At 39.2% G+C, this 141,984-nt stretch overlaps 6 protein-coding genes and 2 long non-coding RNA genes across 14 annotated transcripts; 6 read left to right on the top strand and 2 right to left on the bottom strand.

Annotated features, from left to right (window-relative positions):
- Window positions 1-4,230: 4,230 nt before the first annotated feature.
- LOC121884435 lies at window positions 4,231-7,696 on the bottom strand. The gene is made up of 3 exons (XR_006092348.1): window positions 7,033-7,696; window positions 4,772-4,979; window positions 4,231-4,315 (listed from the first exon to the last, which is right to left on the bottom strand). It is a non-coding gene; the product is annotated as an uncharacterized LOC121884435 (long non-coding RNA).
- Window positions 7,697-7,803: 107 nt separating this feature from the next.
- LOC121884434 lies at window positions 7,804-16,516 on the top strand. The gene is made up of 4 exons (XR_006092347.1): window positions 7,804-8,195; window positions 8,802-8,991; window positions 10,879-10,997; window positions 16,134-16,516. It is a non-coding gene; the product is annotated as an uncharacterized LOC121884434 (long non-coding RNA).
- Window positions 16,517-35,613: 19,097 nt separating this feature from the next.
- Window positions 35,614-40,961, top strand: LOC121883431 (prostaglandin E2 receptor EP1 subtype-like). Of its 3 annotated transcripts, none has more exons than XM_042391688.1 (3): window positions 35,614-35,781; window positions 37,116-38,044; window positions 39,846-40,961. In XM_042391688.1, the coding sequence occupies exons 2-3, from the start codon at window positions 37,163-37,165 to the stop codon at window positions 40,119-40,121; spliced, it is 1,158 nt and encodes a 385-aa protein (XP_042247622.1). In that variant the 5' UTR covers window positions 35,614-35,781; window positions 37,116-37,162; the 3' UTR covers window positions 40,122-40,961. The 3 variants fall into 3 exon arrangements, with proteins under 3 accessions (XP_042247622.1, XP_042247623.1, XP_042247624.1); XM_042391689.1 differs by lacking the exon at window positions 35,614-35,781 and adding an exon at window positions 35,841-36,291 and having other exon boundaries at window positions 39,802-39,938; XM_042391690.1 differs by lacking the exon at window positions 35,614-35,781 and adding an exon at window positions 35,846-36,291.
- A 1,510-nt stretch (window positions 40,962-42,471) lies between these two features.
- Window positions 42,472-55,718, top strand: ilf3b (interleukin enhancer binding factor 3b). Of its 2 annotated transcripts, XM_042392021.1 has the most exons (18): window positions 42,472-42,578; window positions 44,360-44,457; window positions 45,240-45,463; window positions 45,849-46,023; window positions 46,140-46,287; window positions 47,663-47,754; window positions 48,911-49,006; window positions 49,320-49,431; window positions 49,532-49,629; window positions 49,708-49,819; window positions 49,943-50,056; window positions 50,440-50,645; window positions 50,798-50,974; window positions 51,079-51,360; window positions 51,476-51,608; window positions 51,719-51,766; window positions 53,382-53,801; window positions 54,876-55,718. In XM_042392021.1, exons 2-18 carry the CDS (start codon window positions 44,455-44,457, stop codon window positions 55,004-55,006), a joined length of 2,571 nt encoding a protein of 856 aa, XP_042247955.1. In that variant the 5' UTR covers window positions 42,472-42,578; window positions 44,360-44,454; the 3' UTR covers window positions 55,007-55,718. The 2 variants fall into 2 exon arrangements, with proteins under 2 accessions (XP_042247955.1, XP_042247956.1); XM_042392022.1 differs by lacking the exons at window positions 53,382-53,801; window positions 54,876-55,718 and adding an exon at window positions 52,403-53,263.
- Window positions 55,719-57,251: 1,533 nt separating this feature from the next.
- On the top strand, window positions 57,252-66,283 carry farsa (phenylalanyl-tRNA synthetase subunit alpha). Its single transcript, XM_042392023.1, has 13 exons — window positions 57,252-57,449; window positions 58,089-58,226; window positions 59,413-59,511; window positions 59,616-59,734; window positions 60,585-60,677; window positions 62,432-62,560; window positions 62,656-62,771; window positions 62,876-62,960; window positions 63,055-63,154; window positions 63,673-63,841; window positions 64,323-64,400; window positions 64,894-65,008; window positions 65,788-66,283. Exons 1-13 carry the CDS (start codon window positions 57,303-57,305, stop codon window positions 65,891-65,893), a joined length of 1,494 nt encoding a protein of 497 aa, XP_042247957.1. The 5' UTR covers window positions 57,252-57,302; the 3' UTR covers window positions 65,894-66,283.
- Window positions 66,284-77,539: 11,256 nt separating this feature from the next.
- LOC121884783 (glutaryl-CoA dehydrogenase, mitochondrial-like) lies at window positions 77,540-84,575 on the bottom strand. The gene is made up of 12 exons (XM_042393779.1): window positions 84,361-84,575; window positions 83,252-83,366; window positions 82,591-82,623; window positions 82,318-82,458; window positions 81,656-81,718; window positions 81,144-81,314; window positions 80,681-80,810; window positions 79,827-80,043; window positions 79,513-79,616; window positions 79,128-79,253; window positions 78,536-78,696; window positions 77,540-78,305 (listed from the first exon to the last, which is right to left on the bottom strand). Exons 2-12 carry the CDS (start codon window positions 83,352-83,354, stop codon window positions 78,232-78,234), a joined length of 1,323 nt encoding a protein of 440 aa, XP_042249713.1. The 5' UTR covers window positions 83,355-83,366; window positions 84,361-84,575; the 3' UTR covers window positions 77,540-78,231.
- Window positions 84,576-87,281: 2,706 nt separating this feature from the next.
- Window positions 87,282-107,524, top strand: LOC121884271 (choline transporter-like protein 2). 4 transcript variants are annotated; one of them, XM_042392982.1, is made up of 22 exons: window positions 87,282-87,445; window positions 96,005-96,053; window positions 96,142-96,215; window positions 96,323-96,407; window positions 97,381-97,465; window positions 97,642-97,755; window positions 97,927-97,987; window positions 98,187-98,310; window positions 98,475-98,558; window positions 98,668-98,780; window positions 100,633-100,764; window positions 100,852-100,951; window positions 101,143-101,235; window positions 102,245-102,329; window positions 102,586-102,848; window positions 102,946-103,040; window positions 103,408-103,511; window positions 103,618-103,691; window positions 103,806-103,876; window positions 104,510-104,598; window positions 104,768-104,852; window positions 105,411-106,520. In XM_042392982.1, the coding sequence occupies exons 1-22, from the start codon at window positions 87,418-87,420 to the stop codon at window positions 105,611-105,613; spliced, it is 2,211 nt and encodes a 736-aa protein (XP_042248916.1). In that variant the 5' UTR covers window positions 87,282-87,417; the 3' UTR covers window positions 105,614-106,520. The 4 variants fall into 4 exon arrangements, with proteins under 4 accessions (XP_042248916.1, XP_042248918.1, XP_042248915.1 ...); XM_042392984.1 differs by lacking the exon at window positions 105,411-106,520 and adding an exon at window positions 106,710-107,524 and having other exon boundaries at window positions 87,284-87,445; XM_042392981.1 differs by lacking the exon at window positions 87,282-87,445 and adding an exon at window positions 93,443-93,855.
- A 7,584-nt stretch (window positions 107,525-115,108) lies between these two features.
- LOC121884768 (ral guanine nucleotide dissociation stimulator-like 1) lies at window positions 115,109-131,125 on the top strand. Its single transcript, XM_042393760.1, has 17 exons — window positions 115,109-115,499; window positions 118,607-118,896; window positions 119,633-119,677; window positions 119,890-120,089; window positions 120,258-120,415; window positions 120,519-120,767; window positions 121,183-121,286; window positions 121,659-121,743; window positions 123,320-123,391; window positions 123,957-124,043; window positions 124,775-124,807; window positions 125,181-125,302; window positions 126,479-126,568; window positions 126,909-127,038; window positions 128,520-128,831; window positions 128,964-129,078; window positions 129,202-131,125. The coding sequence occupies exons 1-17, from the start codon at window positions 115,476-115,478 to the stop codon at window positions 129,339-129,341; spliced, it is 2,256 nt and encodes a 751-aa protein (XP_042249694.1). The 5' UTR covers window positions 115,109-115,475; the 3' UTR covers window positions 129,342-131,125.
- The last annotated feature ends 10,859 nt before the right edge of the window (window positions 131,126-141,984 follow it).

Genomic DNA, 141,984 nt, shown 5'->3' with positions numbered 1-141,984 from the left:
AGCTTTTGATCATGTCAGTTTTTAAGCCAAAAAAATCATATAAAACGCCTGAGATGGCTTGACAACAAACTCCATCTGCTGATGAAGATCACATGATATGATTGAAAGCTCCAGAACAGCTACTAAATGAACACTGTGGTGAGACTGTGGTTTTCTCAACAAGGTAGATACAGTTATATAAAAACATAAAAAAATACACTTTTTTTGGTAGCTCTTATTTGTTTGTGACGGTGTGAAAATCTTTGTTTTTAGTGTTTAATTAATATCCTGTCCTCAGTTGCACCTGGGGCATCCCTTTATTTTTACCAGCTATATTTACTATTCTCTGTAGTTTTTCTTTATTCCTAACATTCAAATGTCCACACCACATTAGCGTAAAAAAATAAAATCCTTAACACAAGTTCTTGCGTACCATTTCCAAAGTATGCTTACTCACTTGAAAAATGTGTTAAATTTGCCACAATGAATAATTTCATATAACAATCAATAAATGAAATATGACTGCATGTATGTGAAAGGGGTCACTCATACTGACATACCCACAGAAAATGATCCCCCGACTCTGCTGTTCCCCTCAAGTCTACGGAGCATTATAGCATATTTTAGCTCATTGTTTTGGTTTTGCAGCCTGCAACTTTACTGTTTGGGTTGACTCTTACTGATCTCATCACGTTGTTTTCAGCCGTGGCAGGCAGCTGTTTTCAGCGGAGAAGGTCTGAAAACCCTGGTGAACACAGAGAAGCATTTAGCTGCTAAAGAGAGATATTTCCTTCAGGACTTGAACTAATCAACCAATGCATACAGCTTTAACTCTCTAAGGAGATAGAATTTCTGTGTGGCTTTTCAAAAATATAATTAATACTTTCTGTGAACTTCAGATAGCTGTCAGTCACATTTCCCAGATATTTGAAACTATTTACAACAATACACAGGAAATCTGATTATTGCCTGCAAGCCTGCAAGTTATCAGGAGTGTGTCGTGTGTTACTGGATAAAATAAGATTTTGGATTTATCTTTATTTATTTCAAGTGCAAATGCCACCATTTCTCACACATAATGCCAACAAGTGCTAGGCTATCATTAACATACTTCAGAAAGCTAAAACAACAAAGATGCTAAAATGGTACCATGTTTATAGTAATCATCTCTGACATCCCCTCTTTGTGATCTGTTGGACAGGAAATTGAGGCTAAGAGCCATTTTGATTGAAACTGATAGATAACATGCGGGTGTGCGGGTCTGTTGGGCATGTGTGCCTAGAAATAAATTTGACTTTTTTTTTTTAATCACATTTGAGTGGATCAACTGAAGCATGGATCAAGATGTGTGGTCTTAATGGATGATTTGACTTGATCTTTATGGGTTTAAAACTGTCCCATTAGTATTCACAAACAAATGTCAAGTTATGTAACTTGTCAAACACAATGCATAAATAAATGCAGAGTGATTTGTATCTGTAACCCATCATTGAATAAATGTAAACTGACCTGAAAATATGCATCAACATTCATAAATTAATGCCTCTAATTTATATATTTATTCATGTATCATCATTTGTAAATAAACACAACCATTTGTGCAAATACATTTTCATATTCTCACTCAAACATCCCCATTTGCATGGCTTATGATTCACAATCCACGATCCTCATTTGCAAATTGCTAACTTATCATTTTTAAATGGAGACGTATTGTGAATCTTAACCTACTTGTGTGGATCCTTTTGAGAATGTTGTACCGAGTTGTGTGTGTCACACAAAATCCACAAATGCAGGAGGTAGATGGCAGTAATGCAATATTTATGGATCCCAGCTGCTGTTAAACTAAACAGAAGAAGGATACCTAAACCTAACCTTTTGTTTTAACCCTAACCCTAACATTAACCCTAACCATAAGCCTAACCCTAACCGTGCTCACAAGAGTTCGCCCGTCCAGCTCATCTGATCTAACATTTACGAAGACCTTTTTGGCCACTTGGGAGCAGCGGAAACAAGGTAAACAAACAGCTGTTTATTTACACATCCAGCAGCACAGATTATCATTAGCATGGATTTGGAGTTGTTTTTCTGTCCACCTGATGAATCTAAGTCCAATATTCACTCTCCTTTAGCTCTGCCTCTGATCTCCTCTAACTTACACTCCTAGGGAAAATATCTGACTCTTTGTCTGCCAGTTGTTTGGTGCTGGGCAGGTAGCAGACAGTCAGCTTTTTTGCTGAAAACAGCTTCCTACTGTGAATGAAAATGATGCTGATGAGAGCAGTGAGAGTGAAGCAAAACACTAAAGTTGCAGGCCGCAAAACCAAAACAATTAGCTAAACTGAACTGCAGAGTTGGACGATAAGTCTCTGTGGGTTGATCAATACGAGTGACTCCTTTCTCATACAGGCAGTCACATGATCCATTGTTGATAAAAAATATTGATTACAGCCACTTTAAGTTCAGATTTAATGAGGCAGAATGAGCATCCTTTAATAGCATTTGCTCATAAGCTCAGTGAGGAGACAAATGAATCTGCGTGACAGACAGACTTTAATGTCTTTACTTCATGGTTTATGACACTAATACCCTCATCCTAAAACCCAGGATGCCACTTCAAGATCAATTCTTATTAACCTGACTTGTGTCTTCAAGTAAAAGCAATAATTCTGATCAATGGTGAGGTTAATGAGTTCTCCAAGATGGGCACCACAGCACTGCATTTTTGAAGACTCATGCATTAGCAGTAAATTCCAAGACATTTTTATCTCTATGGTTTTATGGATTTATGTCAGTGGACAGTTTAGAGGCTTATATTATATTTCTGTCAAACCAGGGTTACATAGTGTGTAGATGATTCCTGTAACTGAAAATATCCAGAGACGCAAAGTGCTTTTTCCACATTGTTTTGCTTGGACATGCATCACCCACACTCATCCAAGTGGACAATGATGTCTTGTGTTCCTCAGAACATCTCTGTGGATTATATTGTTTTTACTAATTTCAGTTCATGCAGTGACGGGAAACTCATACAGATACGGTGGGTTCATTACTGTAACATCCAAGTACAAGACACAACTGTGTACTTGTGCAAATTTCTTAAAAAAAAACCCTAATCCTAACCCTCTCCGGGATCCTTTTAGAATTTCCGTGATTACAGTATGTTGTCAAAATTACTTGGTCCATTCAAAGCATTTAACAAAACAGAATTGCGCAAACTGCTCTCAACACCTTTCCTCCTACTTATTATGGAGTTGCATAAAAAAGTAATGCGGAAACTATTCATTAATACTATTTATAACTACCATTGTTAAGTTTGGAAATGTCTCATTTTTAAATAAAAAGGGGACACCCACACAAGATGTTGAGTTTGGACTTAAACAAGAGGAGAAAAATTGCACCACGCTGGCGCAGCTGCAGATGTTACATTCTGACTGCGTGCCAATACACAAACACCTCGGGCGCACAAATATCTTTGAAATATAAATAAAAACTATGTAGCCATGTTAAAAAGTTAAATAACCCCGGTAAGACACAGATGGTAAATATTACAGAGTTATTATGTTCTATTGTTAGTAACTCTAGGATTCAGATTCCAATAAGAGGACAGTAAAAAGTGCGCTGTAATGTGTCAAAACTGGAATGTAAAGACACATTTTAGTGAGCCATTTATCTGTTGACTTCTGACACAAGCCGTGTCAGTGTAAACATTCAGAAATAGCACCAAATGAATCCATAAACAACTCAATCCTCCAACCGAGCAGCAACTTCTTATCACTGTGTCCTTAATTCAGCAAGGTCACCACTTCATAGCTGCAATCATATTTACATTTTGTAATGGAAAAATAGGACTCGGGACATGAATTCAAAGCAGGAACTGTATAAACCAAGACCAAGATGCTTGAGGTCTTATCAGAAGATGTTTTGCTTGAAGAACCAAACTAAGTGGTGATCTTTGATGAACTACACAGCTTCCTGATCATCATGATGTTAATCAAAGTGTGACAAAATAAGGCACTCCAGCTGTTTCCTCAAAATTCTCTTATCACGTCATACCCTACGGGGAGCACGCACATTCTTCACCACATTCGTCACATTCTTATATATTACTCTGGATGGACAAAGCCAGTAAATAAATTAAAATGAAGCCAAATCTGTGAGTTTCTTCACAGTTTGGGGCAATACTTTCCCCATTTACTCCTAACAGGACAGCACACATACTCTCTGGTCTTACCAGCTTTTTCTGCTTCTCACTCTGACACCTGCTGCCCAGGTGTTTTCCTTTGGTCCGTCACCCACCGTGGTGCTCACTTTTAGGCTCTGCTTTATGAAATCCCTGCAGGAGATTTGTATTGATCACTGCCTGCACTCTCATCTGCTGCTTAGTGTGCTTTTACAGAGGCAGACGGTAAGACACAGAGCAAAAATATCTACACTCTACTTCATGTCTGACTGAACTAAAACTGCTTGTAGATATCCTTCAATTTGGAATTAAAACTACATAGAGAAAGTAGAAAAAAATATTTAAATCACATTATAATAATATCATAATAAAAGAAAATAAACAAAAATATTAAAATCACATAGTAGTAACATAATAATAAAATTAAAAAAACATAATGATAAAAAATGTGTTGTGTTGTGATGTTTCCGCTCAAATTAAATGGATTTAAGCCTATAAAAGTTGCGTCAAAAGCAAAATGCTGAGAAAAACGGTCAGTCCAGTGTGGTTAGCTATGCTCTCTTTTCATTTCACATCCATTTTTGGTGCGAGACTGAGAGATAATCCTACCTTTAAACTGTTTTTTGTTCGCACGCAACCAGTGACCCATGTCGAGGGGATTAAGTGTCTGGACTGATGGATCCAAATATTTTAATAAATTAATCTGCATCAGGATACACTCTGGCGCCTTCTGAGCCTCCCTCATCTCCTTCATCTCCTTCCAGTGCACATTTTCTCCATGACATTTGTTTTGAATCTTCAGAAATTCAGAGGGGAACTGGGAGGGAAAACAGGAAAAGTTAATATCGCTCTGTGGAGATTAGATCCTTGGACCCCTGAGGTCTCACATGAATGGCTCAGTTGGACCTTTTGTTGTCCTACAAAATTACACATGAACAACCCAAGATGCCCAGAACACACACAAAGTTGAGCAAAAGGCAGGAAACATGAGTATTTCCTATACGCTCCCGGCATATATTCCTTATCTTTCTTTGCAAAATACAGAGCACATAAATCTGCAATCGTTTAACAAGATGTGTCCCACTTGTTGAAAATCGATCAGTCTGACATGTCAGTTGAAACCTCATCCACAAAGCTTTGAGGGGTTTGTTGATAGGTAAAGTGTGATGGATGATGGTGGATAAAAAGTGCTCTTTCAGATCTTCTCAGACCAGCCTGAGCCTCCACTGAGCTCGGCATTGTGTTAGAAGTACACTCTGGAATCTGACACGGGCCGAGTATCATTATTCATGCCAGAGCTCTCCTCTTGCATATCTGCGGCATTAATGGATTTTCCTGCAAAGCTTACGATCAGCTTAAGTTTGACTCTTGAAAGTGGGTGTTTGAGCCCTGCTAGCAGCAGGCTCTAGACATGTCAGTCTGGCGGTTGGTCAGCCCATCACATGAAATTTATCAAAAACTATAGAATGGATTGCCATTAAATTTTGCACAGACATTCATATCTCTCCCACAATGATTTGTAATTTTGGTAGTCCCTCATCATCAGGTCAAAATTTGAATATGTCCATTACTTTTGTTTATGAGCAAATACCTGCAAAACTAATGACATTTCCATCAACCTCAGCTGTACTTTGTGTTTAGTGCTAATTAGCAAATGTTAGCATGCTAACACCCTAAAGTAAAGCTGTGAGCATGGTAAATGTTATGACTGCTAAGTGTCATGTTAGCATGCTGACATTATCTTTTAGCTCAATACATTGGTGCTAGCATGGCTGTTGCCCCTTCAGTCTTATTTAAGAAGGTCTGACTGGCTGCAGCTATATAGTAGCAGGGAAATCTGTGGGATAAATTAGATGTAAGAAAAATAAAAAGTCTGTAATGCCAAAAGAAAAACATGTAAAATTTGGTGTTCATAGGAAATATACGAAATGGTAACGAGAGCCACAGTACATGCTTGCCTTTTTTCAGTGACAGTGACTGTGACTATCCTCTAAAACAGCATTTTGACACATGGCACTCCACTGCCTCACCACTGTAAATCATTGGAAGGAGAGGCTCTGTTTACTGTAATAATACTTTTGTACCATACATTATTGATTTTAAACTACTTTCCAAAACCACAATGGAGTATGGAAACAAAATCAAGACACTCGTATGAGTGTTTACATGTGGTCAGAGAGGAACCATGACATGACAGGCCATTATATTATGTATAAAATATATAAATATTTGCTGTCTGCTCACTGGTTTCGTATTCTCCAATCGCCACCATGAGGCTGACACTGAAATGTCTCAACAGCTGTGGATGAATTGTTAACAGTCTTTGATTACTAATATAGTTTTAATATAGTTTTACGATGCTGTTTTACAGGGGAGTTACATTCCAGACTATTTCTTGGCCAAGAAGTAATTGTGCCTGGCCAAGACACACTACTTGAGCAATAAAGCGAAAAAGCGTATTTCCCAAAATGTTCCCAAAACTGTTCCTTTCATTTCTTTTTATGACTTAAAGTTTATTGAATTTTAAATTTTCAGTAATACAAAACTATATGATAGAAAACCCAATGACAATGCAATCTTTGAACAGCACCAGACAGAAGAACAAAAAATAATAAAACAAAATAAGTGATAACAGATCAATAATAAAAGATAAATGAAAACAAACAAATAAATAATAATAAAATAAAAATAGAATAAAGTAAATTAAACATGTTATGTAAATGTGTCCGTTTGTCCATTCATAGTCCTTAAGACTATGAATGGACAGCAAGCGAGCGTCCAACTATCACATCATAACATTGGATGCTCTCTGTCCACACTGAATCTGTTAAATATCCACTTCTGTTACGCCATGTAAACAAACCACGTACCTATCAGCTGTGCACTCAAGATTAGACTGGAGATGTAACCACTTAACCACTTGGAGTCCTTCACAGACATATGACACTCCTGTAAAAAAAAACAAAAAACAATATCATACCTAACTGACTTTAAACTAAAAAATACCTTATTCCTTTTGATGGGCTTTCCCAAACCATTAACATTCCAGGTGGCTAGGCACAAATTATTGTTATCATGAAAAGGCATAGTGATAGTGTATAGGAGTGTATACCAGTGAGAGTGGAAATATTACGTTTTGTGACTGAGCCTGATGCACAGGATGAAACTTTCACATACATGAACATAGACATAAAAAGCAAAACCAAAACTGCGAAACTCTGGACACCACGCAATGTAAAACTCCTCAAGTCTATGAACTGTCACTAAAGTAATTCCGGCCAACCAAGTCCATCTGCAGCATCTTAAAAAAGACTGCTGTCTTTAAATTGTGGCCCATTCTTGGTCTTAGCTTAAGACAAAGTTATCCATTTTAAGCAAAAGAAAATTTCATGAGTGACCACCGCTGAGATGAGTTCGGAGGGGCATAAGTCAATTGGCAGCTCCAGTTGATTGGGATAGTTCATTTTGAATAATCGACAACTGGTATAACGGACGGACATCAATTGCAAGATTCAGATAAGGGGACAAAGACTGCATCCAACGCAGATCCCAAGAGAAAGGAGAAATCCAATAAAATGGAACAAGTTATGATCTTTCCAGATTTCTCCCAAGGGTCTAGTTAAACGATATGCCTTCAAGAAGTGCAAGAAAGTGCTGCACGCTTTTTCCAAATAAACTCCATGGATTTGCTTGGATTGTCAGCTGGGTGCTGAAAAGGGACACAAAGGAGGGACTGCATCGCTTTGACAATCCAAGGAAAGCCATGGATCGCATGAATCTTGCAATTGATGTCCGTCCGTTACGTCAGTTACGCCAGGTGTCTGAGATCCGGAGACCAATTCTCTGTGAGTGTGTTCCATAAACCATCTTTTCGATGGTATAGTTATGTCCAACATTTTTGGTAGAGCCCGCTCCAGGAATGCAATCGGGTCCCCTTCTTCACAGCCCTCAGGAATGCCAACAAAGCGCAAATTTTGTCTGTTTCGGTCTTCAATGTCGTTCATCTCAGCCTACGGGTCAGTTTTAGTAACAGGTGGGTTAGCCTTTAGCTGGTTTTCAGACTCTTTCAGGAAGCCCAGGCTCCTTTTCACCTCGTTGATCCTTGTTGTGATGGTTGTCAGTTTGTCCTCCATCGACAACATGACTTTGCATATTTCTCCCGAGCTTTGTAGCACGCCTGATATTTATATCAGAACTGTGAAAATGTTTGCAATATCTTCTGTAACATTTCCTGATGGACTTTCCCCCGTCCCCTTCCTGGTGTGTTAGCGAGTTAGCACCTTTGGTAGCACACTCAAGGATTTTACCTGCCGTCTGACTTGTATTTAATGATAAGACGACTACGAATGTAGCTGTTGGATAAAGGAACAGATACCACGATGCAAGACTCGATTAAGCAGCCATTTCCTTCACTGTGTCATGTGACTCCTATTCCTTTCATTTCTGACATTAAATTGAGCTAGAAGGAGATGCTCTGACTGCAAGTGAAAAGTCAAAAGGTTTCAAAGAGTTCACTAGCAGCCAGCCTCACGTTGAGGGAAGCTATTTCAGATAAGCCGTAAATGGTGAAGAGACAGGAGAGCTATTTTTAGTCTTTTCCCCATTCTATGGCCTGATCTGTCGACTTTTAATTTTACAGACTCAGAGGATAGGTGAGACACTGAGAAGAAATGGCTTCAGAGTCTGGTACTGATCTTCCTCATGACACCTCAAGGATATCATTCATCATCAGCAGCTATGTGAATGGGCTGGCCAGCACGCATCAAGATGTGAGCTGCAGTCTCTCTATCTATCCAACCTGACTGGCTGAAGACTTATATCTCCTTGAGGTGAAAAACCTGCTTTCTGTCACTTGCAATTCTTCCTCATTCACAGTCCCATTTAAATCTCCACCTCTGGCAATATTCCTGTTTATACTGTATGTACACACACAAAACATATTCAAGTTAGTTATCTGACAAAACCATGAGGAAAAAGAAAGAATATCTTGGTCATAGCCAGGCTGGGAACTGTCTATTTCTTATCTACAAATTTATACCATTCACAGACTGTGCTTAGTGGTGGCGACATTGTTTATTCTGGCTCCATGCTATGCATGTGACTGCTGCTGAAAACCCACTTTTATTGAGACAGAGAAACACACTAATGTGAATTTTTTGTCCTTCAAATCTCTTGGGAGTAAATTTGTTTACAGTGGATATTTTCAACCGACTTGCCCTACATTTATGCACATGGCTTGCTCACTTTCTCCAAATTCTCATGTATACATAGGAGAGTGCAGTTTGTTGCCATCAGAGACGTGTCTGTGAGGGCAGGTGCCTTAATCTTGTTTGTAGGCTCCTGGGAGATGTATTACGGAAATGGATGTCTTTGGAAAAACTTGAACTGTATTTGAGTAACTGACATTAAGACATTTGACTGTAAACCTTCAAAGACTTCTGTTTCCGGGGATTAACAGAGTAAACAAGCATAGCATTTAGCTGGGAGGAAATAGCCTGCATGACAAAGCCAAAAAATATGAAAAATTGAAGTAAAATAAGTTCTTGCAGATCTTAAAAAAATAGCCTAGATTCATTTATGGTGCACCTGTGACCTACATTATGTTTAATTATCCTCAGTTTCAATGTTTGTGCTAAAATTTCAAATTATCTGAATGCTGAGCATCAACCTTCATCATTACATTGCATAATCAATGGCATCATCAGTGAGGAAGAAATAAAATATGCAAAGAGCAGAGGCAAACGCTTGTTACAATTCTTTGTATCATGACTCAATTCAGAATTCATTTCTTGATTCAATAAGTAGAAAATGGGCACTATTTTCATTTTTTTGACTCCAGTGCACTGTGTGCCAAACCAGTCACTCATGTTTTAGTCCAATAAATTGGAATAAGAAACTAACTGATCTTGATCAGCAGAAAAAAGCTGAGAAAAGTATGTGGCACTATGTAGCTTTTGTATTTAAAAAGTTAACTGCAATAATGAGAAAACATGTGCCTGTATGAGAATAATGAAATCAACATGTGATTTACCACACCACCACTACATTAATGTAATTTGAAGAAACAGAGATTGTTCTATGTGTTCAGGAGTTCTGCTGTTTATAACATTATTAACGTCTCTATCAGTAGTGCATCTCTGCTGTAATGCTAGTGCCAGGGAAATCAATCAGTATCCACAACGAGGTACAGGTGCACCTTATCAGAGTTTTGTAAAGTGGTGCAGCGAGTGTGAGTCAGCCGATTCATTTGTAAGTGTGGGAGTCTATATTCATCTGGCAAAGCTAGTTTTTAATTTATTAAGTCCAAATTGCAGCCAAACATTTGCCTTTTTTGAAGAACATTAGTCCATTGTGTGTGTGTGGTACACTGCCCGGCAGCTGCACTGTGCTGGGCTTGGGCCTTTTTCATTATGTCTCCATGATTTATTAATGATGTAAAAAATGTAATATGAGAATCAATTCAGATTTATAGATGATAAAACTCGTAATTCATATGTGAATTAATTTTAAATGCACATAAGACCTCGTTTACTGGACAAAAAAAAACAAACATTTCCATAGTCATACACTCTAAATTTGCAAAACATTTCTCCCCTTTCTCTTGCATCTGCAGTCTTGTTCACCTCGTAATTTTACACACACAGCCAGCCCAGAATAGGTATCTTAATTTAACTCAACATTGGGCTGAACAGCAGTGTTTCTCCACCTTCTTCAAGCCTGTTTCACCTCTGACCACAGTCAAGAGTATGCTCTGTCGCACCTGTAACTGCACCCAACAGTGATGTCACAGTGTACTGAACCACCCTGGGGTACACTTCTACTTCACTGCAGCAAGGTAAGAAGTTGATGAGTTTTAGTCTCTCCTGGAATGTAAATTCAACATCATCTGCAATGAAAGCATATTTACGGTGCTTTTTATTTATATTTGAAGTTCAGTGCAATAATATTCCACACTTTCAAGTATGCGGAAAGGGGGGCAAAAATTTCCATATCCGGATGCTTGAAATACACGTTCACAGATGGAAATGGCTTGCTCTGCCTCTTCTGAGATTTAAAACCTTTGATCCCTGTTAGAAACAATCACTACTGTGGTCGGATGTGTGCAGACCCTTTCCACAGTTGGCCACAACTTAAACATCTCAGAACATACCACATATATGCAACCATGCCGCATAGAAAACAGGCGCCCAGTGTCTTGCCGTGCAAAGTTCATTTCTGACAGTGAACATGTATTTCCATGTCTGGAAACAGATTTTCGTCTTGTGCCAGATATTAATATAATACTAGTGATATAATCTTTGGGGTAGTGTGTTTTCTCCAGTTTGGACTCTTCTTCTTCCTCTTGGCTCATTAAACTAGTAAACAAAAATTTGAGGAGGATGAGAGGAAGTGATGTTATGTTATCATTTTAGATAAATAGGAAAGGGTGGGGGATATGACAGACCCTGTGTATAAATCACTACTTAGGCTACAGCTGGCACATTAAAAAATGATGTTCCCCTTTAGTTAAGTTCAATGGGTCTTTGCCAGGTTGATGAGGTAATAACCACCATCTGTGGAGAGGTGAATGCTGATTGACCGCTATAAAGCCCCAAAGTTTGTGATCCCTGGAACAGGATGATGGGGAAACACATTAGCATCTCACCACTTGCTTTTTAATGGCTCTGTTAATGTCAGTCGTTCCACAAAGAGCAGCAAAGGTTGCGTGGCTTTCTCGTAACTCTGAGTCACTGTGTGTCCCTTGCTGCCATGTAAATGAGGTTGGGATTGTCAGCTGGAGACTTTCCAATACTGTCAGCACTATTCTAAGCACCAGATGACTTTCTGGATTCAGGATTGGAAGTTTCAAACCATTATGTCCTCAGCTGCCACTTTGTACAGCTTGCTTGTAGTTCGCTGAGCTGATTAACATGTGGTATGTAATAGTAAGATATGTTGTAACAAAATACTGAATTTTAAAGTCAATTCTGATGTTACAGACAGAATATTAATACCATCTGCAGGGATCATGCATTTTGGCGCTGCTCTCTTGGCATTTTAAAAATTATGCTGATTGAACTCATGTGGAAGCTGTAATTAAAGGTCAAAATGTCATGCTTTGAGAATAGTAAATACTAATAGTAAAACTTGTAGAGATAGTGGATCTTGTCATTAACTGGAAAAAATGGGCTTCCATCATTTGTTTGGAACACACAAACAGAGTAATAATACCCATTACGCAGTGATGACAACACAGTTTATCTACCAATACATTTCCATATGTGAGATGTAGATTTTAATCATTGAGAACACCCATAAAAAGAAATGCTGTGATGGTACACACAAGCGCCAGTTGGAAATCTTCATCCTCGTCTCCTAAAAATAGAGAGATTCTCTGGAAGGTTCTTAAACATCTCATCTGTTATTCTGCATATTTCACTGGTAGTCTGATTCAATTGCCTAACAAGACATTCTGAGGCCTGAGGTTTACAGCAACTTTTCACTGACTGACTAGAGCCCATCCAGTTTTAACAGCGTGGGTGAAATGAGTGGGATGAAAGCTATTTCCGTGTTATGCACAGTCCGGTATCTAACAACATGCTTTCAGCTCTGTGAGCCAATATTGATCTTTATAGATGCTCTCTGAAATCTGCGGAAGCATTAAGCAAAGAAGCACCCCCAGAGCCACTCTTAGGATGAAAAGCAAATACAGTGAAAAGTTAATTAGGAACCAGAAGCCCATAAGCAAGAAATAAGATCACTGGGTAATCAATTTCTGATGAATAGAGTGCATAATGAAATAAGTGGTACTTTCCTCTGAAACACTCATTTTGGTTTGATCAGTTTTTGTTGTGTGAATTTCCCTCTTACTTCAGTTCCTCACATGTCTGGATGGGCTTTTAACGACTAGTACAATTACATGATTAATATTTAAATTGTCTGCATAACTTTGCATGGCCAACTTCCTTTAACCAACATAATGCGTAGAAGAGAAAGTAGTGCCAAATAGGTTATAAGATAGACAGCTAAAAATCAACTATCTTACAAATAGTCAGCTTAGTCAATCCTTTATTAAAGCATTTATTAAACTTATTGTTGTTGCTTTGGCCATCATTTATATCATTTAAAATAACATTGTACTCACCAAAATAACCACTGAGACCTGGGAACACAGTGACATTGTTTAAACTAAGTCTGACAGGGAGAGAAATGGTAGAAACACAGAGCTAGATGATCACACATGTTATACACAAGCCAACAGTTTATGAGATCTTTGCAGTAAAACTGAAGGAGAGCACACTGACAAAATGCCAATAATAAATCCTCATTGCGAAACTGAGTTCTGGAGCTATAGGAGCAGTAAAGTATAAACATGTATAAACTCAAAAATACAATAGCAAAAGTGAGAAAAATTGATTAAACAGTGTTTGTCTTTGAAAATATGAACAATAAAGCATAAGTCTAACTCGTCTTGATTCTCTGTATTAACTATAGCTAACTATAACTAAGCAGCTGTACAAGATTATGTTAGAATGACATAACAGTCAGATATTCCATTTTTCCTGCTCATAAATAAGCATGACTCTACACAATACAAGAGCAATTCTGTTTCTTTATGTCTTCTATCATCAACTTGTAAGAATGCATTTTGCCTTGGACATGAAGTCTTGTATCATGTATGTAGCCATTAAATGTACATTTAAAGGATATGGCTGACAATTTTCTATATTTTTCTTATTGTCAACAAATGTCATGTGCAGAGCCAAACCAACAATGAACTGATCCTTCCTACAAGTATTGTGTGTGTATCCAAAGCCTGATATATCTTATTCCTCTGTGTTCTAGACTTCCATTGTTGTTCAAAAACTATGAAAAAACATGTCACTGAGCCACACCGTTGCACTGAGTCACATGTTCCTTCGTCCCTGAATAGAGAAGTTACTGTAGCTTGTTTAGATACGGCTCCAAAGGATAAAAACAGATCATGTTTTCAGTCTCTGTAGTAAAACAGACTCCACTGCGCAGGGACACGGTTCGTTTACACAGCTTTGCTATCTACCTATCAAAACCTCTTGACTTTTTACGACATTGTTAATTTCTCAAAGATCCTCAGTATAAAGTCAAGAGGTTGTGATGTGTAACACAACAAGGAGCCGTTTCTAAAGAAACTACCATGACTGTAATATTCAGGGAAAAGGAACATGTCACACAGTGCAGCAGTGAGGCTTATTGATGTGTTTCTAAAAGTTTTGGACAACAGCAGAGGTCTAAGAATAGAGGAATAAGATATATCAGGCTTTGGATACACACACAATACTTTTGAGTAGATCAGTTCATTGTTGGTTTGGCTCTGCATATGAGATTTGTTGACAATAAGAAATATATATAAAATCACCAGCCATATCCTTTAAGAGGTTGTGACTTCTTGACTATATCAACAAACGCAGCTTGCTTTTGTCTACCATTGTTTCAAATCAAGGACCTATTGTTTTGAAAATTACCAAGAATTTCAAGTGATAAATCTGCCACCATTACGTACACTGCATGTTCTGTGAGAGAATGGATCTGGGGGTTTGTTTACAACCTGTCTGATCATCTGACTGCTTACGTAATGAACTTTTTTGTAATATTTTCTGCGTTCTCATCTCAGCCATTAAAGTAGTGAGGTCAGTATTCTTACACACGGGAAAGATGGCTAAAACTACGAAAATAGACCTTTTTGCAACCTATTGCAACAAAAGCCTGAATGACTGGTACACAGGAATTTGAGTTCAGCCTCCACTCTGCATTTGTATGTAAATTGTTTATCTCAGTAACTGTTATAAGCAGAGAAAAAGACTGGGGTTATCATTCCAAACGTGTTTATATACCCCGACACCAAACATGGTCTGAATTAGTTCTCTAAGAAACTGCAAATACTTTGTGTTCTTGTTCTGAGAAAGACTGGGACCTATTGAGTTTGATTATTAGACCAATTGTGTGGGCATTTTTCTGTTTATCCTATTTTTGATCATAAAGAAATTTCTTTTATCTGTGATTAGTAATCAGTCTGTTAAATTGCAAACTCAATCAACGGTGTTTTTACAATCAGTGATTGATCAGTGATTCTATAATCCAGTGAGTTGGGCCTTTATTGCTCTCATACAGTCTTGGTAGGTCTTCTTGAAAAGAGCGAGCTGAGTTTTACTTCTTTATCGCCTGTGAAATCATTGCGCTGCCTGGGATTTTAGCAGCAATAGGACTGATGGTTTAATTTCCTCACAAATACGGTGTACTTTCCAATATATTCTGTCGATACTCTTCCCCGAAAAGTTATTATAATGTTACTTCAAAGCGCAATTCACACACACACGTCCCTTGTTCAGTGAACCAAAACATATATAAAATGTACTAGCTCAGTGTATTTGTCCTCTTCTGTTTGACAGATAAGCACTTAGCACTTGAACATCGAAGAAATATGATTTTAATAAATTCTCCGCTGCTGGCCTCTCCTCTCACTCACAGGCTCCATTTCTTTTACAGCATATTTATGTTCACGAATAAACTTTTTAACTAGGATTTTTGAAGTCATCAATGGTCGATTACAGGAAAAGATGTTTGCCTTAAATGGGGCCAAACATGTGCTCCATGGGTGCAATTACTGAAATTTTCCATGCCAAATGAGCACAGTTGTTGGAGAGTACGAGTGGAAATGATATGGAGGTTGGTTGAATATAGTTAGAGGAATTATATACTGACAGTCAAGTATGCTAAAATGAACAAAACCTACCTGCAAAAATTATTTAAACGATGTCCATCCATCATTGTTGCCTTTTATGCTCATAAACACAGTCTAACCAAGCAACAAAACACGTTTTTCAATCCTGGCTATAGTAACCTTCATTTAGCTGATCAATAAAAGCAATGGTGTGAGTAATTCTGGAGTGCGTTGAACTGTTTAGTCATCATGTTGGAATCATTTGTGATTGTGTATACAATTGTTTTCTTTCAGCGCCAAATTCCACAGCGAAAATTATGAGAACACCATCTTTCATCATCGCCATCGAGACGTTATCAGCGACTTGACATCATGTCTGTCTGATTTAACATTGTTTCATCTAACTTTATTTAGATGTGGTTCCAGCTTCCAGATGTTTGTGTGTGTTGTCAGTGAGAGTTGTGAGTCATGCTCTCAGGGTTTCTGAGCTCCACTTCCCGTACTGCGGCTCCCTCCCCCTTGAAGACTGGCGAGCAGTTAGGCCTCTTTAGGAAATAATTCTTTTATGCAGCAAGTGCAGTTCACCCCTAACACCCCTGATAATATTAATAGGAAGGGAGGATATACTCAGGGCTTCCTTAAACAAAAGGATGTTTGATTTTAATCATAGGTGGAGTTTGGGGCGACTTTGACATATGTCATGGTGACAAAATGTTGTGTTGTTCTAATATGTGAAGGAAATTAAACATCCTTTGTCAGATTGAAGTCTTTTTTTTTTTAATTGAAAGACAAATGCAGTGTTTAGTGTGTTGCGTGCTTGCTATCCTTAATTGACCTGCAGTCTCTCCTCTCAGAGCGGAAGGGCTGAACAGAAGCAAGATTGTGAGGATTGCACATGGGAATAACAAATTACATAAACTAATGGCTCAGTAATGGATCTTTTCTGTGTTGCAATGAGAGACATAGTGAATGCCATAGATGTGACTCTGAGCAGGACTGTTCGATTTTAAACTGCTTCTACCGGTTTTAAAAATAACACTAGTAGAAATGGTGATGCTGCAAATGTCAGAGTATATTTTGGGGTTGTTTATATTTTTTACTGCTGGAAAATACCACATAGATCTGTCACACCACCTCTCTGTTGTGTAACATCAGGGAACTTGCTAAAGATGATGTGTGGGTCGAAATGAATCAAGTGGCTCATTAATTTGGGCCTAAAAAACACATTTTACACAGAGATCTACTGCAGCCATAAGTTATTAATGATTGTGTTGAGAAATAAGCGTGAGAATCCTCCAGATGGTTTATTCTGACTGATCAAATCTTAAAGTAAACATTGTCCAGTTAATGATAAACATAACTGAGTTTAAGGGACTATCAGATCTGACATGATCCATTAGGAATAAACTTACAAACAAGCAAATGCACTTTAAATGTAAATTAATTAGCAATTCAAGGATATGTGTTTGCCAAGAGCGAAACTGATAACTGGGAAACTAAAATCACCATAAATTTAACAATAAAATCAATTAAATATGCATGGTTCTTGAGATGCTAAGTTTATGTACTGTATGCTACATTTGGCTGATTCAAGAAAGCACAACATGCTCATCCACAATTGTCCTTTTTTAATATCCTTTGCTTTGACTTGAAAATGTCATTCTGTAGATACTGATACAATACTTACATGATTAGAACGGATGTTATCATATGTAGGCTCCTCGCTGTTGTAACATTTTACAGCTGCGACCATATGGTACCACATGAGCTAGCAGTGAAAGCTAAAGTTAGCGCACCTTGCTTTCGTGATTTCACATTGGGATTAATAAATTGCTCGACATTCAAAGGTTCATCTATTTCTAGGTTGTGCAGAAGCTGGGAGAAGGTCAGGGTTGTTTGGCCTTGGCCTGTCTTGCCTGGGGATGTTGAGTGAATACACACACGAGGTATGCTACTGCTTTTGACTTCTGTAATTAAACAGTAGTTGAAGTGCTCCATTTGTAGACCTACATTTGAATGACCCCAATCACATGTAATTATCCTGTCATTCCTGATCCAGATCTTGGCCAGGGTAAAACAGTGTAATGACAAGATACCCTCCAAAAAAAAGGCAGAGCAGGAAAAATGTGAAGCTAAAATCCTGTAATCTGCTTCTATCTTCCTTCCACCAGACGACACAAATCTGGTTTAGTGGGATGCATAACCATTTGTCCTTCACCTCATGACAGTTTTAATGGGCTGGAAGAGAAGAGGAGGCAGTCTTCAGTGAGGCTTCACAGCTGTGTGGATTAACACGGGGGCCGCAGCCTGACCACAAAAGGAAAAATACAACAGAGTCACACAGTAAAATGCAAGAGAGTGAGAGAGAAGATTATCACAAAAGAATGAAGTCAGGCTTCTGTCATGAACACTGTAGCTCAAGTTATCTGTACAGCCAGTCATGTTTGGGCTTCATCCATTGAAGGCATGAAGTAATCATACCCTTAATGTGTTACACACAACCCTTAATGTGTTACACACAAAAACATGTGTTCCTCACCATAGCACCCTGGGCTCAGATGCATAATTTCAAATACTTTATCATATCTGCTTTAATTATTTAACCTTCCCTAAACTGCTATCAGAGTTTGACTCATCATTTGGAGCATTACATGGAAATGAGATATCTAGTCACTGATTACCACAGAACAACCATTGACCTTTATAGCACACGTGTTATTAAGAAGAAAGCTGATTCATCATTTGCTCTACAAACCATTTTTAAGGTGCTGTCTCAAAGATGTTACAGGAAAACAAGATAAGAGAAGAGCTTAAACCTTGCTGTTCTTTCTGCACATCTGGCCAATTTCTGCGGACATGCTATTTTGATCATGAGTTTTGGGAAGTATCATGGGAATCATGGGATGCAGCCCTTTCCGCAATTCCCATGTTGGAAAGGTGAGGGGGGAAGGGAATTTCAGATGCTGTTTGACAATCATGACAAGCACTTTGCTGTCTTGGTTCACTTTCGCTGCTCTCATCAATCCCATATTCAGCAGCAGACAAAACATGACTTCAGCAAAGAAGATCTAATCCAATGTCTGCTACCTGCCCTGCACCCAATGGCAGACAAAGTTAGTGACTAGCTGGTGAACATAGAGGAGCATTGAGCAGCTAATGAACCAGATATTTCCCTCAGGAGCCAAAAACAGGGCTAAAAGAGAATGAATATTGGACTCACATTCAACAGATGGCCAGAAACATGACTCTAAATGAACCTTGCTCTGTATCTGCTGGATGTGTAAATAAGCAACTGTTTGAATTGCAAGTGGCCAAAAAAAATCTTTTGATAAAGTCTAGTGAGGCTTAAAATTGTTAGTGACCCATGTATTTTATTCTTCCCCCCCCCCCCCAGAACATATTTCTCTTGACACAAGTCTAACCTCACAGTGATCCTTGGCTTGAAGCTTTGGAGCTTGTATCCTTCATCGAGCTCCACAGTGACCAAAGAAAAGAAGTGTGGAGTGACAGCTCAAAGTCAGACCCTCCCTTGTTTATCACATATCTGGGAGCAAGGCTCCCAGTAGAAGTCTTGTTATTAATGGAGTTATTGTGCTGCATGGAGAAAAAAGAACATGAGGCGAGCTAACGTCCCAGGGACAGTATGGCCTTTAGTGTGTTTATTGTCCTAACATAATGACTATTGTTAATAGTCTGCTGCTTTGCTCTGTTATCTGCTCCCATTGGCTTCATAAAATGAGGTCAAACCATTTAGGAATGTACAGCACATATGTTTAGTAACTCATAGTAATGTTGGATTTTATAAAACACAGGAAACATAAGCTCATCTTCATGGTTTTCATAAAAAAAAACATACACATGAGGTGCTCAGAATCAGTGTTTTTTTCTGATTTTTATGTCATTCTGAAAAATCTTTATGTGGATCCCAAGTGAGAAAATCCTGATAATCCTGAATAAAATGTAACTGACACACATAGACCAGCATGTAAAAATAAATATAGCTGGAAGCAAAAAGAGCAGCGAGACTCTCCCACTATTTAAAACCATAAAGGAATAATTTGTCCCGCTTAAAGGGGGACAGTTACAATTGAACACAAAACAAACTCATATTTCAGTCTTCTGGCTGGACCTAATCCTGCAGCAAAAGTTCAGCATTTGGCTTTGTTTAGATTCCAATGTGTGAACACCACGATGGATGGAAATCTCCCCTCTACAACCCCAGAGTGCGAGGGATTCCTCTGGAGTGTTTTTTTCAAGTCAAGTCATGTTTATGCTTTCAGTTGGACTATGATTTATTGGTTTGTTTGAATGTGTTATTTTCCCTCCAGGTTACTGTTTTTCAGACTTCTCTCTGTCTGGTTTATAGACATGGAACCACAGCTCTGAAAAATGATAACCTGAAAATTGTTTTTTTATATTTAATTGCTGAGCTCTTGTCTTCCCGTATTTTAGGTAGTGTTATCGCAGCAGTCCTTTCTGAAAACCATTTGCCTGATCAATAAATGATCATGATGGTGACTTCCTCCAGTGTGTGATGATGTGGCATGTTGAATCCGTAAGCATGACCTCATCTGAAATGCATTGGGTAAGTGAGCTCATTCACACCCTGATAGCCTCTGTGCCAGTTGATACATGAGTGGATGTACTTATTTGCCGGTAATTGCCGGAGCATCTGGAGGCTACAATCAATTTCCCACTGGGAGTGAAAGCAGGTATGTGTTTCTCAGATTCAGTTTGTCGTGGTTCATTGAAAGTCCACATTTTCAGCTGAAAATGAATCTTTTAACATGTGTTTTTACTGAGGGAGCCAGTAAACATCTGGCAGGCCAAATGAAAAAATCTGGTTGTTATAAAAGAGTCACCTGTGGATATACAAGTTACACATATTTTAGCCACATAGCTGTACGGATGGCAATGTTGGTCCGTCATTCGATTTGTCTGCCACTTTGGTCCAGACTGAAATATTTTAACAGTCATCATCATCATCATCATCATCATCATCATCATCATTTATAGGGCACTTTTCAAAACCAAAGTGAGAAAGTTCTTCACACAAGGCAGCAAACTATACTCAACAAATCATAAAATTGATTTTATAGATTTCATGATAAAACAGATACAACCAATAACAGTAATGTAGGATAAAAGACATACAAATAAAAAATAAATAAAAAGACAATTTCAATAAAATAAAAACTCAAGTAAAATCAAGATAGGCTCTTTGTCTTTTCAGGAGATTTAAAAAACTTTACTGACGCAGCCAACCTGGTTTCATATTAACATTTAGCTAAGGGATGGATTGCCATTAAATCTTGTACATACATTTATGGTCCTCAGAGGATGAATCCTACTGACTTTGATGATCCTCTGACTTTTTCTCTAGTGCTGAAATGAGCTTGATATTTGTGGTTTTAAGTGAAATGTCTGGTAACTATTTGATGAATGGTCATGAGCTTTGGTAAACACATTGATGTCCTCCGCAGGATGAATTGTAACAGCTCTGGTCATTTGCAGATATTCACTGTCCATATAGCAGGGCTAATACTTTGGTTTTTGACCAAATACCTACAAATGAATGGCTTTCCCATCAGCCCCAGCTGTACTTTATGTTTAGTGCTAAAAAGCAAATGTTAGCATGCTACCATACTAAACTAAGATGGTGAACATGGTAAACATTAAACCTGCTAAACATCAGCATGTTAGCATTGGCATTGTGAGCATGGGGATCAGCGCTATTTTCCCTCATGAATGTTCTTCCCCATCAAAATTAGGCCCTATGTTCCCTCAGCCCCGTGTTCCCTCAACATCAGAGCTGGCCCTTTCATAATGCACTGTTGGGGTCCCTCGAAGGGCAGAGGTTAGGGTTAGGGTTAGGGTTGGAATGACAAATTAACAAACAAACAAACAAACAGACAGGGGCAAAAACATTACCTCATTGGCAGAGGTACTGATCTGAGGGAACATAGACACGCTCCTGTTAGCATTTCGCACAAAGCACCGCTGTGCCTCACAGAGCTGCTACCATGACCGTAGACTATAGACTTTTTATTTGTTTTAAGCAATTCAAAAAATAAAAAAGTCATTTATGGGTCTGAATCCGGGTCACAAAGTGCCTTTAGTGAGTCAAGAGTACATAGAGTACACAATGCTTCAGACACTCTGGGCTCACTATCCATAAACTGGCCTTCTGTGAACATCAAAGGACTTACTCAAAGTCCCTTAAAGATGCTCTGTCACAGTTCTACTCCAACCTAATTAATAAAAATCCTGGCAACCCTAAGCATCTTTTTTTCCACCAAAAACCATCTCCTGAAGCCACAGTCATCTTCCCCAATTGTGCCTACAGAAGAGCAATGTAACGGCTTCATTGACTTTTTCAGAGCCAAGGTCAAAAACATCCACTCTCGGATGTCCAGCTCCTCCTCTCTGCCTCCTCCTGTCATCAACCCTCTGTCTGGGAGCTCTGTTCCATTTTTCTGGCGCCATGTGGAGCCACGTTGAGGAAATCCTCAGGAAGATGAAACCCTGTACTTGTGCCCTGGACCCCATTCCCACAGCCCTGCTCAAATCTTACATCCCTATTCTCAGCCCCCCAATCACCCAAACTGTTCTTTGCAAGCTACAGACCTATCTCCAACCTCCCTTTCCTATCTAAGGTGTTGGAGATGGTGGTTGCTTCTGAGCTTCAGGACCACCTTGAACACACTAACCTATTTGAAAAATTTCAGTCAGGTTTTCGTTCAGCACACAGAAATTAAACAGCTGTGCTCAGTGCTGTGAATGACCTGCTGATGGCAGCTGATGCAGGGTCCCCTTCTTTCCTGATTCTCCTTGACCTGAGTGCTGCGTTTCACACTGTGGATCACACTATCCTCTTAGAGCGCCTTCACACCACCATTGGACTGTTAGACTCTGCATTTAAGTGGTTTCAGTCCTAGCTTTCTGGTAGGACTGAGTATGTCTCACTGGGAAGATGCAGATCTAGATCGCTCCTTGTCACCTGTGGTGTTCCACAAGAATTGGTTCTCGGTGCCATCCTGTTTAACCTCTTCATGCCCCCCCTTGGATGTGTCATAAGCAGATATGGGATGTCTTTTCATTGCTATGCTGATCATACCCAGCTGTACATCAAAGCTGCCCCAAGTCCTTCCGCAGCCATGTCACGCCTCAGCACCTGTCTTGAGATAAAGGACTGGATGAGCACAAATGTCCTCCAGTTAAACAGCAGCAAAGCTGAGGCTCTCCTTGTTGGTACTCCACACCAGATTCAGTCATCCCCCTACCTCTTCTCACCTTTGATGGTCAGGCCACCCCCTTTCCTCCTCAGTCACTAATCTGGGTGTTAGGTTTTACCCTCAGACTTTTGATGACCATATAAGACATCTATGCAAAACCTCTTTCTACCATCTCAAAAACATCTCTAAATTCCGCCTCTCTCTAGCCCTGTCACATGCAGAGAAACTTGTCCATGCCTTTATCTCCTCAAGACTGGACTACTGCAATGCAGCTCTTCACAGGGATCCCTGGCAGGAACATCCAGAAGCTCCAGTACATTCAGAACAGTGCTGCCAGGATCCTGATGAGAGTTCAAAAACACAAATATGGAACACCAATTCTGTTTTCATTGCACTGGCTCCCTGTCTCCTTCAGGATTGACTACAATGTCCTGCTCCTCACATACAAATCCATCAATGGACATGTGCCTCCCTACCTACAGTACCCTCAGATCTGCCAGCAGCTTGCTCCTCCAGGCCCCCGCTTATAAGCTTTGCACCATGGGGGCTCGAGCTTTCTGCTCTGCTGCACCACACTTGTGGAACAGCCTTTCTAACCATCTGACGGCAGCACAGTCCCTAGATTCTTTTACAAAAGGCCTAAAAACCTTTCTATTCATGAAGGCTTTTTCATCTTAACTCTTATTATCTTATTATTTTCTTTATGTTGTGTGTTCTATGTTATTAATGCTGTAGCGCTTTTCACCATGAATGAAAAGTGCAGTCCAGATGAAATGTATTATTATTAACATTATTATTTATAAAGTACTCTGACAGACATGATGAACTGCTGCACTGATGAGCCTGAGTTTTAAAAGACTGTGAGATGCAGAGACAGCGGAAACTTTTAGCACTGAAGTGCAAACCTGTCACTTAGCCAAAAGAGAAATAAACATTGGATCTTATCAGTGGGGGGAATGCAATTATCCATCCTATTTGCCAATACAGATGGTAATTGACTGTATCGTCTCTGGAGTCCAAGCATTTGTTTTCAGGCTCTCACATACTGTGCGGCACCGTTTTGTTGTCCAGATCAGAGCTGCAACTCCCTGCAGCTGCTGACAACCTTGTTTATGACTGCATCCTAAACTGGAACAACAGTCTTTGGGCTCTGGGCTACTCTCATGGCTCCCTTATAGATCTGCTTTCCTGTTCGCTTATGTTTTTGTCTTGTTTTTTTTTTTTTTTTCATTTTTAAGAGGGTATTTTGTGCAGTTTTGGTTTTTATGCTCCTGTAAATAAAACTATGCAAATAAGATGTCCGGGAAGTGTCCCAAATTGTTGCTTAGACCGTGGTGCACAGGGAAATGTGCAATCCCCTGAGGAGGGCCCATTATATTTAGAGGTCAAGAGGAAACTGCAGCAGGTGATTGGATGAACGATACAGAACTGCAAATGATTGCAAATCAAACTGTTTGACATTTCAGAGGAACAAGGAAAGATAGTATCTTTCAATGGTGTTATTGTTTTATTTTGTGTGTGCAGGGACGACTGACCTCATATCTCAGCTGACTGCAGCCATTTGTCATGTGTGTTTCTATACAAACTGTCCCTCACAATTCAACCAATGTGCACAATTTAATAAATGTGACAAACTGCTGTCATAATACTTACATCAGCTTTCATACACAAATATATGCACTGCAGCTTATACAATATATTGTAGATACTTCATGATTTATGACCACAGGCCTGTGTTAGCATATTTGCAGTGTGGTGCATTATTTATTGTGGTTTCAGATTTGTAGTGAACTCATGCAGTAGACAGAATTTGCTTGTGTGTAAGCTAAATGCTCAACCACAGTAATTCAATATAGCTGTTATAGTTATTGTTAGTTATGTTAGTGATATTACAGGTCAAGAAATTGTTCAAAACACAATCTCAATAGTAAATTTTGGACTTTTGTGCACAAATTGTTTAGTTTTTTACTCAAAACAGAAGTAGCAGGCTTCAGCTTAATTCCAATAAGCAAAGACACTACAGAAACTCATCAAGGCACCAGAATAAGCATCATATTCCAGCTATCAGATTTTAAACCTCAACAGGTTACGGCCTTTTAATCACTCACATAAAATCACTTTCTCAGTGCATAATGCAGTATCTCGATACATCGAATCTGATGTCTTAAAATAACTCATGAAAGGTGACATGTAAATATTAATCTGAGTGTTGGACTACAGCAGGAAGTGATAGAACAGATAAAGGGCTATGTTGGCTATGTGCAGAGGGAAGAATTTGCAGCATCTGGTCTCAATCGAGAAGGCCACAGGCAGGAGAGACCATTACTCTCTGGCTGGCACTTTGTGAATGAGGCCTTTATGAGAGTTTTGGACACGACACTGTGAACCAAAAACAGGCAGTTCAAGCCACACTCCAACATTTAAATTTGTTTTTAGCCAGGAACATGTCACGCTGCCACACATACACAAACATTTTGGTAGGTGAGTGAGTGTGGCTCACAAAACAACTTTCCAGTATTCAGTATATTTAGTAAAGGACTTTAAAAGGCCATTCTTGTCTTAGAAGCATCAGTAAACATGCAAAATTGGCACAGGATGTTAGGGTTTTGCTTTAAAATTTAGCATTAAAAATGTGGGGGGTTTTTAATAGCAGATTGGCACTGAAACCATTGCATGTGTAATTATATTTGATAGCCTTCCTTTTCCCCACATCTTGCTGTTTCAGCAAAAACTACATGTTAACTTTTCCAAGACACTTTGCCAGACTACAAAGTGTCTTGGAAAATGTCAAAGACACGTAACATGACAAAAACAATGTTTTTAACATGAATTCTCAGATCACAAATCACAAAGAGTCAAATTTGTGACCTTTTGGGTGATAATTATGAGAAATTAAGTAAAAGGTTTTGGACTTTTTAAGTCATTGTGTAATTCTAAGTCAGACTTATGAGATAATAATGAAAAGTTTGACTTCAATCATTGTAAGCTACTAAGTAAAAATTTTGACTTTTTAAAATGATGCAAGACAATTTCATTTCAATTTTAATAATTTCATGGGGGAAAAATGATAAGGTAATGATTCAATAATATAATTTTGACTTTTTAGGTCATAATTATAAGAATTAACCTAGAAGGTTAAAATTTAGACTTATTTTATAATATTAACTTTAACAAAGTGACTTGCTATCTCATAATGTTTATATAATAATGTTCTTTTCTTTTTCTGGCAGAAACAGGCTGTCATACAGATGGTGTTTTCATATCATCTTATATACACGATAGAGGATACACTAGAAGTCTTCTCTGTTTTACAAATTTGACCAGTAGATTTGCTCTGTAATCACTTAACAAATATTTTTGGTTCCGGGAACTCATGCATTTCTCTTTGTTTGTTTTTGATTAGTGTGTTTGTACAGTCTACACCATGCATTTTATGTTGCATGACACAATATGCAGGTGAAAAGGTGTGGTGTCTGAATTCCTGTGTTGTGGGAAAAGACAACCCTCAGGGTGTGTGAATAACACCTCTGTTAATGGCTCACAGAGGTATGATGGTACAAACATTCTTTGTAACCACTGATTACTTCAGTGAGGACACCAACAGCACACAATACCCATGTTAAGTAACAGCAGTGGGTTGAACGCCTTGCTGTCTGGGGCTGTTACGTTTAAGTGTAGTAGTGCATGAAATTCACCAGATGTTTCACATGTAATGAAGGGTCAGTATACATGAGCTAATAACATGGAATTTATTTATTTAATTTATCACTGTAAACTAGATAATTACACAGAATTGACCTCATTAGCTTGATTTATGGTGCAGTGTGGCGAAAATACTTACTTTGGAGAAATGAGCAGTCCTGTGCAGTGACTGTTACTGTAGTGTGAAGTATTGCTAGATTCTTCAACTCCTTTACTGTCTTCTTCTGACTTTTGAAAAGTGAGAAAATATGTCTAGGATAAATATTTTTATTATTTTTGTAATTTTTTTCCTACAAATCCCTAATTCTGCTACTATTGACCAAAGCATGCTGCACATTTTTGAACTGTGTTCTTCCCGACTTCCAGACAGCAACTGCGGTATGAAAAATCAACTTTAAAATGAACTCCACAAGTTGGCTTTTATAGCGCGCTGAAAGGAACACAAACCAAAGACTTCATGGAGATACAACAGGAAATTTTTTGAAAATCCAAAACATTGATGGTTGGCAGGATGGTTAAGTAGATGTGATTTGTGGGGACTGATCTATAAACATGCAAAAACACTGGAAATACCCTTTAAACAGTTAGAAATATTACTGTTGTAAAAACTCATCCCTAAAATATATTATGGGTCTTCTTTTAAGGAATCAAAAATATGTACTCAGATAACAGTATGTATTGTTGCAAAAGGAGCAGAGACAGCAGATGAACAATTGTCTATAGTCATATAAAGAAGCCAGAAAATTCACTCTTCCCATTACATGTAATAATACGGAGCAAAGAGGAGGCAGTTCTCATTTTACAATTTCTGAACAGTGCTGATGTTTATTCAAGACAGACTATTTTAGAGTTGATAAGCAGAACAAGCACTGCGGTTCTGTGCAAAAGTTTTACCATTTAACAAGCTGTGTCTGTGAGCCCTGGCCTGCCCCCTCACTGGATGAAGTTCACTGTACAGGACAAGTTAAGTGTGTTTCCATCAAACATGAAAGGGCTGATTGAATCTAATGCCAGATTTCAACAAAGGGACCTTTAGCTCACTGCTTAATGTGGCCAAGCACTGAGAACACGTCCTGTTCAGTGAATTCATGTGAAGACGTTAAGTACAGTTTCTACAGTTGCACAACTTTGTGGGATGTACAAAACAGGAGCTATTAGACAATTTTACACTAAAATTCATCCTGAGGGGGACATCAAATGTTTGTACTAAATTTCGTGGTAACCCATTCAATAGTTACTGAGGCCTCATGGTGGTGTGGTTCTCCTACAGGAGAAGTCAGAGATCAACAAAGTCATCAGGAAACATCCTCTGGGAACCATGAATGTTTGCTTCATGGCAATTCATCCATAGATATTTCAGTCTGGACCAAAGTAATGAACACAAACTGGTAACTGAAATGCCTTCTTTTCTTTAGAAACAATCAGCCTTTTCTGTATTAGATAAGTGATACGCCCATGTGTTTCACTGCTGTTCTTGCGTGACAGAAAACATAGTTTCAAGTGACTTAGTGAGCTGAATGTACACTAAGCACTGGAAGTTCTATGGCTGTTTTCTGATAGATCAGATTATGTGAAATTATGATTAATTGAAGCACCATTTATGTGTTGAAGTAAATTTTTGCACTTAGATTGAACTTGTGAAGATTGGGCACACACAGTGTCATTGCAATAGCAATGCATGGAAATCTCTAAACATGTATAGAGACCACAGAGGACATTTAGGTCTTATGTAATGTAACACCTGGTCCAATGAGACCTATTACAAAACTTTCCTTTGTGTGTCTTTGGCAGCTCTCTGCGGTGAGCAGTCGTTGCTCTGCTAGCTTGCCGCGCCATTTTGTTTGACTTGTGTTGACAAGCTTTGAGGCCCTGCACACCAAGAGTCCAGCAAGTGACTCGACTCCTCTGTGGAAAAACTGAGGACAGAGAAAAGTAATGATGCACAGGACGGACAATTTTGGCTTCACGCTTGAACGAAATTCATCCAATGATTTCCTAAAGGTCTCTGTGCAGCTGTTATATTAAGTCTGATGAGAAATGCCAGCATAATTAGAGCATCTGAAGGGGAGATGTATAAACTATTATAATTTATATTACTTAATGTTTTGTAATATGATTTTCCTTTTTTACATAGTGATACTTTTTAGAAATGAAATACTAAAGCAGCAAAGATTAAAAGACATTTCCAAACTGCAAAAGAAAAACTTCGTTCTGGAAGAAGCTTTGAGGCTAAAAATAACATTTGTCCATTAGCATCAAAATGTTCAAATCTCTCTTTTACTGTAACTTGTGTGATTTATGTGTCATTTCAACTTTAAAGCTGCACTAATAAATATTTTTACATTAACAACTGATTAAATGGCTATGTGTAATGAGAAAGGGGTCGCTTGTAGAGACGAACGCTGAAAGAATTATCACCCGACTGTAGTTCCTCTCAGCTCTACTGAGCTTTTTTTTTTTTTTTTTTTAGCATTGTTCAGCTCATTGTTTTGGTTTTATAGCCCACTATTTTACTGTTTGAGTTCACTTTCACCACTCTTATCAGGGTCATAGCAGCAGCAGGCAGCTGTTTTCAACAAAAAAGTTCTGATAAATCCACCTGGCCAGCACTAAATGACAGACAAAGTTAGCGACAAGCTGGTGCACAGAGTGAAGCATTTAGCCACTAAAGAGCCCTATATTTATCTTACAAGTTTATGGAGACCAAAAGTGTGAGCTAAAATCAGAATGAATATTGGGCTTACATTCGTCAAGTAAACACAAACACAACTCCAACTGAATGTTAATGTTGCTCTGTGCGTGCTGGACGTGTAAAATAAGCAAGCCAAAAGGTTTTCCAAATCAAATTTACAAGATGCTAATATATCAGTGTGGGCAAAAAAATCTATTGACACAAGTTTAATGACTTTGAAGGATTTTAGGAAATTAATTAGATTCACTGTATCTATGCTTTGGTTCAGCTACGTTATTGAGGTGATATAACAACAAGAACACAATAAACATGCATTACAACATCTGCTTGGAACATTTGTTACACATATTAAAAGTAATGAAACAACTCAGCCATGAGAGAAAGAGCGATGATGTCATCATCATTATCATCATCATGATTTTCTATGACTTGATCATTAAGTAAAAAAGTTCTTGTAATCCAATATGTTGCTTCTCTGCCATAGTCGACCTCTGTTCATGCACAAGGAAAACTGAGCTAAGTGAAACATCATCCAGTCCCTACTGTTCAGTATAATGTGAAGTCAATTATGAACAAGGACAAGTAGGAACAAGTTTAATACCACTGCCTAGAGCAGAGACCGAGGATAGCTCAGACTCATTACAGCAGTGGGGAAAACCTCCTCTCTGAAAGAACAATGGACTGTAAAAAGGGGGGTTATGTTTTGAAAACTTTGTAATACAATTTAACAATAATAATAATGATAATTTAATCAAAAGTTCCACTTGGTTAAGAAAATATTTTTGAGAGCTCGCTGAAATTGAACTCCACGTCGGAGCAGCAGGTATTTAGTAGTCATTGCAGCAAACACACCCACAGGGCCTGGATAATGCACATATCCACAGGTTTGCCATTACATAATCAGACACTGCTCATCACCAGCCTCATAAACTAACATTATTTCTAACTTTTATGACTGCAGAAGGGCCTGGCTGAAATTAGATTGAGTTATGCATTAAGGACCTCTGCTTTGGTGGCTTCTCTCTTTCTGCGACTGACCTTTTCAGCATAGGCTCACACTGGGTAGAGCCTGTTTTTTCACATTGATATTCACAAATGGCATTTTCATTTGATTTATACAGTAACTGAATGATAACTGGCCTCTGCTCTTGTGCTGCGGCTATTTCACACTTTGATGCGTCAAGGAAGTGGCCATTCATTACCCACGCTCGGGGAAAGACAGGAATGATAATGTGAGCAGCTCAGTGACTACTGTTCATTTAAGCAGCAGAGATTACATAGGCATAGCCAGGCATACACGATGGACCGGAGGCAGAACAGACCTCATATAAAGGCGTTTGACGTGTTTGAATGTGTACAATGTTTTGAGAACAGAGCAAATATACCAGCATTGATTGGTAAGTGCGTCACCATGCAATGAATAATAGTGGAGGTTTCATTCTACGGCAATGATGACGTGTGGCACCCTCTGGAGCATGACTTAGAGGTCAGCAGGCACTTTGGTACATCCAGTTATTGATGTATGCTCCAAAGAAACAGTATAAAAGTAAACACATCAACATTACATATTATCATCTTATAGAGTTGTTGTGATGTAACATGTTAGCAAGCAGTCAAGAAAAAGTATTTTTGGCAACTTGCACAACATTAACATATTATCACATTAAGACAAACATGTTAGCAAACAGTTGTCTAATTACACGTCCAGAAGATATGGAGCAACATTAGCATTTATATGTAGTTGTGTTTCTGGTCATCTAGAGAATATAAGTGCAATATTCACTCTCCTTTTAGTCACCAACTCCTGACGGAAATATTTGTCTGTCAGTCTATTGTTTGGTATTGGGCAGTGTATAATTGTGTATAATTAGTTTATCAGAGCTTTTTCCGCTGAAAAGAGCTTTTAGCTGCTGCTGATAACGGGACTGATGAGGACGTGAGACTTAACCAAAACAATACATTTTCCAAAACAATTAGCTGGAAGATGCTAAAATGCTGACGGTAACTGCAGAAATGATGATGATTCTCAGTGGGTTCATCACAGTGACCCCCTCTCACTTTACAAATAGTCATTGGATCAGCTATTTATATGAACATATTGCTTACTGCAGTATTAACGTTCAGAAATCATTTTCCCATATATCTGTGGAAAAATGATCTTCACTAGAATTTTAAATGAAGTTCTGTGGGTGACAATGTGACAATGCTTGGCTGTACAACATGAGTATGTATGACTAAGCAACAAGTGGGCTGCTAGTTGTTCATCAGAAGAGGGGAACATTTTCACGTACACTTGTTTTTGAACATGTGTGCAGGCTATGTGTTAGTCTAAGTTTCCATGTTTCCCTGGACAAACAGTAGTGAGGAAGCTGTGGTTTACTGGTCTCTGGTCAAGGGCATTTCTAATATCCCTTGTGTGTAAATCAGCTCCTTGGGGGCCTGAGCAAGACTTCTCATCGTCATATCTGCTGCTGTTTTGTTCATGCATGTCAGAGAAACTCTATGAGATAACTTTCTTTTCTCGCATATGTGTTCTTACGTACGTGCAGAAATGCACTGTAATGGAGTTAGCAGGAATCCACATTATTATTGTTATAGTAACCTTAAACCTACAATAACAGATTTTTTGGTCACTTTGGGGCAGCAGAAACAAGTTGTGAAGCTTTTAAGTTCAGCAAACAGATGCCAATTTACACATCCGTCAGGAATGAGCAACATTAGCATTCATTTGGAGTCATGATCTGGCCACCTGATGAATGTAGGTACAATAGTCATTTTCCTTTTAACCCTATTTCTGATCTCTACCAGTTCCTGAGGGAAATATCTGGCTCTTTAGCTGCTAAATGTTATGCTATGTTAACTAGTGTTTGCTAACTGTGCCATTTGGTGCTGGGCAGTTATAGTGTATATTGTATAGTGTTGTTTTTTAGAGCTTTTTTTTTTGCTGAAATAAGATTCATGAGAGCAGAGTGAACTAAAACAGTGAAGTTACCTGCTATAAAAGCTGAAAGACACTAAAATCCTGAGGGAAACTGTGGTGATGCTGTTGTGATTGAGAAATATTTGCCAGATACAGAAAAACTATTCAGCCTAAACACTCCCCTGTATATCAGGGAAATTGGAATTCATGAGGTAGCTTGATCCCAAAAAAATGACTAATGTTATCCAGAATATTAACTGATAAGTTAAGCGGGGGTGTGGAAGTTGTAGTGACTCCACAGTTACATAGTATGCCAAAAAAGGTCAGAGTACAAGAGATCAAGAGATGTAAGGTATTTTTTTTTAAAGCAAATTGCCATGAGTTCCCAGAAATAGCCCACCTCTCCTCTCCTCTCCTCTCCTCTCCTCTCCTCTCCTCTCCTCTCCTCTCCTCTCCTCTCCTCTCCTCTCTTCTATTCCCTCCCAAGAACCTCCACAACCACACTGCCATGAAGGACAGTCAGACATACTTTCACTGCATGCGATCAGTCGAGGGGTCTTTAGACTGAGCCTTTCCAGGACTGTGTAGGCAGTGGGGGCACGGGAGAATAATTTTAATACATTACTTTATGTATAACTGCTTTACGTGAAGTATCTCCAGTCAACTTAAAGAGCAAGACCATAGTATTGTATTATTCATTTGGACCATAAAGATGGATAATTTTAGAAAAAATGCCAAAAACACACTTTGCAACAGGGTGAAATAACAGTCATCTCGACCCATTATCATGGCTAGCTCCTACTTTATCAAAATACACTTTCCCTGAGACAGTGAACAATTGATTGCATATAAAACCCAATGAGCATGACTTGCATAATTACACAAAAATGTTTGGACTAAAAGCATGGTAATTATGAGGTTTTCGACAAATAAATCATGGAATTTTTTGTGGCTGTTTTCTTTTTTACAGAAATGCAGAGAATGGAGTGACAAACAAACTGCAGCCAACTGTATCCATCCGTTCTGCCGAGTTCTTCTGCCGATGTGGATGATTTGAAACTGTGACACTGTCACACAACGAGTCTCTCGTCAGACAAACGCCATTTAAGAGAAAAATGTGAAACTGAGGGCACTGATTGACACAAAGTGGAGATTTAGCAAATACGATGAGCCTCAGGTACACATGGTTTCTGGTGTTTTTACTGGACCTGGGCTGGGCCATTCGGTCAACAGATTCCTGCGTAATGAAGTGAGGCATTCAAAGTCTAAAACACATCCCTGGACAAGGTGGAGCTCTTTGAGCCTGAGGCCTTTCAATCAGGTGAGAGTGATTTTCAGAAAAGTCACACATACTCTGTAGTAACATATTTATCATAGGTTCAAAATAATACTAGGGAATCCTAACAAAGCAGCTTGTAGTCAAGTTAGAATTATTGCTGAATTGATGTTGTACAGCACAACACAAAGTCATTCTTTAGACTTATTTACAGTTGTTTTGCCATGTGGTTTCCTGTTCTATTGTGTATCCCTTTGGTACAAATAAAAATATGCAATCAACATGGCTACACAATTGAGTAAATAGCAACCATGTGGAGTTAAGATACAGCAGCAAAGACTGAACGTCTCAAAAAAACACAGAGAAGTCGTTAAATGTAAGCCGGTGAAAAAAAATTCATTCTTCCTTTAGTATGTGTAGAGACAGACGATGGCACACACAGAAGTGGAAAAAGATCCTCAAAGCCAAGAGAATCAGACATTGTGTGGCAGAGGGTCACTGTTATAAAGCCTTTACCCAACATTTTTTCACCTTTTGTTTTCATTTTAAAGTCCAAATTATTTTTAGTTCAGTTTTTCTTGCAGAAACGGTCTCTGTGCAAAAATATATTGAGGTATGTTTATACATCTAACCTGAGATGAACTCCTTCTTGTGGTCAAAGAGAACACTTCTTTTGTTTGATACTGTAAATATCATGAGATATTCATGAGGAGAAAGACAAACATTTTTAGACATGAGGGAGGACATCTGTCACATCTGTCTTTGTGTTGCTACAAAAGAAAAGAGAGTATGTTTATACTTGCCTTTATCCTGTTCTAATGCTGTAACTGTGCGAAGATAAAATGACCCATAATAAGCATGCTTCCCTATTTTGCTGTGCTCTTTTACAGAGCAGACTGGCTTCCTGCCTCCTGTCTTTTCGGCAGATAGCTCTCCATGTGCCATCTCTCCTCCCAGCCTCCTTTCCATTCATGAGTTCTTCCATTCAGCATAATTCAGCCGCATCAGGTGTTAATCTAAGCTTGGCGCCATGTTTTGACTGACAAGGATGCATCAACCCCAGCTGATGCTACTGCAGCTGCACCTGTCTCTAATGTTGCAGTAAATGGGATGCAGTCTGACTCTTTGGCCAGTACAATTCACTTGTACTCATACTTGTACTCTTATGTGATGCGTGCTGTTAAAACACATTTTTAAAATCACATTTTTTTAATTAAAATGTTCTAGCACAAACGCCTCACCACAACACACACACGTACAGTATATTTCGTGTGTTTATGCACCCACATTCCAGTCCTTACCTCACTGCTCTACCAGTCAAAGAGGACATTTTTCAGAACACAGCTGCAGTGTGTTTGTGAACAAAGAGCTGTATTGTGTACATTTACACTTCATTTTACAGCAGAGTCCCGCCACTGTTATGACATAAGGTGACAGGGAGATAAGATGTCCTCCCACTGGAGGAGATATTTCAGAGATGTACCAAGATGTGCCTTACTGGTGATGACAGGAATCTGAGACGCTCCAGATTCTCTCTTTTCATCATTTGATTCTGCAGGCTTAGTACTATGACACTGGTATTTTATGTTTCTTTGTTTTTTCATCTGAAATGTGCAATGTGCTTTTCCTCCCAAATAATCCCTCTCTGAGGCGATGCCTGGAGCATTAAATCCTAATGTCCCCAGCAGCAGCAGCAGCAGTCTGGCTGGCCTTTTAGAGAACTGGAAAATTATTTGCAGTCACAGCTGCAGCTTCAGACTGTGACAGAGATGTTTGTAGTGGCGGGAGCACAGCTGGTTTACATCGGTGAGAGCTGACCACGGGGCTATTGAGGTTGTTCTGATGAAGCAGGCAGGGAGGGGAGTGTTTTATTTCTACAGAATTAACAGAGGTTGTCTCAGAGAAGGGACGAGTCTCGAGGGCAGTAAGGCAAACGTGATGCAGGTTCACGTTACTTCAACCATCTGTTACGAAGTCTAATCTGGTTTAAATCAGAATACACTACAAAGATGTTTAATTTAAACTGCTGTGATATGAGATCATACTTATTTTAGTTGATAACTACATCACTGCCCATAAAAGTGATACTTTAAAGGAACATCTTCCTGCAGCTGCAGGTAGGTCTGCCCTCCGATTTTAAATTCTACAGGTTGTTGTTGTTGTTAGCCTTAATTTTTAAGCCTCTACATCCAATAATTGTCCTGCGAGGTTGAGTCAGGGGCAAGGCAGTTGAAATATTCATAGTCTCCTCTGGGATTCTGTTGAGTGGCCCATTCACTCCGTCCGCTCCAAGCTGCTGCAAGGAAATTGCTGGTTTTCTCCAACTGATACACCCAGAGGCGATGTGAGCACGGTGCAGCTCCGGCATATAAAAGCAGCCAGCCGCAGTCAGAGTCACAGAGGACATGCTTGTGCAATGTTACAGGGAGGCTGCTTGTTCTGAGAGCAATCAGAGAGGAGTTTCCACACAGCCTTAGTTTCATAATGTGGAAACACTTCAGGTGAAGAAGTCCTCTTTCTCTGAGAGAACAACTGCTCAAACCTGGATTTATTTATTTTAGGTAGCTTCAGTTATGACTAATTGTCAAAATCAACCTAGTCATGTCCATGGATTTCTTATTTCAAAGGTAGGACACATTTAAACATACATTTAAACTTACATGTGAAGGTAAATTCAAAGGACAAATGGCATGCTCTGAGGCTATCATTCCAAGTTACATTTCTTTTTTCCTAAATCTTCTTATTATGTCTTCTTATGTTAAAATGCTTTTTTAATTTTTGGGTAAAATTTACGGTTTGGATTGAGCCTATTTGTGGTCAGAGGATATGTCAAATGATAACAAATGGAAAGAAATTACATAACTTTTTACAGAAAAGGAAATGAAACACTCTCACATCAACTTCAAAACTGTGATAGTTGGAAGGAAAACGAGACTCCAGATGTGCGGTAATGTTTGGCAAGAAGGAGTTGTGTCTTAAAGTATATCGGATGTAACACATACAGTGTGCAGATTTACCGACTTCCTGCCTGTAAATAAATCTTCAATATAATCCCAGTAATGTATTCCTTACATGTTTATGTATGACTTGTTGTGAGCTGCATACAGTACAGATTTGATTTACTGATTTATTAAAGCCACTGTTTCATCACTGCTGCACAGTAACTGTATTTTTCAAGGAATGTGTGCAGCAATGTTCAGTGTCAACAGAAACTGTCAGAACTTGTTCAGACTGCTCGTTCTGCCTTGTACGAAGAGAAAAGTGAAGATCTTTGCGCCTGAACCTCAGAGTGTGCTGAGAACTGATTTGTTGTGTTTTAAAGATGACTCACTTTATCCTGAGAAGCTGTGCTTGTTCATAGAGACAACAGTAATGAAACACATTCTTTGACGTTTTCCCCCCATAAAATATTTGAAGCTCGTTATCTGATCCAATTTCTTTTCCCTCTCAGCACCTTCTCAGACAAAGGAACCACATCAGGCCCGGAGCCCAGCAGTGATGTTGGCAATGCAGCACTACAACACCTCGGGCATTATTGCCTCCTTTCCCCTCTCTAACCACACCACCATGGTGCAGGAGCCTGAGGTGGCAGCCGTAACCCATAATACCACCCGTCCACTGAGCACTCCCGCAGCTGCTGGCATCTCCATGACTCTGGGCATTGTGTTCAATGTGGTGGCCCTCGTCATTCTTGCCAAGGCTTACAACCGCTTCCGTAGACGCTCAAAGGCCACTTTCCTGCTCTTTGCCAGCTCCCTGGTGGCTACTGACCTGGCTGGACATGTTATCCCCGGAGCCCTCGTGCTGAGAAGATACTCAGCAGGCATTGAGTCCACTGGGACTGATCCAGTCCCCACCTTTCGAGATGATCCTTCGGGTGATCCTGACCCCTCTTGTCTGTTTCTGGGGAGTTGCATGGTGTTCTTTGGCTTGTGCCCACTCTTCCTGGGCTGTGCCATGGCTGCTGAGCGCTGTCTGGGTGTCACAAGGCCTCTGCTGCACGCTCGGCTGGTGACCACAGCAAGGACAAAGATAGCACTGGCCCTGATCTGGCTACTGGCTTTATGTGTGGCCCTTTTGCCCTTCTTCAGTTTGGGTGCCTACACTCACCAACACCCAGGGACATGGTGCTTCATTAGGGTGATGGAGGGCACTAAAGCGACTGATCTGGCCTTTGTCATGCTGTTCTCTGGACTGGCTTTGAGCTCTCTGGCCTCGGCCTTTGTGTGTAACACCATCAGTGGGATCACGCTAGTTAGAGCAAGGCTAAAGAAGAAGCCCAGCTCCCGACGCAGCTCGGCTAGGTCGCATGACACTGAGATGGTGGTCCAGCTGGTTGGCATCATGGTCACCTCCTGCATCTGCTGGAGCCCTCTGCTGGTGAGTTTGGGGTGGATCAGATTGGGAAAAAAGTGAAAATGTGTTGCACCAACGCCTTGTGTTATCTAACAGACATTTAATCACACTAAAAACAGGCATATTTTAATATGATTAAATGTCACTGTATGGATAGGGTATATGTGTTGTGTCTGATTTCTCAAATCACAGATCAGTGTTAAAAGGGGAAAAGGAAATTAACTTTATCAAATTTACTAATTTTTTAGGAAATTGCAAACAACTTTGATTACTTTTTAAAAATTTAGATAAACATGTCAATACACCACCATAAACATGACATTATGTTTAAGGGAAATAATTAATTCCATTAAAATGCATGACAAAACTATATCATTTTCTCAAATTCTCTGTATGCGCCCATGAAATGAAAGATGTTCATGAAAAACAAGACAAATCTTATTCATATTCGTGCAGCTTTTATTAAAACTGAGCGCTCGCTCATGTCAGATGAAGTGGTTTGTTGATTAGTTAGCTACAGTCTCTGACGTCATTTAGATAGCTAACACTCCAGGTCATTAGTAGCTGTTTGACTGCTAATAACAGAACTTTGGTATAATTTTACAGTTATAATTTAATACCAAAAGAACAAAGTAAATTAACAGACCTAAACTATTAAAGATTGAAACATTCCAGTTATGTCGTGCTTATAACTCCACACAGTGATACACAGTTTAGTCTGACTGTCAAAACTAAGAAGGGACAGCTCATAGCGTTTCATCACAGAAAGATGTTCAGAGCAGCAGGAAACAATTGAATTTCATGATCATTCCAAATGACTTAAGTAGCTTCACCATTATTTATGTTATCACTCGTGCCTATCAGAGAATGATCTTATTTAAACTCACATTACTGAGCACTGACAGAGTGCTCTGTCAGTGATAATATTGACCCAGAGAAGAGTTTGTTTAATTTATTGAGCATTCCTGGTGGCTTACAGCAGCTGCCTAAGAAATTTATTTTCTTATACTGTCAAACAACATTTTAACCCCTAACATGCAGATTTTTCTTGTTGGAAAAATCATCTCTTTGCTGTCTGACAGTATCATATACATATATTCTTTATCAGCATGTTTCACCTCTCCATTGAAGATATATGGTGTTTACACTACGTGAAATATTCAAACCTAAGACTCAGTGATTTTAATAGCTGCACCATTCTATCAAGCTGACATATTCTTGATGTCGTGTGTATAATTTAATTCACATTTCCAAAGATGTCAGACTGACATATTTGGTATTTTTGGGATCTTGAGGTCCCAAAAATACCAAGGGTGAGGTCTCTACCAGATAATAAAGTTCTGCGGGTGGAAGCAATGTTTGGCTGAACAGCATGAGGTTGTAATGACGCATCGCCAGATCAGTGCGGATGAAGGGGCTAAACAGTATTGCTATTATCATGAATCACAGATATTTTTTGCACAGAAAAAAAAAAAAAGGAACACATTATGGTTCTTAGTTAATTAATTCATTAAATTTAATGCATTTGCTCAACAGATGTATGAACTGCATAAATGCATCACAATTTGTTTCCATTATTTGGTCAAACATTTTGAGCTCATAATAATGTCACACTGCAGAAATATCCCAGATTTTTCAGGGTGTAAGCTTGAAAAGGATGTAACATGTCGGTTGTGAACAAAAGCATATTTGCAATAAAGTATTAGCACAGCCAAAAAACAAACATCTATTACATGAAATATTTCATCATCACTGCTATCTATTTGTTTTTATTTTATTAGGTGCTACAGGATGAGCCTAAAGCTGTTTCTTTGGTTGTTTTTAGATCTTTGGACTGATATCAGCCACACGGTCCTACAGTGGCTCCCTAAACAGTGACATAGACACTTATAGGAGCCTGATGGTGACGGGTGTCAGGATGGCAACCTGTAACCAGATCCTGGACCCGTGGGTCTATATTCTGCTGCGACGCGCCATCCTCAGGAAGATCTACCGCATCACTAGAAGGCAGGCCAGTTTCAAGGGAAGCAAGTTCTTTTCCGTCCGCTGGGATGTCAGCTCCTTTCAGAACTCAGAGAAGAGCAGTGCTAATAAGATTTAAGGGACTTATAGAGGAAGATAGAAAAACTGGCATCTATCAGTCTTCAAGGGATTCTCTGTCACTTGACAGCGGGATCAGCACTGAACCCAGGAGCCAAACATCTGGATCAGACTTCAGTGTTAAAAGGTCCCAAATGAAAATACATTACTCTCTTGGCTGGTGGGAAAGAGAGTCACCTTGGTTTGTGTGTATGAATTATTATGTGATGGGATCCCAAGTGGTTAAGAATTGTTTAAAATATAATTGACTGGCTGATGATAACCTCTTAGGTTGTTGTATGTATGAGCCAGTGTTACACCAGAAAGGGAAAAATCCCCAGCTCATTATAAACTGCTAATAGTGTATGCAATATGGCCTGTATGCAGGACACGTTTGCAATGTAGTCTGTCCTCTGTGAGAGCAGACGTACTGTAAATTTTAAAATATATATTTTGTTGGTTGGAGTATAATATGTTAACTTTTGCTGAAGAGAAGACTGTATCTAGTCTTGAAGCAAACATCTCACCACAAAAGTTTTGTCTGTAAACGTTATATTCGTTTTGTTCTCTGACATAATGTAAAAGTCAATGACTTGTGTAAATGCTCACACAAGAGAGCAAAAGAAAAGGCTGTGCTTTTACCTCAGCTTGAAGATGTGAAAAATATCCCGCGTGTGTCCAATGTAGTGCTGTGACATGAATGTGAATGTGTGTCTTTATTGCGTGTCTGTGAATATATCTACAGTATTTTCCCCGAGTGTATGGGGACTGAAGTGAAGCTATCTGTTGCAAAAAGCTAAATGAATGTGATATTGTCAAGAAAAGGGAATGTAAAATGACATAATAAATGGTTGCCTGTTAATATTTCATCTCATTCTTGTTTATAATTTGCATCATATTTTACATCTTTGTCAAAATTTGGTAAGATTTCCTATATGCAGCTATATTTGGACATGAGACCTTGTGCTGTTAAACATATAGCACATTTCATACACAGCGACTGGTCAAAGTGCTTTACAAAGTACATAAAATATGTAAGATAAGATTAGAATAAAAAAAACACACAGAATGTGTGTACAGGTAGGTTTTAGGTTTAGATTTAAAGCGATAGTTCAACATTCTGGGAAACATGCTTATTCACTTTCTTTAGAGTTAGATGAGAAGAGTGAAGATGTGCAATGATTTTCTATATTCCATTGTGGGCAATGCGCCTCAGTTTTGACTTTATTTCGATAGGTATCATTCTGGCATGTCCAGTCATTAATTTGTGCAATGTGCTGATGTGCATGGTCCCATATTGTGTGTCAATGGGACCATAGTTATTCAGTGAAAGAGGAACGTAAGTATCATCTGCATAAGTATGGTATCTTATCTTGTTTTGATAAACCTGATAGTATGTACAGATTGAATATAAAGGTGACAAGTATTGATCTTTGTGGAACTCCACAGGCCATACTGACTTGCTTAGAAGTAAGATTGCCAATGGAAATAAAAATGACTCCCATCTTGGACCTGAACCACTGGATGAAAATGGTGGATGGCATTCACATGACATAGTAATACTATAATAAGTAATATTGTAAAAGATAAGAAAAGCTTAACGTAATATAATGGTTCCTACAGTGTTACAGATCTTGTAAACAGTCGACATGATCAGCCAAGCAGACCCTAAATGACATTGAAAGACTCAGCTGGCAGAGTCCAGCTGTTTTTTTTCTTTCTTTAGTGACATATAAAACAACTACAATTTTCTTCTTCCACAAAATGATTAAAAAATAAAAAATATTTATCTTATGGTTTGCAGAAGAAAAGTAAAAAACAACAGGTAACAGGTATCCAGCCTTTGGATTAGAGGAAAATTGAATTGAATCAATGTACTGTTTAACCTCCTTTGTAAAAAACAACAACAACAACAAGAAGTTAGGCTTGTTTATATCTGTAAATATGCTGAGTAAAAAGCAGTCAGGCTTGTTTTTTTCATCTCTTTATTTATAGAAAGCATCACTTACATCATGTGACATTGAAACAATAACAAAAAACACTTAGTCATCAAAATGAAATAAAGATAACATCACAGGCATGACTTCACTCTCAATTGGTTGATACACTCAATATGGTAACGGGACATAGGGTAAAAGTAATAAAAAATAAAAATAAATAAATATAAACTTAGAAAAGGTAGGCAGTAAAGGTAGGCCATAAAATCAGATTTCTTTAAAAATTCTTGCAGCATACTAACTACAGCCATGCTTGTTGAAAGGTGGACCATTCAATTCACCACCATCACTAGACACGCCCCACTTTCGGTACCCCCTTTTTTCGATTGGCTGAGATTCCAGTCGAATGCAACTTTCCGTCCAATGAGCATCGTCGTTTTTCACATCGTGGGCGTTTCCGTTCGCAGTACTCCTGCTGCTGTCCAGACCGGGAGCTACTAGCGTGCAGCGCAGCGCCGTCCATTAGCAGAATCGACACCACGGTAAGAAAGAAACATGTAGTTTCACCCCTTAATGTAATTATAATTAAACGTTAGTTGGACACTGAGCGCCAAGGAAACTGACGAAGCTCTCTGGTGTATAATAACTTGTTTATAAGCGCTCGGGAAATGGCTCCATTTGGCTTTGTTCGGCTAAGCTAAAGCGCTAACTGTAGCTGAACATTCAATGGGGTGTCAGTCTTGTCTCCTCGACCATTTTGGTGCCTGATTGGCAACACACTAATATCCAAATAGATACAGACTTCCCAATCGCATATTTTCACTTCTGTGTAGTTCCACAGCTGACAAACATGATAGTTAGTTGATATTCTTTTGTGCTGTGGTTTGGTGAGCATGTCGGCGCGTCGCAGGTTTAAACGACGGCTTTTTGTGGGGGTTGGAAGCTGACTGTAGTCGACACTCAGCTTTTGGATTGCATTAAAATGGCGTCTGTTTTTAAATTCCCCCATGAAGCTGTAAGGTCTAAATGTCATAGGCCACCTGTTAATAGCTCTATTTTCCTCCTGGAATAAAAGTGGAGTTTAACAGGTGCAACATTAGCTTGTAGGTCTTTGATTACAACAGCAGGTCACACTTCAGTAACTTGATGACTGAAAAATAAACACACGGGTAATGCTTATGCATTTGCTTTGGTTGCTGCAAAAAGACAAACAACAAAACCTAGATTGTTCCAGTAGTGTTCAGTAGTGCTGTGAATGATCTTAAAGATCCTCTCCAGGCAAGTGCTAAGACATACAAAAATACTCTGCATGGAGCAATAACATGTGTCTGATATGGGTTTTCCACAAAAAAGTATAATTACCACGTTAAACTTCTTAAAATTATTTAATCTCCCTCTCCCTCATTTAAAAATTCAAGAATCTCTTTATTTTAAACTTTACTGTAAAGTCCATTGTCAGTGTTTGTGCACTGGAGGCTTCAAGTTTCCACATCACATTTGTGTAAGTTGAATATTGGCCCAGAATTGGCTTCAAAACTAGTTGTAATATCACAAACCATGTACACAGGCCCACCCCATAAAACCGGATTTTTAATGAGCACAGAAAAACTTTCCACTTTAGGCAGATTAATGTGAAAACAGCCTTCTGGTATCAAACTGCACATACATGATTCTGCACAGTGAAGCACAAACATCCAACTGAAGGAACAAGAAGAAGAACATATTTTTGAGTGGAGGGGGACTTAAAAGTTTGCACTAGAGATGTCCTTCCTTCCGTCTCTACACCACTATTTCATCCTGATCACATCACTACGATGTATTTAGACAGTAGCAGTCACCCTCACGTCATTTGAGACAACACAGATGAACAGTCAGTCATCCATGAAGCTGATTGGGATGACCTCTGCACAGCATGCTCCACTTTCTAGTAGCACTGCCCCCTTACTATTACACATAGTGTATTTTAAGATTATGTCTACGTCTGCTAGAAATATGAACACATGAATCGGCCTGTGTATTTGAAATCTGCTTCATCACAATCATCCATTGCTACAGCTGGTGAATACTTTATTTCACTGAGAGATAAACAAAGATTCTTCAGTGACTGAATGTGAAGTGTTTTACCCTTTTCAGTGTTATTTGCCTTAGGAATGTTTAGTAAACATATTGCACATTCACAGAAATTGCTTTAAATCAAATATGTGTGCCATCCATTTATCTTTTGTGGTTTTGGTGTAGTTTTCAGTTGGCTGCAGATTTGCCCACAGTGTCATTTGACTTCTGCTATTCATCTTTTTTTTAATGTGTGTTTTTCCCTCTGTAGAGACGGACTGCAACATTGTCATCTGCTGCTGGGAATCCCTTTTGTAACACGGTCATTCACTGGATATAAGAGTCACCACCGTCTCTACAACAACAATGGTATTTAAATGAATTTTCAATATTATTTGTGGTTATGTGTCTCTGTGTTACTGGTGTATATGTCTGAGACAGGCAGACAAGCACAGTACAGGACACACTGGCCTTTTTGTTAAATAACTCTGTTAACAGGACAAATAAATATGTCACATCTAATTTAAGTCACAGGACTGGTGCCAGCCTTTTTGTCATCCCAGTCTGCCCCGGGCTTTTAGGAACACACGCTGCAGCTTCCACATCACTGCTCTCCTCTAAATTGGCTCTGGCTGCCTGTACACACACTCGGCTTGCTTTTGTAATCACTGGTGTTAGAAGCTTGGCCTAGACATGAGACCTTGTGTATTCAGCATTTTTAATTTATCAAGGACAAGGGAGTGACAGAGAAAGTAGGATTGTCAGTAGATTTGAGTGGAACCGTTTAATCTTGAGAAAAGCTTCAGGTTGACCAGATAAGCAACATTAATCAAGTTAGTTAAAATCTGGAACATTTTTCAGATTTCTCTCTGATAGGTATCTAGGTAGCTTGGTAATCCTGCTTCATGAGAAAGGCCTCTGTTGTATAAATAGTATGACTGGTTGTTTAATTCTTGCAGTACAGATGGGGGGGGCTTAATGCATTATCAGAAGTAGATGTCAGGTTTTGCTTTGCTTTGTGACAGAGTTAAAAACACCTCTCCTGAATGTTTTTGTCATGCACTAAGACCACAATGTCATAATGTGTGGTGTGTTCAGAACCCCTCTGGTATTTCTTCTTTATTCATGATCTTTCTTCTTTTCACCCCTAGCCTCCCCCGATGCGCCACCGCTCCATGCGTGTCTTCATGAATGATGACCGCCACGTCATGGCCAAACACTCTGCTATCTACCCAACTCAGGAGGAACTGGAGAGTGTACAGAACATGGTGTCCCACACAGAGCGGGCCCTCAAGGCCGTCTCTGACTGGCTGGATAAGCAGGAGAAAGGATCGTCAAAGTCTGACTCTGATGGCACAGACACTGATAAAGAGAGGTGAGGAGATGTCAGGGATACCATTCTTCATGTTCAATCAGTAGAAATTAAATGTATACACACATGGCTCAGTGTTAGGGGTGAGATTTAGTCAGATTTGTGAATTTCTCTGTCATATAACATGGTATTGACTAACATAAGCATGGGCACACGCCTAATAAACATTTACTGGATAATGGACTATGGATATGGACCAGTGATGGACCAACAACTTCTCTCATAGCAAGCGCATCATGTAATTCTCATTCTTCATGTAATACATTCTCTCTGACTTATTTCCAGTGAAAAGTTTGAAATTGGACCATTACTCAAATTGTCAGTGTTAGTCCTGGTTTGATGTCTCTTCCTTTTCTTTCTTTGTCGTATCCGCTGTGTCTTTTGAAAGTGAGCACAAAGAACAGGCCACCCGCTCTCTGCGTGGCGTAATGAGGGTGGGCCTGGTTGCCAAGGGCCTGCTACTGAAGGGGGATCTGGACCTGGAGCTGGTGCTCCTATGTAAGGACAAGCCTACCATCAGTCTACTGAAGAAAGTGTCTGAAAACCTTGTTACGCAGCTCAAGGTGGGAACATAACTCAGCTAATGAAGTGCACTGAATAAAATCTCAAGATATGTACTAAGCGGAACAGTTGCTCTCTAGGGGACAAATGTTGTAATGGTGACTTTGCTCTTCCACAGCCGGTCATGGAAGACAAGTATGTGGTTAGCCAGCACATCCGCGAGGCCAGTATTGTCATCAAGAACACCAAGGAGCCCCCTCTCACCCTCACCATTCACCTGACTTCCCCTTTGGTTCGTGAGGAGATGGAGAGGGCTTCTACAGGAGGTAAGCTCTTTCACAAGGACCTGAGTGTTTTCACCTACTCACTCCTCCAGCAGGGAGACCAGGCAACGCAACCAGGCAAGACAGATATTGTTTATTGGGCCTTCAATGGAGCTAGGGGACAAGAATGCACCGTCACATAATGAAACTGTGCTATGCTTATAGCTCTCTAGACACTCTCATAGTTCCATGTAATGTAATTGTACATTTTTGATGGCCCAATATACAGTATAGGGCAGGTAGTTTACTGACTACTGAAGACATGGATTTCTCTTACCCCCCATAATGATCAAGGTCACCAATGAAATGAAGGCTTACTGAGAATTTAACCAAATACAAAAAGAGAGACCACTTTGTTTGCATGTGTTTTATCATTGATGATGAACGGTTTGCATTGCAGCAAAAATGAGTAGCACAATGTGTAGTGAAACTGTCCTTTGGTTGTTAGACCCAGCAGTGGGCTACTGACTGTCTCTGATGTTCCTTAGCAGGGAAGGTGTGGGGTTACAGATAATGACAAGGGACACTTGGATTCTGCATGTAGGTCCATCCACTCTCAAAATCCACGGGATCATCCCCAGTTGATACATAGTTATATATATATATATATTTATATGTATATATACATATACATATATATATATATATCTATCTTAATTGTAAGTTAGTTTTGACGGCTCTCTGAGGATTTCAACAGGTGTTGAACCTTGACCTTATCTGTAGCCCTGTGCTAACAGTGATGCCCAGTTTGGGTCTCTTTGTTTTTAAAGCCATCAGTTTTGCTGCAGTGTGGACCTGTTTTGATACCCACCTTTTGTGCATCTGATAACTTCTACCTGTGGTTCCAATTCTGATTCTCTCTGTCAAGCCTTCTAGTTTGTCAATTTTTAGGGACGCTGGACCTTTGACCAACTGGCCGCTCTCTGTCTCGGAAGGGGCAAAGTGCAGTGTACCCAATATAGGGGCAAAGGGGAGGGGCTCTACCTCCTGTTAACACCAGAAGGGAAAACACTGAAACTGAAGCATCCATTTCAGTTGAAGCAACCATGGAGAGACAACCTCCCATTTGATGCAACCAATTATCCCTTAAGAAATGCACATTTTTTACGTGTTTTATTTTTTACCAAGTCAAGTTATAACCCACTTACACAATACTGTCGCCCTGGTGGGTTTTAAGTCTAAATATTCTGTGCCGGGCCATGCAAAACCATATGAACTGGGAGGTTGAGAGTGTTTGGTTGTTCTCCAGTGGAGGGGTCCCCCTCCCCTTTCCCCTCCTGCCTGTGGTTTGGGAAGGCTGCCTGTGTTCCCCCTGGCCGGCTGACAGAACTCCCCTTGGTCAAACTGTACCTTGTCTTCTTATTCCACCTGCCAATAGAAACGCTTTCAGTCAACGATCCCCCGGATGCTCTGGACAGGCAGAAATGCCTAACTGCCTTGGCGTCTCTCCGCCACGCAAAGTGGTTCCAGGTTTGGATCTTGTCTTTATTTGTCTCTAAACCAGAAGTAGTTTTGAGTTTGGTTTTATGCTTTATGTTCTTTTGTCTTTTTATTTGGGCGTTCCATGTGTTTTGTTTTCTTTTATTTACTCTTTTGAAGTGTATTTCCTGTAGTAATAATTGATGATCTGGATGTTTGTTTCTTAGGAAACCTTTGTCATTACACTGTTGTAGACTTGCTTTGCTCACTTAACAGATTTTACCGCAGCGCCATTTTTAAAGAAGTTAATTTCTGCTTTTTAGTCCCTGAGTTCATTAGTCTCCTTGAGTTTAACAACTGCTTGACTCAAATTAGTAGTGAAAAAAAAATCTGGGACTAATACACCATGTATCCAGGTGCAATATTTCTATAATGTCAGTGTTGGTGTAAGTGAGTTGTTGTTGTTATTTTCACATTTAAGCAAGCTACTTGTAGAGCACTTTTTGCAGACCCATTTTGTAGTTTTGAAGAGAAATGTTTTTTGTAGTGAACTGTGTTGATAATAAGTCATCATAGTGTTGTGGCTTGTGTCATCTTTGGCTTTCACACTATAACAATCAGTGCTCCATCTCTGCAGCTTGTTTTTGTAGAGAATGTGGCCTCAACTTTTCCTGCTCTCTGGCTATTTCTGTTACTCTGTGTGCCACAAAATCATCAGGAATATTGCACCTTGAGTAGTATTTTTATTTTTTATTTATTTATTTTTTTTACAGTCACTGACTTAACCATTACCCCTTTTAATCACAGTACATGAAAGCTCACTCTTTTCAAAAATAGTGCACTTGATTCTCTCATTATAGCTGGTATTAAGTTTGAGGTGGAATTATTTACACTTTTCCTGATCGTAATGTTTTATGTCTGATAACTACCATCAATCATGTTGGCAATTAACTTACAGCCATGAATGTGAATGATTATTATAAGTAGGGTCTTCCAACAAAGTGATCAAACATTATTCTGCCATCAAATATCGTATATTTCCATAATGACAAAGCTAAGCTTTATAGTCTGTGTGGCTTCATTTTCATTTATTTTCATGTATCGTATGTTTATCTTGCTTTACATCCCATACAATCTTCCTGTTTGACTTAAGGCTGCTTGTCCTCCTCGTGCTCCTCCCTCCCCCCTCCCCTGCTTGTGTCCCCAGGCTAGAGCCAATGGGCTGCGCTCCTGTGTCATCGTCATCCGGATCCTAAGGGACCTGTGCGCCCGCGTCCCCACATGGGCTCCACTCCGTGGCTGGGTGAGCGATAGCCTCCTCCTGTTTAGCAGCGCGTTGTATCATAGCACTAAATATGATACAACACGTGCATTTTATTCACTCTTTCACCGCTTAACGCACTGGTTACACAAAATATGAACACCAGCCTATGTGGCAGAATATCGTTTTTCCTTTTAACAAAGCTTTTGTCTGCTTGGATACAAAATAACAAGGCACCGCCATCATGGCTGTTGAATTGCTGAGATACTATCAAAGGCGGTGAACTAAAATCTCCAAGCTTAAAATAGCATCCTCGAACAAAGAGTCTCCTCTCTCTCTCTCTCCTGCTGTGCAGCCACTGGAGCTGATCTGTGAGAAAGCCATTGGTACAGGGAACCGGCCCATGGGGGCAGGAGAAGCTCTGCGCAGAGTTTTAGAGTGTCTGGCTTCAGGAATCCTCATGGCAGGTACGAACGCATGTGTGTTCTCCACATGTTATTTCATTTCATTTTAGTTTGTTTTCTGTGTGTAAAGGTGATCCAAAACTGTCATTTCCTCATGTTGTAGATGGTGCTGGAATCTGTGATCCATGTGAGAAGGAATCCACAGACGCTATTGGTCACTTGGACCAACAGCAGAGAGAAGACATCACAGCCAGCGCACAAGTCAGTAAGATAAAAATGAACGTGTGTTTTCACAATGTGGTAAATGTAAAATTCACACCCCGCCTCTTGTATCTCCAGCATGCCTTAAGGCTGTCAGCTTTTGGACAGCTTCACAAAGTGCTTGGAATGGACCCCCTCCCCTCAAAAATGCCCAAGAAACCTCGCAGTGAGACTCCGATTGATTACACAGGTAAAGCAGGCTAGCTCACAGTAGAGGCTGTCGGTTATTTCTTTATATCTGTGGTGTAGATGCAATGGAATAAGGTGCCTTGTACGTTACCATGACACAATTTTGTGTGTCCCTGTGATTTAGTGCAAATCCCACCCAGTACGGCGTACGCTCCACCAATGAAAAGGCCCATCGAGGAGGAGGAGGGAATCGATGACAAGAGTCCCAATAAGAAGAAGAAAAAGCTGCAAAAGAAATGTAAGTGCTCTTTTAGCTCTTGCATTTGTTGCAACCTCAAGTTGTGAACTATTCCCACATCAAAAACAAACTTTTCTAGTGAACATAAAGGTTGTGCTGAAAGGATGGCTCTGTCAATGACGGATTTTGATAAATCTTTTATAATTGTAAATTGAATATCTTTCAGTTTTGGACTGTTGGTTGAACGAAATAAGCAATTTCACCTCTCAGAACTTGTGATTTTTCTATTTTTGGCACTTTATAGATGAAACAATTGATTTGAAAAAATACTTATTAGATAATGAAAATAATGATGATTTGCAGCTCTGTTAAATCTGTTTCTTACTGTATAACAAGCTGCTATTGTTGGATGTATAATTCCTTCATTCTCTCCTGTCCACCAGCTCCAGAGGAGAAGGCTGAGCCTCCCCAGTCTATGAACGCCTTGATGAGGCTCAATCAGCTGAAGCCGGGTCTTCAGTACAAGCTGATATCTCAGACCGGCCCAGTTCACGTTCCTGTCTTCACTATGGCTGTGGAAGTGGATGGAAAAACCTTTGAGGCTTCTGGTCCATCCAAACGCACTGCCAAGCTGCACGTAGCTGTAAAGGTGAGCTCAGTTTGTATAACAGGAAATATCTTAAGTAAACGTTACATTTTAATGTTGCTTCAAATCCTAACTTTTCCCTGAAATAGATTTTTTTTTGTTTGACATTTCTTTGCATTTTTTCAACCACAATGACTCTGTTTGGACAATTGCAGGTCCTGCAGGACATGGGTCTGCCCACAGGAGTGGAACTAAAGACCGCTGAGCCAGTAAAATTGGAGGAAGCAGTCGCAGCTACCACTGTGGAAGAACTGAGGCCAGTAGTAACACCCATTGAAATGACCACTGCTGCTACAGGAACAGCCAATGCAGACACCACTGATGCTGCAGAGGTACAAAGCTTCTCCCCCCCGTGTGTCAGCAAGCGACAATTACGTGCATGAAACTGCCCGGCTGAACGCTCTAATCTTACCAACCGTCTCCCCTTTCTTCTCAGACCGCCCGCCAACAGGGACCAATCCTCACTAAACACGGCAAGAACCCTGTGATGGAGCTGAACGAGAAGCGCCGCGGCCTGAAGTATGAGCTCATCTCTGAGACAGGCGGCAGCCACGACAAGCGCTTCGTCATGGAGGTGGAGATCGACGGGCAGAAGTTCCAGGGGACTGGATCCAACAAGAAAGTGGCCAAGGCTTACGCTGCCCTGGCTGCTTTAGAGCGGCTCTTCCCCGAGGGCTCTATGGCTGAGGCTGCTAAGAAGAAAAAGGGACCACCCATGGTAAGCACCCAGGGTGGATTTGTTTTGTTTTCAAAATCTGTGTACAATAACGATAATTTAAATGATATACAAAATTAATGAGATGCTGAAATAAAGTGTTTTTTTCCCTCTCTAGCACACTCCAGGCTTTGGCATGATGGGAGCCTCTGGAGTTGGAGATGCAGCTACTCCCAGGGGCAGAGGGAGAGGAGGACGAGGTCGTGGAAGGGGCAGAGGCTTCAATAATGGAGGAGGCTACGGCCAAGGAGGTAAAAAGCCACATTTACTATAGCAGACACACTGTATGTGCCGGTAAAAACATTAGTAGATATGACTGACTGTGTCACATCAGCATATTAAACCTGTGTCATCCACCCAGGTGGCTTCGGAACGTATGGTTACGGGAACAACGCTAACTCCGGATACAGTGAGTGTTCATTTCACCCTTTATAACCCTGCTTTGATTTGATGTGTGCTCTCTCTCTGGGCTGCAGTCAGGCTTTCATTTACCATGTGAGATATCCAAACAACTGTCTCAGCCAGTGTGTCAGCATAGATGTTCTTGTGTTCTGCTCGGGCACAATGTTGCATCTGGACAGGACTCTGAAAAAAAACAAACAAACAAAAAACAGCTTTTACCACTTCTGTGTTACAACAACCTGATCAGGGAATGTAGCCTGTTATAGAAAACTTCACTCCACAATCCAGCAATCAAGACCATATAATAACCAAAGATGTTGGGATGTTCCCAGTTCAATGATTTTACATTTCTCTGCTTTAAGCCACAGGATTGAATCTCTTTTTGACTCTTCCCCCTCCCCCCCTCTCTTATGAGAACCCCTTTCTTCCTTCTGGCAGCCTGTTCTGAGGACTGACCTACCTGAGCGTGACAGGAGCAGAGAAATCTAAAAAAAAACAAAAAACCCAACAACTCAGTTTGAACGCAATCTGACCAAATGAGTCATTAAGCTGCCGCTTTTATGGCAGCAAAAAAAATTCCAAATAAACAAATCTAATTTTGATTTTTTTTTTCCCCCCTTCTCTGCCCTGTCTCACTCTTTAGGTGACTTTGTCTCAGACTGCTATGGCTACCACGAGTTTGCAACATAGACCTTCCCCAGTCTTACAAAATACAAAAAAAAAAAAACACAATCCCGTAGAGAGGATGATAAAGGACAGAATACTCAGTAGTGTTCCAGCAGCATCATGAACTCCCTTCACCACCAAGTCCGCAACCCTGGAAATAAAGCGACAACCCCTCCAATCCACTTGTCACCTTGGGGAGACGATCTGCCACTGCATGCATGTAGCCATAAGTCATCTTCTGTTCTCTCAACTTGCTGTGGACGTACCCGAACATCTGGACCTCCCCAAACTGCAGGGCTGATTTATTGTAAATGGCCTCCATCTGTCGGACCGGGGACGGGGCTTTGTTTGTGTTCATTTGGATCATGATTAAATGAAAGCCTGTGGGAGCTGGACAACAAAATGCCTTTTGGATTTTGTCAAGACCACAACAGCCTGGTTTCTCTCTCTGTCTCCATACTGTTTACTTAGATGAGAATACTGAATTGTTTTTATTTCCTTTAAAATGCCTTTCTGTCACTTCCAATCATGATTAAGCTGTTTTCTTTTTGTATATCTTTTTTTTTGTTTGTTTTTTTGCTTTTGAAAAATGGCCACATTGTTTATGTAAAATCTGCTGTTTGTGTGTCATATCAGCAACACTGTTCGGTCACGGCTACACTGAATGCATGATGCTCTTACTTTGGCGGTGTTTAGTAGTCGCAGTATCCCATCTGTAACAGCAGTAGGCATTGATGAACTGAGGCTGTTGGCACCAAGTTTGCACACAGACTCTAGTTGTTTTTATATGTTTTTGTTTTGTTTTGTTTTTTTAAATAAATGTCCATTCATTACTGTATTACTACAAGGTCTGATTCCATTTCTGTGTGCATGATATGAAAGTATTTCACAGAGCCAATATACAAAAACATCATGTTATGTCTGTTTTAAGACTGTGCCATGCTGTTATTTCCCAGATTACTACAACAACGGTGGTACAAACGGAGGAGCCGGGGCATCAAGCAGCCCGTCAGGTGGCCCTCCAGCCAGCACATCACCAGGATCAGCACAGGGTTCCTATGGCTCATACTACCAGAATGATGGAGCCTACACTGCCACCTCTGCTGCAAAACCGCACAAAAAGAAACCCCCCATGCACAAAGGAACAAAGTCACCCTTTCCAGGTCCCCCGGGTGTGAGCAGTGGGTCCGTAGGAGGCTACCAGCCCAGCAGTCCCTCAGGGCAGGGCCCCTATAGCCAGTATGGCCAGGGCTATGGGCAGGGAAAGAAGAGTTTCCACCAGAACCAGGGGGGGACGGGTGGATACTCGTACAGCACGGCCTACCCGAGCCAGGTGACGGGGGGTGCTGGAGGTAGCCAAGACTACAGTTATGAAGGTGAGTTAAAAGGGTTTTTAAGGATGTTTCAAGATATTCAGTTCTGAAACCACATTGATTCAGAACAGGATTTTACATCAGAGGTCCTAATTACAACATACTGCTGCCACAATGACAAGAAAAGTCTTGACGGTTTTGTTATAAGAAGAAAAAAATCTGGTTTTTAACAAGCTCCTTGTTAATGTTACATAATTTTCCCTTCATGAGAATTTGACTTGCATATTTGACATCTATTTAATTGCACTCCTTGAACAGTAAATTAATGTTTTCATTTAGATATGTGTAATGTAGACTCTTGACTTGTGTAAGACTGCAGAAGTAAACTGTTTTGACCTTTAACTCCTCAGCAAGGGTCTCACATGATTGGCTCTTAAGCATTAAGGACGATGAAGCAACAGTAGAGTTCAACACAAACATTGTTTTCTATACAAGCACAAGAACACGCAAACAGAAACATGAGACTCTTTCTAATCATTTCTGTGTTACCTCATTATCAAAGAACTTTCTGGTTATTATGCAAAATCAATGTTTTTTTGTTGAAGCACACATTACAACGACATACTGACTCATCTGTAAGAAACTTTTTTCCGGTTATGAAATAAGTTGGTTTATAGTTTTAACAAGAAGCTTCCATTTTCCTCAAATTAGAGGATCCATATTAAGATATATACAGTATCTATACTTGTGGAGGTTGGAATACACACAACATAAATGGTCTACATAACTTCAGTAAGGTAGAGTATGTGATCAGGAAGGATAGCTAGCGGGATACTAATGAGATACAAGCTGTGAGATAAATGTGCATTTAATGTTCATGAGATCTGTTTTTGTGTAATGAGATAGTTTTGTGATCAAGCTAGTGTAACAAAAACATCTCGTTAAAACTGAATCATTTGGTATGTAGTCATAAAAACAGGTCATTATAACTTGAAACATCTTATAACAAGAAAAGCTGCAGCTCCTTGTCAATGTGAAATTCACACGTAACACTTCAGCATAAAACAAAACCCTGCTGTGATTATGACTTTCCCTGTTCTCTTAGAAATGTGTAACTATCACATGCTTTCCTCACAGGTTTCAACAGCCAGTCCAATTACAACTCACAAGGAGTAGGAGGAGACAACCAGGGCTTTGGCACCAACCACTCTCAGTACCACAACCCAGTGGGCTACGGCAGGGGAGACGGCAATTACCAGTACAGATAGACTGTTATCAATCTCGTTTGTGAATCGTCGGCACCAAGCACCCCCAGCATCAGTGTCTCAAGCCTTCTCCAAAGAAAGCGATTGATGGCTTGCCTGTGCTCTCTTGTCTTTTCCATGTTTGCTGTTTATGTGCTTTTTGGTTTCTGTGTGGCACATGTGGGCAAAAAGATGTCGGAGCTGAGTTGTGGCTGAATTTAGTGGTCTGTTTCAGTGGTCTGGTCAGTGCTCAGTCTTGTGTTTTTAGGTTTTTCTTGTTTTTTTTTGTTTTTTTTAAAATCTATGCTACCAGTCCTCATCACTAAATATGAAGTCTGATGCTACAAATTACTCACCTGCTCTGACTTGGTTTCCTGCTTTATAGAGTTGTGTGGCAACGGCAGGTTTTTTTTTGTTGTTTTGTTTTTTTTCCCCTCATGTGTAACTAGTCAAATGTTGTAGTTTTAAACTACAAAGGCTGTTGTATTTTTGTAACATTTAAATAGACTCTGTTAGCTTGTTCTTTTCATCATTGCGTGTAACTTTTGCTTCTTTTGTAATTTACCTAATGTGATTTAGTTATTTTAATAAAATCTTTTTGGAGGTTACTGGAAAATACACTTACATTCTGATGTTGAAATCCAGCTCAATGTATTTTTTAATTGGGTAGGATTTGTTCCTGTTAATGTGTAATGATGTGTGTGTCTGTATTAATACATTTTTAGTTTGAAAAGAGGTCTTTAGTTAGTTTTTTACTTAAAGTATCAAAGTAGATATAATGTGGATTTTTGACACTGAGCAGAGAAAGATCCTGTAATGTCAAAGTATTTGCCCCCTTTAATGTGACACACCTGAATCATGGCTTGTGCACTCACTTGTGTGTTGTCATGGGGTTTCATTGATTGCAGTATAAATACAGCTGTATCTAGAAGGTGATTGAATAGCAGAAGTTGGAATAGATACAAGAACATTAAGTCACTAAACAGCCAACTTCCGGTTAAATCAAGCATGTAGAAATGGAGAGTGAGTGCGGCTCAGCTGTAAATCTGCCTTGAGCAGACCGTCCTTGATAACTGAGTGCGAGAATGAGACTGAGGGAGTTGTGAGCTACTGAGACTGTGCAGACAGTTTTACAACATTTAGACCTTCATGAGAGAGACTCACATGATATCTGGGCCACGGCATGCCAGAAGGCACATGGGAGACTGAAGTCAGCTGGAAGAAGCTTCTATGTTCCAATAAGACCTAAATTGTGCTTTTTGAGCTAAACACTGCTCATCATTATAAACACAGCATCCCCAGTGAGAAATATGATGGCGAGACGCTTCTCATCAGCAGGCCCTAGATGGCTTGTGAGGGTAAAATAAATGCAGCAAAATACAGAGGAAAACCTGATGCTATGGAGAAGATTTGTTTTCCAGGAAGGCAATGAAGCCAAGGCTACGCTTCAAACAAACAATTTTAATATACTGAGTCCAGATCTCAACATAATCCAGAATTAGTGGCTAGACTCGGAAAAAAAGCTTCATTCAATCCCCATGCAACCTGACAGAGCTGATGCAGTCTGGCAAGGAGGATGGTGGAAAACTGCAGCACATTAGAGGTTTATCCACATTCTGTCAAGGCTGGAATTGCTGCCAAAGGTGCATCTACCAAATACTGACTTGGAGGAGGTTAATACTTATGCAAACAAGTAGTTTGTATCATATATTTGTGATTTAATTCACTTAGGAGAGATCTGTTTTTACTTTGACATCAAATGGTCTTTTTCTGTTGATCAGTGTCCAAAAAAAGAAGCCACATTAAATCTGATCAATGCTGTAAACCAACAAAGCATGAAAACTTCCACAAGGGTAAAAAAAGAGAGCTCATAAACTGCATTTACAATATTTATGGTACTCCAAAGACATCTCATCTCTTTAGAAACACTGTGGACATTTCCAGATGATTTAAGTTGGTTTGCAATATTGCTTATTCACTTTTTTAAAGTTATATTTATTTATTTTTCTCTCTTAATTTCTGTATTATATATCTTTTACATTGTACAATTTTTATTTCTGCTTGTGTTTTTGATTTTTTTTCCTCCAATATTCCCTGTACTGTTGTTTGTATTCTAATATTACAGTGTTGTTAATAAAGTTAAAAAATATATAAAAAAGAGGCACTCGCCTGCAGCAATAAGTAAACAAATAAATTAATAAATAAAGAAAGTATTTACGGTAATTGATTTTCACATTTCTTTCATCCCGCTACTCGAGTAAATTCGGCTTTTGCGGAACTGGCGTCACATCCGGTCTCTGGAGCTCAGCGGGGACCCAGCATGGCGGACACCAGTGTGGTGGAGACGCTTCTACAGCGGATTGAGAAGGCGGACGATGGCGTGGACAGCCTGGATGTGGCCGCCAGCCTCGGCTTGGACCACCAGGTCATCGTGGGAGCCGTGAAGAGTCTGCAGGCTCTCGGCGAAGTGAGTTTCTCGGGCGGAAGTCTGACTGACACCGTCAACACTGGTTCATGTAGTGAGACTGATGCAATAAGGACGCTGAGTTTGAACTGTAATCCTGCTGACTGGGGTCCTCGCAGACCCCACAGGTTTACTTTTTGTCATATCTCACAGGTTCTTTATTCTATCATTCCAATTTTTCATGAGTTTGTCATTCAGTTTGTTTCTAATGACTTCATGTCATTGTTTTCTTTTTCTGTCTTAACCAATGTATTGGGGTCCTGGGTATTAAAGAAAATTATATATTTTCATTTTACACAATATGCAAATTAACTGCAACTTTTCTAAAAGAATAATAAACAATAAAAACATAATAATATCTTATTTCACGATATTAATTACATAACTAATAATGTTTTGCAAAGAAATAAACTAACATTTTGCTATGATGGTTGTTTCTTACATTAGTTTATTCTTGGGGCCCCCAGTCAGTTGTCCCTGTATGTTAAATATGTTGGTAGGATGAGTGTTAAAGAGTCAGAGGTGTTTTGACAGACGTCAGTGTTGAGAGAAATGCATTAACGTCTATTGAGCCAGTTATGATGTTGAGGTGTCTATTCCAGTTGATGAGCTGACAGTCATGTGTGTTTCTCTGCTGTCTAGATCATCTCAGCTGAGCTGCGCTCCTCCAAACACTGGGAGCTGACCGGGGAGGGCACGGAGATAGCCGGGCAGGGCAGCCAAGAAGCCCGGGTCTTCACCTCCATCCCGCTGGAGGGCCTGGCACAGAGTGAGCTCATGGTGAGTGGACAGATGGACCACAGAGGGAGTGACACATACAGGTGTAAACACATCTGCTCTGAAAATAGCTTCTCAAATACTCAGCAGGCATCATATGAAGCCTGATGAAGATGCTGACTAAATCATTACCTATATCAGTCGTTTACACCCTTTTTGGTCTGTGACCCCTTAAAATAAAGCAGTCTACCTGTGGCCTCTTGTCACATGTTGTCTTGTTTACCAGTTAAGTTACTGATTATTGTTTTGATTAATCAGTTAATCATTTTGTCCATAAAATGTCAGAAAATAATGAAAAATATCTTTTTTCATAAATAAATTCCCCACAGTAGAAAGTTACATCTTTAAATGTCTAGTTTTGTCTGACTAACACTCAAAAACCCAAAGATATTCAGTTTATCATCATGTTCCATAAAGAAAAGTAATAAATCATCATATCTGAGAGGCTGAAACCAGCTCATGTTTTTCATTTTTGCTTAAAAAAATGATTGAAGATATTTAAGATAATATCTCATATGAGCAAGACAATGACTTGAAAAAATTATTATCTTTTTGTGTGCACAAGATTACAAAAAATACATCTTTCAGCTCTATATGTTTCAACTACAGTCACATGACCATTTTTTGACAAATGGTTAACATACATCCCAAATTTTAACCTTAAAAGGTAAAATCGCAGACTGATTTTTACATGAAGCGACTTGAAAATAGTTGTTGGTGATGCAGCTGGATAGTACGTGTTTAGATAAATAAAGACACCATGACTGATCTGTGTAATAACACACACTTTTTGGTTTTTAAGAAATGTTGTGCTTTGAAGAGTCTATACAAAAATTAAATCAATATTCTGTCTGTTTATATGTTTTAAAATGTTATCAGTCTGTTTTTTGTTATTTTTCACCAGACTGCTATGCATGCGTCACTGTTTGTTTGTTTATAAAAGTTCTAATTATTTCAGTATTTTCTGCTGAAAAACTGTTATCAGTACACTTCTAGTCTTAATAGTATAATTAATAGTATGTTTTCTCAAATTTTTCAGCTTTAGTCAACCATCATGTAACACAAGAAATGAACGTTGGTTAAGAATTGTATTTTCACCACCACAGATTGGACTGAGGAAACTGTTTTAATACTACAATCCTTCAGTTGGCAGTGACATTGTTGTATCTCTGCACCTGTCTCTGTGTAGAAACTGTCCTTTGGGAAGATCGGCTTCAGCAAGGCCATGTCCAACAAGTGGATCCGAGTGGACAAGACGCACGAGGGCGGCCCGAGGATATTCAAGGCTGTATGTTTTCCTTTATATCAACCTGTTATCACGGCCCTCTGTGTTCGGCAGTCCCTGGTTTAAATAGGGTATGTATATGTGTGTGGTTATGTTTTGGTCCTCAGGTGGAGAGCATAGAAGACCAGGTTAGAGAGAAGCTGCTTCTGGTACAGAAAGGCAACACCTCTCAACTGGAAGAGAAAGAAAAGAATGAACTGAAGAAGAGAAAGCTGCTCTCTGAAGTGTAAGTCTCCAGACTGTATATACAGTATGAGTGTGAATGTCTACCAGTAGGTGGCAGTAGAGGGTTTGTGGTGTCTGCCAGACAGAGGGAGGGTCAGCGCACAAGTCTGCAGGGGTTTTATTTGAAACTGATAGAGGTTCAGCTCCTAACAACAGTTTTATTTAATAATCTGGTGTAAACAGAGAAGTGATTGCCAAGCAAACAGAGAAAAGACTAATGGATAATGAAAACACTCACCGGCTACAGCCTCAGTTATCATTACTGTGAATCTGACGTTATATATTTGCTGAACACATGCGGAAGTTACTGTGTTGGGAGGATGTTTAGCAGAGGTGTGGAGGGATTAAAACATTAGTGATGCGACGCGCACACGTGAAACCCGCCGACAAATCAGTTTTTTTTGGTAACGGCACATGTATGTGAATATAGGCCACGTGTGTCTGTCTGGACGTGTGTGTTTACTTTGTGACCTCTTTGTTTAATGTGAAGAGGATTTAGACATTGAAAAAACACACAAGCCATGTTTTTTTTTATGCTCAGTGGTTAATAAGGTCCTCCATGAGGAGAAGGATGCTTAGTTATATCAGCTTAGTATGTGTGTAGTCCAGCTGCCAGTTTATGAGGGACTGATTTCTGAGTAAGAGGATTTTGGCAGAATATGCACCCTAGTATCAATCCTGAGTATGTTTTAGTACTGCACCCTATAGAGTTGAGTCAAAACTTCACATGACAATTAAAACATCTTTCTGTTCCTCACTGTGTAACATAAGTCAGTTCTATTCTCACTCATAGTATCGAGCCTCCTCTAGTGTCTTTCTGATTGTTCTGAGTGGTTTTTCTTTGTGTTTAGGACGGTGAAGTCTTACTGGATCACTAAAGGAAGCTCATTCAGCACCACAGTCACCAAACAGGAGACGGAGCTCACTCCAGAGATGATCGCCACGTGAGTCCAGATTCTATTTGTTATAAAGAGTTTGAAATATTTGTAATGTCGTCTGCCTAATAGACGGATTGTCTCGTCTGCCCTCCTCTGTCAGTCAGTGATGGTGTTCAGGGTCACAGACACAAGACACAGAGAAACCTCAACCCATAAAAGGGGACGAGTCCAAAGATGAGGACTTTGTCCTAAAGGCAGGGTTGGACAAAATGATAATGACTCCAAAAAAGACTTGATAAACCAAGCAGATACTGTGATCTGGTTCATTTAGACTGGCATGTTGATTCATGCAGGGTGTCTACAAATCCTGGAAAATTTCTGTTACCTGAATAGTCATGATCCCTTTTTTTCTAAAGTCATAAATCAGTCACTTCTAAACATGCAGAGGTGATAACACACACACACACACACACACACACACACACACACAGTCTCCAGGAATAGATGCAGTTTACACTTTCCAGGGATAACTCAGATTTTCTCACATTTCCATCGCAGATAAACATCTATCTATGAATCTGAAGTATAAAATAACTTCAGATCTTCTAATAATCTTCATGTTTAGACGTTCTCTTCAATGTCAAAATGAATGTTCATCACCACGATTGTTGTCATGGTTACAGTGCAAACAGCAGCTGCTAACAGCTAATCCACTAATCAACTGTAAACAATGACAGGCTAAAAAAAAAAAAAACAAGACTCCTGAGTCCTCGACTAGCTCACTGCCTCCATGCCAACATTGTATTTACTTGCCCCCAGAGCATGATGGGAATCTCAGAACGTGTTTATCCCTAATAGGAGTAAGAAAAACAATACAAATACTTTTTTTTTTTTTGTTTTACACTTTCATGTCATTTTATTGACAGAATACTTCAACAACTTGGTTTTTATATTTACAACACTGACACTCTTGTCTGTTCACTCAGACAAATATTTCCGCTGTGTTGAAATGCTCTGGGCTTACAGACATAAAGCTCAAACAATCGCTTACATTTTTTTTTATAAAAGCTGTCCTGGAACAAGTATAGTACCACTATTATGCAAACTGATGGCATTTCTAATATAAATAACAATAAATGGCATGTTTAGCTAATAGCTAAAACATGTTGGGACAGAGCCTGTGAATAAAAGATGTGAAACTGAACAATAAAGTGCTGCGCTGCTCTTCTGCAAAGTATTTTCAACAACAACAACATCCAACAAAATTGGGTTTGCTTTCCATTGTAATGGCATCTAAAAAATTCAAAATGTAAGTCCATGAAGCTTTTGAACACTCTTTAATTAGCAATATTCCTGTAAGATACTTCAAAAAAAGAACAAATAAATAAATAATGAACATGCTCATAATACAGCTTACACTGTTGTCATGCTGAGGCTGAGGGCAGGGCATTAAACTGCCAGCAGAATAGAAAAAGCTCTCACCTCAGGTTTGCCTGAAATCATATCATAGAAGGGATTTAGCTAAAAGCAGTGTCCAGATGTTCTTTCTTCCCCTGCCCAAAATTCATATTGCTTTTACTTCTCTGCGTGCAGATTTTGTATAGATATGGATTTGATGGTCTCAGTCAGCTCATCTCCAGATTAAAAAATGCTGAAATGATGGTGGATTTTCAGAGAATTATTATGTGTAGTTACCTCATCGATTTAAAACGAGATATAAATTCAAGGATAGCGTAGTTTATTGTGGCCTTCGCACCACCTGCACCTTTTTCACACTCTTCCTCCCTAACCTCTTCACTCTTCCTTGTGTTGTGTTGCAGCGGTAACTGGAAAGAAAAGACATTTAAGCCCTATAACTTTGACGCCATGGGTGTGGCGCCAGACTGCGGCCACCTGCACCCGCTGATGAAGGTGCGAACACAGTTCAGACAGATCTTCCTGGAGATGGGGTGAGTAGCTGTAAATAACTCAGTGAAGAAAAAAATACACTACACTCACACACTCACATATTAAACACACTGAATGAACTTTCTGCTTTCGGTAGTTTCTCCGAGATGCCGACCAACAACTTCATAGAAAGCTCTTTCTGGAACTTCGACTCCCTCTTCCAGCCTCAGCAGCACCCTGCCAGAGACCAGCACGACACCTTCTTCCTGTCTGGTGAGACTGAGTGTGTCACACATTTATCTCTCTAAGCACCTGTCACACCCATTTGCATCCATTTCAATTTATTCTGACCATCAGCGTTTTTTCTTTTTCTTCAGACCCAGCACTCGCCCATGAGTTCCCACAGGACTACCTGGAGAGAGTGAAGAAGGTCCACTCAGAGGGAGGCTTTGGTTCACAAGGGTGAGACACACTCACACGTTCACATAACAAGTAACGTTACAGTTCAGTCCGTCCCTACATCTCACGTATTATCCAATATCCTGCTGTCTTTCAGGTACAAATACGACTGGAAGCTGGAGGAGGCGCAGAAGAACATCCTCCGCACTCACACTACAGCAGTCAGCGCACGCATGTTGTATAAACTTGCACAACAGGTAAGTCGCACATACACTTACTTGTTCTACTTGTTCAACCCCATTCCACACTTTTGGAGGGAAATCTTCAAATATGTCAAAAAAGTTACTTTCATGCATTTATGAGTTTAGGAGCAGGAATAGAAGTTTGCATTTTTGTGTTTTAACCCCTTTTTCTACAAGAACAGCAGCATTTGTTTCTTGAGTGCATCTTAAGACTTACACTTTAAGCATACCACTGGCTGTATGGACTCCCCGTCGGTGTGATTTGGAGCACCGACTGTGAGTCAGGCCTTATGCCTGACCTCACTAATGCTCTTGTGACTGCATGGGAGCAAATCCCTGAAGTCAGTTTCCAAACTCTAATGGAAAGAGTAGAGGCTGTTACGGCAGCATGTAATTAGATATAACAATCACATGGGGGTAATGTGCTGGCATCCACATGCGTTTGACCGTATATGAACTGTCTGTGTTGCCATGACGCTCTTCTCTCTCTCCATCTCACCACTAACGTGGCAAATCGTCCGCCCTTCCACCAGGAGAAGTTCACCCCCGTCAAGTATTTCTCCATCGACCGGGTGTTCAGGAACGAGACCCTAGATGCCACCCATCTGGCTGAGTTCCACCAGATAGAGGGTGTGGTGGCCGATTACGGGCTGACACTGGGAGACCTCATGGGCATCCTGCATCAGTTCTTCACCAAACTAGGTCAGGAGGGCTCCATGACACTGTGTATATGACTTGATAAGTAACTATAACTTTGGTGTGGTTTGATACTACGGCTCCCAGAATTCTGGGGGCAGGAAACACGCAGCTACTTTGTCAAAATACAATAAAGGAGCAAGTGGAGAATGCTTTCTGATGTGAACTGGCAGCATTAGAATATGTTTTGTTTGCATTAGCAGTAACTTAATAGAGATGTAGAGAGTAAACAGTGAGGCTGATATCTATGCCATCTGATATCAGCCTCAGGTCATCTAAAACCATCACAGTAATGACAGACTCCGCCTTTAACAATGAAAACTACAATATAGAGAGTTCATTACAGAATGTAGATCTATTGAATTTCTATTTCTGAAAAAAAAGTGACCATAACCATTGAACACTGACAGATTTTGTTGATCATTGCGTCTGCCTTCAGATGATTTCTCAATCCACATGAATCCAATCCGTCTTGTTTCTTTTCTAGGAATTACCAAACTACGTTTCAAGCCTGCCTACAACCCGTACACAGAGCCCAGCATGGAGATCTTCAGTTACCATGAAGGTATAGTCACAACTAGATAATCTACTACCACTGACACTGTTACTTTAACCGGCTGCACTTTTCTGTCCATGTACGAGTTTCAACCAACAAATTGCTTTTCTTTCTTTTTTTCTGTGTTTATGTTTGTCGTAGCTGAAAATGTTCTGAAAAAATAGGAGGGTGAATGCTCAAAGCTGTTTATAAAACACAAGTTGGTCAAACTTGATTTTAAGACCTGAATCTGACTTTTTGACTGTAAATCAAAATTAAGTTTATTTTCTCAAACTAGTTAAATGGTCAGAAAAGCTAAAAACAAAAGGAGGTAAAATTCAGCCTAAAAAGGCACAAAACAAAGGAATTACAAACTTTCTGCTCTGTTATAGTTTGAACTTTAAACCCTTTTTTCTCAACTACACCATGTCCGTTTTTACTGCTCTCTGCCTTTGTGGAACAGTTCTGTTTTGTGGTTTTGGTCGTTTCAACAGTTTTATATAATGTCTTTCTGTACATACAGGACTCAAAAAGTGGGTGGAAGTTGGAAACTCGGGGGTCTTCCGTCCAGAGATGCTGCTGCCTATGGGTCTTCCTGAGGATGTGTCAGTAATAGCCTGGGGACTGTCTCTGGAAAGGTGAATACACACTTGATGCATGTCGTAACATAATATGAATTAGTTGCATACAGAGAGAACACAGACTGCGTTCAGTGGTTTTGATAGATCAGAACTGACCTGTATTTTATTTGATCATGGGAGCATATCTGTATGTCTATGAAAACCATACCTCATCTCATAGATGTTCCATTTAAGGATTAAAGGTGTGTGATTCAGTCTATTTATAGACATCATCAGTCCTCTAGCTGTGTAGGCACTGAGCTCACATCTGACCCACATTTTAGATATGTAGGTTTTATTGTCTGAGGAGGATTATTCCTGTTTACAAATGATTAGAATTTACTATTTACATCATTTATTGGAATTATTTCATGTTCCTGTTTATTTGCTGCAAAGCATTTAAATTTCTTTTCTTTTTTTTTCTTTTTTTAACTTTAATTCGACAAAACCCTTAGTTTTGTTCTCAGGCTTCTGAGGTAAACATGTGAGTCATTTTGTAGCAATTTGTAGCTTTTTCCTTCACATTGCTGACTGTAGAAAATACTTTGAGTTCAGTCTAGTTATATCTCAGTTTGAGGTGAGGACAACTGTCATGGCTAATAACTATGCAGTAAGTGAGCTGGGAAAGGCACTAATAATCCACGCTGAGTAATCCTCGCTCTTCTAGCCAACCCTCTGTTGTTTGTTCTCTGACCTGTCAGACCTGGAATAGACACATAAACACTTTGGCCTCTGTTGTGGCTGCAGTTTGTGTCACAAGAACTGTTACTCACTCGGCCCTCTCGTCTGTCTTGCAGGCCCACAATGATTAAATACGGCATCAACAACATCAGAGAGCTGGTGGGACACAAGGTGAACCTACAGATGGTCTACGACGGCCCCATATGTCGACTGGAGTCTTGAGTTTCACCCAACATAATTATTATTAATATTTTGGATGGAGCCACCCTACCTTTACCATGCAACACCTTAAGTCTGCGTCTCTTGAGAATGCCACCCAGCCTCCAGATATTCTTAACTCAAGCTCGGCCAGTAAAACCAGTTGGTCTGAAAGTGACTGTAGCAGAAAGATCGCAGTAAACTGAAGAGGCTTTAACACATATGAACTTAATACTCTGCTGCCATGTAAAACATCAGTGCAAGTCTTGGCTTTGTTGCTTTTTAGGAACAGCTTTTTTTTTTTTACATCATCCTGCCTCAGTTACTACAACAAATGACCTACTTGTACAGGAGAAAATATTACTTTTGGAATTTGATAAAAGTAAAATAAAAATCTTTTTCCAAATACCAAAACAATTTGACTTGTGTGTTTATCATATTAAACATGACAACACTGATATATTGAATCTCAACCACTATGAGATGGATTGCTGTGGAATTTTGTACAGACATTTATGATCTTCAGAGGATGAATTCTGCTGCCTTTTATGATCCTCTGACTTTTCTTCTAGCTCTGCCAACAGATCAAATTTTGCACATATCCAATGTAATATCTCAACATCTACTGAATGAATCATGGTTTCCAGATAATTCCTACTGACCTTGGTGATCCTCTGACTTCTCCTTTAGTGCCACCATGGGGGTTGAAAATTTTTATTTTTATTTTTTTATTTCTCAACAGCTACTGAATGGATTGCTTATAAATTTGGTACACACATTCATGTTCCCCTCAGGATGAATCATAACTCAGGTGATTTGGTGACTTTTCATCTAGCACCATCATCATTTTCAAGAATTTAAGTTGTCCAGTACTTTTGTTTATTACGAAATAACAGCAAAAATAATTCCCAGTAGCCTCAGCTCGACTAACTGTTTTGTGCTAATAAGCTAAATTAAGATGGTGACCATGGTAAACATACTAGCATACTATACAGTATATACAATTAGCATTTAGCTCAAAGCACTACTGTATATAAGTACAGCCTCATAGAACTGCTAGCATGGCTGTAGTCTTGTTTTATCTGGTTGCACTGTACGTCTGTCATGAAAGAGAAGCCCACAGTGTTTGGATGTGTTTTAACAATGTGAATATGTTCGTAATTTTAAGGATGTGGGATTACAGTTGACTGTCCTATTCACTCCATGATGGTTTATGTGGGTATAGAAAAAAAAATATGCAGGCTAGTATTTAGTCTAGTATTTAGGCTAGTATTTAGAGCATTTACCATGAAATTTGGTACTGTGTGGTGTTAACATGAACATAAAAGTAGCTTTATAGATTTTTGTAAGAATGTTTGAACACATTTTGGGATATTGAAATACAGATTTTTTTTTAAAGGTGTATTTATCCTCATGTAATCCTTCATCCTCCGTAAGTACATGCATGCATGGTGTTAGTTTGAAATTAGAGGTAACCAAACCAAACAGCTAATCTTGGGTCCCTTGTTGTAACATCAGATAGGCATAGGTCCTGTAATGTTTGACAGCATTTAATGTGATCATTTGTTACTGGGTAATTATACAGTAAGAATGGGGGGACAGTGTAAACTTCATAATCCAGCTCACCCTCTGTTGTTAATCTGTATTTACAGAGTAAGTACTCTGTAAGTACAGTGCACATTGTATTTACAGAGTAAGACTGGGAGAACAGCACATACCTTGTGGTTTCTGTGTAATTAAAGAAAAGAAACATTTTTTATAACTCCCTGCATACCTTATTATTGTGTAATTAGATATGTACTATGTATATTATTACATTACTGTATTGTTTGTTTTTTGTCCTCATATGACTTGAGAGAGGTAAGTTTGCTTCCTACTTCAGCCTGCCAGTTATGAGCTGCCACTTGTTCTAATTCAAATTCATACAGTGAAGAAGAAGCCATAAGCATAAAAAATCCCTGGAGTGTGGGTGAAGCTTGCCTGCCAAACTCACATGCATTTAAAATGATTGTCGCAACTGCCATGAGCAACGAGCAAAAGCATTGGTTTTTATTGCATTTCATCCATAGACGTATATACTGATTCATACGAGGAAGTTACACTCTAAAACGGGGACTGTATTATAAAGTGTTACCAAAAATTCTTTCTAATAAATGAAGAAATTTGTTTATGGTTCTTTTGTTGATCAGACCTACAATTAACAGATTTTTTAATTAGATGGTGAATCAGAAAACAAATAGAATATAGGGAGTGAAACATTTGAATTGAATCTGTAATCAATTGTTCAACACCATAACTCAGGAACAGAAGGGGAGATTGTGACTATATTTCACATTTGATTGGATACTAAATTGGTGACACTAGTCTTGGGTGCCTACTTTAAAACTGTGATGATCGTATAGATCTTCTGTGCTGCCAGGTTGAAGATGTGCGTGAAGAATCCACGTTTTAGAATTTGTAGCTTCTTTTCATTTTGCTTTCCCACAGTACTTGTACAAGTCCACCCTCTTCACTTACTCTCTCTGGATGACAACCAGGACAGGGGGCTTCCTGTTCATCTGGTAGTCCTCCACAAGCTCATTGGTTTTGCTGATATTGAACTTCAGGTGATTATTGTTGCACCATTTGATGAAGCTCTCTATCAGTTCTATGTACTCCTCTGTGAAAATAGTCTCTAAGTGAAAACAAAATGTTTCTCACTGGAAATTATTCATTGGAATCATACATGTCAATAAAGTGATAACTGCCATTTCGCCAAAAAATATACTTAATACTTTTTATTAAATTCCTTCAAAATCTGGACAGACATGAATGTAAACTGCAACTTGACTGGTTGGCGGAGGCATACAAGGTTGTATTTATAGTTGAACTTGTAGTTCTGCATTTAAAATATGTTTCAGGGCTATCAAGAGCTTTAAAATTTGCATTAAATATAATTATGAATTGATTAAAAGGATTTTGAAGGCAGCCTAACCACAGCTAACATTTTCACCCCTTATTAAGTATAAGTTGACATCCAAGAATAGAAGTTGCTGTGAGCTGGTATTACATAAGAAACTGGCAAATTTTCCCGTACACTTTTGCACTTTAAGCTGCATTGATAGGCTCTGCATTCCAGAGAAGGGAATCCCTGAGTGAGTGTGACACCTGCGATAAAGGCCGCAGGATTAAGTCTCGTTATGTACATGTTGAATAGCTGGAACTCCCTAAGTCTCCCTCTTAAGCTAATCCCCCAGTGTCTTGAAATAACATTTTTACTGGAGTGTGTGAGATGGCCAGCTGGTTTGGATCACAGGTTGGAAGCAGCTGATCAAGATTCTGATGTCCTGAACACGAAGGTCACGTTATGAGCAATAACACGAATGTGACAGAAGTACTGTCAATAAGTTCCACAAATGTGACACACTTACGTTAAGAAAGATGTGAATCTGTGAGCTCTTCGTTGCTGACTTGACAGCAACCTCTTGCTGCACAGATGGATTATATTGGTGCAGTAGATGAACAGTTTTTCAATCTCATGTTGCCAGTTCAAACATGAGAACAACACATACTCTAAATCACTCGCGACAAACGTGCAGTAACTCTACTCTTATATTGCATTACAACCATTTACCAGGCTTTGATTATAAAAACGTTTATTTCGTCCACAAAGAAATAAGACAGCAGGTATGCCGAACTGTACCAGTGACAGTATGTACCAACATGTAGAGTCTATTAAACTTCATCTAACATGTCTAACAGCTTCGTAGTGAAGCTGAGGCACACAGAGACAATATCCAGTGATCTTCTATGCTAATCCTTTTTGTCCTTGGGTTCCCCTTCATGGGTATTTGCTTTGACTTTTCTGTTAACATGAGGTGTGAGAGAGACAACAGTCTTGAGTCATGTTGCATTATTTGGAGAAACCATTTAAAAATGTAAGAGACAAGGACACAGTGAAGTCACTTGTTTGACATCAAAGTTGAATCAGAATGTCTTACATAATGAGTGCTCCCCATGACGGCTGGGGGTTCCAACACTTTGCTGCTAATCGCCAAGGCTGATCATAGTTCTTGTCAAAATCAGAGCTCCCTAGGGATGCTGATCTCCCTGGTCGGTCCCGGGCTGGCGGAGAAGGCCAGAGAGCTGTGACTTGTCGGGCTGTGTGCGTGTGGGAAGAAAGAGGGTATGTAGGGAATGGCAGCCAGCAACAGCGGGCTGGCCTGGGGGCTTTCGTTGAGGGGCAAAGGGATGACCACATCTTCCTGGTCCCACACGTGGAAGGCATTGTGGGCAAATGGGTGCACTGGAGGAGCGTGGCTGGAGGCCATGCGATGTGCGTTGTTGTCCTTGTTCTTGTCCTCATCACTAGCCGGACCCAGAACACAATCTAAAAAAGAGAGACAGGGGAAATAGATTTAACATTACCATAAATAAAATAATATGAGAACAGTGGCTGCTGAAGTTTAGTATGCTAGATTACGGTAAAAAAAAAAAAGTCCTAAATCATTCCTAACCAGGGGTACTTCTGCAGTCTCCAGAAGTAATGGAAAGATTGTGGAGAGGCTAAATTTAAATGGATTAACAAATATATATCCATATAGTGAGTCAGTTATAACACCTGAATACCAGATGTAGGCTATAGGATAAATGGTTAAAATAAATTAAACAGTTGAAAAAGTTAGTTAAAAGTAGAAATGATTGGAACATTAGCGTCTGCCAATAATGCAAACTTGACCAAACCAGCTTAAACACTGACAGTTGAATTATAAGAAAATATTTTTGCAACAAAATCCACTCTTATAATAGTTATAGTGTTAATCCTCAGTTTAACATTACTTCAGATGAACACATTTGGAACATGACTGATGGCTAGTTGATGAAGAAGTAAATTCATATGAAAGGGCTGTGGGGATACACCTGAAACAAAAGGTCTTGAAACTGCTCTAGATTCAAATGTACTGCATTTGATTAGACTTAATCTTGAGTATTGCTGCCTCTTGGCATTATTATTGTGTGCTGTGTTTCTGCAAAATAATCCTGTATGAGAAATGACAATCCATACATTTCATTCTAAATGTGTATGTTAAATAGTAGGTTGACTCAAATAAAACTACATCTTAAATGCACAAGTTTTTGATTTTCAAAGGGGAATACCTGTTATGTCCATGGCCAGATCCTTGATGAGATGTCCAATAATAGCATAGGCAACTGCAACTACTACCAGGGCAGCCATGAGCAGGTACAGCACTGCCTTTGGCAGAGGGATGAGGTCCTTCGGTGGGGGCTTGTACTGCCTGTACAGAGGGTCTTCTAGTGATGTAGAATACGGGTAAGCGTGTGCTTCACCCGTGGAGTTCCAGCCGGTGAAATTATAGCTATTCATAGTTATAGGAATTTATTATTCCACCTGAGAATGACTCCTTTTGGCTTCTTCCTTTCACTCAACACTGCGCCATTCTCCACACTGAGAGAAATATTTCCTTCATGAAGTTGTCACACAAATATCCGAGTTACTATTATTGAGCAAGCAGACAAGTTCTTAAATTCTGCAAAGAAAACAAGAGAAACACGTCAATAAAAAGTTAATTTCAGTGACAGCATTAAAATACTTTTCGTTTCACTTCCAACCTTATTTTAGCTCCACATCCATCCAAATGCGTGTTCTCAGTGAAGTGAATCCCACTAGTCCAGCAGTGGCAGGGTTGATGCTCCGGTCCAGCAGGTGTTCCTGTCCTGCTGCCTGCTTCTCTGTCCTTGGTGCTGAAAAGTAAAGCTCACCCTGCCAGCAGATGGAAATGTAAATGTCTGGTCCGCCCACTTCAACCACGGTCCAAAACTCTGCTGCAGCCCTACATGACTTCAACCCCTCTCTGCTCAACAAAGGCTTATGTGCCGCTGCCTGTGTGCCCTTAATTCCTTCCAGTTAACGAGAAGCCCCAGCTTCCCAAAGCGCAGAGGGCTACTGTATTTACGATGATCCGAGTTGTTTAGAGAGTTTCCCTGAAGAACCTATTCGACCTCTAACCCCAACTCTCCAGGCTGTTCTTAACTTTGAGAAACATTTCTCAGTATTGTGAATATGGTATCCAATCGGGTAAGTCTACAGTATTTGTTCAGTTGGCTAAAACAGTTAATTGTAATGCGGCTAAGACCAGGAGAACATCACAGTTCAAAATCCAAATAATTGTCTTTTATTACAACATGCTGAAACTGACAGTGGTGGAAGAAGTATCCAGATCCTTTACTTAAGTAAAAGTAGAAAAACTGCAGTCTAAAAATACTCTATTACAAGTAAAAGTCCTGAATTCAAAATGTTACTTAAGTAAAAGTACAGAAGTATCATCAACAAAATGTAGTTAAGTATCAAAATTACTTATTATGCAGACTGGCTTGTTTTAGAGTGTTATATTACTATAGTATATTACAGTGTTTGTTTTTTATCACTTTCAAATACATGTAAGAGCATCTAAATGCGGTAGTTCATAAATTTGGAGCCAATTTTAGATACTTTAGGTAAATTACTAGTAATAGTACTGCATCTACTATATAAGTGTATCATATGTTTTTTATAGTAATAATAATATGCTTTATTTATATAGCAAATTTCACACAAAGTGCATAACAAATTTAAACAAAAAAAGAGCAGACAATTTAAACAACAGTTAGAATATTAAGATATATGATTTTATGTGAAATCTGAAAATTAACTAGTAATTATAAGTGACAAATAAATGTAGTGGAGTAAAAAGTACAATATTTCCTTCTGAAATGTAGCATAAAATGGAAATACTCAAATACAAGTACCTTAAATTTGTACTTAAATACAGTACTTGAGTAAATGTACTTAATTACATTCCACCACTGGAAACCGACTAAGCATGGTTCACCTTAAAGTGCTTGACAAGTTTATGAACCGCATTCACACTCACCTATGGGCTATTTTAAGTTTCCAAATCACATATTTTGGATATGCATATTTTGGGACTATACAGCACCAAGAACAGCTTTTTGCTGTGAGGTAACCAACCACTGATCCACCTTCCAATCATATTCAAAATCAAGACAAACCAGGAAGACGGATTTACGTCTAAATCATCAGCATCAATTACAGTAAGCCCTCATTTTAAATCGAAGATGTGCCTTAAGTCATTCCACAAAGGCTTGAAAACACAGGTCACAAAAATGAAAAACCCTGACTCATGAATCATAATCTATATTTTCAGTCAGAGGATCATCATATTTGTGCCTTTGTAAAGGCCTAAAGATTGTCAATTGAGAGTATGAAGTCCCATCATGAGTTTGACAGAGCTTCTAACTCACAGAGGTTATAATCCAGATGATTATTTGAGATGAAAAGCATCCTAATTATCTGAGTATTAGACTGCCGTAGCTGCTGCTCAAGTCTGGATGAAAGAGTGAGAGAGAAACCAGGAGACAGCAGCCTTTCTTGCCTCTTCCTCTCCACAATTCAGTTCATTCCACATCACAAGGGAACCATCATGCTGGCCTCCATCATCCCCAGCAGAAAGGACACAGAACACACAGTCCATTTGGGGTACAATTAGTCACAGTAAGTCACATCTACACATGCCCAAAAGATGAAAGGCCATTGGTCCCAAATTAAAAAAAAAAAAAAAGAAAAATGGAAAAGCAATTTCCTTATGTAAGCGTCATGTAGAACATGCCTGGGCATCATGTACAGCCAGGGATTTGCCGGTTCTTTAATTCCCTCCACTTCAAAGTGGCAGCAGCAGACATGCAATGAAGCTGGAGAGGAAGGAGGTCTTTATGTGTCCGGCGGCTTGCCCACCCCCACATCCCTTGTGCCCTGATGGATTTAAAGAGAAAGAGAGAGAAACAAAAAAAACAAAAAAAAACAAGGGATGATCTGTTAAACACTGAAAACATTTTGTGGGGTTCACTGCTCTTCAGTTGTCCAGGATATGAACTGAAGTAGAGATAGAGAGAGAAAGAAGTAAGTGAAAGATGAAAGGGCAGAGTGTGTGTGTGTGTGTGTGTGTGTGTGTGTGTGTGTGTGTGTGTGTGTGTGTGTGTACAGTGCCTTTAAAAAGTATTCACCTCCCTTGTAAGTTTTCATGTTTTACATGTTGAGTCAAAGTAGATTTAAAGTGGCTTTTTGACACTGATCAACAGAGTATTGAGTATTATTTTTATTGACAGATTTTTTTATTCTGACATATAAACAACACAAAAATCAATACTCAAAACACAACTTAAACACACACACACACACACACACACATACACCAGAGGTGAGGGATAGAAGTAATTGAGAGTAGTTCATCTTAACCACATATCAAGGACGCAAAACATAATCTACATGCGATTGTTACTTACAACCCATCAAAAATACAATGAAAAAAAACAACAAAAAGAACCCAATCTGTATATGAATACAAATACAGTCAAATTGAGTCCAGATTTTGCAGAAAAGGACCCTGAGATTCATCCCATTTATGTTGACATTTTAAGCCATAAAAATACAGTTTCTCCAAGTATGTATTTAGAAGATGCATCTAGACTTGAGTGTGTGTGTGTGTGTGTGTGTGTGTGTGTGTGTGTGTGTGTGTGTGTGTGTGTGTGTGTGTGTGTGTGTATGTGTGGAGATCCACTTTCTTCTTTGCGAAAACATCATCAGCTCTGTCAGGTTGAGTGGTGAGTGACCACTCCAGGACATTAACATGGTTTTGAAGTCATTCCTGTGTAGCTGTGGTTTTCTTCTTGGGCTCAGTAATACAAAGTAAAGTCTTAATGGAAAACAAATCTGCATTCATGTTACCCTCCAACCTCACAGGCCTTCCAGGGCCTGCTGCAAAGACGTCAAAGTCTATTTTATTTACATAGCCCAATATCACAAATCCTAAATTTTCCTCAAGGAGCTTTACGATTTGTACAGCACGACACCTTCTGTGCTTAGCATCTCTTCACTCTGGGGATGCTGTGTTTATGATCATTTGCAGTGTTTGGCTTAAAAAGTTCCATTTTGGTCCATTTAGCTTCTTCCAGCTGACCTCGGTCTTCCACATGCTTTCTGGCAAACTGTAGCCCAGCTATCGTGAGATTTTTTAAGAGTGTCTCTCTGTTTGCCACTTTCTCATAAAGCTGTGACTGTTATGAAACTGTTGTCTGCACATACGCCCTCAGAGTTGTCATCAGTCTTCTTCATGCGTTCAGTTTTTGAGGACAACCAGCTTGAGGCACATTTACAGCTAAGCCGCACTCTTTCCAATTCTAAATGATTTATTTAACTGGACTCCAGTGGATGTTCAATGATTTGGAAATGTTCTTGTAGCCATCCCAACTTGTGTTTTTCAATCATCCTTCCACAGAGTTTGAGGTTTTGCAACAATACTGACTCACCACAAGTTGGACCATCCAGATACAGCTGTATTTTACTACTACCATTGAAACCCCTTGATGACACACAGCTGTTTTCCAGTTAACTGATTATGTGACTCCTGCACTGGTCATGAATCAGGTGTGTAATATGAAAGGGAGTGAATACTTATGCAAACATGTATTTTGAATTTGTAATTGATTGATCACTTTGTAGGGATCTGTTTCAACATTAAAGGGTATTTTTGTTGACCTGAGTCAAAAAAGCCACATTAAATCTATTTAAAATAAATCTTAAAAAGTAAAACATACAACACTTCCATAAAAACTGGATGTTTCATAATTATTTTTTGTGTGTTGAACACGTTGCTGACTCTTTGCCTGTAGATTCCTCTGGTTTTCGTCAGAATTGAGCTCTGGGACACTTCACAGTTCTCTGTCTAAACCCCCTAATTCACTTGTTTTCTCCCCTACAGAGCCTGTTTCAGGATTTTCAGGCTTTACATATATATTCTCTGACTGATAATACCTGAGCTTCTGCTAGAACTGACCCTGTTTTCACTATTTCTGATGGACTTATTGTAATACAAAACCACATTCACACAGGCCTGACCCAGACACTGCGACAAAGTCACTGAGGCTGATAGCTGTGCAGCAATGACAGAGAGCATACTGTAAATAGCACAGACTGTTGCTGTCCAAACACTGTGTTTCCTAAAGCAAATCAGAGTGAAAGACGCTGATTGAAACATTCTTTAAACTCACTCATCAAAAATAAAATAGAGCGGTAAGGTGTGCCATCAGTAAATAAGTGCACAAATTACAATCCAATGCTCCATATTGAAATTCATCTTCATTTTTTAATTTGATTTAATCGCTTGCAATCTAGCTATACATTGAAATACTGGAGGTATTTGCTCTAAGCCTGCTATACATGAGTAAAAAAGTTTTCTGCTTGGCCTAAAAAGTTGATCCAATGAGTTTTTGATGAATCCTTTAATTTAGAGTTTATTTTCTGTTTTACCATTGAAGTCAGTGGGCTGTGGTGTTTCTGCCCTCAGGGTCCTTGTGAAGGACCAGGTGCTATGAACCCCAGTATCCCAATGGAGGACACTTTGACACAGGTGCAGAATTATGTTATGTCAAAGTAATGTGAGGTCATTTGCCATCTGCTCCATCATTAGTCAGATTAAGCCCTTGTGCTCTGTTGATTCTGACCAAGTAGGATCATTTGACATTCTTCTTTACTCTATATTTTGCACATTTTTACAAATACTACTTCTGATTTGTGTTTTCTACTAGCAGAGGTCGCTCTCTAATTGTCCTGACTAGCAAAATTATTATGTAGAGTATATGATATATTGTTTCTTTGTTTTTACATCATTCATCAGTTTTAATGTGTAATTCAGTTGATCCAAATCCCTGGTTTGTCTGTCCGCCTGCAGAATATCTCAAAACTTTGTTCACAAATGTCCGTAAAGTTTGGAAAAAAGGCATGATGATCTGCATCTGGAACCTCCTGTCCTCTTGTTAACCTCAGTGATTTACAGGAATGATTAGAAATAAAATAAAAGAATTGATATTGCTAAATGTTTGTCAAATGAGAGCTACAATCATTCTGACATCTGAGTTTCTCCCATGCGTATCAAGTTTTATTTTCATCTCATATAACAAAATGCCTTGTCAGTCATATCAGCTTTTATGCTATTTTTAGTCTCGATTTCAATCTTCTCTGTTGAACTCATGACAATGGCACGAGTTAATATGATGACAGAGTTCAAAATGCAATCGAGTGAGGAGGATTAGTAGCGAAATCCTCACCCAACCAAAACATGGCAGCTGACAGAGAACTGCATTTTGATGAGGGAGAAGTAATGCAGCAATGAGGTGGTGTCGGTACCGTGTAGGATGAAAGACAGTAATCCGTTACAGATTATTATTCACGGGAAAGGTAATTCCATAGCTTGTAGCTTCGTATCTATTCAGAACGGTCTAGCTCAACCTCTTAATTTAATCTTTTCAGCAACAGTGCAGCTCACAACAGCTGTGTTTGTGGTGGTGACTGAGATTTCTATGACAACTGATTTCTCTTTAAAGTTGTAACACACAATCTGAGTGAACACAACTTTGGATAAATTGAGTTACCTGTGGTTTGAGGGCATATTTTAACCAACAACTAGCATTTTGATGACTTCACAAAGCACAAATCAGTGCTACAGTTTTATGGTTATGACTTTATGTCGTGTCTTAGCCACTGATAAATAGAATAAAGCCTCTTATTTATGGCAGATGGAATAACAGCTGCTGCTACAAAGGTGTGGCTTACAGACATTTGGAATACTTAAAACTTTTATTTATCAAAAGCTCAGATCAAAATCCTTGACCTCTGGCAAACCATGCAAAGTTATGACATCTTAGTGATAGAGCTACTAAAGTGCTAGAAGTAATCACCATGTTACACCTGACAAACGCAACTGACAGGTCAGATAAGTAAGATTACACAAACCATACAGTGACCTCTGCATACTGATAACTGGATCAAATTTGAAACAAAAAGGCTTCACAGGCAATTCCAAACAAGTTGTGTGCATTTATGCTTTGTTGCTTTATGATTACAGTATTACTGTAGAGCTGTATTATCTTTGTATACAGTAACAAATCAGCAGCAGCAAATCAGAATCTTGACCTCACTGTTGATACTTCACTACAGGAAATGACCATTCAATAAATTCTACTTTGTCTATACAACTGAAAACAAATCACTGCTACGGTGTTGTGATCGAGAGTAGAAAAATAGCCCTCTTTAAGTTTAAAAATCTACATCTGAATTAATTACACTTCACAAGTTCGGTGACAGACTTCAAGCTTGACTTGTTATGTCTCTCGAAATAAAGCACTCAGAGAAAACAAACATTGCCATTATACAGATGACAATTCATCGACATCATCTGAACACTGCTGAGTTGACACTTCTGACTGCAGATTCCTGTTGGTCGGGAGCAGCAGTGAGTAAGAGGTCGGATCTATTTGTCCACAGTGAAGGCTTGCAACCCTGTGATGGCTCTGCCCAGGATGAGGGCATGGATATCATGAGTACCTGGAGGACGAGACGACAGACAGGATCAATAGCTGCAATTCGTGTGGGGGTGGGACACAGAATTAACATACTGTCACAAAACTATTCAGCAGTTGTGAAGCAATTTAGTTAAAATGAACTTAACAAATGTGTGACTGATCTAACTTTATACTCCACTCAAACACACAGGCATCTGTTTCTGTTCTCAAACAAGCCTACACAGCACAGGGTACGTGCTCCCTCCTCCTCACCTTCATATGTGTTGACAGCTTCCAGGTTCATGACGTGGCGGATGATGTGGTACTCATCTGCGATCCCGTTTCCTCCCAGCATGTCTCTGGCCTGCCTGGCGATGTCCAGGGCTTTACCGCAGCTGTTTCTCTTCAGCATGGATATCATATCTGGGGCTGCTCTGTTAACAAATGTTAATTAACACATTCATGTCTCCATCAGAATTCATTGTGACAACTTTGGTGATCCTGACATTTCATCTAGCGCCTTTAGTTTATGACCAGATACCTGCAAAACTCATGACATTCCCATCAGCCTCAGCTGTAATTTTATGTACTACTAATTAGCAAATATTCATCTGATATTTGTTCTACCTGGGTCTCTGAATGTATGCAACAGTCACACATTATGACTCTGCTTCTCTAAGATCAAACCCAATCACACAACTAAAACTCGATTTTATAACCTTTAGTTTCGCCACACTACTGAGAACAAAATGAGACAATTATTTTTCCTTTTTGACCTGACAGAAGGAGGTCAGAGTGAAGTCAGCTTTAGAGCAGAGACTCCAGCGCTGGAAGGAATTCAGTTAGAGGATAAAGTTGTCTTTACTTTTTCTCATCAATAAGTCTTCCCAGCTGCAGACAGGACTGTAGGCCGATGGTGATCTCTGTCAACATGTCTGCCATTTTCTTCTGCATTAGCTGATTCCTTGCCAGCGGCACACCAAACTGGATTCTGGTTCAGAGAACAACAGCACAGACCAACACACATAAATAATCAAATCCTCTAAATGATATGACAATATATATCCTAACTGTACACAAAAAATGAGTTAATTTTTTTGAACAAATGTGATTTTTAAGGGTTTATTTTATTTAACCCACTCAGCTTTAATGATTCAAAATGGTTTGAAACGCCTGTGCAAAGAGATTCAAATCTAGTCATGACAAACGTGTAGGACTAAAGAGGACATGACATTACGCAGACATCTGACCTGTCGAGAGTGTACTGGCGAGCCGCATGGAAACAGAACTCTGCAGCACCCAGAGCACCCCAAGCAATACCATAACGGGCATTGTTCAAGCAGCCAAACGGACCCTGGAAGCAATGAAAAGAGCTTCATGAGCAATTACTTCTATGTGTAGAGTAGAATTTTAAGTGTTTCATTTTTATCTACTACTGTAATTCCACATAAATCTTAATACCCGCAAAATACCAAAGCCTGTGAGTCACATTTTATATCAAGAATGTAACAGAACAAACATGTCTTTCTACTTCCCAGAACGTTCGTGGTTTTACTTCACTCACCCCAAGGCCAGAGACGTTAGGGAGTAGGTTCTCCTCGGGAACCTCCACCTCGTCCATGAGGATCATACCAGTGGCGGATGCTCTCAGAGAGAACTTTCCCTCGATCTTTGGAGTGGAGAGGCCCTTCATACCGCGCTCCAAGATGAAGCCGCGGACCTTCCCATCCTCACATTTGGCCCAGACTACAGCGATATCTGCCACTGGGGAGTTGGTGATCCTGGAGGTGGAAGTAAGATTTGACTTTAACTGATGTTGGGTATTTATGTTCTGTTCATACTTGAAAGAAATATCAAGCTGAATCAGTTGAACCTGCATTCACCAACAACAAAAAATTTACTATAATCTGTTCTGCAGGTTGCCTTTACTGATATTTGTTGTGTTACAAAATAATTATGACAAATTTTGTCTAAGTGTACAAAATTAATTTATTCTAATAAAACATTAAATATATAAAAGAATACAATCAGTACATCCCTTGAACGTTAGAAGAAAAAAAAAACATCTCCGCAACATCTCTGAGTTTCATTCAGTACTTTTACGGTGAAGAGCTCCACCATGTGGACATTTAATAACATGACACCCGTTCAAGTGAACGGGAAAGTGGTCTCAGTCTTTTGGACCCCACTGTATGTTTTACTTTGCTTTCTTCAATTAGAGAGCATTTAGAGGTTGAGATTGAGATTTAGAGTTGTTGAGGTAATACACTGAGTAAATGCACAACCTGCAATGACAATTAATTCTCCTGACATGGTCTTCAGAGCCACATTAGACTGAAATTTGATTGAGATGCTATTTATTGAAGCATTTCTCAAAAAAAACCCATCTCTATTATCATCCGCATATCTGCTACTCACCAGGTCTTTGAACCAGTGAGAGTGTAGGTGCGACTGGATGGATTGTATTTGGCTCTGGTTTCCATGCTGCCGGGGTCGCTGCCGTGGTTAGGCTCCGTCAAGCCGAAGCAACCCAGGATCTCTCCACGAGCTGGGGGTGACAGAGGAGTGGTGATTACAATGATTACAATACTCACTGAAGAACAAACAAAGAGCTCAGTCACTCATCGTTGGGTTTTTATGGTTAAAGTGGCAACATCTGACTTGCACAATATCACCACTGTAAACCGTTTCAGTTTTCATCCATCTCAGCTTCGCTTAAAATGTCCTGGAAGGCTTAAACTGTCAGAGTAATAACCCCTTATATTATACATTTCACATTATTATAGAATGGTCAATAAAAGAAAGCACATTTCTTGACCTCAGACCACAAACATTTCTGATAGATAATCTAACTTAAATGTTGTTGTTTTTCTCTTCTTACCCAGCTTGGGGAGGTATTTCTGTTTCTGCTCCTCTGTGCCGTACGCATTAATGGGATGCATGACCAGTGATGACTGCACGCTCATGACTGAGCGATAGCCGCTGTCCACTCTTTCTACTTCTCTGGCAATCAAACCATAGGCCACATAGCTTGTCCCAGCACAGCCATAACCTTTATCATCAAACACAGGAAGATATGTTGCTGTCAGTGTTGTTACAAAATAGTATGTAAAGCATTAAGTTGATAAAAGTTCATTTAAGTTAATGAAGTCAAATATAATGGACTTTAAAGTTTTATGGTTTTGTCACAGACACGTTTAAGAGATTTCTCAAAAACAAGCAATACACACACACACACAGGTCCAGTGTGCAGATGATCAAAGTCCACTTCAGATAAAATTTGGCTGTTTTACAATAGATGTTGAAACTTTATGGCTCACAGTTAACACAGATCTGTGGTCTGTTCTGTGTAGGTCATCAATGTGTGTGGGATTTCCACTGTGACATACATACCTTTAATGGTTGGGCCCAGGACACCCATCTCTCCCATCTCCGACACAATTTCTCTGTGGAACACTGAAAGAAAATGAAATGACACAACCGGCTGTCACATGTGGTTATGGCTGTTATGAACGATTATTTTCACTGACAATTCATCTGCAGATTATATTTTGGTTACATTTATTCATTGTTTAGCCTATAAAATGTCAGAAAAGGCTGAAAAATGCCCATCACAGTTTCCCAGAGCCCAGGGTGATGTGTTCAAATGGCTTGTTTTGTCTGACCAACAATCCAAAACCCAAATATATTCAGTTTCTTATCACATGAGACAAAGAAAAGCAGCAAATAATCACATTTGAGAAGCTGGAAATGGGGAACATTTGGTATTTTTGCTTTTAAAAAACAACTTCAAAGATGAATGGATTATTAAAACAGCCTATTATTTGCAGATTTTCTCAATTGACTGATCAATGAATTGTTTCAGCTCTACTGTGGTCAAGTTACAAGTGTTATATTTCTTTATTTCAACTAAGAGCTTCGTAACAAAACGACACAGTGGTATTATTGCTGCAATCATTACATGAGCACTTATAAATGTAAGTTGAAGGAAAAATCAAGTAATCAATGAAGGGCTGTAGTTCATGCGTGTAGGAAAATGAACATGAGTCTTTCACCTTCATTTCTGTTCGCCATGGTAATGCGAGGCATGAGTTTCTCTTGGCAGTAGGTTCTGAAGGAGTCTCTGATCATGATCTCCTCCTCCGTCAGCTGCCCCTCCAGGTCCAGGGCATCCCGCCAGTTGAACTGGACCTTAGCTGTCAAATATTTACAACAGGAATGATTCAAAAACCTTCAAAACCACAGTTAAAAATATAATTCGGTGGAACTTCCATTTTAAAATTGTGGACTTGGACTGATTTCAGAAATAATAATCTGTCAACACCTACGTGCTTTGGCCTTCATCTCGGTTTTCTCTGCATCTGTGGAAATACAGAGCATAAAAATGATTAATATTATGCATGAAGATAAACTCCTTAATCTCTTTAAAATAAATATACAAACTTCTTTGCTATTTTCAAATGATTAACTGTGTCAAATATAGCTTCAGTTAAATCATGCTTCTCCCTGTGGATGTCGAGTGTCTTCAAGTCAGACACAAATAAATAACAATGAAGAAAGAGACTGGAAATAGCAATGAGTCCAACAGCTTAACATCACAGTCGCCAACCTCTGCAAAATTTAGTTTTGCATTTGGTGTGTGGTGCACAAAGCAACACATACATTTGAAACCACATCAGTGAAATCTCTTTCCATTAAACCCGACAACTTTAATAGGTCACAGAGCTGCAGTGTCCTCCTTCTGCATGCATATAAGTGCAGAAGGAGACAGTTGGTGGTCTTCAGTGGAAAATAGTTCTCACATCTGTGGATCACTATGAGCTATATTATTACACCACACACCAATGCCACTGATTGTACTGAAATGCTGGGAGTTGCAGCTGAATACTCCAACCTTCAAGACCATCTGGATGGAAAGATGACAATGTGCGAGGTAGAAACATGATAAATATATTATCTCTGTGGCTAGCATGCAGTCACAGTACTCACCCCGTCTGGCAGGTGCTGCAGTTCCCTGTGCTCTGGAGAATGATATGATGGCACATCTCTGAGGATTGACCATGAGACGGCACACAGCAGTTCTCAATGCCATGATGGAGATTATCTATACAATAACACAGAAAAACATCAGTTGATGTGAAAATGTTAAATGGATCAGTGTCTGACTCTGTGGCTCATATATGTTTTATATTTAAAGATCTCCTCCAGACATGTTTTAAGATGTATATAAAATATTCTACTTTGAATAATGATAATTTGTATATGATATGGTTTTTCCACAAAAAAAAAAAGTTTTAAAATTATCTTGTTGTCCTTAAAATGGCTTCTACTCCTTCTCCCTCATTAAAAATCCCAGAATCTCTGAATATGCGAATATATTTCATTTCAGAAGTTTAACAGCTGAACACAAGATGTCTCCTACTTCACTGTAAAGTCCATTCTCAGTGTTTGTGCACCAGAGGCTTCAAGTTTCCACATCGCACTTGTGTAAATTGAATATTGGACCAGGATTAGCTTCCAAACTATTTGTACTGTCACAAATCATGTTCGTAGACCCGCCCCTTAAAATCAGATTTTAAATTAGCTCAGAGAAACTTTCCACTTTCAGATTAATGTGAAAACAGCCTTCTAGTGTCAAACTCTGCACATACATCATTCTGCACAGTGAAGCTCAATCATCCAGCTGAGGGAACAAGAAGAAAAAACATATTTCTGAGCGGAGGGGGACTATAAACTCTAAATTAGTTTTTAAATTGTGAATGAAAACATGTTCCTATTATCTGCAGTAGCTGTCAGACATTACACTGCATTGTTATTCATTTCTGTGTCATAATTTTCACAGATGTCATATCTAACGAGACTTGTCACAGTGTCAAGTAAACACAGCAGACAGTATGGTATGTAGCCAGGCTAGGCTAGCTCAGCTAACCTGTGTGGCCTTAAATAACACTGAACAGCTAACAGCGCTAGCTTACGATAGCTAGCTGGTAACAACAAATTATTCCCGCACGACTATAACAACAATGTGCTGTGTGAGTGTTGTGTGTTGAGAATGACCATTAAAACCACGATAACAGCTGTATATAAAGAGCATTTACCTGCCCTTGTCCTGGCTCCCTTCTCTGACTCCAGATGACGCTGCAGCGACAGTGAACGTCAAAACACAACCTGACGTCATCACGTCAAGTACCCCCAAGCGGCGTCTGGTGTCATTATTGACTGAACCATGTGCCAGCTGTTAAACAGCGGTCAACTTTTCCTGTACAAAATCCAACCTTTTGTCTATGTTAAGGCAATGCACATAAAATATGTGACTAAGACATGTAAATATGAATGAGCTCTTCGTTTGTGTCCACCCATCATTACTGAAGATGGCTGCATTTAGGGGATACTTCAGCTACTGCCAACACAACGACTCTGATTGGCTCATTAACAGGGGCGTGATTCTTGGAGGCATGACTATGTTCATGTTTCAGTTCTCAGAATAAAGGAACCCCTTTTTCGGGGAATGATGATAGTAGCTGCCAACGGCTTTACAATAGCCCTCAGACACAGTAGACGCAATAAGTACTTCAGTTGTTCTCATGCCAGTACTCCTGTCTGCTGGATGATGTGCCCTCCAAATTATCTCAATTCATCATTAACAAAGCCACCTAATATCTGAGATTTTATAAAGTTGCTACTCATAATATTGCTTGCAGGAGACCAGTATGATTTTTCAATACAATCATTTTTTGATAAGGGCAAACATGACAAACAGTACCAGCAGGGTGCAGCATTTAATACAATAAAACCATGATGGTTGGATTGTAGGAAGAATAATATCAGTTTTACTGCAGCCAGTTGTGCCAGTGTGTCATCTAAAAACCCTTTATAAGTTCAAGTGGATGTTAAATTAAAAAATGTGAACAAAGGTGGGAACATAAAAAAGAAGAGAACTGGGGATTTGTTTGAATTAGTGGTGGAAAGTAACATTTAGTCGGGTTCTGCACAATAGAATGCAATACATTTTGTGCTACCTCTTTCTTTGTGCTACCACCCAGCAGTAAAAAGAAGTTGGCTCTTGGCAACTCATCCAGCTACACAAAATGCCACTTGCCTTATATGTTATTGCATCAGTAATAATCCAATTTAATATATAATAATGTACCTCTGACAGAATTAATTCTGCCTGCATAGTGGGTGCTTTTACTTTAACAGATTTTGCTGATACTTACTTAAAAATTGGAGTAATGGAGTAATTTTTTTATATAAAAGGTTATGTTAAAGGGACACTTCAGTAATTTAGTGATTTAGTATTGCACTTCCATAAAGTTGCGGCACTTACAAGACATAGATTTTAAAAACTGGCAAAATCAAAGCAGCAGAGGCAGCAACATCCTGACTTTCAGTCTGAAATATTGGAGAACCCTCAAAAACACTGGATCCTACATTTGCATTAATGCAACCCGATGACATCATCAGGGTTATTTTTTCAGAATTTGGCTACCTCCAGAGTAACAGAGGACATTATCCAACTCTTTTCACACACAAGCTGAGAAGTAGTCTCTGTGACGAGTAAGCTAGTCTTCATGTGTAAAATTGGAGGAGTGCCCCTCTGATACTACAATAAAAGAGTACAGTCCATGCACCACAATAATATACAGTATATAATCAGAATCAGAATCATCTTTATTGGTCAAGTATTCTTACCCATACAAGGAATTTGACTCTGGTTTGGTGGCTTTCAATGCATTTACACAGAATAACAACACAGCAATCTTCAGAAATATACACAAGGAATGTCTATATACAGGTGAAATCATTTCTGTGAACTGTAAGCAGGATACAAATAGTGCAAAGAAGTGAAGAGTGCACAGAGTGCTGAGATAAATATTGAATGGTAAAAAAAGACATGTTGCTAGGTGGTTATGTGCAGTATATACAGCCTGCCATCTGAAAGGGGGCATTCTAAATAGCAACTACACTTGTAAAATAGGCCATGCACCTGAGTATGTACCCCCCCATATCTCCTGTGCCTGATCATGCTCTTTGAATGTAAACTCAGTGTACCCACACTGCAGCAGTGAGTGTGACCTGCAGATGAGGGCAGAACTTCTCCTACCTCGGATCACGGTGACGTCCGATGAACATTTCTTTTAGTGTGTGCATCCATAAAAATAACCACACTTGCAGCCTAAACCCTAGACCTGGACTCTCCATCTCCTTTTTCCACACTCTAACCTGAACACAAAAATAGTGTCCTGATCCGACACCCTGCAGTGATTGCTGCCACAACTAAAGATTCACATTCATTCACATTCTCTCACACAACACAACACTTTTAAAACTTAAGTACAATTTGCTGGTAATTCTGCTGTTCTTTTAAGTAAAATCATGAATGCAGGATTTTTACTTGTAACACTGCAGTATTTCTATACTTTTACATGAGTAAAGGATCTTCCACCTCTGCAGCCTATAGCAGCTGTCGTGACTCACAGAGTGCAGACTTAGACAAGGCAATGTTAGGCCTGTAGATTGAATTATGAATGAATAGATTGTTTGTATAATTAATGTTGTCTTGAATTTCATGGGCCTGTAAAAGTTATGCTATGTCAGTGCTATGCTGCACTCTTTGCAGTCGAAACTGAATTTTGGCTGTGAATGTCAAAATATTATAATATAATTACCAGCCTATATGTTTACTGTATTGGCAATCCTCTTTGTATAGGGTAATAGTCATTCAACTACACCTATATAAACCAAACAAAATTATATTACATATTTGCTAGAAGTTTATATCATAATAAATATTGAGACAGATTAAATTTTGTGTCTTGTCATTGTTTATTAGACAGTTATTGCAGCTAAATGGACAGTTGCGCCTGTATAAGTTAACGGTACTAGACATGTCGACAGAAATATAAACTCCCGCCTCCCTAACGCTGATTCGTTTATCGCCCCGTCAATCAGAAAATGCTGCACTTGTATTGGTCGGCACTTTCCTCTCAGGACTCCCCCTTTAAACGTTAGTAGGACAGTCAAGATTTTGAAGCGGACTTCTACGAAGTGTACAAATGGGCAGAGGCGCCACTCAGTAACCTCTGTCAAGGCTGGAAATATGCTGTAGTTGTCGTTTAAGAGCAGCTTTGGACTAGAAGAAACGCTCCTTAATCATGGAACTGGAGGAGAGATCGAAATATGGTAATTATTTAAAAGCATGCGTGTGAGTTTATTTGTCCTGGGATAGCTAGTGTTAACGTTTCCAGTCTGCGACTTTATATGTTGGCTTAGGTTAGGTTTGCTAAATAACATTACTCTTGGTTAGAGCACGAAAAGCTCTGCTATTTTCAGCATTTAAAGTGTTACGTCTCTTGTGTTTTGCTTTTTATTGTCCTCAGTTAACTTATGCATATGCAAATCTAAACATTAGCTTGTTACCAATTGTGAGTTCACTGTCCCTACAGATAACTACGCTTCATGAATACAGTTTCGTTTTGTCATGTTTAGGAAAGCAAGCTGGTGGTCAAACTGACTCGTATATTGTCACGGTGTGCAATGTCCCAATTTAACTGATGCTTGTCCAGTTGCTGCCACATTCCTCAGACTGGTATGGCAGGCAGTTATGTATAGAGCATAGCTTATTAGAAAATACCTCATACATGTGAAGAGGGTCTCTATTTGTCGAATAGTTTGCCTTCAGTCTCTCCGTGTAGTGTTTCTTATAAATATTAGGCTCAGTTTCATAGATAGCTTACATGCTGTTTGTTTTAAAATCTTCCTCCTAATTGAAGTATATCTGTATTGTTGAAGACAACTTCTCTTTACTTACCCAGATTGCCACCCTGGAGTTCCTAAGATGTGGTTGTAATTTATACCCTCCTTACCACAAATACCCCTTGTAATTGTGTTTTCATAGTGACACACCCTGCTAGTATGCTGCTGTGTGATGGAAGGAGGCTGCCCATAAGGGAAGTGAAGTTAATAGAGAGAAATTAGGCAAGAAATGATTCAAAGAAAGAGCAAATTGCACTGTAGAGAGCATGTTTACTCCCCAGAGGCCTTGATTTTGGGTCAATAACCTCGTCTTCTGTACACATGACCAAATTAAATGAACTGTTTCAGTTTTTATAAGTGATTCTGCAGTTTATACTGTCCTGCAGCAGCATGTCCAGTATATTTAGCTTCTGCAGGATGTTGACAAGAAGGAATGAAAAACAACAAGAGACACTGGTTGTGTCCCATTTCTCCCAGTTTCAACATTCTTCTCTGCACACACCCTTTTGGTTAATATGATTCACATCACCATTGCTTCACAATAGGCTGGACAATACTCTGTGTGTGTGTGCTTGTTGTAGTAATAAGCAAATAGTTGGGAGTTTTTCAATGAAAAATTCAACACAGAGCAGGATGACAAATAAGGGGACACATAATTATATTTAGACCCATGAGAGACATCGGTTGGGACTTGGCAGCAAATGCAATTAAAACATGACTGTGGTTTGTGATAAGAGCCTCTAGGAAGTGCAACATGCGCATTAATATTTCTCAGTGCAGCTCGAGACTTTAGGCAAACCAGCTAAAAAAAGAGACAACTAGGACTACAACTAAGGATTACTTTCTTTATTGATTAATATGTTGATTATTTTCTGGATTAGTCGATTTGGTCTATTAAATGTCAGAAAATGGTGAAAAAAGTTGATCACTGTCTCTCAAACCCAAAGATGTAACCTCAGATGTCTTCTTATGTCCCCAGCAACAGTCCACAACTCAAAGATATTCATTTTACTATCATAGAAGACTAAAGAAACCAGGAAATATTCATGTTTGAGAGGCAGCAATCAGAAAATTTGGACATTTTTCTCTTAAAAATGCCTCAAAATGATTAATGGGTTATCAAAACAGTTGCCAATAACTAAAGTGAGCAGGTCTTCAGTGCCACGTGTCTTCTTTTTTAGAACAGATGTGTGAAGTGAAACATGTGGTCTGTGGATTTAACCAGTTCAACCGGCTTAACTGTCATTTCTAACTGGGCTTATACAAGAAGAGTTGTGCATCACACATTCTCATTTCTCCATGCATATTATACTAAACATCTCTGGCTACAATTGATACTATTAACCTTACATCTTCTTCTTCTTCATCTGGGCTGGGAGCAGTTGCCAGGAAACCAGCAGAGACTCCAGGAAGTTCCTGTTTCTAGCCAAGAAATACTGCAACACATTACCCACTCTAAAATTTTGTACTTTGGATGTTGTATGGATTAAACAAACATGATATAATGGCAGCTCCTGGTAGGCTGATTTTCTTTCTCTGGATGGAGATAAGGTAGCTATTTCCTCCTGTTTTCAGTCTTCAAGCTAAGCTAAGCTAACCGACTGCCGGTTCCAGCTCCAAATTTAGAGACACACATGACAGTGGTTTCAATCCTCTCATCTAACTCTGCAAGAAAGCGAATAAGCGTATTTCCCACAATGTTGAACTACTCTTAACTTTCCACGGGGGAGAGCTTTGCAGAGACGCTGTAGGATCGCCTGCTGCTTCACATGTTGGAGTAATTTCAGGCTGAGATATATCAAGAAACCTCAATGACAGGATCTGAAGCAGCCATGCAGCCATGCAGCCATACCCTGGTGCAGATTAGGTGTAATTATATGCCATATTTAGGAGAGTGGTTTGAAACCTGATCCCCGACCTCCCTGACCTGTGTTTCATGTCTGTGCAGTTTGTTAAAGCTTACTCCAGCTACATTTGCAGATTTTTGGCCTGTTTCATTGATATTCACTTCACTTTCTGTACTGTACAGTACAAAGTAACAAAAAAAAGCTAAAAACATGCCCGCCATTACAACCACCCGTTTCCACTTAAATGTGCTTGATCACAACCCAAACAGGATCATGTGACTCTGCTAACAGTCTAGCCGTTCTGCCAACTTTCCGACAGTCTGGAATACAAAGGCATGTTCAGAGCAGGGCGACACTGATTGGTTATTAAGGTCAGGGAAAATTAGTTTGGGGAGGAGATACAAATGCAAGGCCACCCCAGTGAGCTCTCCTCTTCTTTCATCTGCTACCAGTCAGTACCTTGGTCTTTTGATCTTGGCTGGTCTCGCTGACCAACCAAGATCTCTTTGCTAATAGGACAACAGCACATTTTTGGAATTTAAAATCATAATCATTTTCCCCAAATGTTCGTCTCTTGAAACGTTTTATTTTGTCGTCAGTACCATACGTTTATGCCTGAGAGGTGAGGTCATACTGAGAGTGAATATCATTGTGTTTGCTTCCTCTTTTTCTCCGTACTTTCTATTTCAGTCTAATTCATACAGCTCACTGGCATGATTGGATCTAGGGGTCACTTTCTGTCTTCCGTGTCTAAGTTACAGTTATAGCTACGGAAGGGTGGAAAAACAGAGATAAGGGATAGATGTTGTTTGGTCCCTAGAGTTCTCACATTTAAAGGGTTAACTTTGTAAGAGGATTATGTACTGTCAGAGAGGCGGTTACAGATCATGTTTGATAAAATACTGTTCCCTATTTTAACTGTTGTGCTTTAATGATGATTTTCTAAATGAAACATGGATGTTGAAGGTAACCCTGCTGTGTGTGTGTGATTGTGTCCTTTTTGAGATCTGAGCTTGGACTTAAACACTCCACACCCTGTTACTGTAATTAAAGACGTGGGAGACAGGCAGAGACAGCAGCAGCTGTAACCTTTGGATGATATTATAGACTGCCTACCGTATTGTCAGACTATGATATCACAGTCCTTTTTCAGTAGACAGGGCCCTTGTACTTCCACAACCTTTGGCTGCACTGTCTTACTTCAGCAACTTACTACAGCTTTATTTTAGCAACTTTTAGTTCTCAGGCACTACAAGCAAAAAAAACACACGCTCATGCTATTGCATAATACAAAGCACTTCTCAATTTTCACATTTAAATTGATTTAAATAGGTCAGAAAATTAGAGTTGAAAAGTTTTCACATAATAGTGGGATTCTGTAAAGATTTTGTGAAACTGGAGTTGAATAGAGCTTTTTCACAGCAGACGTTCTGACCTGTCAAACACAGGTGTAACAGATAATCCCTCCAGTCGCTGTGACAGAGCCATCATCATTAATGTTATGAGTTCCACCTGTGCTGTCCCTGCTGTGACAAGTCAGCATGTCTGCTATGAAAAGGGTCTCGTTAATGTTAATTCAACAGAATTTCGCTTGGATACTCTTACGCAAGCATGCCTGTAATTGTTGTAGTTTGAACACAAGAATGTGTCCGGGGGCAGAGGATGATATTTTATTTTGGCTTCCAAAGAAAGGAAGAAAACTAAAAAAAAACACATTAGTGTTGCACGGTGCACACTAATTTTTATAGATTACTTTATGGATGTGAAGGGTGGTGGCCTGGAAATAAAGGAGGGAAGCTCAGGAATGTCAAGGCGCATAAGGCCATGTCCAAAATAAAGTTTTGTTTGACTTTCACTTCCTGTGAAACAGACAACAACACGCCCAAGTATTAGACTGTTCATGCATGTCTTCCTTTCTACCTGTGATGAATTGTTAAATAATAAATGACACAATGAATAGAAACATAAATACTGTTCTTATGATCAAAAGACACAAATGCACAATAGCCTACTTGTTAGTATAAATGAATGGAAGTTAATGCAGATTAGGGCTGCAACTAACAATTATTTTCACTATTGGTTAATCTGCCGATTATTTTCTTGAGTAATAGATGAATTGTTTGGTTTGTAGAATCTCAGAAAGTAGTGAAAAATGCCCTTTATAATTTCTCAAAGTGCAAGTTGACATATTCAAATTGAGACTTTTTCAGTCTCACTGACAGGTGCAAACCCAAAGATATTCAGTTTACTGTCAATTTTAAAAAAAGAAAAAAAGGAAAAAATTCACATGTGAGAAGCTGAAACAAGTACTTTTTATCATTTTCCTTTTTCTTTTTACATTTTAGTAACTGGTTTCAGCTCTGATGCAGATTGTTGTCTGTAAATCGGTGCCCTTGTAAAGACAGAAACAGTTTGGCTTTTCATCATTAAATGAAAGCTCTTACACATGTAGAAAATGTCATTTTTAATGATTCTAATGATTGTAGTGAGTGAGACGAGAGTTGCAACGAGTTGGTTCACTGGAATTACAGTCGATCCCTTGAAAAGCTTTTAACATCCAGCTAGAAACAGTTGCTCACTGTCTCCACCCTGCTTCTCACTGACACCATAACAATTTTTTATCATTACAAAACTTACCAATAATTCATTTAGCCTTTTTTAAAAAAAATTTTTTTTACTTCACCTCACTGTATTGTCCCACATTTCTTCAGTCCAGACAAATGAAAACTGCACCCGACTGTTGAACCTATAGCACAGTTAACCACAGTTCAGCAGCAAAAGAACAATAGGTGGAAATAACTATTGTTTTGTTGTGGTGCTTGTCGTGTATCACATCTAGTTTCATCATCCAAGAAATCTAATTCCCCAGAAACCATTAATCTCTGTTTGAGAGAGTCACTCCATGATAAAATTGTTTTGTCTTAGAAATTACAACAAAGCCAGGAGCTCCTGATGTGGCGTTTCCATTCGCAGTAACATTGGTCATCAAACAAGAACAAAATGGACGGAAACAGCTGAATTTTCAATTTCTGTCAACATCTGTAAAACATACTGTACAGTGTTTTTTGGCATTTAGTCCATCTGTGGACTCTTTGTTGAATTATTGGATTCATTTCACATATTCTGATTGCTGAGGACAGAACAGAGAGTGATCCAACATTTATAAGGCACAATAAAAGCAGAAAAAAACAGGAGCTGGTAAAATAAAGCTGTTTGAATCTAGTGCAATACTGCATAGTCCCCACAAGATGGGAGAAAACTGTTTGAGAACAAGAGATCCTTTTTGAAGCTGCTCTACAAAGCAATTTAATGGCAATTATTCAACATCATAAAACAAAATGAAAAGTCACTTTACTGCAGATGGTTTTTGCAACCAAAAATATCCTGCAAGCACACCTGAATCTAATCATTCCTCCATCACAGCAGCTACCCAAAACATCACTGGAGGCAAGAATTCCTCCTTGTTTTCTGCAAACACATGTTTCTGATAACAACGACGCAACTTTTTTTTTTTTTTTTTTTGTTTTCCCTCCTTATATACAACAAAAGTCCCTGCCCTCCTTTTTTCACACACAGCCACGCCTTCCTGTGGATCAGTTCACTGGCCTGTGTGGATTTGCTCTCTGGAGAAACAAACAAAAAAACCTGACAGAAAGAGACTCTTTTGGAAGTGGGAAGAGAAAGAGGGAGGGAGATGCACAGGTGGAGCACAGATTGGAAAGAGGCACTTGTTTCAGGATAAACAGGGAAGTCTGAGGCGGAGCTGGCAGCTGCCTCACAGCTATTCAGGGACAGGTTGAACTGGTTTCTCCCTCCACAATACCTGCCTCTCCTCCGCTCTCGATCCTTTACACCAGCCGAAAGAGAGGAAGGAGCGAGCCAGATAAAGGGGCTGTGGAAGGACAGTAACAGGGTTTCTGTACATTTCAGCATTTGAACCAGAAAGAAATTTCAAGATGCCTGAGGAGGAAGAGTTTTATGGAAAACATGGTAACCACTCTTCTTACTTTAACTTTTATATTGACAGTTTTTTCATTCTGATTTCATCTAAAATGACTCGAAGGTGAGATAATTCTCTAAATGTTTTAAGTGGTAAATCTGACTTAAAGAAAAGAATCTGTGTCATGAAATATGTCAAAGTGTAAAGAGTTTTGAATGAAACCGGAGCGACAGTATCAGTGTGTCGACCTTGTGGGGAAAGTATGGGTGTGCATGTTTGTTTGTGTGGAAGCGGCTACTGTTGGCACTTCTGCTGATTATACAGGTGTGTGTGAGAGCAGGGAGCTCTATTATCAGTGTTTTTCTCCTGCACAGTCGTTTCCGTGCCGTGCGTGTGTTTAGACAATCATTGAAGGAGCTGGTGAGTGAAGATTGGTTGTTACAGCTACATGTTCAAATTAACAAGGTCTCCCTTTCCTGAAGTTAAAACTATGACTCTGTGGTAGATTTTTTTTTTTCCTACATGTTTATGATCACCAGCGAAAGTGCACAGTCAAAATAATACCAGCATCCTTCCATGTATATGAAATACAACACCTATAGTCTGTCGAACAGGAAGCTGTAACTTCTCTAAGAGCTTGTCTGGTAAATGCTTGCTGCAGCATTGTTCCTTTTGACCACATACATAATTAATATGCAAAGACGCCACGGAGAATATCATTCTCCTCCGTCTAGACTCGGAGCTGTCAGGATCCAATGTTACATGCTACACATGTACATACATGCTATGGTGGTATGGGGTTGATGTGAGTGTTTTTGAGAGATTGAAAGACCTGATAAGACTGCCATGAAATCAAAATATAGCATTTTGAATATGAAACCATCTTCTTTGTGTTTCTGAGCTGTGGGTGTTTTTATTTATTTATTTATTTATTGCTCTTCAACAATAATGTGGCTCATTGCTTTATGACTTCCATCCTGAAGAGCGCCAACCGGCTTAGTGAAACTTTTATCAACTAATGTTCTCTGATGAATGTAGGTCGGAGCTGGAGGACTGCTTTGCTTAGATAAGAGATGCTCTGTATCCTGGTTCTGACATGCTGACCTCAGATAACCTGCAGCAAACCTCTTGTTATCATTCAAATTTTTATTCATTTTTTGGAGCAGTACAGGACATTTACACAGAACAGAAGACGGCCATCCCTTAACATAGAACCATGGACACAAAAAACGTACGGTCATTAATTAAAGTATTTACATTCTGTTGTAAGTTCAGTTTAACATGCAACCAAAATTGAACCCATGTCTCTGTTGTTTCCTCCCTCCAGTAGTAATTCTTCCCAACATGTGCTCACATGATGAAATAACCTGCAGCAAACTGTATTACTAAGCCTGCAATAATCATCAGATCCCACTAAACATCAGCACACAGACCAGACACTGCCGACTACTCAGAGTCTCACATTGACATCAAAGCATGAAAAAAGTACCTCCTTGTGGCAGTGTTTAATCTCCATGCAAGTAAACCCATCGATGTGTTGGGAATGTTTTAAATTAATTCAAGTGTAATCACACTAGAAACTTTATGAATGACAGTCCATTTGGAGGACTTCCTGTTATCACATAATGACATAATTCTTTACAAAAAAGCTGAAGTGACACTAATTTATTCAGAGTGCTTTTTTTAGTCTGAATAAGTGACTGTTTTTGGCTTTAAATTCAAGTTTTACCTTTCGAAAAGTGTGCACAATTTAACATAACTCAGTTTTGACATAAATATACTATCAACATGACATTAATGCCTTGTCAAACTAAATGTAGTGCATTAAGTGATTTAGGCCCCCTCTAGTGGCTGCACAGGTTGTGTCGGCTCTGGCTTTCACATGCGTTTGCTTCTGCTTAGTCACCAGGGAGGAATCTGTTGGGTTGCCAGGTGCGTCTGCCTGGAAGGAAAAGTCATCTGATAAGGAATGGGAGGACGACTGGGGCATACTATTTCTTAACCTTTAATCCGCTTCCTTTTTAAAAGCCTCCCTGCACCTTCTTGACTCAGTCGTGAGTGCAAGGTGCCTGAACAGCTAACATAGAGACAGTGGTGTTGTGTTGCAGTTGCATAGGAAGTCTCACCGAGCCAAGCTTTCAGAAGTCTCAGTGCTAAAAGCTCATTGAGTGATAAATGCACTTCTTTCTTTTTATACAGGCGAGCCAAGGAAGTATGACCCGACCTTCAAGGGCCCGATCCAGAACAGGTGAGACAGAGGTGTGATTTTTACAAAAACAAAAAGAGTCCAAAGAATTTTTTTCAACCCTCAAAACTTTGCTTTCTCTTCACTCTAGGGGCTGCACAGACATTGTGTGCTGCATCCTCTTCATCCTTGCCATACTGGCTTATATTGCTGTGGGAATACTTGGTAAGAAAACAGCACTGCAGATTGGTTTAGCTGTAAAAATATAAAACCAAAATCTACTGATAAAAAATACAATTTTATGTACCCTTTATCTTTTTGTGTGCTTGAAGCCTGGTCCCAGGGTGACCCCAGGAAGGTGATCTATCCCACAGACAGTCGAGGCCAGTTCTGCGGGCAGGCTGGCACCCCACTCGAGTGAGTAGCTTTCCAAGTATATATGTGATTGTTACTCTGCTGGTCATGTTCTTACTTTGAGAATGCACAACCACAGTGACGTGCTGCGAGCTTCCATCAAAATCAAAATGCATTGCACAACTCTTCTCTAGTACTCCATGCTTTATTCTGCTTTTTCAGCTATCTTGCCTCCATCAGGGTGTAGTCTTAGGCTGTTCCCAGTTTCCTCCCATAAATCACCATAGATACCAAGTATATAAAACTTCATCATAATCATCCTTTTCTTAAAAAAAATAAATTTACAAAATATAATCACTCTTACATACAAAATAGCAAGAGAAATATAAATGACCATAAATGCAAAACATATAATATTGCAACCATCTTTTCAGAATATTCTCCAGGTAATAAGATCTTTCATCTTAACCCATCAATTGGTAAAAAAAAAAAAAAGGTTTAAGATCCATTTTTCAACACTAGGCAATGCATTCTTTCATTCTCATTTTTTAAAAACAGTATTCTCAAATCTTTTCCATCTTTTAACATCATCAACATCAAAAATCATGTGCATTGACAACACATATTAATCCAGCAGACTTGTTCAAATCTAGTTTCTCATTTTTAACTCTCTCTGGCTTAAATGGCCAAATGTAGCAGCAGTTTCTCTAAGTCTCTCAATTCTTATATATTTAAGGAAAGAGCCTGGGTGATTCATTTCCATAAAATTAGCTGCAACTGGATGGATGTCTTTTTTTACATCTTGTAATCACATTAGAAAACATTTAGAGGACATCTTATCAAAATCAAAATGACATAATTCTTTACAGAAATGCAGAAGTGACACAAACTGATTCTTAGCACTTTTTTTGGTTTGGTTTGTTTTCCCTTTCAAAAAATGTGCATCTTATGGTACTTTTATGTTCCACTACACTTTGATTGAGACTAAGAGTAAGAGATCTTGCTTTAACACTTCACTTCTCTGCCTTCATAACAGGAAAAAGCCGCTGTTGTTCTACTTCAACATCATGAAGTGTGCCAGCCCCATGGTGCTGCTGGAGTTCCAGTGTCCAACCACACAGGTGTGAACGCCACTCTTCTCTATTGTTCCCAAACATTGCCTTCTTCTTTTTATCACCACAGTCTGAAAAATAGTTAGTGTTAGCTTTCAGTCTCCTTGCTGTGCTACATTTGTATCCAAATTCTGACCGTTTAAAGTGGGTTTTTTTCTGCGCTGGAATTGTTGCTTTGTCCTCAGATGTGTGTGGAGAAGTGCCCCGAAAAATTCATGACACTGGTCAAAGCCTACAGCAACAAAAATGACTTTGACTACTACAAGAACTTCTGCAAGGATGGTGTGACTAATACAATGGTAGGTTTCAAGTATTAAAGTCATGCTGGTAATCTTTTTCAACCTTGTTGGATGCTTCTTTCCAGTGTCACTCTATGCTACCTCAGTTATGGATTAGATATAGTAAGTTTGTCAGAAGCTTTTCACGCACACACACACCTTCTTATCTGTTTTGAATATTCTGTGTTTCAGGGAATAGCGGAAATCCTGAGGTCAGGTCTCTGTCCTTCCATGCTTTTCCCCAGCAAGCCCTGTGAGTTGAATCTCTATCCATTATCTGTCAAATATTCTTCCTCCCTGCTGCTACTTTCTCCTCTTCATTGCTCTGTGTCTGTCTTATATTTTACACTCATTATCTTATATTTCACATCTAGAGAGCTGGTGCAGATCTGTAAAGATATTTAAATTGACAAGCTTTTTAAATGTTTGTCTTTTCCTCTACTGTCCTCCAGTCACCCGCAGGTGCTTCCCGGCTTTGGGCCAGAAAGGAGGGGTGATAACTGTGGGAAACAGCTCTCACTTTGAAGATGGATCCGGAAAAATGAGAGATGCCAAAGATCTTGTGGATGGAGTCAAGTGAGTACCTCATTGGAACACAGATTAAGAGTGATCCTTCATACTTGCTTGAAATAGCTGTGTTAAGCTGTGGTTTGCCCCAACCTGCAACATTAAATCAAATATTACCTGAAGAGGAGCTCCACGGTGCCTTAACAGATAAACACACAGGAATCTTTCCACAGGAATGCCACTGTGGTTATTGAAGCTCGCCAGGCGGTTATGAAAATCTTTGAGGATTACACGCAGTCCTGGTACTGGATCCTGTTGTAAGTCTCTAACCAACATTAACAAATCTGCTTCCTGCTTGTCTGTGAAGAATGAAACATCAGCTGATTTCACTGCTCACTCTCTTCTCACGCCCTCCAATCTCTCTAGAGGGTTGGTTATCGCTATGCTCACCAGCCTGCTCTTCATCGTCCTCCTGCGTTTCCTGGCAGGGATCATGGTCTGGGTGATGATTGCCATGGTGATAGTGGTCATAGGATATGGTAAGGGTTGAAGCACCTAAGGCTTTGTTTATTATATTTCTCATACTCACCTCAAAATGCCTCAGTACTCCAGGAGCCTGGTCCAGAATGCAAACTCTGAACCTCAACTCGCCTTTGAGTTGAACAAACATGAGATGGTGTTTGGTTCCAGAACCAAAATGATCAAAGTTAAATCAATAATGTATGAGTTTCTTAACTCTGATGCCGTGTCCCAATTTTGAGGAAATGATGCAATACCTGTGTCGTCAGACTTCAAACTGCAACTAAAGAATGCCACTGCAAATTAAACTTCACAAAGATATGTTTTTTCCAAAATAAATAATGGCTATTTTTCCTCTCTGAGATGTTCCTGGAGCTTTTTCACCGCACTACACGATTAGTTTTAATGTTATTCAGCTGTGAGCAGCTCATCCATTTCCTTTGTGCACTGTATTGTGGGAGGAATAGTGTGCTGCTTAGACTTAGTGTGTAGTATGGATTTCTGACACAGCTTGAGTTAAGTACATGGTGAATGGAAAAAAAGCCATCATTAATGGAGCTCCTATACTGCAGTATGATTCACCATGGCAACGGATAAATAAAGGGCAGAGCTTTCAGTTTGATCCAGAGGAGCTAGAGATATTTGTGTGTGTGTGTAGACAGATTATGTGCATATATCTGAACACAGCAGCATTAGTATAAGAACGTGAGTGGGGAAACGAGTCAATAAATCAACACTTCTTCAAATTTTATTCAGATTAATCCACTCAGTCATCATTTACCAGACTTGAATATCTTTAACTGATGAGAAAGTGGTGGAATATTATACATTTATTTTTTATAAACATTGATTTTTTAGTATGGGATGCACTTAGGAGCAATTGAAGATGAAACACAAAAGTATTGATCAAACAGAAGTCCTATTTTACCAATAACCTAATAGGCTGACCCAGTAGTAATGATGATTTGCAGTTAAAAAGGCATTTAAACTGTGAATAAAGGTTTTTTAGATGTCTTTTACATATTTATCTCAGTTCAATGTCTATATTTCATTGACTACTGTTTTTTTAACTGTCCCTTTTTAACTACATTTAGTCTAATTAGAGTATTCAGCTCCACCAAAATCCTGCTCACTCAGGACTATTCTCAGGAATATTTACATATAATCTCCAATAGCGTATGATAACTGATGTAAATGATCTACCATCCATCCAAAAACACTGCTTTTTAAAATGACTTAAACAAAGATTACCACATAATGTGCGATAAATGTTTCAATAAAACACACTTTTTTTTTTGGAGCTAAGGGTGAGGCAGACATTTAAACGTAAGGGCAGAGGTCGCTGTTCAAAGAAATGCACACGTAAGCAATAATGTTAGAAAAGATGCTTGTAAAACCCAACCAGGATTTTGATATCTTTCTCTTGATGTTAATCTATGCAAATATAATAATATTTAAATTTTATAAGTAATATTGAGTTTTGGTGTTGACTGGATCATTGAGGAAATTAAACAGCATGTGAAGACGGCTCCTTCAGGCTCGTCTGGAGGGTAACTCAGGGTTTGTTGAGTTACCACTGATCCAGAGTTAAAGTGATCTGGAACAGAAAACTCAGGGTTAACAAACTTCACTAAACCTGCTTCCTGGAACAGACCCCAGTATTCCTTCAGGCCCAGAAGCAAATTCCCTGAATTTTCCTTCTTTTTTTTTTTTTTTAAGTACTGTTTATTCTCATGCATAGACATTATAATATGTTTTAATAAATGTTTTGTTCTTGCTGTGTTGCTCTATTTATATAATAAAGTTGCTAACCACTGCTATTTAAAAAATGCCATGTCTTTCTGTTCTGGTGTGTTTATTGTTGCTGGTTAGGTATCTTCCACTGCTACATGGAGTATGCTGCCCTGAAGGGAGAGGCAGGCGCTAATGTGACTCTACAGCAACTTGGCTTCCAGACGGACCTCTCAGTCTACCTGCAGATTAGACAGACCTGGCTGGCCTTCAGTCAGTACACAGCACATAGCCTACATGTTTATAGATGTTGCTCTGTACTTGAGACACCCACATGACCTCTCCACCCTTCTCCTTTAGTGATTATCCTGGCCATCGTGGAGGTCATCATCATCCTACTGCTCATCTTCCTCAGAAAGAGGATCCTCATTGCCGTCGCTCTCATCAAAGAAGCCAGCAGGTCAGACATCACATTAGAGCTGAAAGGATGGGTTAGGAGTGCAAAAACAGATCAATGACAGTTTAGTTGTTAAATTGTTCTGAATTTAAAAAAAAAAAAAAAAAAAAAAAAACCTCTTCGTGTGATTTGTACTAATGGATTAAAAATGTCAGGATGTGGAACCACTAGTGATGCTTTTGTTGTGTTCACAGAGCTGTCGGGCACGTGATGTGTTCCCTTTTCTACCCACTGTTCACGTTTCTCCTCCTGGCTATGGTCATCGCCTACTGGGCAGTCACTGCTGTGTATCCTTTCAAGTCACAGTCGCTCAGTGTTATTATTAATCAGGCTTTACTGTAGTCAAAAACCTAAAGGCACCTTTGGAGTGCAATGTCATCATCATGGGGATAGCAGGCAGAGAAAATGAACACTGCAACACGTTGTGCTGTCGTTCATTCAGGCATTTAACCACCAGCTGCTACAGTAGAGTGATTTATATTTAAAAAAAACCCAAAAAACTCTATGTTCATTTTGCCATTGGTTATTTTAAAGAGCACCTCCAGATGAGTCAAAAGTTTGGACAGACTTTCCCATTCCCTTGTATAAGAAAGTGTGTCCAAACTTTTGACTGGTACTGTATATACATATTCTACTTTGAATGATAATAATAAAGTGTAAGTTTCATACTGGACCATTATGGGCTCCAAACTAGCTGTGATGTCACAAATGCTGCTCGTAGGTACGTGCCTTGAACTCAGCACAGAGAAACTTCCCCCTTCAGCAGATGTGAAAACAGCCTTCAAACTCTGCACATATATCAGTGCATAGTGAAGCTCAAACATCCAACTTAAGTCACAAGAAGCAAAATACATTTTTTGAGTGGAGGGGGACTTAAAACGAATTATAACAACTTGATACATGAGACATTTTATGACAAACACAAAACACACACATCAGCAACACCTGAGATGAACCATATTTTACGTTGACATCATTGCCTTGACAAACAACAGGATAGTTGTTGTAATGCAAGCAACTGGCAGCTCAGTCTGAGTAATTTTAAAAATGTATTGAATAACCATCCAGTTCATTTTGAAGGCCAGGTCAGACAGCAGGGGGCGACATTGGTTTTGTGTGTGCAGCTGTATGAAGCAGAAATTAGCCTAACGGTAGGGTTCAGACACATTGACATGGACCTGAGGAGAGGAGTTGATGTAATGTAAGGTATGGCCATGATAGAGGGATGTTGAAAGAGTCTGGGATTTGTAGTTCTTTAAGTTGTTACGATTGTAGTCCTTGACAAAAACTGATTAGTTTCTTGTCTACCTCGAATGAGCCCATCTACAAAATCTTCAATGAGACGGAATGCGAACACTCAAGAGAAACTTGTGAACCAGCGGTAAGTTTTATCTGTCAGGCAGCTCTTTATCTCGCTACAGTTCTTGAACAATCTTAATTTTGACCTGTTGAACCCTGATTCCTCACTTGAAACTTATTTTTGACATCATCACAGATTCTGCTTGATTCAACACTTCCTTAAAGCAATTTGGTTCTCAAATTACGTGAACATTTATGCATCATCACATTAAATAGAAACATTCTGGATTTCTAAAGTGTGTATACCTTCTCTCACTATAACCTGTATCTGTGCTCAGAACTTCACAACTAGTCCCATGAAGGCACGGTGCCCAGACTCAGAGTGCCTTTTTGCCTTCTACGGCGGAGAGACCGTTTACCACAAATACCTGATCGGCCTGCAGTTCTACAACGTGTTCCTCTTCTTCTGGTGTGCCAACTTTGTCACGGCTCTTGGACAGATGACCTTGGCCGGGGCCTTTGCCTCGTACTACTGGGCGTTCGTCAAGCCAGATGACATGCCCGCCTTCCCAGTGTTTTCTGCCCTAGGGAGATCTCTCAGGTGTGTATGTTTGCGTGGTTCTTGGTACATCTACCATCCATGCTACATGTTTATTTTCTTCTACATCGTTTCACATGGGATTTGTATCTTGTTTTAGGTATCATACAGGAACTCTTGCGTTCGGCTCCCTTATCCTCTCCATCGTTCAAATCATCAGGGTTCTGCTGGAATATCTAGACCACAAGCTGAAAGGTTTGTTACTTTTGTGGAGTACAATATCATGTAGATGTCTGCTCATGGCTGCAATCTGTAGTTTGTATAACATACAGACCTGAATTAAGCATTAACCTTTGATTGAGCTAGAAGGGTTTACTCTTATTGGGACAATTCACATAGCTTTAAAAATATCAGTGAGGTAAAACAAAATTTGTTGGGTGGCACAATGTTTCTTTCTCATACTGTAATTAATGGACCAAAGTGCAAAAATAGCAAAGGCCAGACATACATTTTATACAAACAGACATACAAATTAACCAGTTAATTTCTAATGTGTCTTTAGGAAGAACTGTCTCCAGTGTTTGTTAAATGCTCACTTATCTGTCAATTGTATCATCAACAGGGGCCCAAAATAAGTTTGCTAAGTTCCTGTTGTGCTGTCTGAAGTGTTGCTTCTGGTGTCTGGAGAAATTCATCAAGTTCCTAAACAGAAATGCCTACATCATGGTGAGTGGCTTATTTACTTCTTGGCATTATTCAAATAGAAACATGCTGTATCATTTGTAATGTTTAGGTGTTTGGCTTGAATGTAATGAGTGCATTTGGCCTCTAGGTGGCAATTTATGGCAAAAACTTCTGCACCTCTGCCAGAGATGCCTTCTTCCTCCTCATGAGGAACATGATCAGGTGAGTGTAAATGCTGCTTGCAGTTGTATCATGTTGCAAGAAATTGTAGCTTTCATTATTTTTTTAGTCTCTTTTTTTTTTGCAAAGGATAAATGATTCCCTTTAATCCCTCAGGGTGGCTGTCTTGGACAAAGTGACAGATTTCCTCTTGTTTTTGGGAAAACTGCTCATTGTTGGGCTTGTGGGTGAGTCTGTATTTCATCCTCATTCTTTAAGCCTGATGTGTTTCAGATCTAGAGAAGCTTTTCCTGAAGAAAATCAATCTGTTCAGTTTTTGTATGACGTAGTAATATGAACACTTACTGATCTTAATTGTTGATAGAATGGGTGTGAATTAAGGCTTTAAAACACTCAATATTAGACTAATGCATATGGTATTTAACTCAAGCTATACAGGGTATCATAATAAGCTCATACACAGTCTAACAGCAGAGCATTTTGAAGTCTGAATGGAGTTTGCACAATATACTGGTAGTGTGTAATATTTACACAGTGACTGAAAAAGGCTGAAAGAATAGTTTGTTCCGTATACAGGTTCTTAGTTATAAATACAATTGAACTTAATTGGTCTCCATAGCCAGTCATGCAATACATAGCTCTTAACGAGTCATAAGAAAAGTCATCATAATGAGCTTATGTTCATGTATATGTTCTTATGTTTGATCAGCGGACAATACTGAGCATTTTGAAATCTCAGTGGAGTTTTATCAATTCAATATTTAAATAAAATCCCCATGAAGTTAACAATAAGAAAAGTCATATAAACTATCTACCAAGCATTGTGCTCAAAGTTTTTTTCTTTTCTGTTCCTTCCACAGGAATCTTTGCCTTCTTCTTCTTCTCTGGGAGAGTGAAGGCCTTTGAGAATACGGCTCCCCATCTCCACTACTACTGGGTACCCATCCTGGTGAGTCTGCTGCTGCTTTTGTTCAGGAACAAACTACTATTATGTAACAAAATCAATCAAAAACAGACCAGAACTGGTGTTTAATTTAGTTTTTTTTAATTTTCTGGTTCTGATCCATAATGGAGCTCTGTGTGTCTTATTTGTGACATGTGTTTCTTGTCCTTACCAGACTGTGGTGGTTGGCTCCTACCTCATCGCCCATGGATTCTTCAGTGTTTACTCCATGTGTGTGGACACTCTGTTCCTCTGTTTCTGTAAGTAACACCTCCTCCCTCATTTTCGACATCCATGTATAACTTACAGATTGTGTCAGACGGACTCCACAGAAAAAGAAACAAGCAGACATGTTGCAACAGATTTTGGATCATTCAGGACTCAGATGTAAAATGCAAATCTTGATCAGCTGAATCGAAACTTTCCTCACACTTTCTGAATTCTCACTTTGCTTTTGGTGTTGGGCTGTCACTAATTCTAAACTGCATGGATATGGTGTGCCACACTTTAAAATGTAACCATTTCGAAGTAAGTCTGTTGCTTACAGTGTGTTAATCTGAAAATTGCTGCTGCTCGGTGTTAAACTGTAACTTTCAAAATAAGAGATGCCTGCGGGTGCCGTTGCTTGCTTGCTATTTGACTTTCTTTCTCTGTTTGTCTCTCCCTTCCTTTTTATCATTTCCCACAATCCACCACCTCTCCTTCCACTTCCTACTGGCGCTATAACACCTTTTTTTTCCAACCTTATTTCAATGCTTATTTTCTTTTCCATTCATTAACATGCACAAATACAAATACACATACATACACACAATAAGGTGAAGACCTGGAGCGCAATGATGGTTCAGCCGCAAGGCCTTATTACATGTCCTCAACTCTTCACGAGATTCTGTGGAAGAACAAGGCTGAGGATCCGTCTTCATCTTCTGCTCAGCAACAGGACGATGAAGACGTCCAGTTGAAGCAGCAGCAACAGCAGCAGACTCAGGAGGATGCAGCTCAGAGAGGAGGAGTTTTGTGAACAAAGACACACAGATTTGTCACTGAATTACAGGCACAACAAAATCCATGCGACACTCTTTTTTTTAACCATTAAGGTTCTTAAATTAAAATAGTACGGAGCTGGAACTTTGTTGTTGCCCGTTTGGGATATTCTCCTTTTGCACTAAACCATTTCACATCATCTCACAGAGGCAGTGGCAGCGAGTCAGTGTGTTGCTTAAGGACACATTAGGAAACTCCTTTTTATTCACAACTGACTGGTGCATAATATTAACTGCCTTTCAACACAAGGAAATGTGAAATTGGATGTAAAGCATTTGTTTTCTTAATCAAACATCAAGCATGTCTCAAGGAGTGAGCGCTGCCTAATATACACAGGAATACTGTATGTGGGTCATTTTTTGCATGATTAATGAGGAGTCCATGAGGTTTAGTTAGTTTAGAAAGTTTCTCTTGTTGACAGCCAGGTCTGTCCTCACATTTGGCGAAGTCGTGCTTTTTTGCCTTTTTATCCTCCTCCCTCCCACTGCCACTGGCCAACAGAAACTTGAAACCATTCATGTGCCTAATTTACAGTGTTAATGTTGGATTTTTTGTAAGGTTTGACTTAAAATTTTAAGAGTACCTAATTGTTTACAGTCGATACAATCAGAACCACATGATGATCAGTGCTACTTCTTTAGTGTGCTGTACTATGAATGCACTTTAATTTGTGTTCACACTAAGCCATAATAGATTTGTATCTATATTAATGAATACTGGTGATTTTCTTGAAGCTTAATTTGAAATTTTTACTGTACAGCAGTTTAGTTTTACATTCAGTACCTCTTTACAAAAGAATGTGTAATTAGTAGTGTAGCTGGTTTAATAAACAGTATTTGATAACAGTGAGTCTCCACTACATAAAATGAAGGAATTTAAAGGTGGCTCTGGTGGTGTTTTTTGTATGTTGTTGGTGAATGTCTGAGCTATAAATCTTCATATGTTTGTTAATAGAACATCTCTCTGCAGTTTTGTGCTACTCCAGATGTGCAAGTTATGAAAAGTAGTTTGAAAAGAAAGCTGTGGTTCCAATTGCTTTAGTTTAATGCCGTTTTGATTTCATCTCTTTCCAGTGGAGGATCTTGAGAGGAACGATGGGAGTGCAGAGAGGCCCTACCTGATGCCCGAGAGCCTCCGCAAAATCCTGAATAAGAAGAACAAGACTCAGCAGGCTCAGTAGAGCGCTTCCTCTAAGCATTAGAGATGCAAGGACGTTTTGTTTTCTTTTATTTTTTATACCATCAGTCACCTGGAGCCTACAGGTGATGATCACTCGTGTCATTCTTTGTATTTTGTTTCAACCAAATATTTTATAAGTTCAGTCCAACATGTGTTGTCCCCTCAGGTCTAAAAAAATGGGCTTCACGTTGCCACATGCCTTGGTTTCTAAGGAGTGAGGTGCTTTTTTTAAAAAAATGATGTCATATATTCAATTTAGAGTTTTGTGGATTTTTAAATTTGAGATTATTCATTTATATTTGGAATGCAGTCAACATCCAAACAAGTGTTTTAGTGTGTTACAAATTTTCATTTTATCAGAGAAGTAGCTTAATTTCAGCATGTTTTATTTTTTCATATTTGAGTGTTACATGAAGGTAAGCTTAAAAGTAATTATTGAAGTTTCAAATATCTTTGTGCTTTTATCGCTGTATGTTTTTAATTTTCAAATGTGTAATCATGTAATATATGAATAAATATTTAACCTTATTGATACCAAAGCCATTACACTACCAGTCATGCATAGTTGAGGCCTTATCTACATTTATAGACTTTTACATAAAGCAACTGATGCTGTGGTGAAACTTTATCAAAAGCAAAATGTATATTGACGTTAATGGTTATATTTCAGCTCTTATTTGATGTTTTTGAAGTAAAACATAGTTTTGTACGTCACTGTTTGACTGTCTCTCCTTTAACCCTTTAGTCAATTCCATCTTGTATGCTTACTCTGTGTGTGTGTGTGTGTGTGTGTGTGTGTGTGTGTGCAGAAGAACATGTGCATTTACTAATCACGTTCCTAAACATCTGTTAACATATTTCATGTGATCTGATCCATTAGTAGAACAAATTTGTTTGTGGATGAAAAGAAAACATTTATTTTAGTCCTGTGCTACTGTGACTACAAAAGAAATCAAATCAAATATGACATCTGGGGTGTATCATGCATCATTTTACTGTAACCAAAAGTCAAAACATTTGACATTAGTCTTAAAAGAACTACATGTGGTTCAGTAATTCATTGCGTGACAAAAGCATTTAATCTAATTAAAAGATGTTTCAAAGTTCTTTCTTGACCAAGAAAACAACAGTTGGAAAAAACAATCTCACGTCAAGGTCCACTTACAAGCTTTCAGCCATATGATCTTCATCAGCTGATGGAATTTGTTCATTTTGGAGTTGCAGATGTTCAAGTTTACTTTTTTCCCTTTCTTTGAGCACTTTAAGGACTTTTCATCCACATTTGCCTAAAAGCTGATGTTCAGTTCACAAGTTTTCAGTCAGACAGCATGCGAGCACTCTCTTGTGTTCCAGCTTCATTTCATTGTTGCAGAGAAAACAAGCTCCAACTACTACAATTAGATTACACTTTATTGTTTGTTATCACAGAAATGTCTCACATCCAGTTACTCTGTCTCACATTAACAGGAAAAACACATGAATAGATTGGAGTGGAGCACAATATTACGATGAGACTTGCAGTGCATTCCGTTGCATTGCTTAACATACACAGGTACATATTTCATACGCAGGTATCCACACCTACAGCATGACTCTCTGACCAACAACATTCTTTTAGCATAAATAATCACAGTAGTACATCTGCTATACTATGTTTCTCCATGAGATGGAGGTAATGTGTTCAGTTAGTCTCAGTCCATTCTCAGTGCAGTTCAGTCAGCACAGCAGAGGAAGCTCTTATCTCCTGCGTGGCCTCAGTACTGGCTTTATGTAAGTGTCACCTGATGGTTGCAGGAAAGCTCTGCCCTGCTTAGATAACAGTCATCTCTTGCTCATCTCCCCAAGAGTCATATCAGCCCGTCATCACCTAACAGTACATCACTTGTGATGGTGCAGAGATAATACTGACACTACTGACACTAAAGTCAGGTGTGTTGGAGTCTCTGAATTGCTCTGTGATTGACCCATGTGTGCTGGCAGCTGGCTCATGTCCAAGGTCTAACAGGGTTAAATCACCCATCGATGTACTGGGTTGAGCTATGGTCCATCTTTATAATGTTTCCCTCCTAAAGTCCCATTCTTCTGTGACTCTGAATAGGACTAAATGGAAGAAATGGAAAAAACGAACAAAAGCAGCTGACAGCTACTACCTGATTAGAAATGACCAAGGATGTCAAGGGGAACAGACTCAAACATCATCACAATGAATAAAATGAGTCACAAAGAACAATATTTGGCAGTATAAACTGGAGCTGATAGAGCTGGATTATACTGAGAGTCACAAAGCTGTTATTATGGCAAGGCTGCCATTTAGAAACACACAAAGAAATACAGTATTTGTTAATAAAGTCTGGTGGGATGTGTGTTTTTTTCTAGATTCTCCTCCATCTGAAGGTTTAAGCTAGACTCTTATTTTGTCCACCTCCTTGTATGCAGGGCATGTGTTTAGAGGCGGGTCTAAGTTTCAAGAATAACTGCAATCATTCTTTTCATTCCATTGTTGGAATTTTTGGAGATCTTTACTACGAATAGTTATTCAAATTACTTCTTTAGTGATAGTGTGCAGTCACAACAAACAGTTTTGGTCTACATTGATCAGTGTTGCCATTAAACTGTTTGATAGCAGTGTCAAAGGTTTGCTCTCAAACATGTTCTATTTGACTGCATATAATGACACAATATTAACCCCATGTCACACATGCTGTTGCTTTTTTAATGGCAAGAACATGATGCCATTTGGGATTTTTAGCTGATGAATATGACTGACCCCGTATATAAGCTCTCAGGCTGTATTTCACATTGCAGGAAGTATTTAGACTGACAGGATTGAAGAATTTTGTTTATTTTTGTGTTAAATGAATACTCTGTTTGCAGCTCAAACAATTCTTGGTCATTTTTCAGGTTCAGAATCTCCTACTAGGAAATGCTAAGCTTCAGTGAATCTTAAGCTCAACAAATATAATAGTGAAGTTATCGTGAGAAAATCAATAATGACTGATACGAGCGACATTATGATAAGATGTTTTGTAATATGCCTGGAATCAGTCCCTTTGTGGTTTAAAAAAACGTAGCTTTAAAATGAGCAATTTGATTTTTGCCTCTCCCAAAGGTTACTGTATGCTCATTCAGTGTAGACAGTTTTTGACCTTTGCACAATAAACTCCATCAACATAGTAAACACACTTAGGGTTGCAGGCCCCTCATTAGCATCATCAGTGTTCCCTGCAGGGAATATGACTTCATGTCATTTTGTTTGCAGTCAAACACTGAGTGATAATCCAGGAGTCGACTCACAAAAGACGCTGTTTTCTTAGCAGTTTTGCGTCAGAGGTCTAGAGTGGTTAACGAGGCTTGTGAGCCAGTGAGGGATTTCTTTCAGTCCTGTCTCCATGGAGAACACCTGAACAGCCTGAGTGGCTGAGTCATTAGCAGGAGTGGCAGACTCCTTAAAACCCACTGGTATGCACTTGATACGTGCCATTCTGGCCCTGGTAACCCTAAAAACGTGAGACAGCCTTTTGGTAATAATACCTCAGAGGAATGTGTTTCCATTTCAAGCATTTTTACATTCAGTAAAGGTTGTTAACGAAGGTAATGAGGTCAGGTTTTCCCCTTTTTCTGTCGTCTGGAGTGGTTTACATTTGGAGGAAGCCAATGGAAGCCTTCAACCTGCAACATCTGCTGCCAAAATGTAAAATATCACTCATAAAACCAAAGAGGACAGAAACTATTGTAAAGGCAAAGACTTGGTCGTGTTTTTTATTTGGAAGTTTTTTTTGTCTTGTCCACTTCCTTGTGCTGTTTGTTGGACACAAGCATACATACAACAGGAAATGTAATTCCAGAATCTGAACTGTTAAAAGTAGAAATAAAGACTGTAGGACATAATTTCAGCCATCAAATGAATAACTTGACTGATGTATGAATGTTGTTTTTTCTGTCCTAACTTGCCCTTCTTTGACTCATATGGGCCTTGGTTCATGATCATGTTTACTCAGTGAAGAGCCACACTGAGCTGAGAGGAAATATCCCACATACTGTTTTTGTTCACGCATAAGTGGATCACTGAGGCTGTTTTCTTTTACTTTGCTTAAACCAACATCAATTGATTTTTTTGGCCACTTGGGGGCAGCACAACAAGCTGTGAACAGAACATTGACATATTAATAAAGATGATTTAGCAAATGTGTTAGCTAAAAACAGACACAGAACATTAGCATTCATTTGAAGTTTTGTCTCTGGTCACCTGGTGAATTTAAGTCCAATATTTACTCTCCTTTCAGCTCTGGTCTGGGCTCCACCATGGATATATTAAGAAAACTGGATACTATTTTTCCTAGTGGCCACTCATGGTATTGCAGCGAAAAAATACCCTGCTGCCCCCATATAAAACTGTTGACAGGACACCTCAAACTGCAAAGTATTATTAATTTTTAATCCATGAAGGTTTTATATTTGTGAAACTTTCCCAGAGCCTAGAAAAGAGATGTTAAAGTTTGTGACATCATCCCAATGTAAAGTCTATATGTCCAACCCTAACGCGGAAGCAAGCCTGGAAGCTAGAAAACTTGTGTGTGCCAGGCGAACAATTTTCATTTGACTGAATAGATGCCATCTATGAATCTGGGATGTAGTTCTTATAATACATCCATAGTCTCCATCAATTCCTGAGAAAGTTATCTGCCACTTTAGCTGTTAAATGCTCCTCTAGAATAACAGCAAATTCAAACACGCTGAAGCGATGAACATATTGTCGATGAACTTACTGTCGATGAACATGCTGCTTATTCAATGCCGTAAATTCCTGCCCCTGTCATAAGGTTCATCAATGCTAAGATTTTTCAGAAGGCATTTGTCTCTTGCGGTGTGTTGATAAAGAACTGTCTGTCTGCATTCCTCACAGCTGCTGTAACCTTTGTGCGTCAGCCTTCCTTGGAAATCTTTGAATTCCTGAATCCAGAGGCCAAATGTCTGAATTCTATGAATTATCTGAGATTTGTAGTTTGTACTTCTTTCTGATGCTTGGGTGGGTGTATGGGTGGTGAGGTGGTGGTGGTGGTGGTGGGGGGGGGGGGGGGGGGGGGGGGGGGGGAGCTGGAACTCACTGGCTAACAAAAGTGGAGATTGTAAACCCTGACAGACGTTTCCATAGCAGAAGGCAAACATGAAAATATTGAGCGGACGTCTGCTCAAGAGCCTCGTTACACAGGATGCAGAAGTGAGGTATGTTCAACAGTGGAATACCAACACATTGTGCAGTATGTAGCTTATTTTTTTGGTTACTATTTTTCAAGCGATGCCCAAATTTTGCCTTTAACTCAATTGAAAAATGTTGGATTGACTGCTTTTTAAATACGAAAGCTTCATATGAGATACTAGAATCAAAATAGGCAACATCTGTTCAAACCTTTAGAAATGCCCTGCTGTTGAACTTCTACCATATATTAAGAGATGACATGTTAATAGCAGGTGTAGGTGGGGTCCACACTGTACAATGTCACATTTGTGTTTACAGCCTGGACTAATTTATGACAACATCACCATCAACAAGGAAGCAGATTCGGGGGAAGAACCACACCTAAAGGCGTCAGAGAGTTCAAATTAGTGGTGGAACTGTTCTGGCTGGATAATGGAAACTAAATATGCGCCAAGAATTTAGATTAAGAGGAAACATATACGTCACATGTCAGTTGTTATTGTGATGACAAAATATTGAAATATGAACTATGGGGTGTATCATGAGTATTTTATACTTTACTTATAATCCAATGTCAAAACTTTTAGTCGTAGTTAGTCGTACAAAAGCCATATGTGGTTGAGTTACTTTCAGTCACAAAACATATCCATGTCTTGACCAAATAAAGAGCATGTGATATTTGTGTTGTCTGTTTCATCTGGAAGGGAAGAGGAGGCCTTTACATCAGCTGTGAGGATGACGCAGAGCAAAATGCCACACACAGGAAAGAAGAGCCATATTCCATAGAAAAGTTGAATGTTTTCATGGTCCATGTAGGTCAAATTGCAGCCTGAAGCATAAACACATAAACACATAGACACACACGCACTCACTCACTCACTGGTGTTCTGGGTCAGAGTATTATAAAACTGTGATTTTCATGGTTGGGAGAGCATCATAAATGTTTTAAAAACTGCTGTATAGTCAAATGACATAACAGACAGACAGAAGTGGATGTGTCATCTGGCAGAAAGGCAGAAGAGAAGGTAGACAGGCAGGAACACAGACAGAGACGGATGGTAAAAGTGTAAAAGTGCTCTTCCTCAGTATTACATAAACCTCAAATAATGACCAGTTTGTTATTTCATATAAAATGAAACATTGTGGCTTTTGTTTCATATCTGTTTTTCGCTTGCCTCTAATGTTATAATGAGGACAAAAACAAATGGGCTAAAACATGGTTTTCATTATGACTATCAAGCATGAAACAGATTTGGTTCACTAGAAACACAAATACATGTTTCAAAATGATTTATTTTAAACAGAACTTTATTTTTCTCTTTTTGATTTAACAACACGCACAAGAGACACACAAATCTATCACAACCAACAACAGTATCATCCCTGGCAGTTGTAATTGTTAGTTGAAGTAATTAATTATAACAATAATAATGATAATAATAAGGAAGCAGGGAAATGGATATGATTTTAAAAGTGAGATATAGTCAGTATTTTGGATGAATGTGTGTCTTTAAGTGGTTTATTACTGGTGTTATTTTGCTGTACAGGGGTGCAGCTAAGGATTATGGGTCCCTTAAAAAACACCAGTCCTAAAACCCATCACCACCTTTCACACTAGCCCCACAACTGTAGACAAATCTTGATGATGCATACGTTTCTGTTCTGGTTTGTAAAAATTAGACTCAAAGACTAAAAAGAGTATGCTTTATCTGTCAACACACAGCTGTTAACAGATTACTGTAAGCAGTATGTAGCAGAAAATATCCAAGTGTGTTACATTTGTATGTAAATGATTTTGTTTGGTTGTGGAAAACTGAGCTATATTTTATGATGTAAACTCTGTGCGTAACAGAGAGAATTCTGCAATTCCTGTATCTCACTTATGAACTATTGTTATCTTATCAGTGTTATAGATCGTTGTAGGGGACAGTCATATGATCCTGACAGCATTTTGCCACTTTAAACTTTCCCAAATTCTCTGTGCTGGTGTTTTTCTTGTATTTCTTGTATTTTTTAGAAGCCCTGCAGCCGACCCAACATACAGCAGAAGACAACTTTTAGACTTTCAGCTGATGCTTTCACCTAAAACAACTTTAAAGATCCTCTCCAGATGTGTTTTAAGACAAATGACTTAATGTGTCTGATGTGATGGGTTTTTTGTTTGTTTCTTGTTTTTTTTGTTAAATGAACAAAAGTTATGTTTACATTCAGTGTTTCTCAACAAAATATACTGTGTGTATCCTCGATTAATGTATTTCTGTCCTTGTGACACATTTGAAAAGCCGTTTTTTGGATTATTTTAAATTGTGCATACAGTTTCACATCGTTTGCTATCCCTTTAACTTTGTGTGGGTTGTAACAGATGAAATCCTGGCTCTAACACAGATGTCATGTGATTTAGGGACCAAATTAAGGAAGTTTACACTGATTCTACTCAACTTAACTCATAAAAAAGACAAGAAGACAAACTCTAGACATATGCTGCATTCACGTGCTCCTCGGGTGGTCCCATTTCCCGAGTTGGGAAGTGGTTCTTCCGACTTCTGTGTGTTGATGAGCTTTTAAGTGGTAATGTAGAAACAACATGGATGCTACAAAGCAGATGTGTTGTATTTTGTCCCAGACGGGTTGTTGCACCAGTACATTCCCTAAAACCAATAAAATAGCTTATTATTTCACCTACTTGTTATTAGTATTAAAGCGAATAATTATTTTTTCTAACTAATCTAGGTCATTCTACATGGACAGCAACTAAATGTTACAACCTAATACCATATTACAAATTACATGTGAGCAAAAAATTGATATGCAATATGTGAATTAGTAAAAAAAAAAAGTTTCTTGCCATCAACCAAACATTTACTTTCGGCCGCCATGTTTCTGCCTATAGGACATCAACTTTCTGTAGGCCTAAGTCTTTTACCAAAATGTTCGCTGACTTTCCCAGCTGTTTTTCCGATACGTGTTTCCGTTCATGTGAATTTTTTCCAATCGGAAACAATTTTTTCCGATTATTCCGACGCCAAATGAATGCCACATTACTGTACTAGACAGCAAGCCAAGCAGAGCCACCTCCCACTATAAAGCTCCGTGAGTTTCAGTCACTCTGTCCAGTCTGCAGGAAACTTCTCAGCTGGTATCGGTGGATTCAAATCATTTCACGCCACAGACAGAAAACAAGTTGGAACAGTTCAGATCTCGTCCGCGTTCGCTGCGATAACAAACCCACACATTTCTATGCAGCCAGAAAATGTAGCGATTACCCTGCGGTGAAAGTCGTCTTTTAATTGTTTAATTGTAATACAGGCGCGTTAATGTAGTTCAAAAAGAGAGTTTTAAAAAAAAGTTTTTTATTATATCAAAATGCAGCCTTAAACTTTCTGTTTCGCACAGTGGAAGTTGATTTTCAGTCCAGCAATTCCTGTCAAGATGGAAAGCTACACTCCTTAAGAAACCGGACGAGATGGGAAAATGGGAGTTAACAATGGTAAGAAAACGTTTGATATGATCCAATAATAAAGTCAAATTGATTGAAAATTGAAAATAAGAAGGGTAAGACCTAGAGGTTTGTGGCGCAGGCTGATTTATGTCCACAGAGACATCTAATCTAATCCAATGGATACAAATACATGCTGTTTTTGTTGTGATTAACATGTGAATATATTCCTGGGTATACAGGCCCTATTGGAAGTTGACTCCTCATGTTTAAATACCTTCTTCTGTAAATGATATCTATCCTGCAGCACATCTGCAGTCACTGTATCTATGGGAGTCTGCTGTCCTGTTTGTGTCTCATATCATTAGTCACAGAGCTGAGCATCCAGTTCTGCAAAAAGTAAATATCCAGCAATCCTTCAAAAACCCTGAAAGTCGCTTAACAAAAGTTACAGCTGTTCTGAAGGTATTTCCTAAAATTTCAAAGACTCTTCTCACCATCTGGAAGAAATATAGCAACTGTGTTTCCTATCCAGGTAGCTGAAAATGACATGCAAAAATATTGACACATTATTTTGTTTAAAAAAAAAAAAATCAATATATACCAATATAACTGATCATAAAATGAGTTGTTTGGTCTACATTGCACAAACTGAGCAAGGACACTCGTCATTTCTGTTACCTTGATAGCAAATTCATCCGCAACTTGAAAAACAGGTTGAAAATCTTTTCTTTATCATGCAACAGACTGTATATTTTCATCTAGTCTGAAGTACCTTCAGCTATAAGTGCTGTTAAGTGAACTGATATTTATTTTTCAGAAAATCAGATGCTTAGCTCTGTGACTTGAGTGTAATGAGAGGCACAAACTGGGGCTGCAAAAGGTCAAGGGTATGACTGGCTCTCCTGTGTTTAAGTCTACGTCACTGAGGACAGATGACTCCTCTTGCTGTAGAAGCTTGTTGGTGTCCAGCTGACCCACATTATCAGATAATCCAACAACTCCATGAAGAAGTCTTAAATGTTTTTTTTCTGATTTAGATTTAGGCTGTTAGTAGTACTTAGCACCACCAGTGCACCGCTGACAATGAGTAACACTGGGACACAATGCAGTTTCCTTTCTGTGTGTAGCTAACAAACGATTCTAGTTTCTATGAGGGACAATGGAGTTTGTGTGATACTGGTTAGCACTAGCACACACAGCAGTTACACATTTGTCTTTTCATGGAGAAATTTCAATAATTATTTACACGGGAGGTTGTGAGCCCTTTCATGTCAATAATTGATTTGAAGTAATTATTGAGAAGTAGAAGTGGCAGTACTTAGTCAGCTTGCTGTGTGCTCATATTGTCCAGAAGTGATTTTGACATGAAATTATAAGTTTAAAATAATCATCCTTTTAACATGCAATATGTGAGGTTGTACTCTGATGAACTAAATGACTTAATCGAATGATACGGGACTGAAAGTTCATTTTCTATGCTGAATAGTGTGTAGGAAATTATATTGCACCTCTACTTGAAGCTATATAGATTTTTTGCATAGATTTGCATATAAAGCAGATGGATTACACAGGAGTCATGCAAGAACTTGTATTGATGCACGGTGTTGTTATGTAACGCATTTGCCATTTAAAGGGACACTCTACTAGCTTTACACATGAAGTTTAGTTTACCTGTACTCAGCCTGCGGAAAAAACATATTTTATGACGTCACCTGTTGCTCTGGAGGAACTTTCTGTCTGAAGAAATATCAGAGACAAAATCTTCGTAGCAGATATCCTGGTTTACAAACCGGGACATGGAGTTGAAAAGACATAGACATTTACCAAGCAGGCTATACTATTACAGTAAGTTGCATTATGGGAAATGTAGGATCCAGGATTTTAAGAGCTTTATCCTTCAAGGGATTAAAAGATTTTTATTAATTTTTCAGACCTCAGCTGTGTCTATGCGTGCATGTATCTCTGTCAGGTCTACTAACTTAGTGGAGGTGCATTAATAAATCACCTGAGTGCTCCTTTAACGGAGGGTAAACAGGCAGCTGTGGGTGTCTTTAAGTTTGTGTTCTGTGTGAAGTGAAGAGGTAGACATGAGAGGAGGATACACTGACTGTGTATTTTTACCATGATAATGAAAAAGTAAAGCAGAAAGACAAAAATGGAAACAAATTTCAAAAAGCAAACATTTTATTTTTGCTACCTCATCTTTTGACAAGTGACCTCACACCGCAGTTGCTGTTCAGTCTTTGTCGGTGGTAGTTTATAACATTAAAATAAAAATCACATATTGTTTAATGTCTCCCTTCGACCAGCCTCTTTTTAAATAGTGCGACGCAGCTGCTGTCTCATTATACTGCAGATGATCTTGTCCTTAAACCGCAAAGCCTGAACAACGTGCTCAGCATTCACAATGGAGGAACCTCATTCATCTGTGTGTGTCAAGAGCTGTTGAGCTTCTGGAGGGCCTATTGCTAGAACATTGATTGATAGCTCTCACTGAGATCAAACAAGTCAAAACACAATCATGATACTTGGTGCTGAAGAAGCAGCCTTTTTATTTTTGTATTGGTCTTTGGAGAATGAGGAAACTGAGAACTCTCTGACATTTAGGCAGTGTTTTGCATTTGTGTACTAACCTTTTGATAATCCCATATTTGTCCATAAACATTTTCATCAACCTATGAAATTCTGGAAAATTTCAGGTTTGCCATGTAGCTGGGAGATTGTGAAAATGGAAACTAAGCACTGGCTTACACCAGCATGTGAAGTTGATGAACATTAGATAATTAATCTACTATCATGACACATTGTTTGTGCAGTTGTTGGAGGCTTGAAATGATGACATGTGTATGAAGTAAATATTGCGTAGTGTTTGTGGCTCACATGAGATCAGCATGAGTTTCAGTGGGATCTGATGTTACTGGTTTGCGTGTCACCTGCCTGTTTGGCCATGCGGACATGCTGCTATTTTTACCTCCTCGTGACTTGGCCTCTGACCCTAATGTTGTGACCAGTAACATCACTAGATATGCATTTGTGTATCTGACCTGTACCTTTTTTATATTTTCAAGACACAAGCAGGGCATTGGTTGGCAACCACTCTCTCAGTCTAAGTGTTGGTGTAAAACTAAAAAAAACATTTTTTCCACCATTCCCAGAACCCAGTACAGGAATGGGGCGAGGAGTTAGAGGGTGGCGCCGTTTACGGGGTCACTCTGCGTCGGTTGTCCGTCCCCATCGCTCTTAACACCAGTGAGATGAATCCATGCTGCGCTTTTGTCCAATACCGAACCAGCAAGGTGCGGCGTCTGAAGGCCGCTAACCTGGACCTGCTCGTGAATCACCTCCTTGACCCTGGCTGCCAGGAACAGGACTACAGCAGGATCTTCCTCTCCACATACAGAACCTTCACCAGTACCTCAGCACTCATAGAGCTGCTCTTCCAGAGGTATAATCACTTTTTTTTGAACCACTGTATATCTGTTTTTTTTCCCTTAATGGAATAGTTCAACATTTTGGGAAACATGCTTACTTGTTTTCTTGCTGAGAGTTGGAAGAGAAGATTGATACCAGTCTCAGTAAATATGAAGGTGACACACCAGCTGACACAACCATCTAACTCTCAGCAAGTAAGAATATTTCTCAAAATGTCAAAGTATTCCTTCAATGAGTAGCTGAATGAGACATATTTCATTTCAGTTCTCTTTTATTCACATTCATTTGCATTCACAAACACTCTGTTTCAGTTTCTCTCTCTTTCCATCACTGCAAAATGCAAATACTTTATCATAGTTTTGCTTATCTTTCCCTGACCTGAAAACATCCCTTTCGTGCTTGATTTTGAGAAAACAACTTTTGTTGCTGTACGTGCAAAGTCATCATGTTGCGTCAGGATTTTTATACATTGTTTCCCTGACAAAGCAACCATCCCCTACCAGCTTTGATGTAATAATAAGTACCTTGCAAGTGATTATTATCTGGAGGCTCCCAACAACAATTATACACATAGCGGTTTTAAAATGTGGTTGGCATGACTCGAGGTCAGGTTTAAGATGGCTGCAGGGTAGTGACAAATAATAATTAAAGATATATACAAAAAAACAGCCTGAAGAGTATGGCAAAGTGCACTGTGACTTTTTTAATCCTTTCTGTACATGATTTTGTCTCTGTTTTCATTCCTATAGAGACAGTGCTGCCTCAGATCTGGAGAACAGTGAAAGCTACAGGAGGTAGGTGGATGACTTTTCTCTTGATAAAGTTTATTCAAAACACTAGGGCATCATGAAGAGTTTATAATTCTAGATGAAAACTGATAAATTACATAAAACTGAAAAAGTTCAGTATGCTTGTACCACTATCTGGTTCATTTCTAGTATGTCACTCTGGCCCAAAGTGTCATTTAAATAGTTACCATGTAATGATTTTTCCACTGCCTCCCCAGCCCTCTGTTGGCCTTTGTTCAGACATGGTTGGACGAGTACAGTGAGGACTTCAGGGATCCTCCCCTGCACCCAGCACTCAGGCTGCTGTTGGATCACCTGCGGATCAGCTCTGCAGTGCACGACAACATGCGCAGCCAGCCCAACTTCTGCTCGCTGGCTGGGCAAGCTGAAGCACTGCTCAAGAGAATCCAGAAAGAAGGTGATCCTCCACCACATAACGTAACCTAAAGTGATAAGACATCCCTCCTATAGCATCTTAATTTAAACTGTCCACTTTGTGTTTGTTGTTCAAATGCCTGACTGTCATTGTTGCTGTCAACAATGTGAAAATCCTGATAAAAAATCTGTTTTCTGTCTGTTTCATCAGACGCTCAGACAGATGTCAGTTCTGCCCAGGCAGTTCGGGAGCAAGATGAGGTTGATTCAGGTGATGAAGATTCAGGATGTGATAACTCTCTGGATCAGGGTGACATCATGGATTTCTCATCTGAAGCCATCGCTGAACAGCTCACCCGTATGGACTCTGTACGTGAGAGGAGAGGCTCCTACCTACAGTATATCAAATGTTTATATGTTCCACATTTACACATGTCTACTAAAAGGCTGATTGGTTTTCATGGTGTTTCAGGCTTTGTTTGTCAAAGTGGTGCCTTACCAGTGTCTGGGCTGTATGTGGTCGCAAAGAGACAAGAAGGAAAACATGTCTCCCACCATCCGCGCCACCATTGCACAGTTCAACGCCGTTACCAACCAGGTCATCATGTCACTGCTCTGCCGGTCTACAGACGCCACCGCTAGTCCCACTTCCTCCCGCCGGCCTCCCACTACACCAGCGCAAAGGGCCCGAATCATAGAGAAGTGGATCAGAGTAGCACAGGTCAGTGACTAAAGATTAGGCTTCATTCAAGTTCTGACTCCAGGTTTCAGCAGGTTTTTTTTAGATGTATGCCAGTGTTGTTTGACAGCAGCTCTGTTACAAACATTCATGCAAGCTTCACTAAAATAAAACACACCTGAGCGTTTGTTTTTGCAACAAATGTGTTTCAATAATCAGATTCAGCTGTTCAAAATCAGTGTTTAAATTGTAGCAATTCTCATTTGGTGCATTAAAAACATGTGGATGAATGTTTGTATCCAGCTCCACTGCACACAACAACACTGCATACGTTTGCCTGTTGTCACACTGTCAGTCTGTCTGTATTAGACAAGACTACATAACACAAAACATAATTAGTAGAATATTTGATTTGAAATTAAGTCAATCCACTGAATGCAAGTTGTTTCCTCTGCAGGACTGTCGTCGGTTGAAGAACTTCTCATCTCTGAGGGCGATCCTGTCGGCCCTTCAGTCTAATGCAGTTTACAGGTTGAGAAAGACTTGGGCTGCTGTTAGCAGGTAGGGTTGGATTATAGCTATTTCAAAGGCCGTCTCTATGGTTGTGTTACATTGCGTTCTACATAATCGTCCTTTAATGAGGGCATTGAACCCTCATCAAGTGCAATTCAGTGTCACTTAGAGTGCAAGTTAGCAAATTCCTATCTTTTGGGTCACCTATATTCTACGTCAGGTCATAAACATTGCAGTAAACTATTATAATGTCAAAGATAACAGAAGCATAACTTCTCTGTGGTGGTGAGGGACCAAGTAGTGAAATGCAAACTTTTAATACGTCATTGTGTATAATACTGTAGTTAATTATTAAATTATATATCTGATGTTGGACTGAATAACTGCATATTCAAAACATGTTGACTTTTCTCTTTATAGGGATAGCATGACCACGTTTGATAACCTGTGGGAAACCTTTCCTGATGAGAACTGTGTTCTAACCAACAGAGAGCTCCTGGTGGAGGTGAGAAAGAAAACCACTTGTTGCTCAAAAACAAGCTAGATTTACTTCAGTGTTTAACCTTTAGATGAATGGGGCATTCAAACATACACATACTCTTATAAGTGGGTCAAAAGTGACCCGTATTAGAATAGTTTTTGTCATTTTGTACACTCTCCTCATAATTTTGCTTAAAATTATTTATATGAATTCCTCATTAGCATAACATTTGTAATGATAATTTGTCATTTTCATCATAAAATCAACAAACTTAGAGTCTATCTGCTTAGCTAGCAAGCTAATGCTAGCTGACGAATTTAATTATTATGGCAGATTCTGTTTCACATAATTGTAATCAGTGCATAAATGTTATATAAAATGGCTATTAATTTAATGATATCAATTTAAAATATCACTATGATATTATATGTAGGTGAGTGGTGATGATAGTTGAGATGTGGTTCTCAAAAGTAATTGATAAGGAAGATTCCACAGGAAATGCATAGGGCTCATTTTTGACCTACCAATGCTTCTAAGAGTTAATGTTTAGCAGTGCAAACAAGTCAACCCACTGAGCTGTTATATACTTTCAGTCAATGCAAAACAGCTTTCACTGATCTGAACCGAAGACTAATTAAATCATTAATAAAAAATAGGATTGGAGCAGTTTTCAGCAGAAGATCTAATACTGGAATTATAGATTGGGTCGTTAATATCCAAACTTATGTGACCTTAAACACACAAAATATGAACTACAGATTAAGAACATAGCACAAAGAACATTTCACTTATTGAAACCACCTCACTAAGTACACACATGGATTTTCTCTTTTAATTATTATAAAGATTCATTTTTGAGTTAATATTTACAGAAGTGTTTGACAGTCTTAATGGGAAACTAGAGGCCGTTAGCACAATGTGTTCCCTTTTTTTTTTCTTTTATGTAGCCTCCTTTAGGCAACTGCGTCAGAGGCGTCTTGTGTCTAGTTACAGTGAAAGGACTCTAAAGTCAATAGATCACCAGTACTTTCTGTTCATAACCACCACGCTACTTGCACTGTGTGACACCTCACAATAACGTTCAAAGAGATTCTTCAATCAGAATCATTTCAAATGGCTAACTATTAAAAAAAACTCTTTCTCACGTTTCATTGTAGTTGTATTTAGGTGCTGCCTTTTGTGAAAGAAGCTTTTATCTATGTAAACACAATCACTCATACTATAATCACATATACTTTACTTAAGCCTAATAGCTGTACTTTTAGGCAGATATATTAAACAAAGTGGTTTGGAAGTGGCCTCCCTCCTTTCCACAGAATAACTTTTAAACAGGATATCCAAGTTAATATTTAATAAAACTCATTCTTGTTTTGAAAACAAGGTTGGTTAGCTTTTGCTTTGTAAGCCAATTTACAGTTTGCTCACATGCTTCATTTAAGCCCCCCTTGTACATGCTTGTGTACCTGCATACACATAAACACACACAAAGAAAGTCCTGTTAGATTTTTAAAGAATTTTAACCACTTATATTTGACAATGTGCCACTGTATGTGTCTATAACCTTCAACTGAATATAGCTCTCTCTGACCTTCTTTGACAGGATGGAGGCCAAGCAACCATGGATAACATTTCTCCAAAGATATCCAAGCGGTGTCCAATACCCAGACAGATGGTAAGCCATATCTCAGTAGGAGAAAAGAGGTCTAGATCAACCTAAACACTAATCAGCAACCTTTCTCCTCTTCTACAACTAATGTCCTGTTTTACACTTGTCACAAACACTAAGCAGATGAGATTCAGACAGCAAGTAAGGAAAGAGATGCTTTATCATGGGATATTGTTTTGGAGTAATTTTACCTGAGGCAAGTTTTAGTTTTCAAGAAGACGCATGCAAAACTCCTATGATATTATACAAGTCTGAAAGCCACAAGAGAGCTGATTTCGCTCAGTGTGGGTGGAGTATCTCTGGCATGGCAGATTCCCAAACCTATCTTTAGCCTCGCTCGATGCTGAACAAGTTTCAAATGGCCTCAGATCGCCAGGATTATAGGACAGTAATAATAGACTAGACCGGGGTGTTTTATGAGTCATATGCATAGACTCTTGGCTGTAACATGAACCCACAGTGCTGCTAACTGGGACGAGCCTTCTGTGAAAGTATACTGACGCAAAGCCGTCCGACCGTAACACAATAAATACAGTATTAAAAAAACAAAATAAATGTTGTGTTTCTGCAGAGTACTTCCAGTGGAGTGGTTCCTTACCTGGGCACCTATCTGACTGTCCTCACCATGCTAGACACCGCCCTGCCAGACACTGTGGAGGTAATATAATGTAAACTGAGTGACAGTTCCTATGCTTGATATTTAACAGCCTTGACTGTCAATGAGTAACTACATAGAATATCTTTATTATGTAATTTATTCCAGTACATAGTAGTACGTAACACTTTAGCCCCCCTATTTGGTATTCATGAGCAGTATATAGCACTTAATATTTTTATGACTGACTATAGTGTAGGAGATATGAATCCAAAAAAGAAAATGAAAATGCAGTATCCACCAACAAAGTGTGTTCTTTAATATTTTAAGTTTGTTTCAGAAAATAAATTTATTTCGATTATTTACAGTCCTTGTGCATAGGAATTAAATGTATCTGTTTTGCAAGGTGTCTGTGTATTCATACATTATTAACATTTATACTGAAACCAACATAGTAATTAACGATTTAAAACTTGTAAATATGTCATTTAAGGTAGCTTGACCACACCATACTGCATGAATTCCAATAGAGTCAAGTTGTGTGGAAAAACAAAATTAAAAGTTCATCAAAATGGATATATTTCATGTTCAGATAGCGGCTAGAGAAGAATCAGTAAGTAGATTTTAGTTTTAGCTTTAGCTAATGCTACATATATTGTTTATATACTGCTGAGAAATTCTAAATCGGTTAAAAAAAAAAAAGTTAATGTAGTATTTTTGCTATTTCTTGATGTGATTAATCATTGATCTACGCCATAAACAAGTACTTCATTAACAATGTACTCTTTTGACAGGGTGGGCTCATAAACTTTGAGAAGAGGAGGAGGGTAAGTGGTTCCTCTTTGTGTAATCTTTATTTATTCCCATGTGTTATTTTTCTTCCACACTTGTCAAACATTAAGTGCAAAGGTGTCCACATGACATTCTGTCAGCACTACATGCTTGTGTGGTTTGGTGTGTTCAGTATATTTGTGTTGTCCAAGTAAACATTGACTAGGACATTTTGCCACACTTGTTTTGAGTACACAAAACCTATTTATTATCCTTTTTAAAAAAAAAAACAAAGAGTTCAAAGTATCATTGTGTCGTATCACCTAGTTACTCCAGGCAGGTTAGGTAACCACACAGATGAAAGAAGTCTGGACACTTTGCCGTCTCTGTCACTCTGGGTAATCTCCATCGACATTTCTCTCCCTGCAGGAGTTTGAGGTTCTCTCACAAATCCGTGTGCTGCAGGCGTCCTGTTCCCAGTATAGCCTGCCCCATCACCCCAGAATCGCTGCCTGGCTTCGGGGACACAAGCTGCTCACTGACCAGGAGAGGTGAGAATGTGTTATTTTTTTACCCCCTTTCCATAACATACCTGTGACTCTCTACTTGTGATTGTATCACAAGTAGAGAGTTGTGGTTACATAATCAGAAATATGAGATGTAAAAATTCTTGCTCTGTCATGTGGAAAAATAAAGGTGTGTTGCTCTCTAATAATGTTCCACTCAAATCTACATTGTTGAGTGCACATGTCCCATTATGCTAAGATAATGGCATCTGGTCAGTTAATCAGTTCTTGTTGTCAGTAAGACATGGATGTAATCCTGTCACATTGGAGCTTGGTCATAAGGAGCCACTTGTTTGACATTTATAAGGCTATAATTTGTGACATATTCATATACTGAAACTGGTAGTGATGCAGCCTATGGATGCACAGTTCATAAAATGTAAAACATTTGCTGTAATTCTGTTATAAACACCAGATTTTGGGAAGATTACTGGCACATAAGTGACGTAACAGAGGTGTGTTTGGAATTAAAAATGAGTAGCTGGCATGAGCACAGATAGCTAACAAGGCTGAACAAATAAAAAGTTTGCTACGTACCAAAAATATCAAAAAATTAAAATAAAAAATACATAAACAAATAAATCAATAAATTTACTGCAGCAGTTTTTGTTGCAAACACTCACACTTGTCTGCACACTAATCATGCTTCTACAAAGACTTAGCACAAAGACTGGAAACGAGCAAGCAGCTAGCCTCGCTCTCTCTGTGCCTGACAAAAAATTGTGTATACTTAATCCCTCCATAAAACCACAATGTGTTGTTTTACATAACGATTCTGGTACTGATTAAACAAATTAGATGCATGTAAATTAGTGAGCTTTAGAAGTGCTAGTAGATGGTTTTTGTGACCTTTGTACAGAGCCAAGCTAGCCCTGTTTCCAGTTTTTATGCTAGGCTAAGCTAATTGGCTGCTGGTGGTAGCTTCATATTAATTGTACAAACATGAGTGGTATCAACATTGTCATCTAACTCTTGGCAAGAAAGTGAATAAGTGAATAAGAGTATATCTCAAATTGTCAAGCTATTCTTTCAAGTGCCTCTAGAGACAGAAACAAGTACAAAGTTTTCCTCGGTAAAAGAAAAACTGTCTTAGAGGATTGCAGTGTTCATATTCCATTACATATCATTATATTATAATATATTCATTTTGTTATGTTGCAGCTATGAACTGTCGAGGCAGCTGGAGCCTCCAGTGGACTTGTGTTCACCAACTCCCTGGAGCCACCGAACACTCACAAAGAAACTCTCCTTGTGAGTATCATGTTATGGTCTATTTGCATATTCAAACACGCACAGTACATGCACATTATACTATGCTCACAGACCTGAGCACAGCATGTATAAACCTTAAAGTAGACAGTTGGTAGCAAGGGTATATGCAGAGCCACTTTTTTGCCACAACATGGAAGAAATCTATGTATTATGTTGTTGTATGTTTAGAGTATTATTTGTTGTATGCAGTGTTGGTGTGCAGTAAAAGGAACATTTATGGTACAGTATTGTGTAGTTATATATAAAACAGCAGTATTATCATTATAAAATGTGTGTCTGGTGTCTTCGATACAAGCTTAAGTTAAATCTTTGTGTTCAGTCTCCTGACAGTGGGCGAAGGATCTAAAAAGCTCCCTGCTGACCAGATCAGCGTTTCATCCTCTGGATCCAGTGGATCTGAGATGGACGATCTATCCTCCCCAAACTCAGCCTGTTCCATCAGACTGCAGGTAAACAGCAGTTTGTGTGTGTGTGTTTATGTACATGTATCCGCCTCATTGGGCCTCATGCAAGAACCACTCGTACGTACAAACAGATTTGTTCTTAAGTTGCACATACAAATGATTTAAGAACATTCATCAATTTTCTCTCAGATACAAATGAAATTTATGAGCGCTCCAGACCTGTCGTATGTGTCATGCATTATAAATACAATTTATAATGTCCTAATGTGAATTCATTTGGAGTTTAAATATGATACCGAAATTAACAGAAATTAAATATATAACTAAAACAAACTTAATGCAAAATTTATATTCTGTTTACATTATCATCATCATGGCTGCCAATTTACTGAAAGGTTTTTCAGCGCTGCAACTTCTACATTTCAGTAGTTGCTATAAACTTCTCTCACTTGGACAGCTGCCTATGTGTCTCTATGCAGGTCTCTGTCCAGTATCATCTTCTGTTGCAGCTGACAGTGTAACATCACCTACTGTTGACTATAATATTCTCTCCTCTAATATATCTGTGACTGTCACATGAATGCCTCCCAACATGGAGTGCTATGATTTAGTAAGGCGTTTCTTAGCATCTAACGTCATGTCAAAGCATTTCCTTTTTATATCTGTCACAGTGCAGAACTGCTCTGATGACACGTCAGCTGGATTCATATTTTCTATTTCTTTTGGGTGTCTGACTACTGACACTTTTTATGAATAAATCTCGCCCACAAACTGAGCGGAACATGGAGCCTTATATGGCAGTTTTAGGGGCGTGGATTATGCTAATGATCACATCTCTCGCACATGCACCTCCTCATGAACAAGTGACATTTATCAGACTGAAACGAGCGATTTATGACAAATTCAGGCAGTTTGGCAGTGAGTTTGTTCAATCCTACTCAGAACACTTGTATGAGCAAACCTCACAGAAAAAAAGTAAAAGAGAGTTTTAGGATAAAAATACAAAAATGTTCTTGCTTGAGGTCACATCCTTGTTTTCTGTCCATCCTTTGTCCTCAATTGTGCAATCAGTGGTGTCTTTGTTGAAAGCTTTTTTTTTATGCTGTGCCTTCATCTAATGGTTCTCTGTGTTCAGCACAACATCCACTATTTACACTTCACAAACAATCATCCCTTTTTAAGTTGTCAAACAAACCCCGAAGCATTTCTAATAAGAAGTGGAATACACTGAATGGCTTTTAAAACCGGGAAACTTACATAATCTCTCTTCACAAAAGATCCTCTTTGATGCTAGTGTGAGCCCTCGACAAGTGGAATTTCAATTGAGCAGATCTTGAGTAGAGCTGGAGTAGGGTTTGTTTAATGGTGCACAGATCTCACTGCTGTTCAATAGCTTAGTTGTTCCGTGCAGAACAATCAGTTTCTAAAACACTACAAATGCTATCCAGTGGTACTCATCTATATTGTTTCTCTTGTTTCTATCTCCCTCTTTCTTCTTCACTCTGGCTTCTCTTCTCTCACCGCAGCCCTTTCACAGCTCTTGCAACAATGTATCCGAGGCCTTCTCTTCCTCCTCATCCTCCCCCTGCTCCTCCACTGCTTCCTCTCCATACTCCCCTTCTCCTTCCAGCTCCTCCCCTGACTGCCAGACGGACCTCGGCTCTCCATCCACGTCCTGCGGTGGCGCTCGGCCGAAACCCCCTCTGGCCTACCACCACAAACGTTCCGCGTCCATGACCTCCTTCCCTGTCTATAACCGTCAGGGGTCTGACTGCTGCATAGTCAGGGTGAGCGTGGACCTGGGCCAGAACAATGGCAACATGTATAAAAGCATACTGGTGAGTTTAAAAACAGCCTTCTAGTGTCAAACTCTGACTTAAAGTAAAAGATCTGAATATCGCTGCTGATCATTTAGACTGAGTTAAAGAGGTAAAGTGGCTTCAGCACTTATGAGTCTCCGTCTTTTGTAGTTGACCAGCCAGGAAAAAACTGCACAGGTGATTCAGAGGGCATTGGAGAAGCATCACCTTGAGCACATGAACTACCGGGACTTCACCCTGACACAAGTCATCTCCCAAGAAAGAGGTCAGAACAGACTAACTTGTAAAATACTATACTATTAGAGAAATCACTACAATAGTGCTGAAATAAAAGAAAACTGACCTTTTTTTTTAAAGAAAACTATGTATCCTGTTTGTCTGTTTTCAGAGTTGCTCATACCAGACAAGGCAAACGTCTTCTACGCAATGTCCACAACGGCAAACTTCGACTTTGTTCTACGTCAATTCCACAAAGGCCAGAAGAAACCACTGAGAGCTACGTCTAGTCTCGGGCGATACACAAAGTAGCACCTCTAGTCTACGAGCTCTGCACCTGAACTCATGGACCCTTCCTGGAAAAAACGGTCCTATTTTTAATGGTTGTTTTATATACTATGATATTCTCTGAGATGGGTCATCCATTTTTTTTTGGATACCAAAGAGGTGAAAATGTTTTTATGGTAATTGAAAAGATGATGCAAAAGCACTTTATGAAGAAGAATGATGGAGCTTAAAACACCTGGATCAGACATGGTTTTGATTTCCACTTGGAATAAACTGGGTACTACTGTTAAACCAAAAACAAACCCCCCAAAAAACAAGAACCCACTTTTCCCCACAGGTGTGTTGGTAATGGTCACATGATTTAAAGTGCATGGATGCATGTGCAAATAATGAATGATTTTTAGATCTGAGACTGCTGCTAGATGTCACTTACAATAACTCTGTAGGCATGAAGACTCACAAAGAATCCCCCCCCCCTGAGAGCAACTCGTGCCAACATCCGTGACCTATTTATACATGAACATTGATAAATGACTGGCCATTTCCCAATGCAGCTGGGCGCCATTAATAACCTGTGTGTTAAAAAGGGAATGGGGGTCAGATGCTGAGTGAAGGACGAAGACTCGGTAATGAACTCCTGGGGCCCCGCAGCAGGTTGTCAGCCACTGGAGATGAGATAGGCGGCTGTGCTCATGTGTTGCTGCGCCAGTGCCATCTGACGAGTGGGTGGGAACGTTCTCGCCAGGGATCACTGTGTTCTCTGGGAGTTTCACCTGCAGCGTTGCTGTGATATTCATCGTGCGCGGCCCACAGCACCAACTGGAAGGATGGCATTCCTGAGCCTGGGTAACCATGACAGCAGCAGAGACTTTGATGGACAGCACGGGATGGGATGCACACGTGTAAAATGGTTACTGTATTTAAATGAGACAACGATGAGGGACAAATGTGTGTTTTCAGTGTTAGTGTATGACTAAGAAAGTGAATTTGATTTTTAGAGTTTAGATTTCATCATTGTATTTATTTCTACTCTGGTTCCACTGTTGATTGCACCTTTATTTGATTAACACATTGTGACGACTCACTAGGTGGCTTTACTGTATTGTTTCTTGACTGGTAGGCGAATATTTTTAAAAAATCAAAACAAAGTCTATTCAGAAACATGTATGATCTGTGGTTATAATTGTAGAGATGTCTTATTTTATGATGAATATTTAAAATGTTAACATTGAAAGTTGTTTTTACTTAATTTCTTTAAAAACTGTATTTGACAAATTTGGTTCAGACTTGTGAAGACTGGATGTAACTGGTGCTTAAATGGCTGGACTAAAGCCTAAAGAGGAGTTTAGATGTAATCATTTCAATGATGTCTGTTGACGTCAACGTTAGGTCTCTGGTGAGATAGATGATAAGGATCATGTTTCCTTGCAGTTAAAGCTCGAGGGAATATTAGCAAAGTAGAAGAGTTACACAAGTGATTGGACACACTTAGTAAAATCACAAGTTTTATTCTCATTCGGATCGGATCATCTAGGGGTCAAGAGCCTTGCTCAAGGGTATGTATAATTGTCAGGAAAAAGAACAGACGTCTCCTCTATGTACACTGACCCTGCAGATCTATGGCTCTGAAACAGGAAACACCAAATGCTTATTTCTCCTGACACTGCAGTATCCCCTATCCTGGCAGTTGAGACCTGAACAGATAGTATTTCTTAGCTTATAAAAACAGCTTTTTTCACTTGTGATTAATGAAGAGAATGTCACCGCTGTAAAACAAAAAGAAATAAACAGTTTTTAAAAATCCAGGATTTCCTGTGTGTATTGACTTACTTTTTGTCTTATTTGTCTGACTGGTGTTTGCTATTAAGTCTAATGTAGCCAAGTTATGTGGAAATGGTTTCCTTTATAAATTATTATAACATTGCTTACCTTTCAAAGCTTAAAATTAATAACAATTTTATTAATTATCTGCTGTACTATTCCAGTAAATGAAAGCTATCTTCTTTTCTGAAGGATTTATTTTTCTTTATTTAATATCTAACATAATATACCATGGGTCATATACAACATAATATAAATTAATTATACTATTACACCAAAGGTCTGTGCTAATAATAAGAATTAAAAAACATACAAGCAAATTGTTATTGTTGTGATCTCAGGGTTAATCCATTAGCTTTGAACCATTAATGTGGAGCTGCATGCTGCATGCATCAACTGACTGTCACATTTGTTTTTGCTTGAGATGTTTTCCTTTTGTTGGTTTCCAAGCACTATTGGGTTTGCTTGAGATAAGAAAGAACTTTTAAAAGTCTTAATGTACACAAACTAGAAGCTGTGCTTCTGCTTGGGGTTGCATTTGTTGAGGAGTTGCAGGCAAGTTGCTTTGCAAGTGTCTACAATGTTGTACTCAGTAAATTTCACTTCTTCCTTTCAATCTTTCATTATACAGCCTCTCTTTACAGACCCAGGATGTGGGTGGTGTGGTGGGAAAGGGACTGGTAAGCACAGAGAGTGACCGTGGATAAAAGAAGAAAAAAGGGGCCATTTACTGGTCAGTTTCCTGTTTTATAAATTGACGTCAAGTAAATGCTATATGATGATGCCTGAGGTAAAATTTAGTTGTACTGAAAACAGTAATACTTTTGATGCTTTATTCCAACATAAACAATGATTTTAGAGAGACTGAATGTCTATACTTAATGTGACCTCTATCAAGTTTGGCCAGCATTTTAACAAATCATTAAACAATTTAATCAGACAACATTAAATAGCTTTTTAGTTCAGCCTGGTAGAGGTTGTTAAATGCAGAATGTTAAATGCTGTTAAAACATGTAGGCCCTCTCTGTGGGTGAGAGTGGTTTTCCAAACCTTTCAATGACTACCTTCAGCTTTTTGTTTTCAGTGGATCTCATAGCCTTTATTTGAAATTTGATGTCTAACTGATTAAAATCAACCTCATTTCAGTGCAGAAAATTTTTACTTGTGAATAAAAAAATCTGCAAATAATATGAAAAGGTTAAATAAATAATTTTGTGTTTCTATAATGTATCACACGTTGAAAATACAATCAAATTACCATCAGTTTTATCAGAAAAATTGTCTGAATTATTTCCAAATGGCTTCAGCAATGCTACATTTTTAAGCTGAATAACAGGTTCTCTTAAAGACACACAAAATCTTTTTCCTGAGGGTTGAGTCTATATTGCGAGTGAATTACACATTTTATTTGTCTGCTGTTATTTATTTAACAGGCTTAAACTTCCCAGTAATACTTGTTAACGTTTCCAGTAATTTTCCCGTCATACTTACCAAACACGTCCACCAGGAAATGCATCAACCTGACTAATAAGTTGTTTTGTTTTGTTTTTAAATTAAAATTTTTACGTTTTGTCTTATTTTTCCCCTTTGCATGACGTCACTGATCCCCGTAGACGCTCGTGCGCGGTACAATCAACACACAGCTGTGATTCTTTTTCTTCTACGGTTTCAAACACCTAAAAAAGGCAACAAAGCCAATATTTTTAAAGTATATTGAATTTCTCTCATAGAACAAGTGTTGCTACAGCGTCCTGTTAGTTATTCTGACCAGAAATGAGTTAATGACATCCACGAGCCCCTCAAAGGTAAAACGAAATTAAACGAAATGAACAATGACCAGTTTAGCTTCAGTTAACAAATCCTACACAGGAGAAGTCGATGAAATGCCGCCACTAGATGGCGCCAGAGAGCTATATGCTCATTAAAGCTAATTTACTAGAAAGCTGTGTTTACATCCAGACGCCAAGTGGGTGCAGTAGCATCTTGGCAGCAATAACTACTGTGGGTCTGAACACACTTTATTTCCTTGATACATTTGGCAGTAAAATGCTGTAGCAAATGTAAACACCACGGAGGTATTTTGTGTGTAGATGTTTTTGATGTGTCGTACAACGACTTCAGGTGTTTGTTACATCACCTGCAGGGTGTCACCTGCTCCATCTCTCCGCTCCATCTAACTGGATGTGAAGTTGGCTTTAAATGGAGGTGATTTAATAATAATAATAATAAATAATAATACATTTAATTTGTACAGCACTTTTCATTCATAGTGAAACTCAAAGCGCTACAGTATTAATAACATAGAACACACAACATAAAGAAAATAATAAAAAAAAGCCTTCCTGAATATGAATAGCAAAAAATAATAGTATCTTAATGGAGCGAGTGCAGCAGCTGCTCCTCATAGGTGCATTGGAGGATTTCTGTCAGGACAGGCCTGAAAAGAGTCTGCGCTCTGCTGCCCTATCTACCCACTCAGTGCACTTGGCTGCAGCAGATGCACACTCAGCAGAGGGATAGGGGTTTGGATTCAGTAGATGAGGTCTTGCCTCACTCTGTGTGTGTGTGTGTGTGTATGTGGGGAGGGAGGCATGCACAGGTCAGCAGTTCTGGAGGAGAAACAGGACACTGCCCCTCATCTCATACTTTCTCATGTATTATGTATGCCTGTGATATGCGGCTGTGAGCTTGGCTGTGTGTGTGTGAGCTGCATGTAGCCGCGGACGTACACACTGTATCAATGCTGCCCTTTACCGTGAGAGATCCAAAATGGTATTTATCTGCCTTCGGAGCAGTGCTCTGCGGGTCAGAAGAGACATTCAAGGTCTTATCTGGATTTGTCCAGGAAATCGGTATAGCGGGTCTCTAATGAGGATTGATGAGCCATGGAGTTTAGCTGTCAATAAAATCGATGATCTTCACCTCTGTTGACCCAAGAGTGTTTGAGGAAGTTAGAGACATTTCAGTTCACACTACTGTCTTGCATCCTTTGTGTATAACTCAAGTAATTTCTGCACAATTTGAACACTTCATTTCCTCATATATGTAATATTTAGATCTTCATATAGTCATAATATGTTGGAATTACTTTGCCTAGTCTAAACATAACAGCTCAGTATGTTCCCTTTAGATTTTACACGCAGCTGTAATGTCTAAGTGTCAGGCTTCTACATTGTTTGCACAAGGCGTGATGACATCAGTTCCTGTGTATTGAGTAAGAAGTGTAGTGTATGTTTATATAGGAAGACAAAGCTGTGTGAGTTTGCCCTTCATTTGTTTCTGCTTTACCTGCAGTGTTACTCACTTTCCCATTAGGGTTTGTGATTCTCACGCTGAAGTTCAGCATGTGAATGCAACAGAATTGTCCTTACCTTTTGTAAACATCTCTCTTGTTTTGTTATTTGGCTATTTCGTAATCACACTGATTGCAGGCACATGTGAGGGTGTGGAGGTCATGAAAAATGTTAGGCAACACTCTCTGCTATGATCTCCGCTCAAACTGAACTTGACGACTGACAGCTGCCCCCCCCCGTCTCACCTGGCCGGCTCTCCCCCCCCCCCCCCCCGTGTGGAGGAGAAAGCTGCTTTTACAGGTCAGAGCCAGAGGAGAGGAGATATGTGTCGGCAGCTTGTATGTCGCCAAGTTACTGCTTATGTTTTCAACATCATGTGCCAGCTGCTGCAAAAGCTGTAACAAAACCATGTTGAAGCCCTGTTTGTATGTGCTGGCTCTGGACTCTGTTGATAAACACAACCTTGTTCCCCATTCTCAGAAGAGGAAACAGGGAGTGTTGAGAATAGTCCACGAACTGACCCCATGCACACACACACACACACACACACACACACACACACACACACACACACACACACACACACACACACACACACACACACACACATTCATTTTGCCTAACTCTAACCCTAACCTTAACCCTAACCCTAGCCCTATCCCTAACCCTAACTTTAACCAACCACAAAAATGACATTTTGCCACATTAGGACCAGGCTTTGGTCCCCATGAGGACCACTGGTCCCCACAAAGTCGGTGTTTAAACCAGAAACGGTCCCCAAGAGTTAACAAAAACGCACATACACACACACACACACACACACACACACAGGCACACACAGAAAGAAATTCACACAGACTGTATACAAACACTGAATCGATATGAGTGACAGTCGTGCCTGTTTGCACTCATGCACCCTTAGATATTCTTGGCAGGGTGCAGATTGGTTGTGCCATATGTGCACACACTCATGCATATGCATGAAGGGCTGAATGTGACTCCTCACTTCAATGCAGACATTTATGCGTTTGCATGCACGTTCAAACTCGTGTACAGATGTTTTGCCGCCCACATGAGTTATTCATGGCTTACCACCCTCACCTCTGAAATGAATGTGGGATGTTGATCAGGATTGTTAACCTTTTCCTTGCCAAGACAAGTGCTGCTATAAAGTCACAGTCACACACGTGGCTCACGTACAGGGTTTGTAGATGTTAATCACATGATTTATCACTACAGTGCGGTGCTGCTGCTTCTCTTTTTACACGTTTATGACAATCTTTTATCTGCAGACTACTCACTGCATGTTGTTGCTCTTAGGTAAACCCCGTATTGACCTATTTTTCTTATTTCTCTTTGATCAAATGGAAGTCAATGATTATTTTCATCATTGATGAATCTGTTGATTATTTTCTCGATTAACCAATCAGTTGTTTGGTCTTTAAAATGTCAGGACATGGTGAAAAATGTCTTGTTTTTTCCCGACCAACAGTGCACAACCCGGAGATATTCATTTTACTATCATAGAAGACTAAATAAGCCAGAAAATAGTCTTAGGGCTGGTCCCTTGCATTCCAGCCACGGACCGCTCCACCAGGACAATGTCGAGCAGAGATCTGGTCCAGTGTTGCCACTGACATTAGATTAATCGCCTAATTGTTGCAGCTCTAATGGAAGTTGTTTGATTTTTTCATTCATGTGTTGAATCAGTGTTATGACATAAGGGCAAAAAAAAGAACCTGGAGTCACTGAGAAAATTTTAAAATTTGACATTTAAATGAACAGTTAGAGGAGTCGATGTCTTGAAGCGTGCCAGTTTTCAGCTCATGATCCTCTGTTGCGACCTGTTTGATTTGTCTCATACTGTATAATTTTAGCCAATCATTAAAGACGTCATCATGCTTCCTCCCATCATTTCCTCATTTGCTTGGCGGAGAGGTACTTTCCTGGCTTCTGTATTTAAAGTGTTTGTTTGTGATATTGTGTCAGTGTTTATGCAAGTGTGTGTTATGGGTATTGTATGTTTCTAGCATGCTCGTCTATTTTTAGACGGCGAGCGTACTTGCACGCATTACCATTATGGATGGATTTGTGTGTGTGTGTGTATGTGAATGAATGTGTGTGGTGAGCTCTGCTCCTCCAGAGTGAGTCATACAGTGACGTGAACAGCTGCAGTCATTCACATGCCTGGCCCAAGCACATGGCTCGTAGACAACACACTCCCTGCCTTCACGTGCTGTCCTTCCCCCTTCCTCTCTCTCTCTCTTCCACTCTTTCCTTGAGCCTTGCTTTTTTTTCCGTTTTACCGAGAACCCACCCATATTCCCAGCTCTGCCTGTTGCTTTGTGGACAATGGCAACCATTATTATTCCCCTATTTAAGTACTTGTTGATAACCTAGTTTCTCTTCTTTCTTCTTTCTCAAGCTGAACAAGCAAGAGAGGACCTGTTTTTATCCACTTTAGCATTTCACATAACTAATTTCACAACACAGTCTTTTTTTTTTCACACGGTTTTTAGTTGTTGTACCGTTCTGTTCAAATGAAGTCTAATTTGTTATGTTGCTGCCTCTGTTGCAACTCAAGCCATTCGTATTTTCTGCATGCCTTGCTCCAGCTAAATGTAAACATGTCCCAACTGCTCACGCTGTAGCTGCTATTAATAAGGAGCTGTCTGTGCAGGAGTTGCTTAAGAGCTGAAAAACATTAGCCACGAATCCCAGTGGGGTTTTTTGGAAGAGGGAGGGCTTCTTGGAAAAGTGGGTGAGAGAGGACGGGACTGGAGGTCAAATCAAATTTGGAAGCGTCTCACCTAACTCACATTAGTAACTACTTTCCCACAGCAAAACACACTCCCTCTGTATGCTCACAACGGCCTCAAAGACTATAACAAAGACTTCTCTGGTTTAGCTATTCTGTTATGTATTTGCTCACGGCTGAGACTGAAGGTCACTCTGCAGTGGAGTGTTTGAACTAACACGGCTGTACTGTTATCATCGCCAGTATTATGAGAGAGAAAAACCTGGTGTACCAGGTTCAGTGACCCATATTCTCTTGAGTGAAATCCCAGCTTAACCCATCTTTCTCACTTGCAGAAGCCTTCTGGAAATGCAGGCAGTGTGTGTGTGTGTGTGAGTGTGTGTTTATCTCTGGTCTAGTCTCTTTGCTGTTTCTCTGTCTCCCTGAGCTCTGTAACTCCAGACATGTCAATCATAGCAAGACACAAGCGCTTCAACCTCGGACTACAACATGAAACCCTGACAAAAAACTCCAGTCATTTTCAAAAAGTACGCCTAAATTCTCAGTCCGTCTTTTCACACTTTGAGATTTTTCACCTCCTCTGCTTGTATCACACTTCCAATAAACCTGTTGAATGTTAACCACTCACACATAATATTGCATTGATAGCCAACTCAGTGTGTTAACAATGATGGAGCTTATGCTGGCACAATTATACACAACAAACACAAACAACAGCTGGTACTGTAAATCCCCCCTCCGTCCAGTTTTCTCCCATACCCACCTGCTAAACCCACCGCCCCATCCCCTGCCCTTGGCACGGTGTGTTTGCGTGTGTGTGTGTGTGTATCTGTTGATGTGGGGCTGCTTTACGTAACCGCCCGCCTTGGCCCCAGTAAAGGTGTTACTGTAACACGTTGCATTCCGGCTGCATGTGAGCAACCACTCACATGGGGCCTGCTGTTCACCCTCCTCCCTCCCCCTCCAGGTGTTTGGATTAGAAGGGGAAGGATTGAGTGGCGGGGAGGAGCAGGGAGGCCCTTTACTGTAAACGGACTCCTCTGCTGTCACTACACTTATAGGCCACTTCTGCCTCTTTACTTCCGTCTATCTATCTCAAGGCTGTGTGACTTTTATGTGCAGTTTTTTTTTATGAACTGCTGTGACTTGATTTCTCCTACTTCTTTATCTTATCTGGTGACTTTTTATTGTCAGTGAGCACTTGAGCAAGCTCCAGCTTTTCCTGAAAACCACTGAGAGCCAGCTCTGCTACATGCAACATTGCATAAACATCTGCTCATTTGAAACCTGAACCCTTCTTCAGTCTTTGGTGCAAGTTATGTAGTTGTTGGAGTGTGTTTTATCATCAAGATCTCAAGACAATGTATTCACTATTAAGGATGTTGAAAGAATTCACCGGCTGACTCTGGGCAATGCTCCAGACTTTGGCAGACAACATAACATCATACCACTTGAAATACCCTTTCTAAAAAAGTACCCTTTTTAAGATGTTTATTAGTTTTGATTATTGGCTTTATTAATGATTAATACACAATTTACTAATTAACTAATAATTTACTGTACTTTATCACTTATAAGAGGTTAGTAAAAACTAATTTTGGGTTACTGGATTGTGAAAATGGGCCAATTTTTATACTTACTATTCGGTGATAATGCAGTTATAAATAACCCATTAATAAATGGTTAATGAGGACTTTAGTCCAGTTCCTCTTCAGCACTCAAAGCACACAACCTGGTAATTCAAAAGTTGTTCTTATCAATGATTTATGATCTATAAAGCCTTAGTAAACTATTTTATAACCATTAATCAGGGATGTATTAACCATTCACTTACAAACTCGTTATAAAGGATGCCTCACTGTAAAATGGTACCATCAAAATAAACGATGTAAGAACAGAATTTAAAAAAAAGTTCAAGTTTAATGTTCTCACATTACCTGAAATTTGAGAAAGATGAATGTGACTGAGAGAATGTTGTTGTTACAGTTTCATAAAAGAGGTGACTTGAGAGAGAATTTGGAAGAATGTTTGGTTCTTTGAAAACAAATCAATGAAATTCACAAAACTCTAAATTGTCTCATTATTTATTTGGGCACTCTCAGCCACATTTACTAGTACTTTAGTCTTCCAAGCATGCTTTTAAAGGAGCTATAATCAATATTTTTATGTTAACAATGGACCACTACTTGACTTGAAGTGACTAACCAACAATTATCACCCAACTGCAGTTCTTTTCCTTTGCTCTACTGAGTTTTATAGCGTCTTTTAGCTCAATGTTTTGGTTTTACCGCCGCAGCTTTACTATTGTGGTTCACTCTCATGGCTCTCATTCAGACTCAGCAAGCAGCTTTAATAAACCTACTGTCACAGCAGACAGGCAAAGTTAGTGACTAGTTGGTGAACGTAAAGGACAATTTAGCGGCTAAAGAGCCAGATATTTCCCTCAGGAGGTGGAGACCAAAAATAGAGCTAAAAGGAGAGTGAATATTGGACGTCCATTTTTCAGCCGGCCAGAAACACAATTCCAAATGAATGCTAATATTGTTCCATATATGCTGGATGTGTAAATATGCAATTTGCTAGTCACATTAACTTAAAAGCTGATGATATGCCACTGTGACTTGTTTCTGCTGCCCCCAAGTGCCCAAAAAAAAACACTTATAGCAAGTGTAAATGATCAAATAAATAGTCTCTCAGTATGAGCAGTGGTAGCATATTCTCATGGGCAGTTTCCTTTAGCGTAACAATCTCCAAGTAAAGAAAACAGTAAACCACAGATCTTCCTCATTGCTGACTGATATGAAAACTTTTATATTTTTACTGGCTCAACTAGAGAAGTTGCAATTAGACACTTCCTGTTTACTGTAGGTGTTTGTCAGCAGTGACCTGCATCTGAAGGGTTAGTTTATAAGGTTATTGCACCCGGGAGCCCCCCTCCTTGTCTTTTGTTGTTGTCTCTCAGTTCAGTTCGTCCTTTGACACTCAATACAAGAAAGAGGAAGTGCTCCTTTTGTTCACTGGCTGTTCGTACTAATTCAGCATTGAGGGCTACAGGTGTTACTTTACTGTTCTGACTCAGTGTGCTGTAGACCACACATTATGTGTGTGTATGTGTGTGTGCATTCTCATATGTGTAGGTAGACATTTGGATTTTTGTGTGCATATCTTACAGGTATGTGTGTTGTTGTAGTTTTATGGAGGAAGAGAGGAGGACCGGAACACGAGTCCCTGCTGCTCTCCTTACGGTCACTTGAACCAGGACGGCTCTAGACAGATGGATGGTCCTGTTGACACTAATCCACTGTATGAGGTAATGGAGTTAGCCTGTGTTTGTGCACTCCTTCCCTGCCACTCCTGACTTACTGACTGACCTACTTAACCAACAACTCACGTGGCACCAAAGCAAGCACACACACACATTCTGTGTGTCTTTCCCAGAAGCTTACGGGACCATAAAATACAGTGTGTGTGTGTGTGTTTGCTGGTCACGCTGCCACTCCTGCTGTTAGTATACATGTTTGTTGGTTAGTTGATCATTAATAAATTCTAGGGCTGTGTTTGTTTTCTGTGTGTGTGTGTGTGTGTGTGTGTGTGTGTGCGTGTGCATGTTTGTGTGTGGGTGGATGGGTGGGTTGTGCAGTGATTCATTTGTTCATAGTTAAGAAATCTCACGAAGCAGGAGTTAAATCTTACATATACAAAGGAGGATATACTATATATACTTAAACTATAGAACACTGTTCTTATAAAACAGTAAAATGTTTAAATGTTGTCACATATTAATATGAGGATAATGCAATGATGATTATTTTGGTATAGATTTGTCCACGTTGCCTAAGAGTACATTATTTACTGTCTTCCTGTCGTTCCTGTTTAAATTAAGACAACCATTAGCAACCGTTTCAGTTATAGGGAACTAGTTACCATGACTAATAAGCACTATTAGTTAAGTGCAACCAAAAGTAAAATTGTCTCATTTGTGAAAGGTTGCATAAGAAAAACTTGGCAAGGTCATTGTAACAAGTGGCAGCGAGTACACTGCTCCACATAAAGCTGTGTGTATGCTTCATAGTAGTGGCTGTACACCTGCTGTACTCTAGATGCACAGTACCTACACACTCTTCCGGTTGTTTCTTCTAGGCCCGGCCCAGCCCAAAGGAGCCACCTGCCAGTCCCCCCCCCCCTCTCCCTTCCTCCCAAAAAAATAGTAATAATGGTGATTAAATTGTTGAAACCAGATGACAGAAGGGTTACATACATACATATAGTCAGTATAGGATGTTATAGGTACATACTTAAACCTCAAGCGATGACATATCACATCATTCTTTATGTGTTTTTTATGTCCCTATGAAGGCCAGTTATGACATAACAAATCCACTGAAAACTTCTGCTTGCCATAAAAGTTCTTGTTCCCTCATTATTATTATTTTTTTCCCTTTCAAGTCAATGACTTGCATCTGTGCACCAAGGTCCTACGTGTTGTTACAAAAATGATACATGTAACAAGTAGTCATTGTTCACGCATAAATCTGCAAGACCTTGGTGCAAAATTGAGATAAGATTCACTTGCACACAGACAGAAGAGGAACAATGAACCAGGACTTGTGGGCTTTCTTTTTCTCTTATTGTATCTGTTTATGTTTTATCATTAGAGAACAGGACAGTCATCAACTAAAACAGTAGATATTCTAGAATACTATTTAAGCTGTAGAAATCTGTCTGCACGTCTAAGGAAATTATAGTTATTATAATAATACAGTTATCAAGCTGACATCTAATGTCACAGGTGGTT

The sequence above is a fragment of the Thunnus maccoyii genome, chromosome 18, assembly GCF_910596095.1.
Source record: "Thunnus maccoyii chromosome 18, fThuMac1.1, whole genome shotgun sequence".
Lineage (NCBI taxonomy): Eukaryota > Metazoa > Chordata > Actinopteri > Scombriformes > Scombridae > Thunnus > Thunnus maccoyii.
The sequence above is the reverse complement of the archived record's forward strand: the minus strand, read 5'-3'. Positions and strand labels throughout refer to the sequence as shown.

Coding starts and splice junctions, on each gene's coding strand:
- LOC121883431 (XM_042391688.1), top strand. CDS start 37,163: ATGTTGGCAATGCAGCACTACAACACCTCGGGCATTATTGCCTCCTTT. Junction 38,045..39,845: donor TCTGCTGGAGCCCTCTGCTG/GTGAGTTTGGGG, acceptor GGTTGTTTTTAG/ATCTTTGGACTGATATCAGC.
- ilf3b (XM_042392021.1), top strand. Junction 49,432..49,531: donor TTCAGGAATCCTCATGGCAG/GTACGAACGCAT, acceptor CTCATGTTGTAG/ATGGTGCTGGAATCTGTGAT. Junction 50,646..50,797: donor AGCTGCACGTAGCTGTAAAG/GTGAGCTCAGTT, acceptor GGACAATTGCAG/GTCCTGCAGGACATGGGTCT.
- farsa (XM_042392023.1), top strand. CDS start 57,303: ATGGCGGACACCAGTGTGGTGGAGACGCTTCTACAGCGGATTGAGAAG. Junction 60,678..62,431: donor ACTCCAGAGATGATCGCCAC/GTGAGTCCAGAT, acceptor GTTGTGTTGCAG/CGGTAACTGGAAAGAAAAGA. Junction 62,561..62,655: donor CAGATCTTCCTGGAGATGGG/GTGAGTAGCTGT, acceptor TGCTTTCGGTAG/TTTCTCCGAGATGCCGACCA.
- LOC121884783 (XM_042393779.1), bottom strand. CDS start 83,354: ATGGCATTGAGAACTGCTGTGTGCCGTCTCATGGTCAATCCTCAGAGA. Junction 82,459..82,590: donor CGAGATGAAGGCCAAAGCAC/GTAGGTGTTGAC, acceptor AATATTTGACAG/CTAAGGTCCAGTTCAACTGG. Junction 80,811..81,143: donor GAAATACCTCCCCAAGCTGG/GTAAGAAGAGAA, acceptor TGTCACCCCCAG/CTCGTGGAGAGATCCTGGGT.
- LOC121884271 (XM_042392981.1), top strand. CDS start 93,822: ATGCCTGAGGAGGAAGAGTTTTATGGAAAACATG. Junction 93,856..96,004: donor AGAGTTTTATGGAAAACATG/GTAACCACTCTT, acceptor CTTTTTATACAG/GCGAGCCAAGGAAGTATGAC. Junction 96,054..96,141: donor AAGGGCCCGATCCAGAACAG/GTGAGACAGAGG, acceptor TCTTCACTCTAG/GGGCTGCACAGACATTGTGT.
- LOC121884768 (XM_042393760.1), top strand. CDS start 115,476: ATGGGAAAATGGGAGTTAACAATG. Junction 123,392..123,956: donor GTCCAATACCCAGACAGATG/GTAAGCCATATC, acceptor GTGTTTCTGCAG/AGTACTTCCAGTGGAGTGGT. Junction 125,303..126,478: donor CTGCTCACTGACCAGGAGAG/GTGAGAATGTGT, acceptor GTTATGTTGCAG/CTATGAACTGTCGAGGCAGC.